Raw genomic sequence first — 141,052 nt, forward strand, 5'->3', positions numbered from 1 at the left:
AGTGACCTATCCTCTCCCTCTGTCAAGTCAAAATAATTACCTTGCCTGTTCAGTTTTATTGGGGATTTTTAACTTTGAGGGAGTTCATTTTAGTTTTATTGCCGGAGTGCTGGAGTTGAGCTGCGTCCATAAAACCAGCAGTTCAGTCTGTTTCCCTTAATTCTGTTTTTTCAACTGGCTTTCTCCTGGAACTTCACTTATCATACACTTGCTATCACCTGCACTGGAAGTTGTTCTTGGAACTACCCAGGTTGGGCTAGTTTGAAGTACGTGATTGTTCAGCCTTCCTGTCTCCTAAGGGATTTATTATCTTCAAGAACAGTTGAACTGCCAGGAACCCTGATCATACTTAAAAGATGGCAGAAGCCTCAATCACAGCCAGTTTCCCATTGCCCACATATATCGGAGCATTCCAGTGTGCAGAGCTCCAGAAATGAGGCTCTGGGCAGAGCTCAGCAATTCCAGTCAGCAAATTTAAGGCTGTTACATAGAGATTTGCAAACCTTCATTTTTCTCACATAGAAAAAGAGGATTTGTGTTTCTTCCTTCATTCAAGCTGTTTATCATGACTGTCCTTTAAACAACAGTTGTCTGAGAAAGATTGGTGCATTGGTGATAAACTGATGGATGTTTGTCTCATGGCACTACATGAAGGGAAGGAGTGACTCAAACACTTATTTTTTTTTGGTGCCATATTAAAGTGAGATGCCATTTGAAGACATAAGGGTCATCATTAATTCATTAAGTCGGAGCAGTCAGATCAAGATAATTCATGTTGTTCTGCACAGTAAACGTTGGTCATTTTTGGTGCTACCCAACAACAGCACATCCTCTGAAAATACTGTGGTTCTTAACTTTCCTTTAAGAAAATCTGAAGTGGAATTATTTTTATTTTGTTGGAAAGGCTCTTTGCACGTCATAAAAAGATCATCATAAAAAGATAACTTGTGATTGTTTTTGCAGTACTATTCTCTTTTAGATGCCAGTCAGTAGATTTGTTCGTGGACTATAAATAACATTTTAGTCCTCTGTGCTCATTACTTGCTGCTTGGCTTTACTCTGGCAGACTTGGCTCAAACCAGTGTGGCAGCGTCACCAGGACCATCACAGGAAACAGGTTCTTTCTGGTTCTGCCCTCAGTGAAATGGAAAAACCTGCTGCTTTTGGATGGTCAGTGAGGAGCAGCTGCCTGTACCTAGAAATGTTCCCTGGTCTGGATGAGCTCCTTTGGGTGTGGAGTGTGTCAGCAGCGTGACTGATGTGTGGAGTCTCCCTGGGAGGATGCCTGTCAAATCATTGTCATGCTGCCTCCCGCCAAGTGATCGTGGGGACACTGCCATAAGCTCAGGGGAGAGCTTTGTGTTGCTCTTCTGAGCCAGAAGTGAGGCATTGTTGTGAGACGAAGCAGTTGGTGGGAGAAGAAGGCAGCTTGCAGACAAGTGGGTGAATGATACTCCAATAATGGTAACACTGAAGGATTAAGAATTCTCAGTTCACTGCTTGTGTTTTAGGGCTGAGGGAGGTGATGCTTTTGCACAAAGGTCTTCAGGTGGTCTTCAGGTGCCTTGCTGGGTGTGGTTACATTTGTCTTGTATGGCATGGCTTTTTGTACCCCAGGAGCCCCAGACTGACTCACCCTTGCTTAGCTGTGGTGCTATTCTGAAGAATGATTATTAAACAATAAAATAACACAGCACTGATACCATGTCTGGGACTTCATTACCGTCATATTTAATTGATTGAAAAGCCTTTTCACCTGGGATCTCTGAGTCAGCCTGGATGGATCCTCTGTTTGGCTGGAGAGAAAAGGCAGTTGGGTGCACTCTGTCAGCCCCCGGCTGCCTGAGCAGGGAATCACAAATGAACTCACCCTAAATTCCAGGGAACTTTTATGTACAAGAACCTAATTTGGCTCTAAATACTCTTGGCTTTAGTAAACTCCTCTGCAAACCACTCGTGCTTCTTTATCATCTATTTATAATCAACGCTTAAGCTCTCATTTCCTTACAAGGGGACAGTTGTGTTTTTGTCAGTGTTTCCAGAATCTGCACTGATTGTCAGGTTAGGAAATTCTGCATTTCCAAAAGCAACATCGTATTGACCATGCTGGCCAGTGGATCTTATCTCCTTCAGGTGTTGTAAAGTGTTTTCTTACTGGGTGGCATTCCTGTTTGCCCTGTGAATGACGGCAATGTTTTGTGTTTAGTTTGTGTCAGGCCTCGTCTCTCCATGTGAGAAAATTCCCAGGAGTGTTTAACGGACGCGTGCGGACAAACCTCCTGCACGCCCCATAAACCCCTTTACTGTGGGCCACTATAAAGCAGCCATTACAGGGTGATGTTTAAACTTCTGAGATTGACACAGTCCCTCAATTGCACTTACTTATTTTTATAATGTGTAATTTAGCAACTGAACCGTGAAAAGTTATGGCATAGCAAGGTCTTCTTAAAAAACAGTGGCTCCAACTGTGCTTTCAGTTTGTGCTTCGTTGTAAATCCAGAGCAATTCCATTCTGTCAGTTAAAAGGAAGGGGGAAAATTGGATCGTTCCTGGGAGCTGCTCAGATGGTGCGGTGGACGTACGTCTGAAATGTACTGTCAGGTGTTGGCATGGCACATTTTCCACTCCTATAAGGAGCTTGTGCCCAGCTTCTCAGGAGCCAGACTTGGACAATACTGTTCCCTGCATGCAGAACACTTGGGCATTTTCCATTTTGCTCAAGTGTTTTTGTGTGGATGAAGAAAGTTGGAATGCTTTTTCTGTGGGCACCACACACATCTAGATAGCCATGAGATCATTCCCTGTCACCACTTCCACTGAACTATCCCATGAGGCTATGTCAGAACACTTGTTTTCCTCAGAGCTCTTCCATGTAAATATACTGAATGGACCAGCAAAGTTTTGACCGTGACTGTCTTTGTTTTGCAAAGTTCTCTTGTAAACAAGGCACCACGGGGCTTCTCCGAACAGCCCCCTCAGTGCAACTGAATGGGAGCAACAAAGGCTTAGGAAATGAAATGTCCATTCCTTTTCCTATTCATGTAAATGATGGTTTATCATACTGTTTATTAGCTTCATGTAGTCAGGATCTGTGATGGTTCTTAAGCCTTTTATTGCTTTTTTTTTCCCTTTAATGAGCTGCAATAAAACATTGCCTTACCTGAGTGCTGACTCAGTGCCGAGGCATTCTCCAAGCTTAGCGTTGTAATTGATATTAATTCATCATTACCTGTGGAAAAGGATGCCACCACAGCTCAAGGCAGCCATGATTTATCTTTACCAGTTGCTCTTTCTCTCTGCAAAATGTTCCTTTTTAAGACTCTATGGGATTTCTGGAATGAACAATTTTAAGTAATCCATAAACATGGTTTTAATGATGATGCCTAGTTTTTCTATAATACCTCTCCTCCGTAGGTGAGGCAATGCACTACAAAGGAACTGGTACAAGTGTGAAGGTCAGGGACCAAAAAATGAAAAGACTCTCCCTGTCATCCTTTGGAGCAGCAGCAGGATCTAGAATCACAGAATCATTTAGGTTGGAAAATATGGACAAGTGCATAAGCAGATGGTTCCTGCATGTGCACTAGTGAAGTACCTACTTGTAGGTAGGAATGGGGAGTTTAACACCTCTGTTCTCAAGGTTTGACATTCATTTGGTGCTTGGATTACTTGGCATCTCATGTTTTGAATCATTTCTTTGGAGGCTTTTCTACCTGAATATGTGTAGAGAATTTCTGTGTGGTCTGATGATTTAATAAAGACATCTGCAGTCAATGTAGTAATGCTGTTGCAAATCTGTTAATGACTTTTGGACTTCCTAAAGCAGTGGTCAGAAATCAGTGGCCAGTTTTCTTTCAGTCCAGCCAAGGCTTATTTTTAAAAATAACATGTATTGCAGAATAACCTCAAAGAATCAGTTGGTCTAACATCTTATAGAAATGTCTTATAGTAAAGGAAAATGTCTCACAGTAAAGGAGAAGGTGGTATTTTAGCATGTTTTGCACAGCTCTGAGGTGGGATTCATTTGGCTCCAGGGATACAGATGAGTCTGGCTGGGAGGATTTGTGGTTCTGTGCTCTAGCAGCATCTGCAGCTGTTTTGTTTTCTGCTCTGTGTTGTTGTCTACAGCCACTAAAGGTGATGAATCCAAGGGGAAACCACACAGTGTGTTCATTTACACCCTGTTTAGAGCTGTGAAGGAAAGAGAACAGGTAGAGAAAAGGCCAAGTGAGGACAGGTGGGATCCTCTGCTCTGCCTGCATCTTCCTCTGCTCCAGCAACGCTGAAATGAAATGTCTCCCTATTCCAAAACTGGGACACCCAGCTTGCAAAAATTCTTACTGAGCTCTTCTCAGCTCAGTGATAATTGTGTGTGTGCAGGCAGGACTGGCCTGGGCAGAGAGAGCACAGCTTGACAGACAATTAAAATTTCTAGCTGGGTTTTTTTTTCCACCTCTAACTGTTTTTTTTTTTTCTGGGTACAAACAGTTGATATGACCTTCATCAGCTGCCATGAGGGAAAAGGTGTAAGGGGAAGTATATTTTTAAGTTGAAATGAACAATTTTTTGTGTGCTTTTTTAGATTTACTGCAGAAGATGATGTTTGGCCACGTCCTTGGGTACTATAATCTGGTGTCATTCTACTGAGGTGAATGCTGCCAGACTATGTCAATTTGGGTATGACCTGAGATTGTAACGTCCTGACAGTATAAACTGGCAGCTTTTGATTTTCACTCCCTTGTACTGACAAGAAATCGGATCTTTATTTATCTATCTGTCCAGTTCCAATGAAAATCAATAGTTTCATTGTCACCTAGTAGTAATTTACACTTCTGCCACAGGTTTTCTTCCTTAAGGTTGAGACGGTTTAAATACAGAATAATTTTCAGAAGTCACCATTTGTATGTGCCAACCCACCTGTGGGTGTGACAGAGCTGGATGTGGATGTGTCTGGTGCCCTGTGAGTTTTCCAGAAATACATTGTGTCTTTTATGTGCACACATGTGTAGCATTAAACTGGTTTTGCTCGTGGAAACTGTGGGATTTGCACGCTGGTCCAGAGATGACACATTAGTGATGGGAATTTGCTTAATCTTTAGAGGAAAAAATTGTGTTCTTAAAGTTTTGCCTTGCCTTGGTACACAGTGCAAAAGGAACATGTTGAGGAACGCTCTCTTCTGTTTGCCTTCAGCAACAGTGGGAATTATTTGGTTAAATACAAAAAAATGGAAATTTCCTTTTTCTTTTTCCTCCCTCCCAAGTGTGTTTAGGCAACTGAGGCACTTGGAGAGATGGGCCTGTTTTGCAAGGCAAAACCAAAACATTCCAGTGCAGCTAATATTGCAGCTCCTCTGGTGTCTTAAGTTCAGGCCACAGCAGGAGGTGCAGATATCTGAGGGGAATGCAGTAACTTTTTGGATCTTTTCTTTGGAAGAAATAATAAGATGAGTCACAATTAACCCATTCAGCTAAGTTAGTAAAGCTCTGGGAGGTGAGAGAAGAGATGGGAGTCTTTTAAACAACTTGGGTTAGTCTGACTCTTCACATTGACTGGGCAGTGCTGTCCCCTTCAGTGCCTCTTTGGGGAAAGTATCAGAATGTTGGCATAAAACATTTTGCTCCTGTTACATGATTAATGTGGAGGGAGTGTTTTTTAAGTAATTTATAATTTGTCACAGACTTGCAATGGAAAGCAGTCCATAGCAGAGGTGACCAGGGCTATAAAGTGCTGTTGTTTAGAAGTGAGGACTATTCCAACCCAGGTGATACCTCCAGGGGGTTTCTCCCTCGAGGACTGGTGGGTGGATTAGCAGTCAAACCTCTGAGGAACAGGGTGAAAGCCAATGTGTCCATGGTGGTAGGGACACAGCCAGAATAAAGAAGGAAGACTAGCACACCCAAACCTTTCTTTAAGGATTTTGGTTGGGTTTTCTCTAATGATCTTTTCTGGTTTCATTTATTGTAAATTTTAATGGGATGCTCTAATACATTTCTGTCTTAAAAGGGAGCTAAACAACATGCACAAGATGTTAGATGAGTTTATTTTCACATGTGGATTTAATAGCCTGCCAAGATGTAACTGTGTTTTTAGTGCCCAAAGTCATCTCCAGGAAAATAGTTCCCTGGGGTGAGGTCAGTGTCTGCTTACAGCCAGATTTCAGTGGACTGAGTTGAAGGGGTTTGTCAGTGGTTAGCCTGGTTATGAGGCAGGGTAGTTAATAAGATGCTGAACAAATCAGGGTGATGTGGAAATCAATTGCATCTTCTATAGAGAACAGAGTGGAAGTGCCCCTAAGACCATCCAGGGTTTAAAACTCTGAGGAGTTGGAAGGAGCTGTTCCCTTTGTAGTACTGTTTGTTGTTCTTCCCAAATATTTATTTGACCCTAGTTGTAATGAAATTTGTGCTGAACATGTGCAGAGCACCCTGTACTTGGTTTCACATGCAACCTGAGATCCCCTTCACTGAAGCAGTACAGTGGCAAATCCTGGGCCACAACAGCCCCCTTTGGAAAGGGAGATAATCCAAAAAAGACTCCCCCATCGATATGGCACTTGCTAAGTTAAAGCACAGGAAATTGTGAATTTTGGCTCCATCCTGTTGGACCATTTACACTATCTCCTTATCAATGTCCCTGGCCTGGCCCTGGGAGATTGGATGGTGTCTGGATACAAGAGGTACAATTTAGTGCTCCCAACTGCTTGAAAGGGAGTGGACAGTGATTAGTGACCTCTCTGGTGATGGGTGAGATAAAGCTCTGCAGTGGGGGTGTCCTCTGCCCTGCCTCCACCCTGTCCAGAGCTCCCTATGCACACCCTGGAGCTGGAGCTGGGGGGAGGCTCGGACCTGGTCACTCCCAAAACTTGGGCTGTCTCAAATCTAGATTCAAGTCTCGTGGCCTGTAGTAGATCAGGGATAAAAGAAATCAATGTGCTGCAGTCAAAATCATATAGATGTTTCACAGGGAATTTAAGTAGCAGGCTGTTCATTCAAACAGAGGCTGAGGCTGCTACCTGAGATGGCAGCCCTGGCACCCTGATGGGAAAGCCTGTGGAACAGGGAAGAACCAGGAGAATAAAGCAGTCCAAGCTGGGAAGCACAACTGTGTTTGCCCTGGGATAAGTCTTATTAACTTAAGCACATCAAAGCACAAATGCAGCTGCCTCACTCCTGGACCCGAGCTGGCTCGAGCAGAGCCATCCTGAGAATTTCTTCCCAGTGCTCCTGTCCAGGACCGGCTGCTGCTGGTGCTCCTGTGCCAGCAGAGATGCCCCTGGGAGCCACATTTGCAGCCTGCCCCTGACTGGAATTACCTGCTCTCCAGGCACCTGTGGTGCAGCTGCAGTGCTGGGAATGCTTGGCACCTCGGGAGGAATTCGGGACTCAGTTAATTTAATTATTCTCTTGCTCATTGCCTGCAAAATCCACTTAGTGATAGGGAGGAGGTGCCTTGTCCCTATCACAGCTGATGGCAGCTGGCCAGCAGAAGACTCTGCCTGCCAGGAGTGGGAATGAAGAGCTGGGTCAGAGTAGGTTTGGCTTCAAGGCACTGGGCAAAAGGGAGAGAAATAGAAATGACTGTGTTTAAAACTGCCATCTCTTGATGGCTGCCAAGTCTTGATGGATGATCCCCCTAGAAATGTCAGGCCATAGTTTTGTGAGTTAGAAAAGTCTGTAGAATTGAGAAGAAATGTGAGGAGAGTTGTTCTCACCCTTGCCTGTGTCCAGCTGAACTGTCAGGCTTGATCTAAGTAGTGAGAGTCCCACTGGCACCACAACCCAACGTTTCAGACCACGTTCCTGGTCACAGCACAGCTGGGTGGTGGCAGCCAGGACACGTGGTGGGTGGGACCTGGAGAGCAGAGCTGTCCCAAGCAGAAAGGCTCACAACCAGCAAGCTCAGCCTGTGCATGGCCCAGGTTTGAGACCCGGGGGGGGGGAAGGGGGGGGTAACTCTTGTGCCTCTCCCCACTGTTTTACAGTCTTTCCACTGAGCTCATCATTATCATCTTTTATGGCATCCCATGCACTGCTGAAAGCATCAGAGGAGGAAATGAAGGGCCCTATACTGTCCAGGCTCTGTGCTCCCATGTCCCCTGACGAGCTATTCTCTCCTGGCCGTGCCCACAAGGGGCTTCAGTTGGTGCTGTGTGGGACACTGAAGAAAGAATAGAGGGAGAAAGAAAAAAAAGCTGAAATACTACTTGAGATCCCCCTCTCTGTTTCCCATCATGTCCTTCTGAATGTAAACCTCCCACACTCCCCTTCTGTGATAGATTTACTTACTCTCTTTCATTTTCTGGCTCTGCCTCACTGTATGCCTCACAACTGTGACTCTTCTTTGCATCCTAACTACATTTGGTGAGCATTTCTTAGCTGTGGCCATCCATCTCTGCTCCTTACTGCACTTGGAGTTACCACCACCTCCCTCTCCTTTCCTCTCTGCATTTTGGACCCTCTGGGAGGGATGAGTCTGGGCCCAAGACTTGGTGTAAGCTTTAAACAGGTTGTTTTCTAATCTCCAGAAGTATTTGGGCCAAGTCTACTTTGGCTGGGAGAGCTCTTGTGTGAAACTGTCCCAGCAGTCACCTCTACACCTAAATAGTAGTTTAGTTAGGGAGCACCTCACCTTTCTTGATTATAAAATACGTGTCAAAATGTGTGCTTGGAAAAGGGAGAGCAGGATAGGAGAGGAAAAGAGGAGGAAGGAATTAATTTTGAAAGCACATTGCAAGTTACATTTATTTGATTTTTGTCTACTCCATCAATCTTCTGTTATATGGCTCAACTCCTTAGGACTTGTTTGAAAAGGGGGAATTTACTGCACTGTAAGCCAGGGCAGTGATTTGCAAAGCGGGGGGCATGGAGTGTATCCTAGGAGAGAGCAAGGAACCAGAAAAAGAAGTCGGGAAGCTTGTGAATCCCCTCTGCAGAGGGGTAAATATGCTGTACATTACCCACTCCCTACCAGCCACCCCTGGGGGCACTTTTGGAGGGGACCAACCAAGCTTATCGCCATGTCTTGTACCTCATGTGGCCATACCAGAAGTATGGACCAGCAAGTGGGCAATAATTTCACACCCTGGCTCCCTGCACACCTCTTTCTCCTTGGAGAAACCCTTGGATAAGAACCTTTCCCAGTAGACCTGAGCTTGTTTATCAGAACTGCTGTGTTGAAGTGCAGTGTGAGTTCATCCCGTGTGTGCAGCGTTCCGGGGTGAGCGTGGACTCCTCCTCTCCAGGGAGAGCAGATGCAACACATCCCAGCAGACAGTTATTGTAGGTGTTCTCCCCAACTGAGAAATGTTTGGGAAACACTTGTAACTCTTTTTCTCAGGTGTTGCAAAGAGGATTTGTTTTGTAAATAGAGAAGCTGTTAATTGCCTTGACTTTATTAAGAGGGAGCCGAAAAGGTGTTAACAAGTTTCTGTTGCTCTGTGCTGGCGATGAGCCACCACCAGTCGCTCTGTAGGGGGAAGATGGCAAAGTTGCTTTGAAAGTACCTTTGCTCTCTAAAGAAAAAAAAATAGGTACCACTTTAGCTAAAGACTTGGGGGAACACCTGAATTTTGTAGGAGGGATTTAACTTGAGTTACTTCACAGTTCAGTTCCAGGGGATTCACTTTCTGTCGAGCAATGTGGACTGGAGAGTCCCCACAGCAGCACAGCTGGGAAAGTCCGAGCTGGAAAGGCTTTCAAGGTTGTTTCTCCCTCTGCTTCTCTCTAGGCACAGGTAAAGGGAATCTCCTGCACTCACTGTGGGTAGCCCAGGCTTTTAGCAGCTTTTAAAATCAGACTAGTGGGGTTTAGGGATCTAACTTGAAGCACCTCCCTTAAAAATATATTGTTTAAGACTGGAGTTGAGCTTTCCAAGCCACTAAAGTCACTAACTGGTGACAAAAGTCTTTGCTATACACTCCAGCAAGCCAGGCACCCAAATCCCTCCATCTTTCCCTGAAAATCCCTGTCAATAATCCCACAGAAGGCATCACACAGATGCTTTTTCATCCTCCTCTCTGGGACTGGCACTAGCAGCAGCTAACCAGGGGCTGCTTAAGGCCCTTTAACTTTGTCATGCTAAGGGTTGGTTTTGCAAGTCGAAAAGGACCTGTGACTTGTTTTTTAAGACTTTGGGGAATTGCTGGCACTCACTGGTTTCACTGCACCAGATGCAGCGTGACCTGGAATCTACGCTGCATATGAAAAGGTCACTTACCCTGTTCAAGAGAGGAGATTCTAACACTTGTCAGCTTGAGTGATGGAGGCTCTGCATGGAGAGCCATAATATTCATGTCAGAGAATTGCCAAGCCCATGCGGAAGTGCTGAAGATGGATGGCCTGGGGATGTACTCCTGACACTTTAATATGGGGGGAGGATACAGCACAAACATCTCATACAGAATTATAATCCATGAAAGGGCACTGGCGGCATAAATTAAAGGTAATCCAGCAGGGAGGGAGTTTAACAGCTGAAGGGAAGCAGGCTGGGGGAAAGCAGGGATGCTGGTGGGATGTGGTGGGGCTCCAGGGGAGGGAGCAGCCCCCAGCTGGGGTGGGAGTGCTGGGCTGAAATCTATCCACCTCCAAACTGCTTTACAAAGATGATCTCCAGAACCTGCACAGTGATTTCAGGCTGATTAAACTGATGTCCCACAGGTTTCTTACACAGGGGCTGCTCTGTCCATGGCAGTGGCTGTTCAGACATGCAGGTGCTGCTCCAGGTCTGTCCAAGCAGCTCCACAGCCCTGCCTGAAGTGCCCCTTCAGGGTGTCCCTGCTCCAGGGCACATCCAATATCCCAGCACTGTGTGGAGTCTGGTCTCAGAGGGGAGAAGCAGTGCTGGCAGCTCCTGGGGGACAGGCAGCAGGAGTCTGGTTGGAGTTCATACAGCACCCGGCCCAGATTAAGATTTCTACCTTTTCATTGTGATTAGAATTTTTACATTACTATGGGGCAGCAGTCGGGTTCTTCCTCAAGGTTTTATAGAGCCAACCCATCCCTTCCTCCAGGTGTGCAGTGAGTTGCAGGTGGTTGGGATCAGTGTCCCAAATTGGAGTTGACTTTGGGTGCTCATGAGCAAACACATGCAGGTTTGAAGACATCACCAGTCCCTGCAACTGCTCCTTGGCTGCAGTTGGAGAAGGAGCCTTTACAAGGCAGCCGGTGACAGGTCTCTGCTCCGCTGTGTGTGCTCGTGTTTGTTTGGAGAACTGCTCTGCAGGAGTTTGCTGCCCAGGTAAAATCCCAGCTGCAGTGATGAGCTCAGCCTGATGGATGGGGTCCCATGGCAGCCTCAGGGTTTGTTACCCTGTGCCCCCCGTGCCCCCCGTGCCCATGGCAGTTCTGTGTGGTTATTACAGAAACCACAGCAGTGGGCAGGGGTGTCGGGGTTCCCTGACAGTGCCATGATGGATTAAGATGATCCTGAATTTCCATTGTTTTGTACTGAATGTAGTGAGAATTGATGACTGTTGTATCCAAGCAACAAGGGGGAGGATGAGGGAGCTTCAGCTTCTCCAGCACTGTAATATCTCTGGCAAGGTGCCACTCTAAGCCAAAGAGTTGATTTTTGTATTTGTTTGGTCTCAGTATTGTCTCTGCAAGGTATAAAAAGAGAATGGAAATTGTTGTCATGGGATGGTATGTAACTTTCTCTTGGGTTTGCTTCAGTTTGCGTTTGGTCTCTGGCTTTTGTGTAGGATACACTCCTTGTTGCCTTAGAGAGCCCGGGTGCCAGAAATTTAAATGGATTTTAAAAAGCAATTAGACAAATTCAAAGAACAGCATTTGAATGTATCCAGCATTTGAATGCAACATGGTGGATAGGAATGCTGGCTTGGCAAGGCCCTGGCTGTGGGTCAGTGGGAATGGGAGGGCTCGTTGGGAAAAGGATTGGTCTTGGCAGTGGTATCTCTACTCCTCTCTGCAGCCCTGTTTCCCTGGGATGGAGCCTGTGTGGGACAGAGATCCGGTCTGGTGCTGTGAGCACCTGCAAACCTGGTGAGATGACACACAGCATGCCCTGACCATTCCTGCTCCTGGGAGCCCTTATCTCCTGGGATTTACCTGTGTGGTTTATTAACTCAGCTGTCTGTATACAGCAAGAAGGTTTTCATGTGGACTGCGGAGTTATCCTGGTGAAAGAGTTTCCCTCCTCTGAGTGCACACCAGCAGCAACCATCCTTTGCTCTGTGTAACCTCATTTTGTGGGATTTTGGTGGCATCCTGTGCCTGCAGCTCCTGGGGCTGTGGAGCACAGAACAAGCAAATACAACGGGTATTACAAAAGGAGAGTCTGGGGGTTTTTTGTGCAAAGTCAGCCAGTGCTCAAGATGCAGCACTGGGGTCTTTTATTTGTCTTTATCATTTCCAGCTCAGCCTAAATTTTGTTGGGTTGCAACTGCTGTTGTGGCAACACTGCAAAAACCTTGGGTTTGTTGCTTTGGTGGGGTGGCCTGTTAGTTATGGAAATTTTAGAAGCAGCTACTCTGAAGGCAGCAAAAAAGCCCCCCTAGCCAATGGCATTGCCCTTCCAGCTTTAGTAAGACCCTCTTTGTATAAAATAAATGCATGGAAGTCAGCTGTGCTTCCCAAATGTTCATTTTGCACCTTGAGCTCCGTGATCTGGCTCTCATGCATGTCCAGGCTGTGTTTGCACGAGGAGCCATAGGGAGACCTGGATAAAATAGCATCAAAGCATTTGTGGTGTGGGCGCAGTGTGCTGGCAGAGATGCAGGGTGGTTTTTTCACTTGTCTCTCCTCCTCCTCCCCCTGTCTGGAGACCAAACCTGGTGGAGCATCCTCAGCCCTGCATCCTGGGTGTGGGTGGTGGCACAGCTCTGGCTCCCTCAGGAGCGGGACCTACCCTGGGACAGGAGCAGCCCGTGCTGTCCCCTCCTGCCCTCCCTGCCCTTTTCCAGGGCTGTTGGCACCCGGAGCAGCAGGGAACCAGCAGACACATTCACAACTGTCCCCAAGTTTTCTCTCCTGCCCCAGTTCAAAGGGTTCCTCTCGTGCCTCCAAGAAATTTGCAGTGAGTGCCGATGTTGATGCTTTCCACATCAAAGCCGGGCAGCCTCGAATTGTCTGGGGGATGTCGGGTTGAGGCAAATTAAAGAGGCTTTGGGAGCTTCAAAATCAGCTTTAGCCGGGCCGTGCCTGCATACTCAGCACTTGGGAAGGGTGAGATTGTGGTGATAGGTACTAAAGCCAACCCTCCAGGGACTGGAGGCTGGAGCCAACTTGTCGAGATTTAGGAGGGCAACCTTCTCCCTAGGTTCGGTGGCTTTTGGATTAATGATGAGAAATTCATGGAAGTGCTGGGTTTCACACAGAAAGAGACAATTTTGCACCCAAAGTCATACTGCTAGGAAGCCAGAAAGGAAAAAGCCAGTTCTTTTCATTGTGGTGTTTATTGCAAAATACAGTCCAAAATCTAACTCTTAAGGGATACCTTCAAAATATATAGTGAAAACAGATTGTGCTAAGTAATAATACAACTTATTAATAAACAACATCCAGGCATAAAGAATTCAGAATTCTTAGCTGCTAATTAAAAAAAAAAAAAGTATAGGAACTGTGAACTGCTTAATGTCATCCAGTACAAGTACACGAAGCTACTCTCTATTGGGGGTAGGGCTTCTTGTGCCAAAATACAAAATTCAAACAGGAGGAGCGGGGAAAAAAGAAGGAGGGGGGAGGGAAATCTGTAAACACTGGCTGTAAACTTATCAAAACCCTCAAAAGGCTGCAGCTGGGGCAATGCACACCACGGCACTGCCAAACCTCCTCTCACATCAGAAAGTGCATAAGTTTTCCTCTAGAAATGCTACTGAGCAGCCTCTGTGCGTGAAGGGCCGGGACCCGGGGCTGTCCCAGCTTTGGGACCTGGGGTTGCTGGGATGGGATCACCCAGCTGGACACACTTTTGGCCCCAGCTCCCATTCCCAACTCTCTGGCTGCAGGACTGGTGCCCCACCGCTGGCACTGGCAGACCCGCTGGCAGGGGCACAAGGGGTTGGGCCCACCTAAAACGTGAAACTCTTCTCTCTGACTCACAGATAAAGTGACTCCCAACAAGAAAGAAGGTACTGGTAAATATTGAGGAAAAAACATGGAAGCAGGGAGGACCGTGGCCCCTCAGCGCCCGCGCCTTCTGCTTCCCAGTCTCACCGCATCCATCCACAGGAGACCCCATCCCCTGGCACGGTGCCTACTGAGCCCTGCAGAGCCCAGGATGCTCCTTCCCCAGCATGAGGGCCCCAAAGCGTCCCCCTGGGGTGCCATGGCCACCCCTTATCTCTTGTGGCCCCTGTTCCTCTGCCTGATGTGGTTGGGGGTGGCGGCGCTGTCGCGGCGGGTGCAGAAGTGCTTGGCCACCAGCGTCCGGCACTGCTCGCAGCGCACGGTGCAGCACCAGTGGAACTTGCAGTTGCAGCTGGACACCACCTCCGTCCTCCGCTCCTCCACCCGGAGCCCGCACTCGGTGCAGAGCCGCCGGCAGCTCCTCTTCTCCCACTGGGAGAGGTTCTTGCCGGTCTGCAGGCACTCGCGGCCCTCGGTGCCGTGGTGGCCCAGGCTGGCGTTCCTCGTGCAGTAGTCGGGGGAGTCCTCCAGGAAGACGAGCTCCGTGGCGTGGACGTGGTGGAAGGTCTGTGCCGTGGCGCCGCGGCTGTCGGCGCTGTTGCCGGCCCTCACCCGCCGCTTGTCCATCTCCAGCTTGTGGGCTTGGTCGTATTTTATCTTCAGGTAGTTCCCGATCTCGCGGAACTCGGCGAGCTGGAGCCAGCAGGTCTGGATGCTGCAGCTGCCCGACACCCCGTGGCACTTGCAGGCTCGTTTCATCGTGTCTTTCACCGCCTCGGTGGGAGAGGTGGAGAAATTAGGAGCAGCAGAGCATCATCATTTAAACCTCAAAATCAGGCGCTTATAATTTGGGGACAACAGGTCAAAAGTGGCTCATGCTCGGCACGACTTCATGTCCTTCCAAGACATGAGCCGATGTTCTTATTTCAGCTTCTGCAAAACATCTGTGCCAGAGATAACAAGTGGGCACAAGCTATTGTCCCCAGCCCTTGTGGGAGAATCCAGGCGAGGAAAAAAGTGCCTTTGTCAGGTCATGCCCTTCTCACGCTGCTCACCCAGCTCATCAGAGCATCAACCCAGCATCCCTCTCAGAGGTTTCATTCAAAATGTGTGAAACTGCTTTGGAATAATCATACCCAACCTCTCTGCATCTCCTCCAGGCCAAGCACTTCACAGATATTATCTGCCTATCTCCCTCTGGTATTTATAAGGTCCCAATCACTGGTATCTATGTGAGATTAAGCCTGGACACACCCTATGAGATAGGTATGTTAAGTGTTGCTGTCCTTGTTTTTGCAGACAAGAAGGTTTGGCAAGATGCTGAGAGCTTCCACAGCCCAGGCAGGAACGGGGCAGTCTGGCAGACAGCTTGTGAGGGGGGCCAGCTGACACCTGGCTTCCCGGCCAAAGAGCTTGGAAATGCATATTGGAAGAAAGTAAGGAAGGTGGGTCTGGCTTTGTTTTGCAGACCAGACAAGCCTAGGTGAGTACAAACCCCATGCATTTCTGACTAAGTGGTGTGTGCCAGCAGTTAACTGCATTGCACTGCTGCAGGAGGAGCTGGAAGTGGGAACAACTCTGATGGTGGTTCCCCGTGTTCAGGCTTAAGGCCAGGTTCTGGCTGTGTTTTTTTTTCCCCCATCCAAACACTACAGGGCCTAGATTGTCACAGGGGACTGGAAACAGGAACCTGAGCAGCCTACCGGTCACTCAGATTTTGTTTTCATTATAGACATTATTATTATTTAGCAGTATTATTATGAGTCTGACTTACAAGTCTCCCAACTTCATTGTTGTGCAGGTTGATCAGCGCACGAGTGTCGTGTCCTGTTTCCAAGGCATCCACAAAGAGCTTGGAAACCTTCTCCCCAAACTCCACATTGTCGCTGCATCCTCCCCAGACCCAGCCTCGGCCACCTGCAAGGCAGACACAGGCTGAGCACAGAACTGCCAAATTCTGCCCTGAAACCCGTGTGGGGATGGAGAGAGGGTGTCAGTCCATCTGGGATGGCAGCTCACCCACACGGCCGTTCCTGGAGTCGTCACAGCCGCAGCTCTCGAAGTCCCCCAGGCTGCAGTTCCTGGTGAGGGTGTACATGACACCAGCAGAGCTGATGGCGTGTACAAAGGATGTTTCCCGGGTCGCTGGGGGAGAGGGGGAAAAAAGCTGTCACATGCAAGCACAGACATCAGCCCCGGATTGTCAGGGATGAAGATCTCCCGTGCTGCAAAGGGGCAAGGAGAAAATACCCCCCTCCAAGTTTGTGCAAAAGGTAAAGTGCTACAGAAATTAAATGCTCATGACTGGATCTTTTCAGGCTTCAGCAGTTTCGCAGAATATTATGCAGGTGTCCATGCAGAGGATGGAACCTCTTGGCAAGGGAAGGATCTTAAGGCAGTGCTCTGGCCAAGGTGAGTTGGCCCTTCACCTGGCTCTCGGTTCATCTCTGTCCTTCCCTGCCTGGAGGTATGTTGTGCTTTGATCTTGCCTCCTGGGGAAAATCATCATGGATCCTTGGAATCTGTGCTAAGAGCTGTCTGCTCCCACACTCCTGATCTAGTTCGTTTTGGCTTTCTGAACAGATCCAAATACAGATGTTGCTCTGGGGAAGAGGAGATTCCTGCCCGTTGAAGTAGATAATATTTAAAAATATCTACAACTTTCTTATGAAAACAGTTTCTTAGTGCACATCTCTGGCTTCTCCCTTCATCTCTCCTGTGCCTCTCCCCACTGGAAGCTTGGGTGTCTGTGACACTGCACTCCCCGGGATGCTGGACTCCTCAAAGTGACAGAAGCAAACCCATGGAGCAGCATTGCAGGGAGGACTGAGCTCTAGCCTAGCATGGATAGGGATCCAGAGAGAGCCTGGGGTCCCTAGGAAAATTTCAGTGCTAATTATGACACCAGCTAATACAGACAGAGGAAAAACAACTGTGATTTTTGGGACGGCAAAGCCCTTCTCCATCAGTCAATTTAACTGGCAGCACCAGCTCTCTCCAGAGCACATCCCAGCTGGGGCAGGGATGCTGTGGGGCAGGTGGAGGTGCACTCACCGCTGCGGAGCCGGTTGTGTGTGGAGAGCTGCAGGGCGCTCTCAGGGCAGTTCCAGCGCTCCCACCCGAACTGGAACTTGCACTCCTCCATCCCACTGTGTGCCCCGGCTGCCACACTGCTGGAGTACGTCAGGTAAGCCTGGCACAGGAAACACCAGGGTTAAAATCCATCACGTTTTACCATTTATCAGTGAAAACAGACATAAACAGGTTGCGGGTCCTTTCCCTCTTATACTTGTCAGGACTTGGAGCCGATGTGCCCTGAGAAGCCTGGTTCCTTGGAAAAGCACTATTTCCCATTTGCAAAACAAAATCACCCCACTTAAATTCCTGACAGTCCATGTGTTAATTACCTTAGGTCCTGTCATCAAGAAGTTATTCACAGACCTGAAACAAAGAAAAGAAGATGAATCACACAGCTTACCACAGGCTGAGGAGCATCCCTAAAAAATGCCCTTTCCGCTGAGTTGGACCCTACCATGCTGCTGTGTGGAGAATGGCACTGTAGAACCCTGTGAGGGAGAGGATGAGGAAGGTGCTTCTCTTCATGGCTGTCACAAGGAGCAGGGTTGGATCCCTTGGGCTGATCCGTAGCTCTCCGCACCACAGGTCTCCGAGCAAGCACGGCCGCCTCTCTCCGCTCCTTCCCAAGGTGAGCTATGGGGATGGAGGAAAGCTGCAGGAACCTCCAACCCTGATATTTATAAGGTGAAGTTGTGAATAGTCAAAACCCCCCATTCATTTGCTACCCAATGACTTAATGTGGTGAAAAAGCTCCCGCTCCAATGGGTGACAAGGAACCGCCTAAGGTCGCACTTCAAAAGGCGGCGCGGTGTCCCTGGGAGCGGGATGGTCTGAAGGAGAGCAAACTTCCCTAACAATGGGACACTTTTAACTCTCTTCCCTGCCACCCATCCCTTTCTGCTCGCCCCAAGTCCTCTTGCCTTCTTCTTTTCATCCTCTGCTGGCAGCAGAGTCTCTGTCCCCATGTCCCTCCGAAATAACAAGCTGATGCATTTCTATAGTTTCCCTGCTATCTGCCTGCTCCCTCCTACGAGAACTCCCCGAGGAGTTTTAACAACCCTTCTGTAAAGATCTATAGGGGATAGACCTCCCAGGTCTCCTTGGCTTGCAGAGATGCGTTTAATGGCAGGTTTTTTTCCCTTTTCGCCTCTTTATGATGAAAGTTCCTGCATTTCCATCCCGATAACAGCGAGCGCGGCTCGGGAGCGCTTGGAGATCCTCTAATTTACGCGGCTGCAGCTTGGGAACACTGTGTGAATCATTTTTGTGGTTTTCTCCCTGCTCCAACGCTGTAATTAGGGGAACAGTTTTCTGGGGTTGGCAATTTCCTTACGGTAAAAGCTGCTGCAGCAAAGGCACAGCCGCTGCTGCCGCTCCGCAGGCGGGAGCTGCCCGTAGCCTGAGCAGAGCGAGGGGCCTCTGTCACTGCTGAGCCATCAGCTGTGCTCAGGAAAGGAAAATCCTCAGCAGAGGAAACCCAAAAAAGCCTTTTAATAGCTCTGGCCAGTGTCATTAAGGGCTGTGAGGTGCTGTGATGCTGCACATGGAGAAACGGGAGATGGTGCTCATGGAAACTGCCGAGTCTGTTTTCCTGTGGGTGGATGGTCCCACTGGGGGCTGGCTCACCCTGGGCAGGGCTCCTGACTGCTCCATGGGGCAGTGTGGGTGCCTGGCCCCACAGCAGTGCTGTGCTGTGCCAGCAGTGCCAACAGCCCCCCGGCTCTGCCTGGCACTGCCCCATGGCACAGAGGCACAGCCTCTGCCCAGCCATGGCCCTGTGGCAGGACAGAGGTGCTGCCTTCCTCCTCCTCCTCCTCCTCCTCTCAGCCCCCTACCTGACCTCTGGGCACACCCATCTCCCTGTGTTAATTGCTGATGGTGCAGGGGGACTGGTGAAGGGGCTGCAAAAGTGAGGTTCAAGGGAATGGGACTGCACTGCATGTGCCACCTGTGGGGCTGCCCCATGAGCAGAAGGGGCCCCACAGGGATGAACCCCATCCTCACAGGCAGCTGAGCAGCAGCAGACAGTGGCACTATGGCCAGGCAGGAGGCTGCACCTCAAACACCTTTGTGAGGTACTTTGCTGTCTCACCATGAAATGCAGCAGAGCAGAGCCAGCAACCTGCTCTGGGGTTTGACACCTCTCAGTGCTGATGTCTGAAGTGCAGGTCTATGGGCTCAGGTGCCTCTGCTGGGACCTGTCACTCCTCTCCCTCCTGCCCTGAGCAGGCAGACCAGCTCCTCACTGCTCCTGGCTGCAGAAAGGAAAGGGACTCTCCCTGTCCTGCTGCCCATCCTCGAGCCAGGGGAGAGCCCTCTCCCTCCAGACCCTGCAGCAGGGAAACCTGGAGTCAGCTGGGCAAAGCCACAAACAACCCGTTTGCAACCAGAGGATTAAAATTGCAGATTGGTTGAAAAGCAGGGATGCAAAATACCTTCCAAGTGAGCACAAAGCTTGTGCAGTCCCGCCAGCATGGAAACCCCTCTGTGAGTCAGCATTTTAATCATTACCATCCCAAACAGATCCTACTTGTTAGAGCTGTCAAAGGACAATTACTGGGAATGAAGTGTTTCCCATGTATCAGGGAAGCTCATTGATTAAAGCCCATGCATAGGGCTTGGAAATCTGCTGTGCATTTTCTATATGCACACAGGTAATTTTGGGGTTTGTGCCTGGCTGTCCCTGAGGGCACATTGATGTGTTTTGGTTTTTTTTCTTGTGTGAGAGAGCTTGTGCAGCTAAAAAAACGTTGGTGTGTCTGCTCTGTCAGTTCACACATGATATTCCCATCACATGCCAGAAGAATAACAGCGTCCCTGGGCGTGAGCAGCCGCTGGCAGGACCGCACAGCTCTCGGGCTGTTAAAAATGTCCTTTCCAATTAAAGTCACAGGGATCTCGAAAGTCACTCATAACGTTGTCACTTGCACTGGTTGTCAGCAAACAAAGCAGCGTGCTGGGACAAGCCTTCCTGCTTCCCTGCAGGTTTTTTCCACACTCACAGCTCAGCCCCGGTGAGCTGGAGGCAGCACTTCTGCAGGTCATCCAGCAAGGACTGCAGTCCTCCCAGTGGGATTGCTGCTAGACTTTCCCACCTTAGGCAAAAGCAGACTTTGGTCTTGCTGTGTTACTGAATTTTGCACTTACAGAGTGGTTTGTGCAACGTCTTTGCTGTACAGGAGATAATACACATCTCTATTTGCAGTTGGGTACACTGAGGCACAGAAGTGGGTGGTCTTTTTGAGCTCAGTGGCAGAGCTGATCAGGAGCTGATTTTGGTGCTTTGCTCCATAAGTCACCAGCCAGGCTCTGGGGGGCTGCAGGGCTGGATGCTCCCCCATCACCCATGGGAACAGTCCTGGGTCACAACCTGGGTCACCTGAGCCATAGGTCCCATCTGAGAGATGATGCTGAGGGTAGTTTTGATGCTAAAGGTAGTGTTGATGCTAAAGGTAGTTTTTTTGCTGAAAATGGTTTCTCTTTGGTTTCCCCACTGCCTGGAAACTTGCTTTTGGTTTGGTTTTGGATGGGGAAAAAAAAGGCTGAGAGGAAAATTCTGTTGAATTTACCTGGTTATGCAGAAAACGCACTGTCAGTCTTTCTGGGCAGCCTTGGACCTCACAGTGAGCTGTCAGCATGGAGGCACCACCAGAGCCTGTGTTGGCCCCACGTGCTGCTGAGGGACAGGCTGTTTGGAAAAGCAGTGTTCTGAATGTCAGCTGGAGCCCCTTGGCTTTACTGACAAAATCCTGATGCTTTGTTTCTTGTTTTCTTGCTATGTGACTGAACAGCCAGTGCTTTTCATGGGATGATCAAAATCTTAAAGTATTTTGGTATCTGTCCTGAGTAAAGAAACAGCAGCAGTATATACAGCCCCACACACCCACAGAACCCTCTTCACATCACAGTGTGGGTTTTAAGGGAAGGCAGACATGAGATAAATCAGTTTATCAGGGCAGCAGGTCCCGCAGGGGTGAGGTCCTGGCTTGCCAGGGCAGCGAGCCCCGTGGCTATGGACAGCGGGAACATAAAGCACAGGCCACTTGCTAAATTGCCCTGGGCAGGTGACACATTCAGAGCCCTGGCGTCAAATCCTGCATTGCTGCCCTCCTTACAATAGAAACCCACCTGGGTAATTAGAAAGCCACCCCCTGGCTGGCGAGGTGGAGGATGTTTTATGGGGCTCTCCCACCCCGGTCTTCCCGGGAAGCCCCTGAGCCCCCGGGGGTGATGCCGTGCCCTGGGTCTGTGCACAGCACAGGGGATGTGTCCCTGTGCTGCTCAGAACTGCACCATGGAGCACAGCAGCCATGGGGCAGCCCTCCTGCACACCCAGCTCTCCCAGGAATTGTTATTTTTACCCTTCTCAACATTCCTGTGTTGGGGAAAATATGTCCCCATTGTTCTTCCTGTGGCACAGTCCCTTGTGGGCTGTGGCAGTTCCCACTGGGAGCAAGCACTGGCAGGACCCAAGCCCTGGACTTGGCAATGCTGGTGGGAGTTTTGCCTGTATAACGAATATGTTTTAATTAATGGATGGTAATTGGGGATGGAGGTGAAACTGGAATCAGGTGTTGTGCCACACCTACCCCACGGGCTTAGTGCTCTTCATGCCTGTGTTGGCACAGTTAGAAGTGGCCTGATATTCACTGAAAACAAGGTTAAACCACCCAACAGAACCAGCTTGGGATGTGCTTTCCCAGTGACAAAATTACCCTGTGGAGTTCCTGTCTCCCTGCAGCACCTCGTCCCCCTCAGCTGTACCAGTGCAGCCAGGTTTTCCATCTTACTTGTAATCCTGATTCCCAGCACAACCCCATGTGCAGCGTGCTGGGGTGAGCAATGAACTTCATCACAGAGGCCACGAGTGAGCAAGTCCAAGGTAAGAGCCTCTGCTGCTGAGGGAAACACATCCTGGAATAGAACACAGAGCCATTGGGATGCCAGAAAGCAGGACCACAGGAGGCTGTAAGGTGCACTGTTTGGGCTTTACACCCTTTTGTTTCAGGAAGGAAAAAAAAAATCAAGGTTTAGATCAAAATTCTGATTTTTCCAGCCACAAGCTGGGCAGGGACATAGATGCTTCCCAACAAAGGCTGTCGAGATGATTTGGGAATGTCCTGATGGGGGTTATAGAAGTGGCCCTGTAGCATTGTGGAGCTCTTGGGAGCTCTCTGGGTGCACAGGATGTTGGGTTTAGGATAGAAATGAGAAGGTGGAGCAAATGAGGGAGGAAAAAACACTTATTTCATCAACAAGAGAAAGGACAAGGGGCTCAAGGGCTAGATTTAGCTGGCTGTGGGCTCATGGTGTGTCAGGAGTGAAGCAGGTGGGGAGGATGGGCTGAGAGATGGGTCAGAACCCCTCCAGCCCAATTGACTGGGGGGCAATGGCTGGAGAAGAGATGTTCACCCTGTGAGCAGCAGTGCCCTTCTCTCTTGGGAAAGCTCTTGAGAGGATTTGGCTGCCCAGTCGGCCCCGGAGAGGCAGCTCCGTGACCTGATCAGCCTCACCTCACCTGCCTCCTTTAGGTGTGTCCCCCAAAACCTACAGGGCTGTTTACACAGCAGCATTATAAGGTAGGGAGAAGTGTTTTGTTTTCCTCACCTTTAAAGGAAGTGTCATGCAAACGGTGTTAGTGCAGCAGAGAAGTGACTGCCTGGGCATCTGCATGTGGGGACAGATCTCTGTCCTGGCAAAGTGTCACTTCCCAGGTAAAAGCCTATCCAGGAAGAGATTGGGCACTTGATACAGAGGAAAATTATCACCTCCTTCTTAATTATTCCCAGCCAAACTCAAGTTAAATTAACTGATTACTACCTGGCTCCTGTGGTGCTCCCTGTCCTTTCCCAGCATGGGTCCTTGCACTATCCCTTTGCAGCCGTGGTTCTGTCACCCTTCCTGTCCCCCACCCATTTCATGTCACAGGGAACAGAACAAGCCCAAATATCTTAATTTCTGGGCTGGATGATATGTGTGTTGCTGCTGGCTGTGTATGGCACACTGAGTGTGGGAGGTTTTGAGGCTCACAGAGGAAAATGGTGATTTGAGCTACGAATACTTTCTTAAAACTCATGTTTATTTCTTTGGACAGAAGTGATTCTGAGTGCAGAAGGCTGAGGCTTCCTCTGCAGAAGTCTGGGCTGTGAGCAACTTTAAAAGTTCTTTGAGTTTTGCTGGGAGAAACAAAGTGAGGAGAAAACTTGCTTCTGGCACCAGCTTTGCCCACGAAGGCAGTGGGGAGCCTGTGCTGCTGCGGGGCTTGTTCCACCTGTGGTGCCACTGGGCCTCCAGCACTTTGCTCTGCTTCCCCCTAAGGAAGCTCCTCTTGCCTTGCCTGTCTTTCACAGGGGTTGAGGTGCATGTTTCCTTTTCATAATGCAGCTGGGCATCGATGCCATGCTCATATATCGCTTTAATCAGTCTGGCAGTGCCATGCATTTATTCATCTTTCAGGTGGGAGGAGACATCTCAAGTGTTATCTGAGGTCAGAGTGAGATTACAATTCTTGGCAAGGTCCCTGACTTTACTAAACCAGTTTTAGGCCTTTACTGTTCAGTGTAAAGTTGACCTGATGGGAATGTGTAAGGTGGGATCTGGGTCAGGGGTCTGGCTCATCAGCATCCTGCAGTCACAGAGACCCATTAGGACCCTTCACGGGGTGAATTTTCCCCAGTGACACCCTTTATAAACAGATTTTGTTGATCATAGTCCCTTGGTGATTCCCAGATCAGCTCTGAACACTGGAGCTGTGGTGGTTTTGGAGGGAGCTTTGCCCATCCCTGTCTAGGATGAACAGGACATTTTACATCCGTTAACTCTGAGCGGGTGGAAATGGAGCCAAAGCCAGAGTGCCGGGACCGAGCCCAGAGGCACAGCGTGGGGAGCAGAGGGTGCCTGGCAGGGCGATGCCCGCGGTGATGTCCCGGGGCAGTGTCCCGGGAAGTGTCCCCGCAGGCTGGTGACAAAGCTCCCCCCTGTGGGACCTCCCTGCACCGCACACCCAGCCCAGCCCATCCCGCACACACCCCGTGACAGTGTCAGGCCGGGTGGGTGGACACAGAGGGGTGGGACAGGCTTGCAGAGTCCCCCCATCTGAGCAGCTCAAGTGTCAGCTGGGATAAAAACTGTACAGCAATCCCACTGCAGGAACGTGGTGAAATTTCCATGCTCATTGCTCAGCTTGGCTGGCCCAGCCATCTGAGAGTGGCTTTGGGATTTATATACAGTAGCCCATTCTGAATACTGAGTTCTATTTTGGGTTAATCTCTTTTATTTCTACCTTGGCCATGCAGCACTGAATGCTTCACACATGAAGTTTATAAAAGCATGTAAGTTAAAGCTTTATAGGTCCTTTGTACAGCTAGAAAATGAACGAAGGCAGGCTCAGCCCCGTGAGGAGCCAGCGCTCACACTGAGGCAGCTCCAGTTTAAATTGGTCCTCAATTATCTGTTGGGAGCAGGGAGGCAGATTCCTGCAGCTGATACAGCCATGCTGGTGTCCTGACATTTCCAGTTCCCTGGGTATTCGTGAAACACATTAAAAGAGAAATAAAATTAAACTGGAGCCCTGGTCACGTGCATTGCACTTGGCATGTTAAAGCAGCATGATAATAAAACAGTGCCAGAGGTGTGTTAAAGCAGAGATGCTGCCCCACTGTGCCCCCCAGGGCTGCCTGGTGGTGGGGGTTACCCAGGTCCCACTGAAAGAGGAGCCTGGACAGGACAAAAATAAAATAGTACAAGTCAGGAGGAGCAGTGGAGAGGCTGGAGCAATTATAAAGCCATTATGGAGCTATTGCAGCACTCTCAGCTATTGCTACTTCTGCTCCCCAGAGAGAAGGATCCCAGGAGCAAAGCTGCTGCCCTGGGGGCATCCCTGCTACCTCCATCCCTGCTGCCTCCATCCCTGCTGCCTCCATCCCTGCTGCCTCCATCCCTGCTGCCTCCATCCCTGCCCTTGGGCTCGGCCCCAAAAGCACACACCTTCAGCCAAGGCACTTCACGCCTGATTTCTTCATTGCTGAGTGAAAGGTGTGGTTTTGGACCTGCACATGTGTTTCTTTAACACTTCGAGGTGGTGACTCCCCCCAGTGCCAGCAGGGGTGAGGGGACCAGCCGTGGTCAGGTGTGACCTGAGGGAGCTCCCGTGATTTGATAGGAAAATAACCCCCCAGTTCTTTTCTCTGAGGAGGAGAATTATTTCCAGCATCACGAGAAAACAAAACAGAACAAGAAGGATTATTTTCCCCAAACAAGATGCTGTTTGAAAACACCCACTTGGAGTCACACATCATTTTTTTTCCTCCCTGGTTGTTGCAACTTTGCCAAGTCCAAAAATTTTGATATTGAGTTGGCCTTTGAATTCATGAGACCAGCTTAAAATTCCTGAGATTTTTTTTTTATTTTGAAAATTCTCCTTCTTTTTGTTCAGTGCCTACTGCTGGAGCCCTAGAAGGCTTCATTTTCGTGTGTCTCTCTGACAAGAGCTAGAAACCCCCTTTTGCTCCCCCCTCCATCTCCATTTTTACTGATTCCCCATGGATTGAATGAATTCTGGACCTGGGCCCTGAAGCAAACACGAAGCATTGGGGAGATTTGCAGTTGGTGGTAGGAGTTGTCAGGAGCTGTTGTCAGCACAGCTTACAAGATGTGCTTGAACCATCCCCAGCAACTGTTCCTTCCCAAGCCAGCTCTCCTGACAAGACAGAAAGCACAGGGAGCCGCCTTTCCCAGCACAGACACCAAAAACGAGAGCTCTCCCTGCTGTCAGTTTGAGCTGGAGAAACGCCCCCGCACACGCACCCACCTGCTCCCACATACCCTGGCTCAGCCCCAGCCATCCCCTGCTGCCTCCCACCCTCCAGGCTGAGCGGGTTTTGCTGTGGGACACACCTCGCTGGCTGGGACAGACAGAGCTCCCAGGGACCCACGGACACGCTGGGTGGGAGCAGGTGGAGTGGCCAGGGCTGGCTGCCTGTGCCAGGGCTCCTGGAGGACACAGCAGCTCTGTTTGCCCGTGCACCGTGTGGGAGGCTCCCCCAGCTTGGCACCAGAAGGTTAGGGCTGTTGAAAAGGCTATTGTTTTCACCCTGTGTTTTTGGAAAAACAAGGGGCGAGCCAGGCAGAGGCACGAGAGCTGCCCTGGCTTCTTCTGCCTCGAGTTTGTGCCGCCGTGGGCACCTCCCTGGCTGCTCTCCCAGCCCCTGACCTCCTTCCCACGCCCTGCAGTTCAGACCCCCGATCCCACAGAGCTTGTGCCAGTGTCCTCGTTCCCTCACATCTTTCCCTGATCCTCTGTTAGCAGGAGAGGTCTCTGCTGTGTCAGGAGCAGCACTGATGGCAGAACCACCACACAGAGGTGTTCTCCCCAAGCAAAGGCTTCTCCAGCCTTGGCCTCTCAGCTATCCCAGCTTCTGTTGTGGTGACCAAGCCACTGGCCAAGGCTGATTGTCCTCATTGCTGCAGAGCTGGGCCTAAAGACTTGCTGTGACGTGGCTCGGCAACCATGGGGCTAATGGCCCAAATAAGAGAGAACCCCCAGATATATTTGAAAAAAAACCCCACATGTGCTTTGAGACTTGGCTGTGGTATCTGAGCTGGGGCTGGAGCTGGGCAGGATCTCCAGGGGCTTTTAGCTGGGCTCCAAGTGAGGTGGAACACACACATGTCCTTTTCCCAGGAGAGCCAGGCTTAGAGTTTCTCCTTCCTGGCTTTCACTGCTATCAAATGCCTGCCTAATGAGATTTATTAAATCAACTAACTTCTGTACAACAATGACAGGAATGCAGATCTCCTCTGCTCAGTCAGGGCTTGCTGTGACTGTGCAATTAGAGGTGAGTCACAGGGTCAGGTGGACTTGGCCAGGATCCTGAGAGGGCTGGCCCTGTCCCTGGGATCCAGGGGGCAAGACTGGCTTCATGGTGATGCCAAGAAAGTGGGTGTTTGTCTGCACACAATGTTTATCTGAATATAACGATTTTTTGGCTGTAACTGCATGAGCATGGAAGGCATTTTTCCTTTGGAGGAGTTGCAAGGTAACACCTCGTTATGTACCCTTACATAACAGCAAAGGGGCTACTGCTAACTGGCAGAAATATTTAAGTTTCCCACCTGGTGCTGATTCTGTTTGCTGATGACTTTGTCTCCAGCTCAGCTGCCCATCAGTCCTGAAGCTGAGGAAGGGGTGGCTGTTGCAGAGCCTCGGCGCTGGAGGATGCTCTTCCAGGGGTGAAGGTCAGATTTACACCCAGAAGGTGTTTCCTAGGTGTGGGTAAGGTGTTTGGTTTGACTTGGCTTGTAGCTCCCTTCCAATGGCAGGAACAAATATTTCCTTAGTGTAATGACTGGAAGGATGAAAATTCACTGTCCCGGCCTGAAGAGATGAGCGGTTTCCTGGTCTGTGTCCCCAGCTTGCCCCGCTGATAAGGGCTGTAATGCTCTTTGATTTAGATAACAGGGAGCCAAACCCATCCCTGCTCTTGACAAATTTTAATTTCCTGATCCAGATCCTGGGCTGAAGTGGTCTCACACAGCAGCAGAAAGGGATGTTTCTCAAATCAGGGTACTGCAGCTATGTGTTTTTAACTTTAAGCCTCTTTTAACTGCTGACTGTGAAAGAAGCGGTCTCCAAGCCCTGCCATGAAGCCATGCTCCACCTCGGTCAGGAAGGAGAAAGGTGGGAAGATCTGGCCTTTAGCCTTGAGGAATTTTTCCTGGTGTGCAGGTGCTGCGTGCTCTGCTGCAGCTCGGCAGCTCTCGTAGTCAGGTCCAGGGGCGGGGAACTTGAGATAAAAGTTCTTCTCAGCCTTTTCAGCGTGGTGAGACGTGGATAACAGCACTGAGATGTTTGCTTTACGGTGACAGGCCTTAAATGCAAACAGCTGAACTGGGAGGAGGCTTCATGGGGGCAGACAGAGCCCTGCAGCAGCACCAGGAGCCCTGAGCCAAGTGCTTGGACAAACCTGGTGTCTCTTGCATCACTCCCTAGAGCAGTGCTCCTAATCCTTTGTATCCCTGCAAACACAAGAGGAGAGTGTCTCTCTTGTTTTGTTGCTTTGGCCAGACCTTCCTTCCCTTCTGCCCAAAAAGTGCAGGCTGAGGACACAGCCCAGACCTTTGGTTTCTGGGAGAACTCGGGGGCAGAGACACGGCCACTGGTTCAGTGTTGCCAAAGAGGTTTTTGGTGATTTACAGCACGTTGTGCTGAGTGAGTTGGCAGATGCTCTGAGCTGGCAGAGAAGGAGGGAGATGGTCACGTGGAACAAAACACTGTCTCCTGGCAAAACCAAGGAGAAAGTCTGGTCTATGGGCTCATTGCTGGGTGCAAAATGGTGCTTAAAAATCACCCTGTGGAAAAGTAACGGGTTGGGTGGATCTGGTTGAGCAGAATGAACTCCACAGATTTCCATAGGTGGTGTTTCTCCAAGTGCTATCTCTGAACTCTTCCTCCATGAAGCAAGTAATCAAAGCAAGTATTTAAATAATGTCAAAGGCTCTTTGACCCTGAAGTGTGCAGGTGTGAGGGGAGGGCATGGGTCACAAAGAAAATAACCCTATTTTCTTTGTTGCCCAACTACTCATGTTCCTCACCTTTTAAATAAAAAAATAGTATTAATAAACCTAGCTGACCTTAAAAAAACCACCCCTTTGAGTCAGGAGGCAAGGCAACGAGGTCCTCAAAGGAGAATGTACAAAAATGCTTGGTCATGAAAAGAAAACCTCAGCAATGTTGAACTGATGAAAGGGGATTGAAACAGCAGCCTCAGTCCTTTGGACACCACTGACATTAATGGAGCTCTGACTGAGATCACTAGCCCTGTGTGCTGGGTGTTTTCCCTTGGTCTCCTGCTCACCTCTGGTTACCTTCTGTTGCCACCAAAGGTCACTCCTGTGGCTCCTGGTGCTGTTTAATTGCAGTCCTGACTATTCTCGTTCAGTGTCAAGTGTCAAACAACCCTTAAGTAAACGAAAGCTTTCTGAACACCACCCCAACCTTTCAGCTCTGTGTTCTGAAGCCTGTAAAGCTGCTTTCTGCCTCAGCTCAGGCAGGTGCAAGCCCAGAGTAACCCTGCTCAAGTACACAGAGCTGTTCTCATTTCACAGCACAAGCAGGACCATGCCTGAGCTCCAGGGAGAGCAGTTTATCTGCCCAGGATAAGCACTTGTTTTTCTAATAAGACTGGAAATTAATTCCAGAAGTGTTGTGATACCATGTAATTGGGAGTCCCCTGAGCTGGTACCAGAATCTATTTTTGCCAAGTCCTCTGCAGACCAGTGAGGATGTTGTTGCACCACCACTAATGAAGATTTAGGGAGTCCTTGCTTGCTTTGAAGGTTTGTGTCCTAGGCCCTTGTGCTGCTGAAGGTCTCTATCTCATCCCAGAAAATCAGTGCAATACGAAATTTTCTTTGCTTCTCCCACCTTCCCTCATTCTTGTATTGCTTGGTATGACATGGGCCAAGGGCTGTGTGTGCTGCAGTTGCCCCAAGGTTTACTGGATCTTGGCAAGTTAAAGAGAAAAAAAAAAATCTGTGGAGGGTGTGCTGCGGCCCTTTTTCCATCTGGGATGCTAATTTGAGTATTTCCTGAGCCCAACCATCAATTTTTCATGGAATTTCTAAGTGAGTACTTGTATCTGAGACCTCTAACCTAATGTTGGACAGGACTGAAGCAGGCCATTAATTCCACATCTTACTCATGCCTGCTGCCAAGCTGAGGGTTTAAAAGCACAGGAGCTGCCAGCATACACAGTTTGTCCCTCAGGGTTCCCATGAAACACTCATTTGAGTGACACAGGGAATGGGATTGAAGTCTCCAGGCTGCTGTGAAGGTATCTGGGGGGTTCCTGGGGGTTGGTGCCACCTGGGGCTCCAGGATTCTGCAGGATACAGATGAATGTGCTGATGGAGAGGGGCTGTGTGCCAGCCCAGGAACCTGTGGGTGTCTGGGGTAACCCTTCCCCATCTGACCATATTCCTGAGTAACCATGGAAATGGAAACAAAGTGGGAAGGATGCTAGGAAGAGTTGGAGTTTAAACCCCATTGCTGCAAGGCTCAAAGACAGCTGATCAGAAGAAACCTGTTTATTGTGAGGCTTAGGAAAACAATTTCTATGCAAATTGCTTTTTTTGGCAAGTAATGGGGTCGATACAGAACTTGGAATTACAGTTTTAAGAATACAAACACATAGTATCTTCTTCAACAAACACAAAACAAACTTCTCCAGGGAACATTAAATGAACAAATGCTTCCTTAAACAAATGGGAAACAAACAAGGGCTGGGGGGACGAAACAAAACAGCAACCCAACTCAGAAGCCAAAACCCCACTGAAGAAGCAGCAGTCACATCTTGAACTTTACACTCAGGCTGTACTTTCGCTTTGCTTTTCCTGTTCAATAGCTGGCAGGAAAACAGAGGAAACAAAAACACCATCAATAAACATTACTGTTTATAGACTTTGCTTTCCTATGGAGACAGGCTGAGAGAGTTGGGGGTGTTCATCCTGGAAAAGAGAAGGCTCAAGGGAGACCTCAGAACCCCTTCCAGTGCGTAAAGGGGCTCCAGGAGAGCTGGAGAGGGACTTTGGACAAGGGATGGAGTGGCAAGACAAGGGGGAATGGCTTCACACTGGCAGAGGCAGAGTTAGATGGGATATTAGGGAGAAATTGTTCCCCGTGAGGGTGGTGAGGCCCTGGCACAGGTTGCCCAGAAAAGCTGTGGCTGCCCCATTCCTGGAAGTATCCAAGGCCAAACTGGACAGGGTTGGAGCAACCTGGGATAGTGGAAGGTGTCCCTGCCCATGGCAGGGGGGTTGGAAATGGATGATCTTTAAGGTTCCCTCTAACCCAAATCATTCTGTAACTCTGTGATAGTGGTTCTACAAGGTACAGATTCCTACAGTCTTTTTTAAAGCCAGGGAATGGTTAAATCCGCACTTGTTTTTTTTGGTCACCCTGGAAATGCCAACTCCTTCCCATGTGTGCCTAGCTAGGAGGGGGCAGTTCCTGATGTGCAAACCTCCTTTTGTATTTATAGCTTTAGCACTGGTAAGGATAATGAAACGGGGGAAAAAACAGGTATCATGCCAAGGGACAGTGCATCTCCATGGCTATCAGCACAGATATCCAGAGGGGTTAGCAATGCTCTTCTGAAGGAAGCTGCCCACAAAATCTGGTCCAAATGCTCTTTCACACCTGAAGTAGAAGTGAATCCCAGCCTCACCTGGCTGTCTGTGCACAGTGCCTGTAGGGGAGAAGACCCTGCACGAGTAAAGCTCAGGGGTGCTTTGCTAAAGAAGATTTCCTATTAGATGAGGATGATAATGGGGTTTTCTTGCACACTTATTCCCAGAGAAGGTGTCTGGAGGTCTCCTGGCCAGGGCTGGCAGCAGGTACCAGTGGGAGGCAGCAGCTCATCTGCCTGCTAACACATTAAATCCAGAGCCCAGGCACGCTCTGGGGAGGCTGCCAGGGATGGGCAAGGGTCCCCCTGTGCCTCCAGAGAGGCTGGTAACATGGTAATTACAAACAGATTGATCCTGTTACCAGCACCCAGTGGGGACACTGGTCTTGCTTTTAGCAGAAGCAAGAGCAATCCCATGAGAAAGGGTTTTTCAAACAAAATGCACCATTGGTTATAATTACTGGCATCCTTGGAAGCCCAGCATAGACTACGAGTCTTAGTATTATCCCCACTTAAAATCAGGGATGAGTTTGAGCCTGTAATCCCATGATTAGTATTCATTTTGCATATGAACTGCAACACAGATTGTGTCCTTGCTACTCACAGTTCAAATAGCCTCAGAATCACTTACTCTCTTTAGTGGGCAAGGGATTTTTCTCTCTGGTTTCTGTCTTCTTCAGCTTGGTCTTGTCAAACGTTTCAATTTCTGCAAAATCTGGTTTGTCGGACATGATGGGTCCTGACAAAGAAAGGGAAAACACACCCATGGCTTCATTAGCTAGTGCTGTGATATCAGCCATCTGCAAAGCATTTTCTCCTTGAAAGAAAAAAATGTGAAAAGACCATGGAAATGTTTATTCAAAAAAACCCCACAAATCTAACACCTCGACCTGGGACCTTTCCCCCAAGGCTTGGCTCTTTCAGAGCAAAAGAGGAAAGGCATAAATAGAATTTTCTCTAGATTTCTCAGATGAAATTACTAAAAATCCTATTTTGCACATGGCAACAAGAATATTCAGTATTGAAGAGACAATGCATTAATTGCCAGTAATCCACGGTGCCTCCTGACGTAAACCTCTATTTTAAGAAACGCTGCTAACCAGAAAATCTACAGTAAACCCCAAATCCAACAGGAACAAAGAGCTTCAGTTATGATTTTCTTTTAATTAATAGGATTTGTCTTAAATTCTGAGCCCCCTGTCCTGAGCACATCCACCCCCTGAGCTGCTGTGGACACTTCAGCGTAACAATAGAGGACTGGTTCCCTCAGCCCTTTGTTTGCTCTCGCTCCATATCCCACTCACAGCTCAATGGGTTTGATTATACCCTATTATAATAAAGAGAAATCCACAAAGCATGCCAGCATTCAACCCTTCACCTGTCAAAACTTCCCTAATCCAATTCATTTTTTAATAAGAAATTCAAGTTAAAATCCAGCCTGGGCGTTATTCCCTTCATTTCAGTAGAGTTTCCCGTCAAGGCGAGGCTTGGCCCGGAGATGGCTGGTATAATTATATTTTTTTCCTTCCTGCAGAAAATCGGATTTCATTGCTCTCTGCACTGAGACAACAGAAGTAAATATTCACAAGGAAAAAAAAAAAACCAAAAATGAAAAAAAAAAATGAAAAGCTACTAAAACCACATGGCATTACCGTCTGGCTGCTCTCTCCTCAGCTGCTTGGTGGCCGTCTGAGGCAGTGTGAGTTGAAAAAGGTCAGGGTAATCCCTCCTCTCCTCTCCCCTCCTCCCCCCTCCCAAGCCCATCGCTATTAATATTGATTAGTTTAGTGCTGGGATTGCTCAGCGTTTAGGGAAAGGACAGATTGCTCCTGCAGAAAGTACATGAGGGAGGGAAATGGGAAAACTGGCATGGAAAACTGCCAAAATACATCTTGATTCTTTTTTTTTATTTTATTTTTCTCCTCGTTTGCCGTGGCAATCATGTTGAAGTTCCGCTTCCCGTCCTTTTCCAACGCTGAGGTTTGGAGCAAAGGTGAGCCTGGGGGGCTGCTGCTGCTGCCAGGTTGGTTTCTGGGGAGATTTTAGGTGCATTCAGCAACATGCCTGGGGTTCATCCCTACCTGCCTAAGCTCACAGGAGCTTGGGGCTGGGGAGGGCTCTAAGCAGAGCCGTGGTACCATTGCCAGGATCAAGGGCCAGATCTGAGATTAGCACGGCCTGAGCACCACACCAGGAACGTGTCCTGAAAGGATGGACAATGGATCTTCCATTCACTCCCGTTTTTGTAGCTCTGCACACTCCACCAGGCAGCTGCCCACAGCCAGCCTTCCTGCCTTCACTGTGCAAAAAGCCATGTTGGCTTGTGTGACCATTCCCTGTTCTCCACCTGTGCCAATGGTGTGGATCACACTGGAATTGCTTCCGGGGAACCTCTTGAGCTGCAGCAAAGGGAGAATTGTGTAGGTGCCAAGTGATGTGATTAAGAAAATCCCTCTAAAATGGCTGTTAGCCCTTGTCTGTGTCTGCAAGCCATGCTGGGTATTAGATGTGGGCACGGCCTGTGGCCACTGCCCAGTGCTGCTGCTCTCGAGGGCTGGGACATCCCTGGGACTGGGACATCCCTGGGACTGGGACATCCCTGGGGCTGTGACATCCCTGGGGCCCTGATGTGGCTCCAGCTACCCAGCACAAAACCACTTGGGGAATCACTTTCCAAGGGAAAGGAAGGGAAGGGCTGTGTGCAGCCTCCTGGATCCTGGTGTGGGGTTTCCTCTCGGGTGCCTTTGGATGTCTCCATCTGAATTATCTGTCTAGACTCCATGATAAGCCAAAAGGGAGGCAAGTAAGTTGGGATAAAATTAATTGAGCCCTAGGAGTACCTGGTTCCCTCTAGTGACTGTAAGGCAGCCTGGACAATGGGCTCAGGGAGACAGAGGTGTCTGTGGATCTTCCTGTTGGCATAACAGGCTTGGGTAGAGTGGGTTTGAGTCTGATATATGTGCATGGAGAAAATAGTTTTAATGTGTTTAAATGTGTCTCAAGGATCTCTTCTTTGTTTAAATTAAAATAATGAACAGGTCTGTGGTTGGGCTAGATGGTCTTAGAGGTCTTTCCCAACTCAAATGATTTCTGCAGACTGGCTTGGTTACCAGCCAGTTACTGCATCTGCACTGACTGTCCCCACAAAATCACTGTGTGTGTGCACCATATTTAATGTTAGGACTCCATTCCTTTGCTTCCATCCCATATATCCAACCAGTTGTCACAAATTGAAAGCTGTGTTCTTGACTGAAAGACCCTGGGAACAAGCAGGAAGGCGGATACTGGGTGAATATTGGTGGAAGCTGTAGCTGAGATTTGGCACTGAACAGTCTTGGTGTCTGTATGAAGAGAAAGCATTAACCTCTTGTTAGGCTGGACATGAGATTTAAAAGATCAGAAAAGACTTTAAAACATAATCTGAGTGATTCATCAATCGAGGCAGTTCAAGAGTTTCAGTGTTTTTAATGTTTGTCCATTTTTACAAATAACAAATATAATTCTGATTATGAAGAGAGACCACAAGGGCAAAACCTCTTAAACTTTTAGACTGGCACAAGTTCTCGGAGTTGCAGGAAGCAAACAAAATGTTACAGCAAAGTAGAAGAATCTCACTTCTGGCTTTCTGTGTCCTGTCATGGGCTTAGCCCCAGGATCCACAGCAGAGCTCAGGCTCTTCCAAACATGTTAAGACAGGGTGAGCACGCTTGTTTTCACCACCACCACTTTATTTGCCCAATTTATTGGAAGAGCTAGTATTAAAAACAGTTTGGGATACATTGTTTGGGGTTTTAGGCTGAAGATGACCAGGTTCTTAATTGATATTGGGTTGGGTTTGTGAGGAAGGTGCAACAGTGTTAAGCCAAACAACATAATGATGAGAAATTACATGTTCTCACTCTGTTGAAATCAGGAGATACTCATCTCTGCAACAAACATCTTGACCACTGCAGAAAGTGCCTGTCAAGTTTCTGTAGCTTTTAAGTTCGGTCCTGTGGTCAAACAGCTCATGTGGGATTCAAACCTCATGTTTATATACTCTGTGCAGCACAGGCAGCTGGATGCAGTTTACATACGGAAAGTTTGGAATTTGGCCTGAGGGCACTGCATACTGCATTGAGGCTGATCACAGGAGGGCTAAAGATGGGTAGGTAATATAGTACTCAGATGCCTTTTCCTTTCACTGGGAATGGAAATGTTCTTGCTATATGAGCAGCAAAGCAGTTATTTGTCAGGTTTTTAATGGCAGGATTTTGGAGTCACCACTGTCAGTAGGGGGAACATGGCATTTCCCTGGCCTTGGGATGACTGTGGTTGCAATAAATCTCAATTTCTTTGAGGAGCACAGAGGCAGTAGAATGATCCAGCACACATAAATGTGAAAAACCAGGAAGCCAGTGGAGCATGCAAACTATGAGATCTTTACACATGCTCTACACATAAAGCATGTAAAGCTACACTGGTATGGCTGTGCCTGAAAAGCTGCCTCATACAATGGAAATTGCATTTTATTTCAATCTGCTGCCAAAAGATGAAGGGCTGAGTCAAACTGACACCTCTGATACCAGTGAGTCACCTGCCATTGACAGCATCAAACCATGCCTGGCAGCACAAGGCACTGAGTGTCTGTCAGACACCCACAGAGAAACCGGGGAAAACAAACACTTGCTACCAGGATTTGGTAATAGGTGAGAGGAAACGTTTAAAAGGAGCTCGAGTGCAAAGTCTGAGGAGTGAGGCTGGGACTTTTGGAGCCTGCTGCCACTTGGCCTTTTCCCTTGACTGCTGTCCTTTGGAAGCAGTGTGCCCAGTCCACGTGGGGCTGGGGCTGGAGGGACATCAATGTATATATTATATACATGAGGGCTGTAGCCTTTCACGGGCTGGGGGATGCTGTGCTCATGTTTGGCACAAGAGGTGCTCTGGAAATGCCAAGTTTCATGGAGACGAGATGGGCAACTGCCAGAAAGAGGGGGTTTCTTTCTCCTTGGTACAACAGTGGGAATCAGTTCGTATCCATTTCCACAGGGAGCTGAGGAGGGACAAAGCACCCCAACGAGCAGCCGGCGGGAGGAACAGACGCTCGAGCAGATCAGTGTCTGTAGCTGAGCCAATAAGCTGACACAACTGATTTTATAATCACATCAGTGCTGTCTCGAAATAACACACCCAGTCCAATATAACAGTGATTTCATTTCCAAAATGTTGTGGTATTTTTGGTGCTAAAGGTAGGGGATTAATTTTTCAAGGTCAAAAGCCGGGCTGGAATCTGCACGTGGCCTAATTCCTTCAGGTCCCTGTGAGCACTGAGCACCTCCCAGGCAGGTAGCAGGATTGCGTGTGCTATAAGCTGTCCTTAGAAGGTTTCCCGTCCTCAGGGGAACAGGAAAAAAAAAAAAAAAAGACTACAGCTCCACTGAAAGGGTTTTCTTAGTTCTCTTTGTGCCTTTTGTTCCGTCTTGCTGCCAAAAAAAATATCCATGTTTGGGAACGGAGACAGGTTCCCAGGCTAAGAGACAATGAATCCCGGGGGTGTAAGGAAGGCACTGATCCCTCTTTGGCAGACTTTCTGCTCTAAGGCTGCACTGTTAGTGAGTAAATACTCGATACTTGTCTTACACTGTATGTTTTATCATTACCTAAGGTGTTTCATTTTCCTTATCAAGACCACTGTACCTTCAGGGTAGGTACATAGAGAAGATGAGGGGGGAGGAGAGGCAGTTGTAGATAGTCCTTCTCCTTGGGCTATTTTTTCTAACCCTGTGTTTTCTGAATAGCTCAGGATATCAAACAGTCTATACTGGGAGTCCCATTGCAGCAAAGAGCAAGAAGAGAAAACATAAGCTAGTGGGAGTAGAAATTTCCTCTCTCCCTTTTTTTTTGATATTATAAAACTTGGTATGGGAATGACTTTTTAAAAGTTTAACCAGATGGAGGTTCTTGCAACAGAGCTTTCTCGAGAACTGACCCAAAAGTGTGTCTTCCAGCATAAACTACTTTGCTCTGGCCTGGCCTTTTCTAGCAAAATGTGGTGACCCATGTGTGCATTGTTAAAGGAAAAAAAGAATTAATACAAAATGTCCGTGCACATGGTTCTCTCCCAAAGACAGGGTGGGGAAAGAAGCATGTGATGTCTTAGTCACATTAGTTAATGCTATCAAGCACATGACAGTTTGTGATGAATGCTGGTCTAGAAACACAACTTTAGCATGACTTTGAGTCTTTACTAACAGTCATTTTTTTCTCCCTGTCTCTGGACAGAAGCATCTCTTGCAAGCAGCAGCTTTTAGGGAAGTAGTAAGACGGGGAAGTCTAGGATGTGCTCAAACACATGATGGCTCTTCTCAGTGTAGCTGGCTGCTCTGGAATGGAACAATCCACTCTTGGAATTCTCACTCTCTTTGCTTTAGACAGGAGGAACATCACCCTTCCTTATGAAGTTCAAATTGTGCAGCAAATAGACAACCAACATAATCCAAGAGAAGATAATCAAAGATAATACAATCCAGAGATCTACTAACTTTATATTACCTTCAGATTTTCCTTTTGTCCAGAGGAAGAAGGACAACCAGTGGGTCTGCTGTTACAATCTGTGTTGTGCTGGGGTAGATATGGAGCTGTGGTGTTGACTCCTGGGACACAGGACTGTGGGTGTAGTTTTGATGGGTGCCTGACCAGCACTTCTCTTTGTGTTGCCAAATCATTCCATTTTCAACAGCCTGGCACCTGGTAGCTTAAGTGGGTTTATGTTTTGGGGAGAAGAAGATAAACCCTGAAGTTTTCCAGCTGCTTAAGGGAATGAGGCTGCTGAAGCAGAGGAACAGACTAAGCAGCCAAGTATCTTTTCTAGCTGATTACTGTGAGCAATTCACAGAGCAAAATACTTGCATTTCTACATCGTCTTTTCCAAAAATCATTTTCCAGTTTTATAAGCTTGTTAAGCCAAACACACGGGTATTCCATACAGTGTACAGGGTCAACAATTGTGTCAGAAAGTGGTAATCAGTAAGTTCCACATCTGTTAACTTCTGCCTGCTCAAATGAAAGCTGCAAGTATGTTGTGTTAAATGCTGTTTATCTTTTTTTAAATGTAAAAAATAAATAAATAAATAAAAAAGATGAGACTATTTTTCTCTCCTGGCATCTGAAGTGAAAATCTTTCTCTTCAAAACTTGACTGTTTTCAATTACTGGTTTTATGGCTTTTTTTCCCTAGCAAATACATATAAAGTGCTAAAATCAGTCAGATTAAAGCCATGTCTTCATGACAGAGTTAACCTGAGCTCTGTCAAAGTGATTCCTCTGGTGTTAGTGTACCTTGAGTGTGAGTGGCCACACCATGAAATAACATGGGAGCAGCAGAGGAGTGATTGTGTTGGCAGCAGACAAATTGTGCTAACGTGAACTGTGGCCTCTCCTCAACCCAAGGTAAAAGCACCACAGCAGCCGGAGTACAGATCCATGGGAGTGCAAAGAATGGGAATTCCAAAGGGATGGGGACATTCAAGCTTTAATTCAAGTTAACTTTTAAGTGGGGACTATCTTTAGGGCATGAGTTTGTACATCCAGAGCCCGGGCTGGTGAATGCAGAGAAAAGCAAATAGGAATTAAAAAAATGCAAGTGTGCAATATTGCAATTTTTGCTTGCCTGGTGCAGACACTGAGTGATTTTTCCCTTTGGATGAATACAAGCTTGCATAAAATTCAAATAACTCAGCTGTCTACAGATGGGGGGGGAAGTGTGGGAAGGGGAACAGACGGAAGGAAATGGAACTGAGAAGACTGAATTAACCTTTCGATGTCTTGAATTTCAAGAAGGGAAGAATTATCTCCTGTTAAGTCTGCAACCATGCAATTAAAATATGAACAAGCCTTAAAAGCCACATTTGACCCATATTCCCAGATTTCTACTTTAAAGACAGATCTCCCAAAACCAAGATTCAGATCCAAAAAGTATTCAAAGGCAGGGAAAAAAAAATCTCATGCTGTAAATGTTTATTTTAATCACAGAACTCTAGTAGAAAAATGAGTAAAAATGTCTGACATTTACGCAGAACATGTGCCTTTGATATCGAATTCAGTTTTTAAAAATCCTTACATATGTGTGTCTAGTAATGGCTGACAATCTTTGAAAAGATGAATGGTTTTCTCTGGGCTGGAGTTTCTGTTTCTATAAAATAGATTTTTTCACCTGTCTACTTGAGTGTTGAGAAGCCTCATTTGTTAATTTAAAAATGGACTTTGATTCTTAGGTGCCCTTTTGGACACTGTGAGTCAGAAGAACTGGATACTTGCTGATTCCAGAGCCTCCATGGAGAGTTATGGATGTCCAACAAGGCCAAGTGTCATGTGCTGGGCATCCTGAAACAAAATGTTGGTTAGAAAATTTTGTAATGCTGGAAAAGAGGAACAAAGTAAAGCTCAGTTTGGAGACATGTCTCTGTTTCTGGATGAAATATGCAGGAAAGGAAAGCACTTTGCAGCTGGAAAGTGTTAGTTTGCTAATTCTTTGGTGTTGAAAGGATTCGTGTTTGTCAGTAGTTTTTGCAAGAGACAATAGGATCTATTTAAGAGAAACATTATGCACTTCCAAGTTCAGAAGAGTGTATCAAATAATTTATAGGTGAACAATTAAAACCAAAAGCAAATACTTTGCTGACATACAGATAGTTTCCCCCCCTGCCAAGTAAAAACTGTTTGGCACATAATGCACAGGTATTGCAGCAAAGAGTGTCTTACTTTGCTACACATCAGATTCCTGTTTGCTCCTAGTAAGATAACCCAGTACGAAGGTAAGGAATTGCATGGCAGGCTATCACCCTCCCAAGGATTGGATTGGATTGCAAAGCTGATTTAAGTTTTGGAGTATTTTAGCTCAGTTTGTACTAAGCCTTGTACAACACTGAGCACAGTTGGGATAGGGATATTTTTCTTTAATTTGCTTCAATTTGCCATGAGGAGTAAGGCAGGGCTGTTGCTGGAACTAGACTTAACTGGAAGCTAAAGTCTTCAGAGAATCTTTATTCTGAAGTCATACTTCTGAAGACATCGGGGATACCTGGAGGAAATACGGCTCTGGTTCTGTGACATATACTGGTAATAATGATTTGTGCTCATGAATGGCTTTTCCTGAAAAAAAGGGAATTACACTGGTAATCATTTCAGATCTACTAAGTTACTTTGTGAGCATTTAGCAGGACAATCTCTGCAAAACTTTTAGGCTGAGCGACTTCGCTGGACTTGTAAGAAAACACACTGAGCTACAGAAAACACACCCTTTGTGGTGTGGCTCTGAACACGGATTTATCAAGGAGACAGGGATGCCACGGCACTCTGGCTCTTTAGTTCTTGGCAGATGCATCTGCCAAGCTCCTGGAGCTGTGCAGCAGCTGGGGAACGGGTCCTTCTGCTCAGGAGCAGCCTCACACTGGGGCCTTGTCCCTGTACAAGGCAGCGCACTGTCGTATGTCCTGACATGTGGGTGACAGGGCCACCCTGCAGCCGTGCACCTGCACAAGCCCTGCTCATGCTGGGCCCTCTCTGGACATGCCTATGAGTCTGGGAGAGGGTAAATGAACCTGTGTGAGCTCCACAGTGTGCACAGCACCAAAGAGGGAGAATTACAAAATGCTGCCATCAAATTGAAGCTGGGCCTGAGGCGGTGGGATGGAGACAGCTCATGGACATTCTCCATTGTAATGTTTAGCAGTGATCTGAGAGGCAGGTGCCTTCAACAGCTGTATTTTGGGAGTGTAACCATGCAGCCACTCATTAACTTGTTGCCTCCCTTCCCTGTGTATTTACTGTCTTAGAAGAAGTGGCCAAAGCACCAGAGAGAGACCAGGATGGTAAAAGGTACAAGACTTACAAAGAGCAATCTACAGCTTCCCTTAAATGGAAGGGGAGGTGCTGATCTGCTCTCTCTGGTGACCAGTCATAGAAGTTCAGGAAAGAATGAAGTTGTGTCAAGGAAAGTTCAGGTTAGATATCAGGAAAAAGTGATTCACTGTGGGGGTGGTTGGTCAGTGAAACAGGTTCATCAAGGAAGTGGTCACAGAAGCAAGTCAGAGTTCAAAGAGTATCTGGACAATGCTCTTAGTCACACGGTTTAGTTTTAGCTAGCCCTGCGAGGAGCACGGAATTGGACTCCATTATCCTTATGGGTCCCTTCCGACTTGAGATATTCTATGACTTTGTAACTCTCAGGTTGTCCTCAACCTTTCAGAGACAGACAGAGAACACAAAGTGAGCAGAAAAGCCTAAAATGGCAGCCTGGGACTGCATATGTCTGCCCCCTGCGAGGAGCGTTGGAAGCCTTTGAAAGGAGGGGGGATAAGCTGGCATGAAATGGTGAACTCAGAGCCAGTTCAGGGGAGGGAAGACACTGTCTGGGACTCAAAACCAGCAGACAGGTGCTGTGCAGTGCCTGCCTACCTGCCTGCCTCTGCTGTCTGTCTCCTCTCACCACGTGTGCTTTCTGTGTCAGGTTTCTTGCAGCTTTTATTCCTGTCAACTGGCCAACGTCTCTGCTGAAGAGCCAGCTGGAGTCCGCTCTCCCCCATGTTTCATCAACAAAATTGCCAGCTTGTTCTGATTCAGTATCTTTATTGTTGTTGATGAGGCTAAATGAATCAGAAAGAACACAGCGATGTATACAAAATACAAATTCAGAAACCTCATCCTGATGCGAGGAGATTTTATTAGCGGTTCAAGTGGAGAAGTCTGCTGTGGAAGGAGAGGAGACAGCACACACAGACCTCCTGAGAGGCCACTTCCCCCGACCCTACACATTTTATTGCTTTTGCGTGCTACCTCCTAATGACACCAAATCTTTCCAGCAGGAAAATAGAGTTTTAGATCTGATTAAACCCTAGCTAATTTACTGTGGGATTGTGACTCTCCCTTCTTTGGATTCTAAATGTAAAACCTCTTAATGACTCCTATAAATGTATCTCTAGACAAAATTCAGAATCCATGTTGGAAAACCTGAAACAAAACCCTCCCAGCTATTGAAAATACAGAGGTTTCAATTAATCCCACCCTAGTCGTATCATTTTTTTTTCCCCCTTTCATATATTCTTTGTCAGTTTTTCATGGGGGAAAAAAAAAGCTTTTCCTGAGAGGATTTTTACTAACTAAATCCAAGTTTCCTTAAATGCCTTATTAAACCCACCACCTATGGCTGCTGGCACTGCATGACAGAAAAAGCTGTTGTAGTTTCAGCGTGGCATGTGGGAACCACAGACTGCCAGGCACGGGTTTTAACACTTCGGGTGTAAGCTTGCATCTCCTCACTAACTTATGCTAACTTACTTTAAGGGTGCTAAATTTTCTGCTTCAAAATGCATTAGCTCTTTGTCAAAGGGCAGTTCATTACTTCTGGCGCGCTTACACTCGAGGAATGTTTGGGAGTGATGGCTCTTGATGCTTTAATTCAGAAAATTTACAGGAAATATTTTAATATAGTTGTGAGAAAGGGAAAACTAGAATCACAGAATCAGTTAGGTTGGAAAAGACCTCCGAGATCATCGAGTCCAGCCTGTGACCGAACAACACCGTGCCAACTAGACCATGGCACCGAGTGCCACGTCCAATCTTTGCTTAAACAGCTCCAGGGATGGTGAACACCACCTCCCTGGGCAGCCTGTTCCAATGTCTAATCGCCCTTTCTGTGAAGAAATTCTTCCTAATGTCCAACCAAAGCTAGTGGGGTACGAGCCTCCACAGTGACACTACTGGCCATGGTCCCTCTCTGCACATGGCAGGACAAAAGGACGTAGACTTAAGCTGTGCCAGGAGAGGCTTAGGTTGGACATTAGGAGGAATTTCTTCACAGAAAGGGCGATCAGACATTGGAACAGGCTGCCCAGGGAGGTGTTTAAGGAAAGACTGGACATGGTGCTCAGTGCCATGGTCTGGCTGACATGGTGGTGTTGGGTCACAGGTTGGGCTTGATGATCATCCTGGCCTGGATCAGGAATAGTGTGTCCAGCAGGACCAGGGAAGTGATTCTTCCCCTGGACTCAGCGCTGGTGAGGCCACCCCCGGAGTGCTGTGTCCAGCTCTGGGCCCCTCAGTTTAGGAAGGACATTGAGGTGCTGGAGCAGGTCCAGGGAAGAGCAACAAGGCTGGGGAAGGGATTGGAGCACAAGTGCTGTGAGGAGAGGCTGAGGGAGCTGGGGGGGCTGGGGGGGCTCAGCCTGGAGAAGAGGAGGCTCAGGGAAAACCTCCTCACTCTCTGCAACTCCCTGACAAGACAGTGCCACCAGCTGCGGGTCGGGCTCTTCTCCCAGTAGTAGGACAAGAGGGCACAGCCTTGAGCTGCACCAGGGGAGGTTTAGATCCGACATGAAGAAAAAGTTCTTTACAGAGAGAGTCATCAGACATTGGAATGGGTTGCCCAGGGAGGTGGTGGAGTCACCGTCCCTGGAGGTGTTTCAGAAGACACTGGATGCGGCACTTCGTGCCATGGTCTACTAGACAGGGTGATGTTGGGTCACAGGCTGATGATCTCAGAGATCTTTTCCAGCCTGGGTGATTCTGTGATCTCAGGATGTGTTTTCCAGGCTAACTGACCCTGAGCCCGCACGGGCTGAGTCACTGTGCGGGTGCCCGAGTCCCCGTGTGGGGTGAGGACGAGACAAAAACGCCAATTTCGGGCCGCCCGTTCCCGCTCCGCCCGCGGGCGCCGCCTCAGGGCGCGAGCCCCGCCCGCCCCTCAGCGCCCGCCCCGCCCCGCGGCACGTGACCCCGGGGGAGGGGGCGGGGGGCGAGCGGAGGGGGGGTGTGCGCGCTCTGCACCTGTCAGTCAGCGCGTCACTTCCGGCCGTGGCCGCCGCTGCCGTCGGGGACCCCCCGCTCGCGGGTCGGAGCTCGGAGCCGCTCTGAGCGCACGGACGGCGCCCGGGCCGGCAGCGCGGCGGCCGCGGCGGCGACAGCGGCGGGGGGGGGGCGGCGGCCGCCGAGAAGGGGGAGCCGGGACGGGCACGAGGAGGGGCTGCGAGCGGAGCGGAGCGGGCAGGGCAGAGGCCCCGCGCCGGCCCCCGGGGTAGGAAGGGGCGGAGGGAGCTGCCGGCGGTGCCGCGGACGGCGGGGAGGGCGAGTCACCCGGCAACGGTGAGGGGCGCGCGGCGCATGCGCGGGGCGGGCGGGGGGTGCCCGCGCTCGGGCGGGTTCGGTGTCACCTCAGCGCGTCAGGAACCTTCTGGCTCCGGCAGCGCCCTCCCGGCCGGGCCGGCCCGGGGAGCTGTCAGGGGCCCGAGCCTGCCCCGCTGCCGCTGGGGCAGCGCTGACAGCCCGGCTCCTCCAAGGAGTTGCCTGCCCGGCCCGTCCCCTCCTCCCTCGGGTCATCCCCCCTGCGAGGGGGCTCGGGCAGCACCGACCCCGCAGCTCCTCAGCCAAGTTGCTTCCAGAAGTTAAAAGAAGGGCAGGCACTAAGCGAACACGCCGGCGTTGATAACGCCGGGTCACGGGCTGAACGTGCCAGGCTGTGCCCAAATGTATCATCCGAGGGGTCTGCCGGTGTGGGGCTCCATTGTTCGTGGAAGCTCCTTCGGGAGACTGAAATATTCGAGTGTTTCTTGCTGCCAGAAAGTTGCTTTAACGTGAGATGTCCCAGTGTTAGGGTGCTCCTTTCCAGGTTTGGAAGTAAAACCCAACAAAAAAAAGCAGAGCAAAACCCAACGACAGAAAACCTGCCATCACACACTGCAACACCAGGTTTTAATGCTCAACTCTCTTATTCTCAAGTCTGGCTGCGTTTTAATAAATTTTTGCAAAATTTCGTGCTGCTGCTGTCGGGCTCGAGGTGGAGAAAAGAGGTAGCAAATGAAGAAAGTAAATGCCACCTAATGACTTGGTTTTTTTAAAAAAAAAAGAAAGAAAGCGAATATATCAAAACCTACATGGTTGTGTTTTGTTTTTTTTTTTTTTTTTATTGGCGTGTATTCCTGAGTGTCCTCAGGGATGGAATTGTTAGTATGTGACTTTGGAACAAATTGTTAAACTGGATTAGCATTTAGGTTTGAAGTTTTTCTGTCTTCCGTGCAGTTGAACTTGCCAGCATAAAAGGAATAAAAAGCTGGTTTGTTGGCCTATACTATAAGCAATTTAGCTATTTTGTTTGGGGTTTTTTTTGTTACTGCTAGTTACTAGTAAATTGCTTTATGTGTTCTTTGTTGCATAGATTTGAAGGTATTTAGAATCTTTTTTAATCTGCTTTGTCTGTGTTTTGTACATTGTGCAGCACCATAGGGATCCTTTCCTTGCCTTGACAATGTTACAATAAGGAATCAAATACCTCAATGTTTTGAAAGCATCAAACTGGAAAGTTACTGTATTATTTTAGAAAAATCAATCAAGCGGAGTGTTCCATGGTTACATTTAAAGAAGCTGACTCGGAGGAGCTCCTGGTAACTTCTAATGCTTGCAAATTTTGACATGGACAATGTGTCAAAACGTCTGAGTTTGGCAAATGATAGTTTTTATCTGCTCAGTGATTTTGGGCTCTCGTTACTTGTAACACGGGAGGATCTTCTCAGAGCTCGTTAAAAGGCTTCACGTTTGTCCTGTGTGGCTCTTGCCTGAGACCTCTGCAAGCCGTGAGGCTTCACTTTCTAATGTACATAACGCCATGTTTGCAAAGGCAGGTGAGGCTGGAGAAACATTCCGTGCATTTGGAACAGACATCAGTAAGTGTGGTGAGCCCCTGCTTTTTGGGGTGTTGTTTTGTTGGTTTTTTTTTTTTTCCCTTTCAAATACTCGGGCTTTTGATCTCTGGTCGGATTGTAGCTCAGCAGTGATGCCCTTTTTTAGGAAAATGAGGAAAACCTGCCAAGTCTCGAGGTGATTTTTTTAGTTTGGATTTTTTTCTTTTGGGGTGGTTGTTCTGGATTTTTCCCCCCCATCCCCCACAAAAGAAGCTGCAGCTATAGGGAAGAGGAAGTGATGTCGGTAAGAGAATGCCTTTAAGTTGTCCTTAAATTCGGTGCATAACACCAGGTTAATTTTATCACACAGAAATCTAGTGGCCATTTGGATGGGAGTGAATTGACTTCTTGCAGGGCAGTTCAGCATTTGCATCTGTAAGGGTGAGAGATGGCAAACCCTTTTAACTTTTTTCCTGTGTTGCAGGCCTGGTTATATATTGATCATTTCAGATGTGAGGACTGGTATTTAAGGATCAGAAAATAACACTTTATTCAGAACATCTGAGGAGGAGATACAGAATTGAAGGACTATTAAATCTTCTGTGAAGGGCTGTGAAAGAGGGAGATTTGTTGCTTGTCATGCAGTTTGTAAAGTGATGGCTCTATCAGCTTTTCAGCAGAGAGGCTGTATGTCTCCTGTCAAAAATGGATTCAGGCAGAGAATTTTACATTGCTCCCTGGAAAGTTAGTAAAATTGAGCCATTCAGTTTGGAATCTCTTGCTGACTATTTTCTGTAAGTTATAGATTTTGCCTGCAAAAATTTTGTTTGAGAAAGGCAAACTGTCTCGAGGCTTTGGTAAATTCAGATTTGTCTTCATAGTTATGTACTGTCTTGGTAGCCAAGTGTTGGGATTTGTGAAAGTTCTTTAAATTCAGGTGAATTCTGTGTATTCTTGCAGCCTAAAACGTAATGTATTTGTTACTGCATCTTCTACCGGGCTTTTTTTTTAGAGGGTGATTGTGGTGCTTAAAACCTGTTAGGTTTGCAAAGTATGGGTGGAGTCCTTCACTACAAGAAATGGGTGATATTGTGCGGGACCATGTTGTGATTATCGTGAAAATAGTTCTATTGTGATAGTAACAAACAATTACTCTTGTGGTCTTTCACCGGAGAACGTGTGAAATCCTGTGCATTAAAAAAAATACAAACCAAAAATATGCCAAAAGAGCTTAAAATACAGATAGTTCATTATATTTGTGTTCAAACAGCCTGTAACAAAGGCTGTGGTTGCAGAGGCTTTTTTTTCTATTGAGAGGTTTAAATGGTTTTTATTTTCTTCACTGTCTGGACATTTGTGAGGACGTTTGGGTGGGGCAGCTGCTGGATCTGAGCGGAGTCTCTGGTGGGAGCCCTGCATTGATTGTCCGGGGTCCAGTCTCTGGCTCTTCACGTGTCTCCTGTGTTCAGTGTCCCCTGCAGAGTGTTCAGGATTAAAATTAGTGCTCAGCTGTGTAGGATAATAATACATAGACAAAACTGAAAAGGTGAGAGCTGGAATCTTACAAATGCGGTTCTTCCTTCCTTTATACTCTTTTTTTTTTTTTTTTTAAAAAAAGTGTGTTTGAAAGGTTTTCTCCTCTTTTTGCTGAACTCCACATTTAATGAAGTCTTTTGTTGCCTTGGCACTCTTGTAATGTAATCACGTTACTTAAATTTAGTCTGCAATGTGATTTTTAACCTTATGATTTCTGGTTGTGTCTTCAAATTCGGTCATAATCAGGTCGCCACAGGAATTGGTTGTGGAGGAGACCTCAGGACTAGTTCTTTTTTTTTTTTCTTCTTTTTTTTTGGTTTCTCTTTCTTTCCTTGCAATTCAAAGAGTCATTGCTACAGAATGGAATGAAATGTGTTCCTCCTGCAGTGGGGATGCTGAGCCTGTCGTGTGTTTTGGTGGCACGTGCTCGTGGCCGTGGCAGAGGCAGTGTTTTGATAGGGAATGGGCTGTGTAATCATTTTGTAATCTGCTGAGTTCCAGCCTGTGTTTCTGCTTACCTGTTTGCGAGGGAGGGGAAACAAGCCGACGATAAATGTATGTAATACGATAACTTATGTATAATGAATCAAGTGCATTATATATTTATAGTTTGCTTTTTTGGTGCCTCTGAGGTAGCTTGACTTCTGTTCTGAAGTCTGTTTTAACAGCAGTGTCAGTTGTTAAACTGCTTTGGTTTTATAACACGAACCTCTCAAGTTTCATGGTTTTACTGATAATTTCCTCCTGTCTGTTGCCTTACTGTACTTTTATAATGCCCCTGCTCATAAGTTCTGTATTATCTGATGCAGAGGCAATTATTCGTGTGGGGTTGGTGGAGTAGAGCTTTGCATTGGGGGGTGGCAGAGTAGGATGACTATAATTAGCTGTTACACAAGATACAAAAGCCTTTTTATTTATTAACTACTGTTGTTAAGAATGTGATGGGATCTGTGCGAGCAGGAAGTTTCTTTATAATTCTGCACATGTGCATTGGCAGCAGCAGATGAGAGCAAATCTGGCCGTGTGTGGTGGTGGGTGTGAGGCACTGAGCAAACATCTACTTTTTCTGGTATCGCTGGTGGTTTGATTTCATTCCTCTTGCTACAATAGAGTTGGAGAAGGATTACGAGCTGCTCTAATGCTGCTAAAAAGCCTCTGGATTTTATCTAGTAAGTGAATATAAAACGTTATTTTTGCATATCAAAACCAGCTAATGTTTTAGTGATCCCTCAGCTTGTTCTTTTAGAATGTGGAATTGTTTCACAACGTTTTGAATACTTAAATCAGTCACTGTATTTTAGGATTTACTAATAAATAGCATCTACCTGTCATGGAGATCTGTTTTTGATGGGCTTATTTACAGACAGAGTGATCAGGTTTTGTCAGCTGAAACTGTAGACCAAACTATACTGATTGGAAAATGAATCCTAATCAGTGTTATGGTTTCTTGGCTTGTAAATTTAAAACCTGAGAAAATACAAAATTCTGTTAGTTTTACTAATATCTTTTCCAGAGGAGCTTTGCTGAGGTGTTCTGTTGCTTTCTTCCACGGTAAGGACATAAAGGCTTAATTTAAATTGTTCTAATTTGTAAATTAGAAGGCTTGCTACTACTGCATTTCCAGGAAACAAAAATTGCATTATAATTGCATCCTCCTAAATCTTATGTTGTATTTTTTGTGCTTTTATTTGCTTTGTCAGTATAACCAGCATTTTGTCAGTTGGGTGGTTTTTGAGGCAGTCTCAGAAGTGCTGGTGGCAAACGATGGAGAATTTCTGCTAATGGAGTTGAGGTTCAGTGTGTGTGAGTGCACATGTGAAGGCATATACAGGCAAGCAGTTAATTAATTAAAGAGCTGGTGTTCATGCTTCTGCTGACTCCTTTTGTGATTGTGTGCAAAACTGCAACGAGCTTGTTTCCTTCTGATTCCTACTTAACGAGAAAGCAAACAGGGCAGTGAAGAGTCAGTGACTGTGACGAGAAAGGAAGGGAGCAGGGAATCACATCTGCTTGAGAAGGCTTTTATTCCAACATGGTTTCCTTCAACAGTGCAAGCTAAATTCTGCAGTCGTACTTAATTTCAAACATTATGACTTTGTGGGGATGGGGATTGGATCCTTAAGACCAGCTTGTTAAATTTAAGGTAATAACTGAGCCCAGTTGTCTGCTTTGCCAGTCCAGACTTGTGCCTGAAATACCTCTCGATAGCTGATTTCACTGGCAGTCAAAAAGAGGAAATCTTGCTTTAAGATCTATTTTAAGCTAATCTTGCTGGGTTTAAAACTTTTATTTTAAATAATTTTTGTTTTGACTACTCAAATTATTAATGACTGCTTATATGTGATTGTTCTTTTTACATGGAGGATATTCTGTTCCTATTCAAGCACTTGCACAGCTCTGCTTGCTTTTAGCTGTGCTCTTGAGACAAGTGTATTGTTTGTCCTTTTCTGTGTCCTGGGTTTGTGGTAGGGTTCAGATGAGCAAAAGTTCTTTTGCCCAACAGCAGTTCATCCATTGGGAATGCCCCAGTCATTTGAGTATACAAATGGCATAAAAATCACTCAGTGTCAATTGTTACAATCCTGACCTAACCTTACAAAAAAATCAGCTTCCTTTTATCTTGACGAAACTTAAAAGTAAGGAGAAGAGAGCTGGTTGCTATTTTTTTAAAACATAAATGAAACAGTGTGTAGTACAGCAGTAGCCAAATGGTCTGGGTGTTCCACAGTGAGCTGGTACACCAGAGTTTCCTGGGGAAGCCTCCCTGCTCGTGCTCACACCTGGCAGCTCCTCTGCATGATGTCATTACGTGGGGAGAGTTCCCGTGATTCCAAGTTGGAATCTGTGTCATAAGTTTTGCCCATCGTTTAGAAATCTGTAAAATCTGTTACAACTTTGAACGTTTCAAAGTTAGCAAATAATAAAAAAAAAAAAGAATTCTTTATTTTGCTTTAACAGTAAGTTTGCTGTAGGCATCCAGGAGGATGTCAGGGATTTTGTCTAGTTGTAAGTCATATAAGTAACCTAATATTTTATTTATCAAATATAGAATAAGGAACTAAAAACTTTGAGACACTTAATGGCTTTTGGGGAATTTTATTTGTAAATAAACCTCCTTGTGTTGCAGAAAAGGAGCATTGATCCTCTTTGTACTGGAGGATGTGTATGTGACCTTTTAGGACCTGTGTGCAGCTCGTGGGTGGCTCACAGGGTCACAGCACTGCAAGCTCAAAAAGCCAAAAAACTTGAGGTGTATTTCCTGAGTAACAGGGACAGGCTGTTTTGTTGCCCTATGACACTTTTTTCCTATCTAAAAATCCTATATTTAGAGGTACAAAAAAAAAAGTCACTGGCAATGTCTGCTAATGCCACGAAATAAAATATTAAAAGTAGAGCAGAGCAGCAGTCGCTGTTAGCTTTGGGTTTGGCTTCAGAGACAGTATGAATTTCTTGCTAGATAAAACAACCAAATGAAAGAATTGCCTGAATAGTTGAGACTTGTGGCAGAAATTCTAGAGGCAGAATTAATGTTTTCATTCCTATGGCACGTCTCAGTTTGCAGCCTTCCTTTGTTTATTTGTACTTGTTGCTTCGTTCCTTTGTTTTAAGGAAAGGTGGTGGAACCCTGAGGACTTTAATTTAAAATGACACCCGTGTATTATTCGTAGTTCAGTCAGTAATGTAAAAGCTGAACTAAATGTAAGTCTAAATTTTCCTGTGTATTCCTCAAATATTAATGGTTAGCTGCGTGTGCTGTGTTTTCTTTAGTGGCATTTCACGTGTGGGTGTGAATACTTCTTTAATTGCCAAGATAAGTGAATGCTATTATGATGGCAAAATGAAGCTCATGGTGCTGTTTTCCCAGCAGACTCTGTGAAGAACTTGCCTTAATAAAAAACCCAAAACAAAGCAAAGTTTTTTTAATAATGTATGAGAGCACTAAAATTCTCAATGCAGAACAAAACTGTGTTTTACCCTTATTTAAGATGCCTGGGCTCAATACATGTTGCAAAGGACATAACAGGTTTTTTTCAACCTCTTATAAATAAATGAACTTAGAGTATAATATGTGGTTATAATAAGATGTATTTTTAGTTTTCTGTATTTAAATTTTGTAGAACATGATTGTAGCTTAGGGATGTCTTTAAATGTTTGTAGTAACAAGGAGGGGAAGTAGATTGAGAAAGACACAACCAGAATATTTATAATAAAACATAACCTATTTGGTTTTCTTTTGTGTGATTTTTTTTCTGTTTTTTTTTTTTTCCTTGATAAGTCTTGTGGAGCATTTAGGTTGTGAAATTGGGAGGGGGAAGGACATGTTCGAAAGGATCAGGATAATATGGATAAAAGTAGAAATAGTTGACTGAATGGATCAGCTCCTGTTTTCTGAGTTGATTGATCATGGCAAAAAAAAGTAAAAAAAAAAAATCCACAGCAATGCTTAGTGTTTGTAAAAAGCTCCAGAAATCATCCTGAAGGTTCCCTGTCTTGTCCTAGTTTTCTTACATGTCTGCATGGAAGTGCTGCACTTCCTGAGTCAAGAGAGGGCAAGTGGGAAAGCTTTTGATCCGTAGAAAAAGTGGAGATGTAATGTTTAATTATTAACAGTTTTACAATGTTGCAAATAGCAGGAAATAAAACTTACTGGAAGTTGAATAACTTTCTGAGAGTTTCCAGCTTTTTCTAGGCTTGGTAAATACCAGATGCATTGTATCACAGCCTGTGAAGATCCCAAAGCCTGGCTTAAAAGGGAAAAGGCTTAAACGATTTGTAAATGAATTGTTGCCTATAATGATGTATTGGAATGTGTGTATAAGTATGTATGTGTCTGAGAGGGTGAAAATGAGCCTTTCACTAATTCTAGGTGATGATAAGCCCTATAAACCTTTGTTTAAAGTATAAGCTTGGGTTGTAAATCCGGTTTTGCTCTAACAATAAGACAACCGGGCTCTTTCAACTTCATTGTTGCTTTGCCAAGCCAGTTAAAATAGAAATCTGTGTTTTTTCTTTTTTTTTTTTTTTCCTGAATGCAATTAATGTTCAGGCAGCCTGTTTGTCTGCAGCACCTGGTGAAAGTGGCTGAGTGAACTGAGCACCGGGTTACCTCTGCTGAGAAAGCTGCACCTCGAGAGCGTTCGTTTGGTGCCAAATTATAAAGAAGTGGTTACTTCTGAATTGGCCTCTTTATTAGGTTTGTTTGTTGGTTTCAGCAAGGCAGCCCAAAACATTGTGGCAGATCCATCAGAGATTTTCTCCCAGATGCCCTTAACCCCACAGTTGGCCAAGGTGTGAGGTGTTCTGGTTCGTTGTGGACAGGCTGACTTTGGTAAGACTTGAGAAAATAGACTTTGTGCATCTTCATAATGATATGTTGGGATTGATTGAAAATTTACATATGTTGACTTTCTCTTAATATACCAAGACATTAAGCAAAATGGCTGTACAAAGCCTTCAGAAATTATAGGAGAGCCATGAATTGCAGCTGCTTCACTCTTGGAATCTGACATAACCTTTTAGTAATCAAGAGTACACAATATCAGATTTGAAAATGGTTGGTTAAAAAACCCCCTTCAGACAAACAAAAAAGTAAAACCTGTTGACTGCAATATAACCCTTCATTTTCTATTGCCAGCTCACCTGGAATCCTGATCTCAGACCAGGATTCACTTGTGTGAGACATAACAGATTTACAACCTGTGTGTAATACAAGACAATAGCCAGAGACAGATGATACAGAGCAGGAAAGAATATTGGTCAGCATTACATCAATAGACAAAGACTTTAGCACTTTTAAGCCTGAAATATTTTTTCCTCTAGGCCTAAATGGAAGAAAACACTGAGCAGGTTGAAGCAGTCTTGTATAGAGCTTATTCCCCTACATGTGGGTGCATTTAGGGAGGCTTGGGAGCAGGAAAACTGCTTTATTCAAACTGTTGGAGAGCCTCTGGATTCCTGTTGTCACAGGCACTTAGGTACTGAAAGGACAGTGGTGGGTTGTCAGGACTTTGCAAGCAAGGATGAAGTTGATTTGTTCTGATGTGGAACAGAAGCAAGAGCTGGTGTGGGGGAGCAAAGAGAGGGAAGGTTCTTGTCTCCAGTCATATCAATCTCCAGTTATGAAACAGGAGGTTTCAGTACACAACTTTAAAGCTGGGAGAAGCCTTTTTATTGTCTAGTTGTGGTGGGGTGTGTGTGTATGTGCATCTCATAAACTAGTTTTGCCCACTCAGAGTTGCTTGAGTTTAGTTAAAATAAACAGGTAGTGATGGGTGGAGATCAAGGGGCTGAGGTGACCCTTTGATTTGGGACTTTATATCAGCTCCACTGTGCCATGAAGCTGCAGCTTAAATTTTTTGATACCACAAAAGATGATAAAGGCTGTTGCTGTGGTTTGTAGTTATTTTGAGAGCTGAGAACATGAAAAATGTCCAGATAATCTGGATTATAAATAAAAGGTGGCACAAGTGTGGGTGTTTCTGTGGAATCTGACTTGGGGGCAGTTGCTTCCTGGATCCAGATCTGATGATCTCTTGGACTTTGATCTGGCAGCTGGGACATGTAATCAGCTTCCTAGACAAGATGATCAGTACCACTGAAACTGGTTGGTTAGGACTTTGGGTTTGGTCTTGCTGTTGAAAGATGGTGTATTAAATCAGTGCCTGACATCCTTCTAAAAATTTTACAGCCATTCAATATTTTAGTATGCACTTCTGCCTAACCTACTTAGCCCTCCTTGATTCTCCAGAAGAGGATTGAATGAGTCTGCAAATTATTTAATAATTGTCAAGACTTAGATGTCCCATGATAACTTTCACTTCAAGTTTGGTTAACTCCTAAGTGAAAAAAGGGGATTTGCAGTTTTGGGAGCTCTCTCATGAGCTGTGCTAATGTGGTCTTTATGCTTTCCTGTTCAGAATAAGAAGCTGATGATTTGACAAGGAGAATTCCTCCAGTGTGATGTTTAGACTTGTGACTGAGTTTAAAACTGTTGAAAACTTTATGGTCTAATAATATTTTTCCTTATTTTCAGATTAACTGCTGAAGTACTGATCGAGTTCTGCTATTCTTCAATGAGGAACTACAGGCTGATCTTTTGCCATAATCTTAAACAACCATAAATGACAAAAGAATGCTTGGTCAGTGAGGGCAGCTGGCGCAGAAAGCGTTTTTCAAACTCGGCTGTTTAAGTACTCTGAGGTAGGTTTCTTAAATTGTTTTACTGGAAAATAAAAAGGAAATACAGATTTCAGGATGTCTAATCCATTAGAATTTATCCATCAGTAAACAGAGAATTTGTTTGGTTGCAGTGCTTTGACTAACAGCACACGCTTTGTGTTTGCTTTGCTGTGTCAACCTCTATGAAAGTGATTGCTTGCATTTAAACAAGTATGTTTTCTTTTCTCTTTATTATTTGTTTTGAAAGGACGGTTTTTTTCTTTGCTAGAAGAAATATTTTGGTTTTGACAGGATAACAGTTTAACTGAGTGACTTACACTGCCTCTGGTGATACCTTTGTTATCTGTCTAGATCCTTTATCAAGCAAAGACTTGCAAGTGAAGCTTGAGCTTCTGCATGATAGAAGAACGGTATCACTGAGCATCTAGAAACTAGTTTTGGGGCTTTTATGTTCAGTAGAAGTTTTAATTTGATGCAGGTGTTGAAAGCTTTATTATGCAGACCAGAAAATGTCAACTATATTAGAAGTTGATTACAATACAGTTGTGTATCACAAAATATGTAATCATATCACTGAAACTTGGGGTTTGGTTTTGGGAGGATTCACTGGTTTCGCTTCTTGTTGAGAGGCTTTTTTGTTGAGTTCTGGAAGCCTGACCACTAAATACTGTTAGAAAAGGTACTGAGGAACCTACCTCTCCCAAAGGACCTTAGAGCTTAATTAGCAAATGCTGTAACTAGAATTTTCTGTATTTCCTTTGCTGCTCTCCATGTTCTTCTCATCCCTCTGTTGAGGTTTGGACAGAACACCTCAGTGATAGTCATTTATCAAGTTAGCTGTGTTAGGAGTCATCACAGAACTGTTCATTAGTTCAGTGAACTGATGGAGGCAGACTAGAGAGTATTTGCATTAGGTAATTAAAACATTTTGTGTTACAGATCAATGCTTTCAACAGCATACACTGAAGTGTGTTTTTTCGGTTTTGATTCCTCTTATTTGACAGAAAAGACAGCTTTGATTTTTGGCTGCAAAAAGATATGAGGAAGAGCTCCTCCCCTTCCTTGAGTAACTGCAACTCTGTTCTTGCTAACAAAATATTTGGAATTCCACTTGATGAGCTGCAGCAAGAAGGGCAACCAGACAATGAGGTTCCATTCATAGTCCGCCATGTCGTGGACTATATTGAGGAACATGGTATGTATTACCTTACTGTACTTTAAATAATACATTTAACTCTTATTCTTCAAGAATAGGTTGGGAGTTTTGAAGAATACTTGTTTTCTGAAGTTACTTACATGTAATTGGCTGTGGTTTGAATGTTTTGGGGGTTTTTCTGGCGATACACAGTTCCTTTCTTTCCTCCTGTTATGTTTGATTTTCGCTGTTTTCTAGCCAAGAGCAATGTAGTCAGCTCAGCAGGGCACCTCCTAGGAAATGCTGTAGTTTAGGTACTGCTAACATTTACCTTGTTATTTTATTGTTAGCTGGGCATAAGAATGTGTGTGTTGGGACAAGGACTGCTGGAAGTCTTGCAAAACTGTTGTCCAGGAAGTGTTTCACTCGGTGTGGGAATTGTGCATATCTGGTTATAGGTATTTTTTTCTGATACATTTGTCCATATTGGATCTCAAAGTTTATTTCTGGAGCTTTTTTTTTTTTCCTAACTCAGGGGGTCTGGAACAAGAAGGACTTTTTCAAGTCAATGGGAATGCTGAGACAGTGGAGTGGCTCCGGCAACGATACGATAACGGAGAAGATGTGGACCTGGTTAAAGAAGCTGATGTACCCTCAGCTATCAGCCTTCTTAGATTTTTTCTTCAAGAACTTCCAGAGCCAGTTATCCCAGGCAGTTTGCACATACATTTGATGCAACTTTCTCAAGGTAATAACTATTTTTGATTTGGTGCTTTTATTTTGTGATTTTTTTTTTTAAGAATAAAACCCAGTATTGAATTGAGATTTCTAGTGGCACTAGAATGTCTTTGGTGCTCTGTGTAATAATATGTATATCAGGAGGCATTCAAATATACCTTTTCTTAGCATAAACCCCAATAAATTGGTCTTATTTGGGAAGCTCAGTCTGGGTTCAAAGGCACAGTTCATCTGTCGTGTAGGAAAATGGTGAAGCTGCCATGTATCCTGCTGATTAGTTCTGAATGTTCTACGTTGTGTGAGAATGCTGGAACACTGGTCAAAACTACTGGAATTGAAATTTTTGGACAATTTCCCACCACTGGTGCATTGAAAGTGCTGGGGAATGCCTTTGTTTCTCTCTTATTTCACTTACTCTGCCTATGCTTTCATGGCACTTAAAACTTTTATGTACTAGAAAAGCAATCTCAAGTCTTATATTCATGTCATATTTGCTCTCCCACTGCGGATTGTTTTCAGCTTAAAATTCATTTGTAGGAGGAAAAAACCACCTGTCATCAGCATATTGTTATTGCTAAGTATGTTTTTTCTTATACTACAAATCTTTGCCCTCTCAAACTGACACCCATATGCTGGCACAGCTATTTTCTTTACCAATTCCCAGCTTATGTCTCTGTATCCACCCTCCTGGGTCCTTTGGCCTCTGCTGTGTTGAGTGATGTTGGAGTTGGTTCATAACTTGACTATTAGAAGCACTTGTCTTGCAGCACTGCATCAGTCATCTCCTCAAAGGGGCCACTACTGGTTGTCTTCCTACAGGGGTGTTGCTCCTTTTCCAGTGTAAAGTCACATTTCTCTTCAAATGCTGGGCTTTTTTGGCTTTGTAAGACACACATTTTTGTTTGATTTAATTTTCTGTTGTTGGGTTTATTCCTGATAAGAACTGGATGGTGCTCGTGATAGTCTTGTTTGTTCAGAGTGGGAATTGGTTTGTGGGAGGAGTACATTCAGCAGGGTTTTCATGTGCTGGGACTCTTATTTACCAAGTGCTAAACTGGAGCATCATCTGCAGCAGTGTGGGGCTGCTTCATTTGCATTTTCCTCTGATAGGCTTTTGGCTGTGTGATGGACACACCTCAGTTAGTTTCCAGAATTACATCATCAGCTGCATTTGAGGAGGAATTGCTTACACAGGTGCAGAAGGTGGTAGTAATTGTGGATCCATATGTTAGTTCTGGTCTTCTCCCTCTTTAGCTGTCCTTTATATTGTTAGGTCAGGCTTAGTTCTCAAAACAATGATACAAGGTGTGGCCTGTATACATCGTTAGGAGCTCCTTCCATGCAGGTGGCTCCTCAAAGACAGGTCATTTTGGTAATGGAAGTGTGAATTTGACCTGATTGCACAAGGTCACGTGTCCCAGAAGTGTGTTTCCTTGCTTTAGTGTCAGAGGACTTGAGGTAGAGGTAAGAAGGTTCTCCTTTTAGGTCTCTGGTTATTGTTTAGAACTTAAATTTCTGGACAGATTGGTTAGACAGAACATGGAGTATGTGTAAGGTGGTCTGTCACCTCTCTCTTGCTCCCTTTCTTTTTGAAGGTCTGCATTGTGAAAGTACTTTTTAAAGTCCTTTTTTTTTCTGTTCTAACAATGAAATATTAATTTTATTGTGTTACTGTGTTGAGACAACTGTTTTTCTGTGCCTGGTTGGCTGTATTCAGCTTCTGTAGATAATGACTCTGTCTGAGCAAATGAAACCCTGTGCAGTTACTGCTTGGTGTTCACGTGCTTACACAACAGGGAATTTACTCACTCTTTGCTTTGATATTAAGGACTAGGATGTGTCAGCTCTCTCATCTAGAGAGGCAGAGTGGTGCCTCATAACCTTCAAAAATACTTTTCCCTTTCTAACTGGTCTCAGAAGAGTTTTCAAGTGTCTGAGAAAGAAGGGGAGGCCTCTTTGTATCAATTTTTCTCCTGTTTTGCTTTCCTGACATTTCCTATATATGGGATTTCTCAGCTGGGTACAAACAGCTGTAAACTCTTTGAACCTTGTTGCCTGTAAGGCTGATGATGCAACAAATGAGATTTATGGGGAGACATTTTGATGAAGGGTATAGTTAAGTGGGGTGAGAATGAAGATGTTTCATGGTGACCCTTTTTCAGATCTGAAATCGAATCAACAAGCTTCAGTCTAAGCATGTGTGAAGATGATTGCATTGAGATAGCTTGGATTTATCAGTGAAGTATTATAGAAGCAAGTAGAGTGGTGAGGATGGGATGCTTATAAAGGTAAAGTATCAAAGCAGCTTGTCTGATAGGAGAGTTTAACTAGATGGAGCTGGAGCTGGTCTGCAAAGCAATTGTTACATAACACTGGTAAAACAAAAACATATAGAGGAGTTTGTCCTATGAAATCAGAAACTTGAGTGAGTGTTAATTGGGGAAAATGTGCTGACAACTGCAGATTGGACTTGCAGAGGAGACTATGGTGGAAATTACTGAACAAATTCAAGCCAATTCTGACATTTTGGGCTGTGGTTTGACCATGTTAGCTGTACTTCAGAAGTAAGAAATTGTCAGAAAAAGTCTGATCAGTATTAAATATGAAAAAAGCAGATATCTTATTTTTGGTTAAAATATTTTTTATTCCTTTTTCAGATTATAATAATGAAGATGAATTTGGAAGAAAGCTGAGGTTCCTCTTGCAGCAGCTTCCACCTGTTAATTACAGTTTGTTAAAGTTTCTGTGTAAATTTTTAGCTAATGTAGCATCTCATCATGAAGAAATTTGGTCAGCAAGTTCTTTAGCTGCAGTCTTTGGTCCGGATGTTTTTCAGTAAGTTAATTATAAAAGTTCATTAAGTATTTCTAGGTGAATTTGAGGGCATATCTGTAGTTTGAAGTCATTCCTAGTCCGTGAGCAACAGTAGCAAGTCCACAGGATGGTTTTGCAGTTTTTGATGGGATTTAAACAGCAGCTCATCTGTGAGTTGTGGCATTAGAAATCACTGATTTGATTGTTGCATTACTTATTTATTCTGAGGTTCAAATATTTTAGTGATAGTGTGTAAGATTACTGTTTGTAGCAAGAAAACAGTTCTGGGAGAAGGCAGTTAAAAGTACAGCTTATCCTGGTGTTTCCTCTCTACAGGAAAACACTTGAGTTTTAAATATTCCTCATAAAAATTTAATGCACTAAATAGTTGCTACTTCATAATTTTAAAATATAAAATAATATAAAGCTCTGTAATGTGAGCAGTGTGAAGGCATGCTTGAAGTTCTGTGGGTTCAGAATGGATATGGGGTAGTGGTGTGAAATGTAGCCCTTAGTCATGGGAGTCATTCACAGGAGTTCTTTGGGAAACAGTTGGATTTCGATTTTTAAACTAAGACAGTGTTTAAATCTTTAGCATTTACACAGATGTGGAGGATCTGAAAGAACAAGAAATAGTTAGCAGAATAATGGCGGGACTTCTGGAGAACTACTATGAATTTTTTGAAAATGAAGAGGAAGATTTTTCATCTACAAATGATTTAAGCTCAATAACTGAACAGGTAAGAATATTTTGAACAGCAATATGTTATCACATTTATGATTATGAAACATATATTGAAGTATAATTTCTTTAGCCTGCCTTCTGGTAGTTTCTTGCAAACTGACCAAACCTGGCATTTTCTTAATTTTTTTAATGCTTCTGAAATTGTTGCTTTTGTAATAAGTGTAGCTGTGCCATGTAGAAAAATCCATAGGAACTAAACCAACAGTGATCTCCTGTCCAACACAGACACTGTCATGCTGTCTGAACAGTAGAGCTTTCTAAGTACCTTTTTAGGAATGAACTGCTTTTGAACCAAATGAAGAACCAAGCTGTTGTTGTCTTGGTCAGCAGTATTTCTGGGTGTGTCTTATAGAAACATGCAGGGTCTCACACTGATGATGTTCTCAGTGGTGTTTTCCTAATCCAAAGGCTTTGAGTTGTGTTTCTGATTCTAAGACTTCAAAATGATGTATTTTCTGTAAAGAGGAGAAAGAATAAATAACAAGCAGTTGCTGGGGAAGGTAACAAGAAATACTGAATGAATGAAGCCTATCTTATGAATCCCTCCCCTATTCAGCAGGACAGGTAAGGCAGGTAGGAGGGCAGCTGGTTGCTTGCTCTTCCCTGCCAGGCGTGGGCAGTGAGCTGGGGTTGAGCAGCTCTGCTGTGGATGCTCCTCAGCAAAGCTGCAGCTCTGCAAGGTTCTCTGAGCTCAGTGCAGGACCCTGCCTGGCACTGGGACCTGCCACAGCCCTGCTGCCTGCAGGGAGCTGGGGGACAGAGCTGGGCTGAGGCTCCTGCAGCCGGAGGCTGGGGCTGTCCCTGGGTCGGGGTAGCTGCCCTGTGGCTGGGCTTGGTCTGTGCTCATGCTCTGAAATTACTGACTTGGCTGTGCCTCATGATGTGCTTTAGCAAAAGGGTTTCCCGAGCACAGCAGTGTGTTTGGTGTGTGGTTTTGTTTGGTTTTTCCCCTCAGCTGGAAGGCTGGTGGGGTGTCCCTTTAATTTCGCGGTGTCTCCACCAGATGTCAACAGTGCACTTGTGTCGGAGGGGACGGAAGGGCCGCTGTCCCTGCCGGGCACAGCCCCCCTGCCAGCTGCCCCCGGTGTGTGGGTGGGCTTGCCTCTGCTTCACTGGCACATCCTCTTGCAATTACAGAGGAAAACCAGGGATAAATATGTTTTGTGCCCAGAATGTAGTGCCATGTAACACATTACACCCCTTTTAAAAATAACCAAATACCTCCTCTCTGCCTTCTTTGTAATCTTCAACTTCTAAAGTTTTAGTTTTTCTTAATTTAGTACTTTTGTTTTACACTCATGTGGCAGATCTATAAAGCATATTTTCTTAAGGCTGCTACTTCAATTTTTGGTTTTGTACCTTTGGAAGATCAGTAATCAATCACAGAGGGGCCTCTGGAGTCAAACAGCATCACTTTATTCTGTTTATCTTTTCATAGTTTAGACATAGTTGCTTTTTAAAAAAATGAAGGTGGCTGTCTAGAGTTACCACTTGGATATATTGTTTTACTTTTTAAATTGGTTATATATTGCTGCTTCAGTAAAAACATCTGTGTTTGGAAACAAAGAAACAAAAATAGACAAGAGGCTTCACAGAAACTTTGTAAGTGTTCATTTAGTGCTTTAAAGGTTGGATCATTCAGTGCTTTAAAGTTCGGATTCGTAGACCTCTGTATTGCCTCCCCTAGAAGGGTTTGGAAAGGCTTATGATACATGAATAAGGCTTCCTGTGGAATAGAGGAGAATTATCTGTTTTATACAAAGAAGAAGAAAGGTTCTGTGGTTCATGACTTCAGTGTGGTTGGGATTGGGTTGTTTCTTGAATCTGCTTGTGTTCGTTTGTGGCATTGGAGGTGGTGCTTGCTTTTCAGTTTTTGTCCAGTGTTTCAAAAGTAGCTTTTTAATGATGTGGAATTTCTGGTTTTACATAAAAGCAAGTCCAGTGTGCCTGTTTTTTTTCTAAAATTGAAAAGTGTTCTGCTTTTACACGTACATTACTTTCATACCTCTCATGCTCTTTTAATTCCCTGGACTTCTTAAAAGGAATTTTTCAATCCATTAACTCTGATTAAATCTTTTTTAGATCAATGATCTCTTGGAAGAAGAGGAAGATGTAAAGCTTGAGCAGTCTGAAGAACTTCCAGAAGATGGCACAGAGAAACCTGTTGAAAGGCCAGCTGTGGTGCATCTAGATGTGACAGGGAGTCTCTCGGATTCCAGGAGTGTTACAGCATCAACAAGGTAACTCAGTCCTGCCTTGGAGTTTGGATTTAAAGTCTGGGATTATAGTTTATTCTGTCAAAGAGAGAAGCTGTCAGGATTTTGACATAAGTAGTGTCTACACACTGAAGCTTTAGAAATAGGTGCAGTTCCTATAATAGTAAAATATGGGTTAAAATAACTGTTCCCAAATTCAGCAGAGGAATGCCTGTAGGACTCAGATTGGATTAAATATGGTGATTTATGCAGAGAAAGGTAAAAAGGGCATATTTTAGTGAAACTGTTAAGTGGTATTTAAACAGTAAATTTTGTAGCAGAAATAAAGAGTCTGCATATGGTAGATGCAAACCCATCCTGTACCATCTTTCCACCTCTCCCTTTTGGTGGGAAATCCTGGGACTGTTTCTTGTCACGTGCTGCTGGAGAGCTGTGGGCAGGTTTGGAAGTTGGGAAGTGTGATACAGGCAGGAATGTTGGAGTGGGAGTCAGCTTTTAAGAGCAATCCTCGTAAAGGAGATGCATAAACATAAAATACTTCCTTTTGAGAACTTATTTGCACTTGCTTGTAATGCACAAGATTTTATTTTTAAGTCAGCTTTACTTGTACTTAGAGTTTACATTTACAGATGGTGAATTTTACCTCTTCCCCTCTACAGCATGTGTTTGGTATGGGCATTGCATGGAGGAACTTGTAGGGAGGGGTGAGGAGGAATTTATAATAAAAGTGTGACTAAAAGCAGCAGAAATGAAGGGAAAATCACAATTAAGCTACTGCCTAAGAATGAGTCATTTCAAGAATGTAGATTTTGGGTTGAAATCTGTTCAGCTGCTGGCAGCACACTTCCTTCTACGTCATGGCAAGAAGTTGTAAAATATGAAATAATGAGAGAAACATAACTCCGTTTTGTAATTTAAATTATATTTTAATAGTTAATTATCTTGGTCAGCAATAAAACTGTTTAATTTTAGTTTGAGTTAAAAAAAAAAAAAAGGTTGCAGTTTACCTGTTCACAGGTATTAGGTTGCTTCTGGAATGTGTAAACACAGCAGTAGTGACAAACTCAACATGTTTAAGAGTTTAAATTGGATAGCCTGAAGAGAAAAACATTTTTACTTGATGTTTAAGGTTAATTAAAAATGAATAGGCATTAATTATGGTTGGCATTTTACATAATTTGTGGGAAAGGATAAGGAGGAATCCTGTAGAAGAAGGAGAATTTTGACTGTAAAACCAGATCAACTGCAGGAAACATTAAAAAAATTGAAGTGAATGAGAAAGTATGCTTTCTTGGACTTTTAACCACTATAAATACTGTGAATATTACCCCAAAACTAAAGGCTTTTATGTACATATTTAATGGCATTCTTTTGGACTTAGTTTCTTGATGTAAAAAAAATAATAATTAAAAAAGCAAATGTTAATGCAGGTTTGTTGGGATTATTTATCTCTGACTTGAGGTAGGGCCTGTGGCAGCTTTTATATAAAAGAGAAGGAGAAGCAGATCTCAAACATGATTCTTTCAGTTCCCTGTCCTGGAGTTTTGTTGCATTTTTACTGTTAGATTTTGGGAACCAGATATCTGCATATTTTGGTCTCTCTGTGGAGAGAAGGAAAAGAATGCTGAGCTTTCATGTTCTGCATTTTAAATATTGGTTATCTTGATTCATGCAATGGGGCACCTGACCTTCCTCCTGGTTATTTGGACTAAAACTTGCTTATAATTTTGCTCACTACCATTTTTCTGTACTCATTCTGTTTGTACTTTCTGAAACCTGTGACCTTCCTGCGCTGCCTGGTGTTAATTTGGGATCTGGTGGGAACGTGGATAATCATTAATGCAGTTTGATTTAGAGGCTGCTTGCAAATGGTATTTCAAATAAACCTGTTGAGTGATCTTGGAGCCCGTTCCCCAGCCAGGGAGCATTTGTTGCACACAGGTTGGAATTGTGCATGGAAAGGAAACTGTTCTCCTTTACCAGGAGCCTTTTCCCCACGGCTCTTTTTGGTTTTGATGTCCTGACTTCTAGAGAAAAGAATCACCGAGTCAGCATTGCAGACGAATTTTAAGATGTGCTGTTGAAATAACTGCTTCAGGCTCCTTCTCTGTCATTATTCCAAATTTTTCATCACTGTGCCTTGCCAAGCAGTATTTGCTGTACTTGTGCAGTTCATCTCAAATACTGTCAGTCAGAAGTCTAATATAAAAAACCCTTTGCATTGGGGCTTTTTAGAACTATATGTGTAAAAATACAAGATAGGACATGTGAGTTGTATAAACAGTTTACTTTGTTTCTATTAAATGCAGTGAGAGGGGCAACATCCTCACTGCTTCTGTGATATTTTTGTTAACCCTTTTGTGATTTAATCAGCTCTGATCAGGGAGAGGTGATAATATTAACCAAGCGAGACAAAATGCATGGCAAAGCTGACCAAATACAACACCTGCCTGAATTGCTGGAAAATATATTACTATTTTTGTGTAGTGCCGTTTTTTTGTTCCTACTTCCACCCTGGAAAATCTGTAAACAACATGTTAGGGAAGCTTTCAAGTGTTGATTGGGCAGCTTATTGTCAGGAGTGACCTCATGTTGCAGTCGATTTCTATTTAGACTGCAGGGTTTAGTGCAGCACTCCAGAAGTGCCAGCCCCCGGAGCCCAGCGAGCACCATGCACAGCCAGCAGCCAACAGCTCGCTTTGCTGGCTTCCAGATGAGGCATTTTTACATGAAGTGCTCGTTTGGGATAGCAAAGATAATCAGAATGGCCTGTAAAGTTCTCCTGCACAGGTAAATCTCTGAAAGGACGATGTCGTTTTGATATGATTCGTAGTTAAGACTTTAACTTTGAAACTGTGGGAGGTTAAATGTGTTTTGGAGATTATTTCATTTCATGATATGTCAGAACTGGTTGTTTTAATGAGATAGAAGAATCTGTGTACAGTCAGGAAATTACTAAGGATAACTTGGACATATTTTATCTCTGGTTAATATATTCTTCTACTTAAGGTATGTTTTTACCGGGACCTTTTGTGGGTAGGGAGGCAGTGCAGAAGGGGTTCTTAGGAGTGGGTTAACATTATGAAACAAAGATGTTTACCTTTGTGTGTCTTGCTGTGTCATGCTGCGTTCAGGCTGTGCCTGGCAGTGTAAATCACAGCTTTTAAAAAGTATCCCTGAACTGTGGAACGTGGGCTCAGGAGTTGGAATTGGCTTTTTAGCCAAGGTTTACACATTTTTTTTCAGAAAGGGCTTAATTGCTAAGGTGATTAGTTGAAGATGTAAGATATTCTTTATGTAGTAAGAGGATTCTCCAGGCTTTGCAATACTGCTGATTTATGCCCAGCTTTTGCTGAGTCCCTCTCATGCACCTGAAGGTGTTGAATAAAAGCACTGGGGAGCCGTCCTGTGCTGAAGGTTACACACTGAGATGGAAAATTTTGTTGTGAACCATGTCTGAAGTCATCTGGATTCTTTGGAGATGAGTTTGATTCTCCCTGATCTTGACACAGTTCCTCATTGTCTCAGGTGGTAAAATAAAAGGATTTCAGGTCATCAGTTTCCTATAAATAGTGTTTGTACTTGTGCCCTTGACTTGAGTTTTTCTTGCTCTCTTTTGCAATTAGAGTGTTGCAGTGTTTTGTGCTCTGATTGCCTCTTTTTTTCTCCCACTATATCCTAGGAGTGACTGTTTTAATAGTAAATGGATTTCAATGTACACAATTATGTATTAGTACCTTTAGAATGTAAACATACTTTTTATAATGCAACTTTAGTAGAACTTATTGAGAGGGATGCATAAAATTATATTTGTTGTGTTTTGGAATATTACTGTTTTTTTGCTGAGATTCTTGGTCATGCTCCTTCTCCCTTACCTCGTTCATGAAGCTGAACTTACAACTTCATGTCTTCATTTTCTTTATTTCAAATATTGTCAAAACAAAATGTGTTTATCAGAAAATTTACTTTACCCAAGTAGTAGGACTATGCTGAACTTCTGTGCACAGAAATACCAGTGAAATGTAAATATATAAAGCTGTAAATTACCTTACTAATTTTTTTTTTGTTGGAAAGAAAAATGCCAGTGTGTTCCGCCTCAAATGTTCCATCCAGCAGCTTTGAAATCACTGGCTACAAGATCTGGGTTCTCTTTCAGGTGTTTTAATTTCCCAAGGCTGTGTCCATTTTGAAATGGTAGTTGAGTGCTGCCCATTCTGTCGGTGCCTTTGGAATAGATCAACTTTCATTTTTCACCCAGGCAAACACACACACAAATCATAGAAAGAACTTGATTCACCAGCAAGTTTCCATTCAAAAAAAAAAGGAAAGAAAAGAAATTAAAAGCCTCTGTGAGCACCTGCTTGTTCAGTTGTGCCATGGTGGGTTTAAGGTGTCTAAGGCAAACTAGTGTAGTTATTTTTAAAAAAATAGCTTAGCCACTTTCCTTATCAGCTTCTGTTTAATTGAAAGTCCTTTATTGCTTGTGTTTCATCTACTTGGAGGAACAAAAAAAAATAGAAAGTCTGCTTGAGGTGGTCTCCCTTTCTGGTGGTGGAACTAGTAATAAACCTGGTAAGGTCTAACCAAGATGTTCTTTGCTGTATTAAAACTCTTCTTAGGTAAACAGAGAGACTGTCTACGTTTTTTTAGTGCAAGTCAGGCTCACATCAAAACTACCTTGCAGTGGTAGTGCCTGTTCAGTTTTCCAAGGGAGTGGCAAATTGCCTTGTATTTTGGGGTTTGCCTTATGCATTCATGAAAATAATATTTAAAATCAACTCTGTCTGGCAACAGTGTTGTTGCACGGTGAGGAGTAGACTAAAATCTCATTTTTCAGCTTTTAGGGCTTAGTTGCCTGTAATAGGAAAAAAAAAGCATTTGTTTACCTCCCCACCTCTGAGTTAAACTGCAGTTAGTATTTACTTCTTTCTGAGTGAGGTATATATGTTGCAACTCACTGCTTTTTATAGCAGATTTTTCATCTTTTATTTTATTCTTACCATATTTACTGTCACTTTGTCTAAAGTTTTAAGTATTCTGTTTCTAATGAGAACTTCGATCACGTTAATGGAATATTCTAGAGGGACCACATACACATGAATTAACTTACTTGTGTTAGTTGTGCTGATTTCCACCCTTCCAACTTCCCCCTGGAGGACTTTAGGATTCTGGGCTGAAGTGGCTTGTGCTGGGAGATTTCCAGATGTTTTCCAGATGTCTAGCCCCTGTCCCAAAACCTCTGGAAGGTACTTGCCCCTGAAATGTTGTAGCTGTGCTCAGAGAGTGTTGTAGATCTGTTGAATGTTGCAGAATCAAATTATGCAACAGTCTGACAGGCAGGGAAGAACCTGTGGAGGAAAGCAGAGTCATTTGGAATTTGCTTTAGGCTGCAAAGTTAAAATGTGCATTCTTAAGCAAGATGTCAGGAAAATGTTTGACTACAAAGTGATTAGTGTTTCCCATGGGAAAGGCCACACATCTGAGAGCCTGTAGCTTCACAGTATACCAAGTATTGGCTCTTGAGAGACAGAAATCTGCATTGCTGCTTCTACAACTTTGTCTTGTGATGGTGCTCCTTAAGATTTCTTCATTTAAATAATAAAGGGACTGCAAATCAAGGTGTTCTTTACATATTTATTCTACTTTTATTAGCTGCATCACATGCAATCTTTAAGTATTCTCTAAGTTGCTTTCTGTTAACTTCCAAGACTTTTATTTACTATGATAAGTTTTTGCATTACATTAACTTATTTCTTCTTTATTGCAGTGCTCATATCTCTCCCATAAGTATCTTGCCAGCCTCTGCAGAGTAAGTATAATGAAAATATAAAATGTTTGAATGATGCTGTTACTAGAACATCCCTACATTCTTTCAAAAAATGCAGTAGGTTTGGTGATTATAGTAATGAATTAATATATTCTAGTGTGAAGTATTTCACTTATGGCATTTAATATGGGAAAAACCTGATGTCTGTCAGTGTTGTTGACTGCAGGAACATGAGAGCACAGTATGGTAGGATCCAGAGTCCAGAATACTTTGGTTTTATACTTAGATACATCATAAATGTTTGACTTTAAAATTATCATAGCATTCACATTGTATTTTTAGCACCACTTCTGGTTATTGATACTGAGCACAGTTCAGTGGAATTTTGTGTGCAAATGCAAGGGGGAAATAAAAGCACAACTTCAGAGTTAAAATGGGATTAAATAGTTTAAGATTTTTACAGGAAGATTTTCTATGGGCCTCTGTGTATTTGGGATGAGCTGGCTAAGAAGCACTCAACAGAACAGTCTGTTTTTAAAGAATGCTGTTCTTTTCTTGGTGAATCTTTGGATATATTCTGTGTCCTTCATCAGGTGCTTGCCACAGGATTTTACTGCCATGTTATTATATTAAGCTTTTATAAGGGTTTTTTGCATACTTATTAAAAAATAATCATCATAATGTGTTGATTACTTTTAAAACACTACTGTGTAGACTTCATAATACTTTATGTAAATCTTATGAAATAAAAACCAGTGTAGTAATTTCCACTGCCTTTTTGGAAAAGTTAGTCTCTTTTTGCCTTGAAGTGCTTGTCATCAAAGATTTCGGTTGTGTAAAGTTTATCTCTGCCTTTCTGCATAGTTGATCAATGCAAAAGGAGAGCTCTTAATAGGAATTTTCTGTCTTTTTTTTTTCTCTTTAGCATTTTAGAAAGAACAATCAGAGCAGCTGTGGAACAGCATCTTTTCGACCTGCAGAGCAGCTTAGATAACGATCTGAAACATATCCAGCAACACAGACTGGGCTGTAACAATGAAGAAAAAAATCCCAGTGGGGATGAGGAAGGATCTAACAACCAGTAAGACTTTGTTCTGTCTGCAGTGAATTCTGTAGGATTGTATATCTTAACTCTTCCAAAAAAACCCCTGCCAAAATCCCCCACCTCAACCCAAAAGTTACGACTTTTGCTACTGACTTTTGATTTTAGAACAAATCAACGTCCATCTGTTGCCAGTAATCAACAGTTCTTGAAGCAAATATTTTACATTTATTTTGTGGTTAAAGTGCTGTGAAATATATCTGGTTTGCTGCTGAATTCTGAGAGAGTGGCACAAGAACTTAAATTTACCCAAGTGCCTTCATTCTTATCTCGCTGATTTGACTCATGACAAAATTTTACCATGTTAAAAGCTATTGGAGATGCTGTTTCAGTTTCTTTACTCTGTCTTTTCATGTCAGCATAGATATTTTACTGCTCTGGCTGCCAGTGTCAATGAAACAGCCAAAAATGGATAGAATGAGCACCGTGGGTCTTATTTGCACAGTGTTTCAGCCTCATTTGATCAGCTTTTATTTTTGTTGTAACTCATGCCATGTTCTGAGTGTAGTGATTGCCATGGCAGCGTTGAGAAGCTGGTACACTTTGGTGCTTTATTAAAAATAAGTAGTCGTGATTAATACCCAGACTCCAAAAATGTGTTGTTAAGACTCCAATACCTAAATTCCTTGGTTGCTCAGAGCCTGGAATACATGAACAGAGCCTGAAATACATTCAGTGTTCACAGACTCAAATGTTTTTTTATAAGTTGTTCAAGCCCTACTGGTTTTAAAGTCCTATTTGTGACAAGAGGCCAGAATAAAGTTAGCAGTCAATCATAAAAGTAATAATCATCAATAATGATCAATTAAACCTGAGTTTTAGTGTTAGACATGTAATGCCTTTGAAGTCATTTACAAGTGAATAATTGCCTGGAAGACCTGGAGGAGCTGAATTCCTTCAGTCACAGTGTAAGCTCTTTAAAGGTTGGCTGATTTCAGAGACAGAGGCTCAAAGTGCCACCACTGCTGATTTGAAACCAATATCCTCCTCTGGCACAGGGACTATTCCAAATGCTTCTGATCATCTTCCACTGTGGATTAACTGTAAGACAGGATACCTGATATCTTTCTTCACAGTGGTTGTCTGGGTTCTCTAAGGCAGCAAACTGTGCACAAGGCAAATACAACACAGTTACATGAAGAACTACAGAAAGCAGTGAGCCAGGAAAAGTTTCTTAGAACTAACTTAAACTGATGGCTGGAGTTAAGGAAAAATTGTGAAAATGTTAATTTCAAATCCATCCTGTTTAGTATCTCCACATCTGATAGAGAAGGAGCTTTTTTTAAAGTAGTTTGGAATTTTTTGGGAGTGAGGAGAAGGAAGGCAAAGACTTGTGATGAATGAGAGGATCATGTGGGAACTGGGATGGTGGCACATAAAGAGTATATGTGAATACAAAGATGGTGTAAATTAGTTTCAATCTGGATGTACTGTTACAAGCCTTAAGCTGAATTCTAGGAAGATTCAATGTTAGAAATAATGGGGTTTCCCACTGGAGGGAAGCACAGTGGTGGTAGCTATAAACTAACTGGCCTCAGTACTGGGAGGAGTGTGGTCACAGCAGTGTTATCAGATCACAACAGCTTCTGGCTGTTGTGCTTTTATTCCTTAGGGCAGCGTGGTAAATATGGGGTGTATGCCTGGCCCTGAATACAAGAATCAAATAAATGCATTTTAATATGTCTATCACCTACTGATGTAGAAAACAAGTATATGTAAACTACATAAATAATTAAATTCACCTACAGGTGATTTGAATAGTAGATACTACCAGTATCTTTTGTCAGAATAATTCTGTTCAAAAAAGAAAACCACAAAAAAAAGTGTGGGATTTGTTTTTTTTTTCCTTTTCCTTTCAAGGGTGGAATTAAAGGTCCCTAAAGTCTTTCTGTTCTTATCTTTAGGAATGATGTTATTGAAGATAATGACACTGGTAGCAGTGAGAACACAGGAGACTGCTCTGAAGTATTGGTTTGCACTGATTTAGACAGTGAAGCTATGAAACATGATACTGTAACTGGGGAAGAAGAAAGCATTCAGGTGAGAGAACAGTCTCCTGTATATCAAACCATAAGTTGCTGTGACTTTTTAGTGCTTTAGCGATCTAGATTTTCCTAATTTAGAGATCATCAGGTTTTCTGTGTAGCATTACCTGCTGCTGTTGCTCTGTGCAGTCAGTTATCTCCTCTGCTCTACCACGTGCACAGAGAAAGAAAGTTCTGTGTGTTTCGGTGTGACTTGTTTGGACCCTGACTAATGGTTTTCTCTTGGTCTTTCACAGGTACCAGCCCTTCCTTCTGCTGAGGTAAGTCAGTGTATAGCACTGGTTAGAACAGCAGCTGTGTTAGTAAAGGCTCCCTGGGGAGCAGAAGATGTAGAGCAGTGATTGCAGCACAGCCCACAGTTAGTCACCTTGTACTGGATCAGGAAAGGGTAGGACTCCCCTTGAGACTCTGCAGCCTCTTGACTGTGCTCGTGCAAGGAAGGTGTGGGTTTGTAAACAGCTAATTACAGCCTCTTCTCTCTGGTTCCAGTTTCTTCTGTGGTGGGCAGGGATGTCCTGTTCTTTTCAGCACATCTTCATCTCTTCTCTAGTTCAAAGGGGTTCTGCTACTTCTCCTTGGGCCTCTTTGCTTGGCTGTTTGCTTCTGCTTGAGTCCCTCCACACTGTTGTGTACTCTTAAAATTCTTACACTTGAGGTGTTCAGGAAAGGAGAATTAGACTGGTGTCCTCTTGAAGAGCTTCAATACTTAATGCTGTCATTTTGAAAACTGTGGATGGACCATTTATATTCCAAAGCAGAAAAGTCTTGTCTAGTGTGCTGCATGAGCACATACTGGCACGTAGTGCTAACATGCTTGTAAAAATAAAATACTTAGCTGTATTTTTTAAAAACCATTTTGCTCAGAAAGTACAATGTTAATGATACTTGAAGTGGCTGTTGAAGTTTTCAAAGCAGCTGAAATTGTAAACAACAAACCACAAGATAATTAGGTGTCATAGACTTAATTTTGGCTTTGCTTTCAGATATTATGCTTGAATTGAATAGTTTCGTGTCACTGAAAGAAGCAAGTATTGTGTACACTCTGGAAGCCCAGTATTGGAGCAGCTGTAAATGTTGAAATAATTGTTTGCCCTATACAACAAACTTGCCTCAGCTTTGCTTTGAGCTGCAAATTGTTAGATCCTCACATATAATCAAATGTGAAGGTTTGGAGTATGTGTGGCCTGGATTTATGATGATGGCCTGAACTGCACCACCATTTTTTATTAGTGAGCAGAGATCAGTCTCATTCTGGGTATCTTTGTGTGATCAAGCAATGCTGTAAAATATGTGCTGACAAAAATGAAACCAAGGATAACAGTAATATGCAAGAAAAGAGAGGTTTTTTACTATTCCACCAGGTAGCCCATAGCAGCTGTGAAATAAGCCCTTCTAATGAAAAAAAAAATCAAATCTGTAGTTCCTTATTTATTTGGTAACACTTTTGTTGTTACAAATCTAAATAATGAATTCTGTGGGTAGAGAGGTTTGGTTTACATGGGTAGAGAACTTTCTAGAATGGTTTTCAGCTTTTTGCCTGGGAGTCCATAAATCTTCCTGAGGGTTTCCTGAAAGATAACTAGATAAGCAAACCTATTGTTAATAGACTTAAATGAACTAGAAGAATTTAATGGGTCTGTGAACTTGAAAAGATAGGAATGGGTGCTGTAGTAGTGAAACTGTGAGTTGTTTTTATGCAAAAAAACTCTTTGCTGGAGTGTTTTTCACTATTGTGACGTGTTCTTCTCCTGGCCTTTGTTTGCTTTCAAGGATCAAAAATGATTCTCTTGAATCACCTGTCAAGCCAAATTTTTCAGTTGTTCCCATGAACTGGCATATTGGTTTAGAATTTCACAGAATGTATTTGCTATCCTGTTTTTTTCCCAATGTTATTAGTTCCAAAACTTGTTCTAAAAAATTACTAGATTGTTATCCTATAGCACAAAGTGCACAAAACATGGGCTTGAATATGATGGGGAACATGATGCTTGGGAGAGCATGATAGAAGCACTTTTGTTGTCTTATCTGGTGTCATTCTTGGCTTTTTTGGCTGTTTAATAGACTTTTGTCCATGGAAGTCAGTGATAAGATGACATTCTGGGGTGAAGTTTTGATTTTTTCAGTGTTTGTTTCTCCCTTCTTGTTAATACACCATTTCAAACGTTACTGAAAAGTTGTATCTTCTGGGGAGAGGTTAAAGGAAAATACAGTGATTCTCCTGTGTGGAGGGAATTTGAGAAGAGCACATAAGGTTGTAGGAAAAGAAACCTGTGTGTGTGAGCTCTCCTTTGGTCCTGGAATGGAAACACAAGCAGCTGTTTCCACAGCTACAATGAGTGTGACTGAGCAAGACTTGCCCAGTTCATCTCCAGGCTGGAAATTATGTGCTGGAGTATGACAAATACACTGTACTTAGAAATTGTTTCCCCAAATTGGAATTTGACTGGAGGACTGAAATAATGTAAACAGAGTACTGGAGTTTTTTCTGGTCAGGGTGAATATTGCTGTCAGCAGTGTCAAAGTGGCAACTGTTGGTGTATTGGAACTCTCCTGGTAACTTGCTTTTAATATTCAGACACTTTTTGTGAGCACTTTGAAAAGTCTAAACCCAAATTACTTATTTTATATTTCAAATTTCTTATATTCCCCCAAATACGACTCTTTTTGAAGAAATCAAGTACTGGGCTTTGACAGAAATACTTGAAGCAGTCAGTCATCCCATGCCAACTTTTAGCAGACAAAATGGTGACAGGGATTCATCTGAACTTGTTTTGTGAGATGGTGTCATAGAACTGCCAGCATTTCTTCATCCCCTTCCAGCTCTGTTGCTGCTTTATTTAGTAACAGGGATTAGTAGCTCCTTTTGGAACGTCTGTCAGAGTTGTTTCATTTCATATATGTTGAGCACAAGGCAACATCCAACCCAGCTGTTTTCAGGACTAGGATGTAGCAACTGCCATGATTTTAGTCACCCCAGACTTCATGCTGTGGTGGACAATTTGAAGTAGAACTTTTATTGAAGAAATAAAAAAAAATGGTTTATCTTAAGATGGAAAGCCATTGTCTGACTTCTGGTGATTGAAACACTTGATCACTGGCCTTACTTTAGCTTTAAAAATACTGTATGGTTAAAAAGCATGATTTCCAACCCCCCACATTAGAAGCTTTGAGTTCTTGAGGGTGTTTTGTGGTCAGGGATGATTATGAAAATGTTTTCAGCTGAGAATGCCATTCCTAAATCTTCTTAACATACTTTTTGCCAACAGACTGCAGACGTATTATTGCAACCATGTGATGAAGATGCAGATGTTGATGGAGAAAATAATAGTGAAAGGTTTGTGTTTTTCTGTACCCACTGACATGGCAGGATTTGCAACTTCAGTTTTGAAATGCAGAGTGTATCAACTGTCATTTGTCACAACACAGCATAATATGGGGGAGGTGAACTAAACATATCACATTTCACATATGAAAACAGGATAAGATTGAGTTACCTTTTTATATGATATAAAAGGCATGGAACTTGATGTGCTTAAAAGAGAAAATAACTATAAGCCTATATGATATGGCCTTCTCTTTGAACAATCCTATGTTCTGGGCAAGAGAAGCAGAAGAAGAAAAAGTTATTTTCTTTAAAATTTTTTGGCACATTTTATTGCTCTTAATGATTGAAGAATTAATGCTGGTAACAGTGACTAGCCAGAAAGCTTTGTTAATTTGTAGTTTGAGTTCAGCACGGATTGAAATTTCAGTTTGAGCTGAATGGAGTTTTAAAATATTAACCCCCAGTTCGAGAATAAAACTCTGAGCTGTTTCTATTTCCAACTTGGTTCAAGCCCAATTGTTTAAATGCTTCAGTTTGATATTCCCTGTGAAGATCACAGAGTAGAAAAAAGAGAAGTAATGTAACTTTTGTTCCCCAGAATTTTAATTACTGCTTTAAGTAAATACATTATCTATCTGCTAAAATGGACTGGGGTTTGTGAGAATAAAATTTAAGAGGATTGTATGGTATTTATTGTCCATTAAGAACTTGTATTTAAAATAATTTGGTCTGTGTCTTCTTTTTAGGGAAAATAGTATATTGCTTGATGGCAATGATAGAATATCTTCAGAGATAACTCTGGTAAGATGATGATTTCATTTATATACAGATACACAGTGTCTTATAAACTTTTATGAAATACAAAAGTGAAGAAAACCAGTAAATTTAGCTTTTAACATCCTCTGTTGGTTGGCCTGCTGCAGGGCTTGCAAAACCTCTGTTAGAGATCTCATCATCTCCCTTCACAGAAACTTGGGGCAGCAGAGCAAACTTATGCATCTCTTGTAAGGAATGTTTTGTCATGTAAATAATTGCCTCCCCTTGGGACGTGTGTACTTATAATTCCTCGAGTTCGGAAAGATAACTTTCTGGGGAAAAAAAGTTCCAGAAGTGATATAGGCACTGGATTTCCAGTTGCTAAGTAGTAACCAAATTGTTTCTGTTGCTTAAATGCAGGATTCAAGTAGCAAGACGTGCGATCTAAATGCAAACACTGACCCTGAGGTGCTGGGGGGTGGCAGCGTCAGCGGTCCCGAGGAAGCTCCGGGCGTCCAAGTGCCACGTCTGGATCTCAAGAACGTATCCGATGGTGACAAATGGGAAGGTAATTTCCACCCTTTAGCTCGCTATATAGTCAGCTAGGAGTGATAAAGAGAACATTTTACAAAGTAGAAGCAGCAGACAACTTACCTTTTCTTTTGTTCCATCTGAACAACATGTTCCTCTCCACGGGGTACGATGGGCCAAGGCTGACACAGGTACCATCTCAATTCAGAACTGTCTGCAACTTAATTAAGGACCTTAAAAATGTATAAAGAAAAAATAGTCAAAGGAACAATTGAAGAAAGAAAGCAAAAAAAGCCCAAGTTTCATTCTAGCTGGTTTGGGTTTGGTTTTGCTTTTTATTGTTTTTAAAGTGTCTAGTGGTTCCATGACCCTGAGTGTCTCATCCAAGTCTTTAAAACCACTTTAATTATGTCATATAGTTAAATTTCACACTGTGTTTTGTTTGTCTTTTTTTTTTTTTAATGCAAACTACCGAAGTTCTAATGCTAGCTGAATTTGACTTAAAATCACTAAACTGCCAATTTATATTTCAGTTATTCTGAAATATCTGTTTAAAACATCAGAGATGTCAGATGTTGGTTTTCATGTCATTGGACAACTTGAAACAGCTCTAAATTTTCAAATAAGGGCTAAAGTTGCAGATGGATATTATTTCAGTGCCTCTTCTCCCTCCACTATTTGGATTTTAGGAAAAATAACATATTTGAAACATAGTTTTCTCTCAGACAGGGTTCCTTATGTTTTTGACCTTATTCTTCATGGCCTTCCAGGCTTAGCAAACCCCCAAGCTTGTGACTTGACTGAATTTTGTTGCTCAAATGTCTGGTAATAGCTGGTTAGACCGTTGCTTTACTTAAACAGACCATAAGCCCTTTGTAACCAGAGCAAAACACTCTCATCAGTATCTTCTTTTCAAAATACTTCTTTTTATGTGTACCTTATATCCCATTTCCTCTGCCTGGTGTTGATATTTGAAGTCATGGCACCTTAAAAAAATACAAGAGATATAATGTGCTAAAATACTCTGAGCTGTCCCTGGCAGTGCAGTGGCCACAGTCCACTTGCTTCTGGTCTGAAAAACTTGCAAATGCGATTTGATTAATGCAGTGCAGGTGGACTATGCAGGGACAAGGTTTTAACTTCCAACAGGCTGTTCCAGTGCCAGCTGCTCTTTAATTATCACAGTCAAGTGTTGGTAAGACACTCCGAACAAAGAATGCACTGAACTTCTGGGTTGCAGTGTTAAAAATATTAGAATTAGTAAAGTGAAGCTGGATGTGTGTCCTGTGACAGTGCAGCTCAGAGCTGTGTGTCAGCACACACAGCTTTGTCCTGAAGCTCAAGTGGTGGTAACTTTATTGATAATTTGTCACTGGTGTTGACTGTTTTCCAAATTAATTGCCTTCATGAATCCATACTGCCCTTATAACCACTTTACAAATGATGAGGTTTGCAACTTCATTAGATTTGTACAGTATTTGCTGCTTGGTGGTTTTAAGCCCCAGGAAACTGCACATTCAGGGAATGTCATGCACAGAGAGGTCGATTTGCAGGCATCCAAAGACACTGAGTCCAGATTTTCTTTCTTCTTGCCCAAGTTAATAACTGTCTAAAGTTAAAAAAAAATCATCAAAACCCTGTTTATGTTCTCGGTGTTTTATTTACATTAGTTGCTTTACTTGCACATTACATTTTGTTGCATCCTCTATTTGTGCTAATCTGATTTAATACATATTCTCAGAAGGTTTGTGGCTTCCATTTTCATTATTTCCTTAAATCTGCTCAGAAAAATTGCTTTGGTTTTACTTTATGACCCCTCCTTTGAAAAGAAAGTAACATATTATATAAATTTATATTATAAGTTTCTTGGTATTAAATCATGATCTTTTGCAAGGTGTTACTTCATTGTAAGATATTTTAACTTTGGCTATTCTTCGGTTCTTTTTAGGATGGTTATTAGGATCTCAGCCTTCCAAGGCACTGCAAGTCCTTGTGGCATTCCACTGAAGTAGAGTGACTTTGTTGGGAAATCTGTAGTAGTCCAAATTTTGTTACAAGATTTGGATTATTAAAGCCCATCCAATAGAAAACTGAACATGAAAATGAACACCAAATGCTTGCTGGTTTAAGGCAAAAATGCAGATTGGTTAATTTATATTTCTAAGTACTTTTTCCTGCATTTGCCCTGCTTTTTGGAAATCACCACCATCTTTATTATTTACAAACTCTGGTCAAAAACGTATTTAGATCTTGCCTTTTGCTCACATGAGGATGCTTGAAACTCTTAATAAACTACCAAAAGTCTTTACTATTCCTGTATCAGTTCTTTATAAACCTTTTCAGTAAAAAAATTCCAATTGGCCAAGGACTGAGCATCCTTACCTGCCACGGGAATTCCTTGGAAGCTGAGAGTGCTCAGGGCCTGGCCCGAAAGACAGGATGTTTTTCCCTGGTACTGTATCTTCCTGCTTTACATGTTATGTATAGTTTGTTCTGACTGTGCTGTGTGTTCACTTTAGTATTTTTGCCATTCTTTTTCATTTATTAGCGCCATGCCCTATCACTTTCCCCCTCATTGATTTCAAAACAATGCATCTGCAGAGAGAAGGGGAGGGTAAGTATGGTTCGCCATACGTTCAGTTATCTGCCTTTTGATAGTTTATGGTTTGCTTTCTAACTAACCCTTCACCTGCTGTCCCTTATATCTTGGGAATATTCTGATCTGCAGTTTTTTTTGTCGATTCAAAAAGGTCCCCTTCTTGTATCTTGTGCTGTGCAAACAGACCAAGATCATGGCTGAAAAACGAGACAAAAAAAATCCCAATCGTACTTAGTAAATACACGATGGAAAGCAGGTACAAGGGTTATTTTTTTTTTTTAAAGATTAATTTGTGGGTTTTATTGTTGTTCTGCACACTCTGAACCCAGTTTTCAAATTTCTGATTTGAACTGGAAAAATAGACAGCACTTTGAAAGGAGAAAGGGAGGGTGGGATTTTAAATTCTAGTGCTTGGAAGACCATGTCAGCTCTTTGTTAGACAGTAAGAAAACTATGTCAAAGAATTGTAAGGGATTTTAGGGATGAACTTTTCATAGGGATTTGAAAGGATTGATTGTTTTGGAATCTCCTTCCTAAAAAATCACCTTCCACAAATTAAGAAATCTCTTTTTCTCAGTGGTGTCAAGATAGATTTAATCTTAAAACCCCAACAACACTCTTTTTAAAAGACTTAAGCAGATGGGCACTGTACCTAAAGAGGTACTTTCAGGGTTACCTTCTTCAGAACCAAGAGGACAGTCTTTCCCAGTACATGCATATGGTATGAAAACCAATTTCCACAGCAAAATGTTGCAATGGACAATAAATACATTCTCCTAATTTTGGATTTCTGATACATAAATTAGGCTCTTTTACACTGTTGAACTGCTCAGAATGCATACTCCCAAGATACACTTTGAAAAAGGGATCCTAGTGTGCATACTTCATTTCAGTACCTTTTTCTTTCAGTTATATGACAGAATTTGTAGCTTTCTGACGTATTTCAATGTTTTTATTCACTTTGTGTATTGACACCACATCCTCTATAGCATACAAGACTAAGCATTGGGTACTCATTTTTGTTTCCTTTTGACTCTTGTTTATAGTTCTGTTAACAGAAAAGTACCATTTTGTGTCCTTTTTTTATCTTCTAGATCCATTTCCTGCTTTCAAATCTTGGCAGGAAGACAGTGAATCTGGAGAAGCTCAGCTTTCCCCACAGGCTGGAAGGATGACTAATCATCCCTTGGAAGAGGACTGTCATCCCATACTGTCACATCGGAGTTTGGATTTTGGGCAAAGCCAGCGTTTCTTACACGATCCAGAAACGTTAGATTCTTCATCCAAAGCACTTTCTTTTGTTAGGTGTGTATTTTAATGCAGTCTGGTGGGTTTGGGGGCAGGAGATGTTACTGGCAGGATAAAAAAAACCCAGCAGTTTAAGAACCTCGTGGGTTTTTCATGACGTGAATTAATTGCAGACCAAGGTCAAGCGTAGCATTATGTGGCCATTTGACTGTTCTGCCTGCCCAGGAACTGCCAGAGTGAGTCAGGCCAGAGGTTCATCTGGGGTGGTATCATATCTCTCCAAGTGGCCCCTGACAGATGCTGAGGGAAAGAGTATAAAAATAGGGCAGGTTTTGCAGGCTTTTCCCTGGCATTTGGTCAGGGCTTCTGACAACCAGCTGTGATGGCACTTCCTGGGCTGAAGGTGGTATTTATAGCCTTTGTTTTCCAGGCTTTATTGGTCTATGATTTTATGTAAGATCTGGGTTTTTTTCCTTTTAGTTTATGAAAGCAGAGTTGTCACTAAACAAGCTGCAAGTTATTTGTGTGACACTGGGGAGTGTGACCCTCCAAAACTGTAACTAACCTGTGACCTGCACTGTATGCTGCTATTACTGGGAAAGGGAATTTGAGAACACTTCCCATGCTCATTAGGGAAGAAATAATCTCATGAAAGTGGGAAAATCTGGAACAGGAAAGACCAAGTTTAGAGTGTCCAGTTGTCTGTCTGACAGATTTATTGATGCCAAAGGTACTTGCCCAAGTTTTCTCCAGTGAGCCGCAGAAGAGAATGGACAAGCACTGTTAAAATGATGTAGAGAGTGACCTGCAGGAAAGTGCTGGTGTAACAGCTGTTCTCCTCATTCTGAAGCTGATAAGGATCTACACTAGTAGATTATTAGATTAGTATTGCTAATATCTTGAACTAGATGTCACTGGCTGTGTTGAGGCATCTTTCAGGCACCTTGTGTAATAAGTGTACTAGAAAATTCTCGTCTCAGAGAACAGGCTTTGCAAAAGCAGCAAATGTCAAGGAGCTGAACAAGTGCAAAATATGATATAAAACCAGAACCATATGCTCTACAAATCTATTAGTAAGATTTAAAAGTTATCAGTAAAACCAACAGAGGATGTGGATGTTTTTTAGGTAAGTATCTAATAACTTGCCTGAGACAGTCAAGTAAAGCTGTTTGATTACCAAGAATTGTTCAGTGGTAGCTTCTATCCTAGGCTTTATTCTGTGCCCAAGAAGTCTTAAAGAACTGCTGAGTATCTCTCACTTAGGTAAACAGCCCAGCCACCAGAAAGGTGGCAATTAATGGTACATTAGTTTACTACACTTGAATTTCAAATGCTGTATTTCTGTTACGGTTGTTACTGAAATTAGAGAGGAAAAAATAACACATCTTATCTTGAAGGCAGCAGCTCAAAGAACTTTGAGTAAATGGCTCTGAAAACTTGAAAAGAATGCAGTGTGAACTAGAGGAAAAAAATGAAATTAGTCACCTGTTACTTAAATATACAAGTTGTTTGCACTCGTTTAATTATTTAAATGACATTTTTTAAAATGTTTTTAATACAGAACACGAAGAGCATCCTTTAGCTCAAAAGATGACAAAAGGGAAGACAAGACACCTTATCAGCTTGTCAAGAAATTACAGAAAAAAATAAAGCAATTTGAGGAACAGTTTGAAAAAGAGAAAAACAGCAAGGTAGGTTACCAGTTCTGTTTTCACTCAGGGTGTAAAGGACTGCATGACAGGGCTAAGTGATTCTTGTAGTCCATCAGTGAATAACTGGGGGCTCACAAGTGAGAAGAATTTTGTTACACACTGCTGTCTGCAAAAGTGAACTGAGCTACAGCAATACTTGAAAATGTGCCATAATGCCAGAGCCAGAGTGACATTTATGCACTGAGACTTAAGGAGATTTCAGATGTGGAAAAGCAGAAGTGTCTTACCACTCTGTGGTTCAACTTCTGATATTGCTTCAGTTTTAGTTTCACAAGTGTTTTCCCTTTTGTTGGCACTGAGATCTGACCTGATACTGAGTGGCATCTGGTCACATTCACTGGCAGATATTACCAAATCTTGAAAGAAGTATTTATAAACAAGATTTAGTGTATTTGTTCTAAAATGTAGTTTATTTGTATTTTTTCAGCCCTCCTATAGTGATATTGCAGCCAATCCGAAAGTTTTAAAGTGGATGACTGAACTTACCAAATTGAGAAAGCAAATAAAAGGTAAGAGATGCTACAGTTTCTGGTTTTTTACAACTGAAACAGCTAAGTCATTCAGTAAAATTCCACAGGACACTAAAAAATGTTTCATGTCTACATTCTGAACTATTCAAGAATCAAATGATTCTTGTGGCTTTAGTTCATTAGGAGACAAACTTTGCCTTGGCAAATTGCTGTGCTCCTGTATTTGCAGTTAAACGCACCGAGAGTGTTACTTCTTTTAAACCTTTGAATTGAGCAATTTTTCTCCTTTCCAGATGCGAAACAGAGGAGCTCAGAAGGAGAATTCATACCTCAACCACGTCCACGAAGTAACACTCTTCCAAAAAGCTTTGGTTCCTCTCTTGACCAAGAGGATGAAGAAAATGAAGATGAGATGCGGGTTGTGCAGAAGGAGAAGAAGCCCACCAAGGAGGCTACACTGGAACTCATCTTGAAAAGATTAAAGGAAAAACGAGTGGAGAGATGTTTGCCAGAAGATATAAAAGTAAGCATGAGGTTGTGGTTATGGGATAGGCTCTTTCCAAGAGAATAAGAGAGGGAAATGGAACCCTGTCAGACACTTCAGATACCATTTCATCAGCAAAATGATGCCTCTCTCTAGCAGCCCTTTGCCAGGCCATCATATCTCAGGCTCTGTGGGGAAATTATCAAGATGAACCACATTTTTCTTGCTCACTCTTTATCAAAATATTTACAAGTATGTGCTGACAATCTTTAGGTGGATGAAGGTGGGATGTGTGGTATTAACTAAGCTAAGTTTAGCTGAGGCATCTGTATAGCTGGTAATGTAGAAAAGCAGTTAAAGTGACTTGTGTTTGATTAAATGTTAATTATTCTTGATAGAAAATGACAAAGGACCATTTGGTAGAAGAGAAAACATCTCTCCAGAAAAGCCTCTTGTATTATGAAAGCCAACATGGACGGCCGGTAATACTTGGTTTTACTTCAAACTCTCTTATTGTATGTGTAGACAACAGTAACTCTTGTGCAGTAGTTAAGACCAGAATTTAATGCTGGTGTGGGGGTTCTTCTTTTTCCTTCTCCAAAACACAAAGGTATCTATTGGCCTCCATGTTGGCATCCGAGGAACTTACTGCATTGACTTCTAAAAAAAGAAAAAAGTATGTATTAATAGGCCCCTTCTTCACAAATCATCAGGTTATCGGAGTTTGCAAAGTGATTGGTGTTATTTGATGCCTTATATGTCTGTGAGGCAAAGAGACATCTTAAAAATAAACAAGATTATCGAATTTCCTGGGAAAAAGCCAGAATTGTTTTTCTGGATTTCACAAAAAAACAGAAAAGGCAGTTCCCACCCCTCTTTCTCCAGTTTCATCTTTTTCTTTTTTCCCTTGTCATTTCTGTAGAACCATCATCATTGCCAGGCACACATTTTTTCCTTCAGTTCTTGGTCCCTTTTTTGCCTCTTTTCCATGGATATTTAAAACCAGGGTTTGCTTCTTCTGAAGCTCCCCTGACTTGTAGGAAGAGTTTAAACCTTTTTCCTGAAAAATGCAAGTGAGAAAAGAGAGAATGAAAAAACAGCCCCTTTTTCCCATTTATTTGCATAAACCCCATTCCATACACACACAGTTTGAGGTAGTTTTATGTTCCCATTTGGAATGTACGTGGCCTGGCAGGAGAAGCACACTGCTTTGTGTTTGCTTGTCTATTATTTAGTGACTGGTATAATTAATTCTGTGGTTTCTCTGCCTTTAGGTTACTAGAGAAGAAAGACATATTGTGAAGCCACTTTATGACAGATACAGACTTGTAAAACAAATGTTAACTAGAGCAAGCATTACTCCTATTCTTGTGAGTAAAACAAATGCTATTTCTGTTTGTTTTCCCACTCCTGAACTGCTAGGCTGCATTTAGAAGAGCCAGTAACAGTGTTCCCTAAAACATCTTTCTTGTGGAAGATATAAGACCATGTTGTCACTGTGCTTGAGGCATTTGATTTACTGCTGAGAACAGAGCAGTTCCAAGCTGTCTGTGACCTTGGTGGCTCCTGGGGAGTAAATGGTTCTCGGTGGAACTAAGCGAGCTGTGCTAACTTGCTGTGGCTGAGACATTCCTAAGTCTCTGTGCTAGGTATGGATGCACAGCACATACTGTACTTTTAGTCCTGCCCAGAATAGTAACACCAGTTGCAGTGCAGGTTCCTGTCAGCAGAGGCATGAGTGACAGGATGGCCATCAGAACCATTTCATTCCTTCATGCTTCCCCAGAGTGAGACCTGTTACCAGCGCCTGCAGCATCTGTACGACATCTGTGCTTTTTCATTGTGTTTTCACTTCATTTTCTCCTGAATTGCAGTGCTCTCTCTTCTTTTCTTTCCTCTCTCTGTGGTCTTGCGAGAGATAAGGAAGAAAAGTTTTCATACTGTGCAAGGAAATTGTTGTAACCTTGTTTATGGTACCTGTAAAACAGCTGGGGAGTGACAGCCAGCTGGCTTTGTTGTGTGTGAGCTCTGAGCAAACCTTGCATCCTGACCCAGACTTGCAGAATACCTGTTTTGATGTTGGCTATTGACCCTTTTGGAAGGAAGGGAACTGCATAGCTGATGACAGACAATCTCTTTGCATACAGACAGTTCTCTGAGTAGCTGGGCTTACTCAGCAGGAACTTAATCTGCTGTTTACATTGTCACTGACAGTTCTTAGCTCTCTCCTTTAAGCCAAGTACTTTAAGATAAAGGGATCAGGTCAAGACCTTGACTTTCTTGCACATACATTTTTTTTTTTTTTGTGGCTACTTTTAAAGAAAAACATGATTTGCATCACAGTCATATTTAAGTTGAAGGGCTTTTATATCAGTATCCCTTTTTGAACTCCATAAACACAGGTTCCTCTTAAACACCAATGCATTTCTCAGTGACTGGTGAGTCAGAGGTTTTTGGTGGTGCCCTTGACTGGCTGAGTTTTATCCCACCTCTCACCTCAAAAATCTGACTCTTGAGCTGAGATGCTTTTTACATTCTGTATAGCCTTATGACTATGTCATAATTGTTCTTTTATTTTTTTTTGGCTGTGAAATAAAGGGGTGGGTGATAGCCCACCAGAAGAGACCTTGGTAACATGATTCCTAGTCTGTGCTGTAGGCAACATCTGTAAAATATTTTTCACAGGCCTTTTGAAACCTATAAGAGATATGGGGAGCTCTCTCATTTCCAAGGGTTGTTCAGTGGTAGTTCTAGGTAGGTGTATTCAGTGCCAGGCATTTCAAGAATGGATTTTTTTGATTTATATGACAGTTGATTCCATGAGATATCTCCTATGGTATTGTGGTTCCACAGCACTGAAGGCTGTATGGAAACATCCAGAGAAGCTGGAAACTCTTTACCTTTCATGAACTAAAGTCTTTTGACAGGTCATTGTCTGTGTGGCTTTTATGTTCCACCTTTCTCCTGTTCAGAGTCCATCTGTTGGAATTGCTCCTGCTGTCCAGGGATAACAGATGAGCAGAGCATTGTGGCATGTGTGCAACAGGCAGCTCACAGGGACACCTGCACAGCACAGGGGCACCTGGCTCAGGCTGGACTTCAAAGGATTTTGTCTCTGAGGTGGCAAGAGATATCTCTAACATCCCACTTCCAACTGCCAGAGTGGTCTGGAAAAAGAACCTGGCAGTATTATTCCCAGTGTATGCCTGGCAGGAGATAAAAACCAGCTCTGGCCTTGAGTAACTGAGGTGTGATTTGGGAGGAACAAGAGTAAATATGAAATTCAGAGATGTCACTGTGCTTTACGAATCTTCTACAAAACATGGAGAGAGCAAGTGCTTTTTAAGTCCAAAGAAGAGTATGTTTACATAGATAATAAGCTTCAACATTTACTTCTATGTCAAGGATACCTTGGGCATCTGAGTTTTTTGGGTTATGTGGTTATTTTGTTTGTGCTTTGTAAGTATGTTTGCAGTCTTATTCATCTAAAAGAGGAAATACCTTTAGGTATTGATTTGAATAAAATTGTGACTTCAAACAGCTTTTGACGTCTAATTCCACCTAATGAAACAAACTTTCATTTTTGCAGGGGTCACCATCAACCAAGAGGCGGGGGCAGATGTTACAGCCCATTATTGAAGGTGAAACTGCCCATTTTTTTGAAGAAATTAAGGTATGTCCAGTGCTCTTTTAAAAAATACTTCCCAGCACTTGTAATAGGAAACTGAAGTACGTCATATTTATGTTGAACTTCTGCTTTGACCTTCAGGAAGAAGAGGAGGAAAGTGATGGTTTGTCTTCAGACCTGAATGATATCTTAAAAACTGCTGCCCAAACCCAGCCCGTTCTAAGCCCAGTTGAGAACTCTGAGTCTGACGTTGAAGATGGTCAAGAGAAGCTGACCCGGGACCTGAGGCTGTCCAGCACCCGAGCTGCTTCCATGTATGGAGGATTTAATTTTAGGAGCTGCAATTATTGTACTGACAGTCATGGTACCAAATCTGTGATGCTGGGTGGAAGGGAGTGACATGTTCAGCATTTCTCAGGAAATGTTTGGATTGGAAGAGTGTTCTTTGCTCTGACGTGTCTTAAGATCTTTTAGTATTCAGTGAATTGTTTAGTATCTTCTAAACCTTCTTCAGCCTTGAACTGTGTAGAGAGCAGAAAATTTTACCCCTTTATTAACTGCTGGTTAATAGCAGTTTGATCTCAATATTTCACCATCAGACAGACAGCATGTTCCTTCTGAACCAGACACATGAATTATTAGTGCAGCTAGCTCAACTGTTTTTGAGGAGTTTAAATTCTCTTGTATGGCCAACAGTATTTTTCTTTCTCTTGCAATTTTTAGGCCTGAATTATTGGAGCAACTGTGGAAAGCCAGAGCTGAGAAAAAGAAGCTACGTAAGACATTACGAGAATTTGAAGAGGAGTTTTATCAGCAGAATGGAAGGTTTGTTTAGCACAAAACCAGATGCTGGGCAGCAGCCTCATGATGCAGCCAAGTATTTTTTTTTTTTCTCTATGGATGTTGCCAAATGGAATCTGATCTGTTTTGATCTTTGCTATGAATAATCTCCTGAAGGAGATAACTTCGTGTATTTTTAACAGTGGAGGAAGCCTGCTCCTGGATTTTGCTTCCTCTGTTGCAGTCTGTAAAGCACAGTAATTAAAATGGAAAAAGTGAGATTTTTCCCATTTAAAAATAATTAGCATTTAAAAATACTTGAAAATGCTTACATTTTTATATTAAAAAACCCCTCATCCTTTTTTTTAACATAGGGCAGGTAAATTTGTCTATTTTTCCTTTGTTCCAGTAGGTCAGTCCTGACAGTGGATATTTGCTTTACCAAAAAGGGTTATACAATTATTATTCTTCTTTGTATTGCTTAGTTATTTTAGGCTTCTTATTTGAATATATGTTGTCATGAATTGGATTGAATTGCTGCCCATTGTATTTTTGAGGTGTCTCACCTCATGAAGAAAACTAACAACACTCCTAAGAGGTCAGTCACTTGACTGGCAGATGTTCTCGCTTAACTATCCTTTCTCCAGTATTTCTCCTGAACTACAAACTCCTGGACCATTGGTCACACAAATTCCAGTAATGTGGCTTCACTGTGCACTTACTGAATTTGGCACTTAACTCCTTTTGACTTCAATGGCAAATAATGAGGTTAATAAGATTATTAGATTAATTCATTATACCCCAGTCTTAAATAAGAATAATTCCCTGCTGTCAATTTGTGGGTCATTCTACGTACAATAAAAATGACTTAAATTTATTTGTATTTTTCTGTAATCTGTACACAGAATCTGAAATCAAAGCCTTCATATCCTGTTAATAAAAACCCCAAAAGAGCTTTAGACAGCAATTAGCACACAATGCTGCAGCACTTGTGCTGAATAAATGCTGCTGGGTTTACAGTTCACTTTTTTAGGTGATGGCAATGAACTAAAAGATATTTTAGTGTCTATTATTGGTAAACAAGCTGCCAAAAGTGTTTTCATTTCATGACAAAAATGCTTTTGTGTCTGCCTTGCTGCAGGATGGAGGGTTTAGTTGAAATTCTGATGTGCTTCTCTTTCCAGGAACGTACAGAAGGAAGATCGGGTCCCAATGCTTGACGAGTACAGGGAGTACAAGAAAATCAAAGCCAAACTGAGGCTGTTGGAAGTCCTAATCAGCAAACAAGATTCTTCAAAATCCATTTAAATGCTATTCCTCCAACCTGTTGAGTAACATGGTGTTTCCATATACTACCCCTGTACTTGTTGGGTGCTTGTGTTCATGTGTCATGCACTGTTGAAAGAATCCAGTTTGTGCACTTTATTGTGGTGCCACTAGGACATGTTTGAAGGGTAAGCAGGTCCTGTCCAGAGAGCAAGTAAGGTTTCTGAGACTGCTCTATCCAACTTTAGCAAACACAGTTTCCATCAAAGCTTTGTATTCCAGATGCATCCACCTTGTTCCAAAACAACCATAGCTTTTTTTTTTTTTTACTTTAGCATTCAAGAACTTTGAGACTTTTGTTATTACCAACTTTTTGCATTATTGAAGAAATTCTTAATTACCATAATGCTACACTGAACTACTCCTCTTGCCTATTTTTTTATTACGGGGGGGGAGGAAAAAAAAAATCAGCAAATTAAAGGTACAACTCTTATTCCTGGAACACTTAAACAGACTGAAATTCCTTTCAAAGGACTGCTGTGGAACAACTTTAGGTTTTGATATTCTAAATTGCACCTATTCACAGTAATAATTAACGTCTATGGATTTTGCTCATTAGCGGTCACGTTTCCTCCTTGGTAAAGATGACAGTGGACGAACCAGAAAGTGACCTTTGCTTAGTGGCTTTTAAAACTTGGAAAACTGAAAAGTTCAATCACATGCTGCCTACAGGACTTATGTTACTGGTGTTCCTTTGATCTTTTCTTTTTTTTTTTTTTCCTGGTTGTTGTTTATCACCCAGTGGTGACGTAGTGTTTTGGCTGAATTGGATAACGCACCTCCGCTCTCGGAAGATTTGAGGAACACAAAGAACACTTTGGTGTATGGGAAATCTGATGGCACTCAGACTGGTGTAGCTCCAGCAGAAAGGAGCTGGCTTAGGACAGTTAAAATCCCACTGTACCTGAAATAAGTATGGTGTCAAGGGCTAAAATCAGTGTAGTTAACACGCACCACAGGCTGAGCGTCGGTCGGGAGTGCAAAGATTACTGCTGTTTATCACAGTTTTGTTTTACAGTTGGAGAATAAAAATAAGTTATCTAACCCTTACGATGTAAGCAACACAGTTTATGGGCCTTGCATGATTTAGCTTCAGAGTTGAAACTAAATAATGTTGTGAGTATCACATCTGCTGTGCTGAATGATGATTTAGCTACTGGCTTTACTCTCTGCAGCAGCCACACGCGGCCGTTTCCAAGCTGGCAAAATCAAAATGTTCATTTTCAGCTGGTGCTTTCTCAATTTTTTTTTATTTTTTTTTTTTTTTCTTCTTCAGTGTATCAGTTTGATTGTGGCCACGTTTTGCATGCACCTCCTCTCAACTGCATGTTTTTATGACTGGCTGGTATCAACATAGCTATGAATTCACTCCGCTTTATGAAAGACCAAAAACGAACTTTCTCACGACGTAAGAAATGGCTCGCATGTAACCTCAGAGACTTGCTGTTCTGTCATGAAGCATATGAAATAGGTTGCAAGTAGGATTTTTAGTGCTCAGATTTCATTTGTGTACTGTAGGATACTCCTTGGTTTGTTTTACTCTGCTTGTAGGCATGTAATTCTGGAATTCAGAAAAAAAAAGCACTAAAACTATTGAGCACTGGTGGTATGCCTTTTTTCTTTCTTTCTTTTTTTTTTTTTTTTTTAACCTGCAAAGTGATCTGGGACCTTAGAGAATTATGAGGTTAAACTAGTCTTGAGACCATTTACCAATTTTATTCAGTTCCATTGTGCAATGTACACTTCAGTTCCTTTTCTATCAGTCTGCAGACACGGGTGTATCCAAACATTGAAACTAATGTGTACTGTATAGTGTTGTACATGAATGTTTGTGTTTTATATACCACATGCAAAATGTCAATATGCACTATTTAAATGTTTTAAATAATATATTCCTCCTTTATAATGCTTAAATCTATATGATTCCAATATTTTTATAAGTGAGTGAGTGATCAGACTGGTTCCAATTCAGAATTAACAGCTGCTTTGTGTTTGTTATGCAGTGTTTGGCTGTTTATTCAGTATAGTAGATAAGCATGGCAACAGTTAATGCTGAGTGTGTTTTGTGCCATCCTTGTTGAGCAATAAATAAATGGTAGAACTAGGCATTTTGTGATATAACAGTTTTACTTTGGTAAAAGCAAAACCTATATATCTATATGGATATATAGATATGAAATATATATAACTAAACCAGATATAATTGCATTGCTATGTCTGGTGCTCATTGTATAGACTTTTATAATAAAAGTACCTTAACCTTTATTGTCATATATCTTTGTTTCTCATCATGCTTTCTCCTCCACTGCCATCTGAACTGGCAGCTGGGCTCGTGGTGCCGTGTGGGCTTCAGTTCCTGCTGGGAATGATGCAGGAGAAACCGGGAGTCTCGCTCCTTCCTGCCCCAGCAGCTGCAGTTTGGGAGTAGACGGGGCTGAGAGCTGAATCAGCCATTACTGGGCTAATTAATGCACCTTCAGCTGAGCATGTTTGATTGTGTCTCTGTATCCATAATGATCTCCCAGCCTTGAAATCAGTATCACAGCAGTTACTGCTGTTTGTGGCCAGAAAACACTGACTGCACACGCTGCTGAACACACCAGAGGATGCTTTTCCTCTCAACCAGACTTTATTTCACAGCAGATTGTTGTGAGTTTGTGTATGGGAAGTGTTCAAGGTCCTTCGAACTGACTCTTGTGTTGAATTCTGTGAGAATCCACCTTTCTTCAGCCTCAGGCCTGTCAGGGGATGAAGAACTGAAGGTGAAGACTCTGTGGATGTGTGGCCCTGCAGGTAAATGGGAATAAGGAAATACTAGGAAGTTGAGGGAGCGAGTGAGGGGGAGGAGGTGGAAGCAGCCTTGGGCATGTTCTTTGGACAGAATAACCTGCTCTCTGTTCACGTGGCCTTTCTCTGAAAATGAGGGGAAAATACAAACTCTAAGGACATTTGACTTGAAGAATGAACAAGGTTTCTACAGATCTGTTCTACAATCCACCATTTTTCCTTAACTCTGTTATTATTCAAAGACATTTTCTGTGATCAGCATGCTAATGTGAAAACAAAATTCCCTCCAATAGTGGTGTAGTGGGAACTGCTGCAAATCCATGTGCATTGAACTAGGAAGGTTTTAATGAGGAAAATAACCATGTTGAACACCACTAGTCAAAATGGGGGAGAAGCATGGTTTTGAGGGTGCAAAAAGCTCAGTGATACTGGGACAAATCTTTTTTTTCTGAAGAACCAGTTCTGAGATGGTGCAAATCTAAAGTATTCCAAGCTTGACCTCTTCAAACAGGTTTGCCTGAGCCACTTTGTTAACACAGGGCATGGAGCTTGCAGGGAAAAGCCAGGCTTAAGGAGGGCGAGAGAGGTTAAGGGGTGTCTGAAAGCTCTTTTGGGAAGTTCTGGGTGAGTAACTGTCTATTTGAGGCTCCTGGTAGGAGAGGGGCTGCCAGGAGGAGGAAAGGTTGTACATGCCCGAGGTGCCACACACCTGCTTTCCGGGCTCTCAGGCTGTTGAGTAATCAAGATAAACACGTCATCAGTGACCCGTGTTTTCTGGGACAAGTGTCCTGGGGTACTGCATGGCAACCAGCCCCCTTTGGAAGTGAAGGGAAGAAGGGTTTTATTTTAAACCAGTCCCTTGAGAAGAGAGTGGGTGGCTTGGCTCGGCTTGGCCAGGAGACCAAAGTACAAGACCAGTGAACTCTTACAGGGGGCACCCTGTGCTGCTGGGCTGGAGAAATCCTCCTGGATCCCTGGAATTCCTGTTTGCTCCCTTCTCTGTGACTCTGCTCCTCCACACTGGCATTTGGCACAAGGAGACCAGACACTGTGTAGTAGTGTGATAGTGCTTTGCAGGACCAGGGCTTTAAAACAGAACTTGTAGGACTTATCTAGGATTTAGGATGCCCTGGGGCTGGGGACGGGGTGTGTCATGCACAAGCCGAGCTGTGCAGCAGCAGAACTCCCCCGGGGCAGGGACTGTGGGTGCAGAGGGTGCTGCATCCCAGTGCTGAACCCCGGGTTTTCTCATAGCACCTTGTCCCTCGGGCAACGGGTGTAGATGGATTTAGGAACGAAAGGGATGTTCTGGGAATTCCGGCCGGCTCAAGGGTGAAGCGAAGCGCCCTCTGGTGCCTCCACCTGGGACTGCCTGGTCCAAGGAAAAGAGATTTGGGATTTTTCCTGAAAGCATAACTTCATTCTTTTTTTCTCTGAAGGTAACAGGTGTCTGGGACGGGAATTGTGGAGAAATAAGCGTTAACCTTGGCAGGTGATGCACCACCGAAGGAAGCAGTCAGGGAAAGTGAGGGCTGTGTGTGGATGGAGGGATCACTGGCTATGGAGAGGAGGGTTTGGAGCATGCCCAGGATGCTGCGAGTGCTCAGGGTCTGCTGTCCTGGTCACACAGCTGTGTCTCACAGCAGCCCCAAAACAAGGCAGAGGAATAAATGTCATCCAGGCATTTGCAGGGCTGGGCAGTTCTGAGAGCAAAAGCAGCACCTGAAATGTTCAGAGAAAAGACACAGAACCAACAGTGTTTTATACCTTTGTTAACAGTCCTGCTGTTCTTATCCAGAAATAGAAAAAAAAACAGGGAGGGAGGACTTTGGTTTTATTTAACCTGTGTGAACAGTCTCTGTTACCAGCTGAGCTCACACATTTTGCTGTGCCCTCCTGCCTGAGGCATCCTTACCTCGTGAATGCTTTTCAGCATTTTCCTGAGCTTTGTTTTAGTAATGTTTGTTCCCCAATGGACCTGTGAGCCTGGAGAGCCCAGAACACACAACCGCAACCACGAAGCCTTGAGGTGGCACTGCCCTCAAACTTGCATTTGCCAACTTCCTCTGCTCATCCCTCAGCTGCCAAGGGTCTGAGTCCTGAAATGCTTCACAAGCACAGGGTCTTACAGTCTCTGTCCCCCTCCCTGGGCAGCCACAAGATGTGCTGAAAGAGTGACAATATTTTAAATTATTGTCCCACCTCACTCTTGACTAATTTCCTTACAAGTCCCTCTACTAAATTCTTCCCTCCCTGAGGGCAGCTGTTGTCAGCCAGTATAAAAGCACTGAAAATATCTTAAAATCACTGACTTTGTGTAGATCTTCTGCCTCTCAGGTTGTCACTGGTGAGGGTTTCACCTACGGCTGAAGCTGCCTGGGAGTGGGAAGAACATCTGCAAGAACAGACTCCCACACACTCCTGCTGGAATTTCTGCAGTGGAGATGTAGCTCTGAGCTGTGACTGAGTTCTTTCCCTTCCTGTAGCTTTGATAACTCCAAAGGGCTCTATTGAACACCAGAGAGGTTAAAAAAAAAAAAAAAAAGGATAAAAAACTCCAGACAAAGCTAGCACAGCTGACTGGGACAGCAGGAGCACAATCTCTCCTGCAGGAAAAGAGATGGGCAGCTCTGCGGAGAAAAGTGTTCTCCATCTGATTAAAATGTGGATTTTCCTTCGGGCCCTTGCAAAAGGTCAGGATACAGAAATACACATTTCTTTTCAGAGCCAAGAGGGGTGGCAGGCATTGTTGTGCAGTGGTGTTTACAGCCAGCCTGAGGGTTTTTCCCTTTCTTCTTGTAGAAGTAATTTTGTAAAAAATATGTTGTAGAAGTACTTGCACAGACTTACCCTGGCTACAGAACTACCAGAGACTGCTGAAAAACTTTTTGTAAAGCAAGGAGAAGCTGCAGTAATCTTTCCTCTTGCTGCAGATGCAGCCTGCGACCCAATAGATTGCTGTGAAACTCGTTTGTTTTTCATACATCTGTTTCTGTTTAACATTTGGGCAAATGCCCAGCTCACAACTTTATACCATTGCTAAAACTCACTGGTCTCACTCTGCTGTTCAGTGTGTGATCTGGGCCTGAGCAAGCTCCCATTTGACTTTTGGGGCATAATTAGTGATTTTTCTTTATTTATAAGTCTAGCTTTTATTATTGCTACGGTGTTAAAAATAGTATCCTGTGGAGAAATAGCTTTTGTAAGTAACAATGGGGACAACTGTGACTCCTTTTGTATTCTGCAACTTCTAAAACACAGTCAGCAGTTTCTAAGAACATAGGAAAGAATAAAACCCACCTTTTCCTTAGCACTGTCTCCACTGTGTACAGGTCACACCTGCCTAATACTGGGTCTAGGATAAGGCTGGGTTTGAGGAGGCTGCTTGGTCAGGATGATTTCCCAGCTGCTCCAATAGAAAACAGCTGCCCACAGGCAAGATTTTTTTTTTTAAGATGAGCTTGGAATTTGTGTGACCCGTGTTTATGAGGAGGAGGTAATTTTAAACTCTTCTGGAATCTTATAAACAGGATTCTCCCTTTTAGCTTCACCTTTGCAACTCACCCATGAAATGGTAAAAGTGAGCATTTATGCTGTGCTTGAGAAACACTGTGATTCCTGAGTACAAAGGAAGGGAACACAAGCCAATGCTTTTATCTGAGGAAAGATGATGTTGACAGCATGTTCACAACATGTTGTAAAGGACTTACCAGGATGCAAGGAAATAGAAGTCTGGATAGACCTGGGCATCAGCCAGCAGCTCTTCTTTAGCAGGGGCACTTTTCCAGTGCAGATGTTGGAGGCAAGGATGGATCCTGAAGGAAAGAAGTCAGTGAAATTGCAGTGCAGCTCCTTGCCCTCTCTTCAGGCTGTCATTTTACACAGAAGAGACTGGATTGACTTCAGAGGTTCTTGCTTAGATTTGAAGAACCTGAGCTTTTTAGGTGTTTTGCCATAAGGTGTACATACAAGACTTTATTGGACAAATCTTTTGTAACTGTGCTGTGATAATTCTGGGCTTGTGCTCTGTCTCATGCCACACACATTCCAGTGTTACTGTGTTACCTCTGCTGTGCAGCAGCACTTCCCTGTCCTACAAGGATTAGGGCTACAACAAACAAGGTGGGTAATGAGTAGGAAGGACACAGAGCCAGAGCCAGTCCACAGCAAGGCCAGAGAAGAGTTTGGGTGCTGAACCAGGGTGGGAGGTCTGTGAGGAGCTGAGAGTACCCTTAGTGGCAGGGAAAAAATAGGGGGGCTGGTATTAGTTACCATCCCTTTAAATCACCTCAGCCCTGATTTTTCTAATATTGGTAATAATGAGGACTAATAATCCAGTCTTTGACCTTGCAAAAGGCTATGAAATCTATTCCAACAGCCATCAGCAACCAGTGCACAGACCAGACACCAACTATTGCCAAGAAAATGGAAAGGATGGATCTGAGTCTGCTCCCTGCATTGACTGAATTTCTGGATTTTTGATGAATTACTACCTTGCCAGCTGCTACCTGAGAAAAGTGGCTGCACGTGCCCGAGGTGATCAGCCTTTCCTGGTGTCTTTATGGAAACACCATGCCTCGTAAATTGGATTTCACGTGTGGTAAAGGTAAGAGCTCCCCTGATTATCCAGAAGAGGTTTATGGATATGAAATACAAATATGTGTGTGATTAATGCAGCTCGGGTTCCTTTCCTGAGCCAGCTGTTCAGCCTGAGAAACAACAACTTCTCCCCACTCTCCTGCTTTGATTTAGGTGAGATGAAGATACATCCTCCACTGCTGTACCAGCCCACAGATCCCCAGTTCCTTGGGGATAATGAGGTTGAGGTGTGTTTTCATCTATCAGAAATGGGAAAACAAAGCAGCTCAGCTCATGGAACCTGAACTGAGGTAAGCTTGAACTTTTATTTTATACAATCCTTGTTAGTTGTTGTGCTCTTCTGCATTCACAACTGACTACTTAAGCCAGACCTTAGAATAACACTTTTCTTCACATGAAACACTCACAAGATATGCAGCCTTAAGATATTCCCATTTCTTTTTACATTCACAAAACAACAACTGTTTGTGAATCTGGATTTCACCCAGCATGGGCCAGGCAGTTTATTGCTTTAATACCTTATTCCACTGCCTTAAATGAAATATCTCTGGTTTACACAGTTCATTGTTACTGAGGCGTGCTCACGTGTCCTTCTGTTGTGTTGTATCAGCGCTAAATGAAGTGTGTGAAGCAGGCCTTTGGCTCTGAGTCCAGAGTGTTTTAGCATGATTCCAATTTATAAACATGTGATTTAAATTCAGGCCTCCTATAATTGATTTCTCCAGAGATGTCAGAGGAGATAAGAACACTAACATGTGCTTCTGCTCAGCTGGGCTCGCTGTTTCCAGTTCTTCCTGTCTCTCTGCTGTAGACTTCCCATGCCAAATACTCATCTATAAAGCTGGCACAAAACCAAATCCATGGTTTATCTCAATGTGAACAAGAGAAAAGCTCATCTAATCGCACTCACGGTTGCTACTAACTGTAGGATCGTGGCGTTAAGGGCTTGGTTATGTTTTCAAAACCATTTTTGTGCTCAAGTATTATTACTTGCTCAGATTCACTCCTTAGACTAAGTCAGACTCAGTAATGATATTCACAGGGAGTCTTCCAAAAAAGTGTGGAAATACAGGTAGATGGAGCAAGTGTTGTTGCCTCTTTTCAGCTGGTGATTCTGGGCTGCTCCCAACAGCAAACTCTCCTAGTAACTGTGGCTGTTGCTGTCTGGGAGGGTTCACATCGTGCTGTGATATCACCCCAGAGGTGGGACTTTGCTCAGGTCACTCATGTCTGTGCTCACCCTGCTGAACCTCACTGGAGGGAAGGGGCAAAGAGGGGCTGCTCACAGGCTGGAATTAGAGGATGACAACAGCTTCCAACCTTGCTCTGCCATCTCAGCTGTCACTCAGTTGTGCTGGGAAGGGCAGTCAGGGCCATCTCGACCCAAGCGACGCTTTTGGGCGGGTGACAAGTGGAGTAAGGAGTGAAGGTGCAGCTGACACACACATTGCTGGTAAAGGGTTGAAGTCACCTCAGTTATTTATGACTTGTGTGTACAGAGAGAGGTCTGTCAGGAAAAGGATGTGAACCTTCCAACCTTCTAAAGGAGCCCATGGACAAACTGGGTACTGGTTTGCACCTGATCAGCTCCAATCTGCAAAAGGGCATCAGGGGAGTTGTCTTGGAGTGTTTCATCACTTGGGCAGCCCAGAGGAGAAGTGTGGCTGCAGGATTTTGCTGGCCTTTTAATAGTCAGTTCAGATTTGGGGGTTTATTTAATGGTACAGTAGTGCAGGGCAAAGCTGAGGCCTCATTTTTTCCACTGTGGAAGATGCCCATGGGGTTTGCTAGCGAGCACAGTGCACCTCTATGAGGAGTTCAGGCTAGTTCAACCCTCTTACAGCAAGTACAGTTGAAAAATCTTCAGTTTTGTTTGGCTGGAGTTTGGCAAAATCAGGTTTCATGGTGTTTAGTATTGTTTTGAACAAGGAGGTTGTGAATAGCAGCACCCAAACCACTTGGATGATTCAAATCAACAGCTTGTTGAGTCTCAACAGTGAGACAAGTCACAACCACTCCTTGATTAAAGGAGGGGAAATGTGGTATCCTTAATGATTTATATTATATAGGACAGCTTTTGGGTCAAGTGTGCAAGGAGAAGAAATATTGCTGTTGCCTTACTGACATGTTTTAGTGTTAAGGAGGTGTCAGCATTTAGTCTATACTAAACAGGTTATAGATGTCAGATGACAAATGACAGTGGGAGCAGACAGAGGAGGGGACCAGTGGAAGGTTTAGGAGAGTAAGAATCCATCTTTCCCAGGCTGCAGCTGATGCCAGACACCCGAAAGCTGCTTTTAACAGACCAAGGAAGAGTCACAGCTGATGTTGGTTATTTAAAATTTTATTTGCCTCTAATTTATTCTCATAAAAACACTCTAGTCTATTTGGTTTTAGTATTCAGACAGTACAGACTTCTGATATTATCACAAGTGATATTAGAGAAGCAGTACAAACCAATCTACCTTAGCATGTAACCAAGCACAGGTGGAACTAAACCCACCCACACTTGCAAAAACTAACCTGTTTTCTTAGGCTTTATAGTTCAAATGCAATACTCAGTTAATGGTTATAGTCACCAAACCATATAAATAAAATCTAACAGGGTAAAATGGGAACAGCTGAGTGTGCAAGAGTCAAAGTAAAAATATGTAGATAGGTATTTTGCTAATTAGAGCAATCACCAATTAACTGCATCTATGTTGTAACTGTCTCTTATAGGTGTGAGTTTTCCTCTTCATTTCCAGTTAAAGTTCATCACTTTCATACAGTCCAGACTGCTCAGCCAAACGCTGAAACTCTCCTTCTGGTGAGAAAGCTTGTTTCACATCCAGTCCTCTTCCATTAAGTGCCAAATACTTGCTAAAAGTTGGTCGAACCCGTAACTGCTTTGGGGCTGGAAGTGGCTTATTTGCATGTGCTGGAATAGAATAAAAAAAGCCTCTTTCAATGTCTTCCCAGACTGTAGCAAGACCCGCAATAGAGCAACCCAATTGCTTTTAATTTGCTGTATAAACCAGCAAACCCCCGGGAGGAATTTAACAGATAAGCCCATATCTCAGACAGCAGAGACTTAAATTCACCCTCCTTCCTGGTGCCAATCAAATTATAGTCTTCAAACAGGGCAAAGGACACAACACAGTGTCCTGGTACTAAACAAAAGAGATTTTCACAGGATAGTTACTTTTGTCCTGTTCAGTATCCTTGGAAAGGAATCCTCCCAGCGGTCTGAGCTTCTTGAGGTTAATCTTGAGGGCCTGTTCTGAATACAAATGCACTTTTTTGTGGCACTGTGACCTGGTACTTACTTGCAACCTCTAGCCTGGCGTGGCACGTGGCCACTCCTGCCCCGTTGACAGCAGACACAGTGTACCAGCCAGCGTCCTTCTTGTTTGCATTGTGGATCAGGAGGCAAATCCTCCCGGTGTTGTCATGGAGCAAGCTGAAAAATGAAGGTGTTCGTGTGTCAGTGCTTTGAGGGGGAAGGAGGGGAGATGTTGAAATCAGAGTCAGCTTACACGCTGAGGAAGCCCCAGAACAATTCTTGCAGGGCACTGCAAACTGTGCAGACACAAACACTGCGTTTGTGTTACGAGCCACCAGTGATTCACATCGTGACACAGCTCAGGTGTCGTGTAGCCCCACAGCCTCAGAGCACGAGGAAACACTCCCTGTTTCAGTCCTAAAGCTGTGCTTCTCCACAGGGGCATCTGGGCACTTCTGTGCCCTCAGAACAAGGCTCTCAGGGTTGCTCCTGTCCGGCACAGTGATCTGTGCCCTTGGTGCCGTGCACACGAGGGGCAGGCCCAGCTTTCCAGCCTGCTGCTTTTAGAAACCAGCCCATTTTAAATTTGAATTAACAGATACCGGTTATTGTTTTCTAACACACCAACGGCCAACTCATCAGCGGGGTACCTTATTCGGTCTGTATTATATTGTACCATTTCGTTGTTTCTTTTCCAGTAAATCCGAGGGGTTGGGATGGCAGAGATCTGGCATTCCAGCCGGGCTGTGTCTCCTTCGAAAACCTTTTTGCTCTGTGGCTTGAAGATGAAAGTTGGAGGCATGTGATGTTCTTTTGCTAAATGAAAGAGGAAAGATAAGGAGGAGTTACTGGAAGCGTGGAATGCTCATATCACACTCAGGCTTTAAGATTTCAGAATGCTAAATTCAGCAGGACATGTGTTCCTTACTGCATCTCCTCAGCCTGCAGGCAATTCCCAGGAGCATAAGGGTGTAATAAACACAATCCACTTTAGAAGGAGAGTCAATTAATATATGTTATCAACCCTCAGAGATTAATGACATTAATTAAATTAAATTCTGGACATCCCACTATGTCGAAATATCCTGCTATAAGTGCTTTGAAGAAATGTGGCATCTCAGATACATTTATTAAAATAGCCTTAGAAAAGATAAGGTGTTTGTTATTGTTTGAGCCTGAATGTCTGGAGGGCTCCCTCTGCTTCTTAATTGTTTAGTGTCCCAAATGCAGAGAGGAAAGCATTGCCAAGTAATTATCAGTGCTCTCAGTCTTACCAATTACTTCCACTTTCACTGTGAAAGATGCTTCTCCTGCACGGTTCACAGCCACACATTCGTACGCCCCTGCATCAGATGATTTGACTGCTTCAAAAATGAACGAGTGGAATCCCTTTTCTGACACTATCATTTTATGGAACTGATCCTGATGAACCATCCTTCCATTCTGGTACCACATCACATCTGGAGTGGGCAGCCCACTCACCTGTGAGGGAGAGGAAAGCAGTGAAGAGTTGAACAGCTTTAAGATAATAAAAACCTTGTCTGTTCCAGCAAGGGCACAGTTGCTTCAGGGAAGACTCATTAAAGGCAGGCTGGTCCTAGACAGACTTCACTGGATGTGTCCACTGAAGTAGTGGAATCCCAGTGCAAAGCACAAGGTTCCCTGCCAAAATGCCTATTTTTCAGCAGAGCATTAATATTCATTCTTCCCAGGGAGATCTGTGGTGATCCACATTTACCAATATTTAGCTTTCACCGTATTCTTATGCAGCTAATTCCATTTACATTTGCCAAGGGAAAATGCTGAAACATTTGGCCATCTCCTATTTCTTGGTTTACATCAAACAGGGAGACCCTGCACCACCTGCCATTAGTGCTCTGGGCTCAGAGACCTCTCTCCACGCCCCAAACCCCAAGAGGGAATGGAATGGGAAGGGAGAAGTTGGTGTTACTTTGAAGTCGAGCCTGCAGAACCGCCCCTCCTCAATAACCACGTCCTCAGGCACTTGTGTGAAACGGGGCTGGAAAAACTTCTCCTGGATTGAGTCATGTCCACGTTCATCTCCTCTTGAGGATGGTCTGCTCCTAAAAAGGGGACAGAAACAGGTAATTGTGTAAAAGTTACTGTAGCACAAATGACACTGAAGCTCTGATTGCAGCTGGAGTCCCTCAACACATTCAGGAATCCAACACGACACATTCAGGAATCCAAAACTACAGTTCTGGTTGGTTTTTCAGCTGCAAGGTGTGGCTTTTGAGCAACCATTTCTCTTGCTCAAGTTGTTCAATTCAACACAGAGGCATAACCTTCATCTTTGGCCTAATATCCAAAAGAATTGACAAGAATTGTGGAGGCTGTGTTCTGCCATGCTGTGTTTCAACATTTGCATTCTCAGCCCTTGCTCTGAGTAGAAATTAGCCCTCTAGAATACAAAGAGTATTTTCCCAAGGTGCATGGAGTTTTTAAACCTCCAGTGCTATGCTTAGAATTCACTGGATTAAGATCATAGGTATCATCAACCATCCACAAACAGCAGCATTTTAGTTGAAAGGAAGTGAGAAAGTTTGGTAATTACTACTTTAGAAAAAGGGATAAGTAGTGAAGTTAAACTAACACTGCCTAGAAACATTTGAAATAAAGTCTTGAAGAATAGCATAAAGTTCATGCTTTACCTTACATGTGTTGTAGGAACCTGCAGCCTGACGTTTTCTGCATTCTGGTGCTTGGAAAGAGAAAGAGGAGAGGTGAGTTCACTTACAAAGATTTATCTATAAACTGAACAAGAAGCCATTTTAAGTTTTTATACTGACTGCTGCTTAAAAGCAAACTGACTGTACTTCAGAAGTCACTGGGACAAGAGGTGAAGGAAGTGGCATCAGGACCTGACACCCTCTGTGTTCAGCGTAGGCTTTGCCACGACAGTGACAAGTGCCATGAATAGAAGGGCAGAACTTCTCATCACTGCACAGGTGAGAGGTGCAGTCTGGTTTGGCACACGAGGCTCTGGGCCAGCCAATAACCCTTGTTAGAGAGGAGCAGTACTACTGGCAGTGTCTAAAATGAGAGCTAAGTACAGAGTGTCCTTCCCCATAGCAGGAATAGAAGTGGAGTCGCTGGCAGGAGCGTTGTATTGTGCCCACTTAAATATGGTACCAACAGCCATGGACACTTGCTGAGCTGGAAAATACTTTTCTTTCTAGATCACAGCACCAACTAAGCTTGCTGACAACTCCACAATCACATGACTAAATCTGCCAAAGTACCCAGGATTGATTCCTGTTAGGAGCCTGGATGTTTGGAAAATGCAGCAGAGTTTGCTGCCAGCGACTCGTTTTAGCAATGGAGTCAGAGAGAGCAAACACTGCATGGAAATTTCTGGAGTGTTTGCATTGAGCCATTCCAGTGCTTGGTTCTGTGCTCTGCAGCCCAGTCCTGAGGAACGTTTAAGCCTGGGTTTAAAGTTCAAGCACAAAGCAGCCTTCAGTTCAGGGGAAGTGTTACATGGACGAGGGTTTTGCTGGACTGAGTTCAGTGTTGAGTCCAAAGGCAGTTGCCTGGATCTGCTCACTTTGTACAGTTACTACTTGTCTTGTGAAATGATGCTGTAGTGATGAAGTTGCTGATGATTCTAATGATCTGTTACATGAACTGACTGTGTAGCTCCTGAGGAATCAGCAGGCTGAATGAATCAATTTAAAAATAAGACTGAATAATGGGAATAAGATATCCCAAACATGAGCCAATCTCTGCTTCCAATATTCTTCTTTAAAGCAGCATTTCACCCATGCCGAAAAGTTGTCAGTCATCCTATTTTGACTGAATGCTTCCTTGTTCTCTGCAAAGGATAAGGCTTCCCTTGCTGTCTGACATTCATAATTTTCCCATCTTGCCTGCTGTTGCCAGGTTGGGGAGAAATAGCTCAAATTGTGTATTCCTCCCTTGCTGTGATCTTAAGTGTCTCTTACATGGAGGAGTTTTGCTAACTGCACTTTGGCAGGTGTTTGCCTGCTCCTGGCTCTTTGCTGCAGCAGCAGGAGGGATGTTTTCTTTGGCTGCACAGGTACCCAGTGCCATACCATGGACATTTCCACTAACTTTGAGCACAGAAGTGCCAAAGAGAGCTTCTAACCGGCCTGAATAACCAGCAATTGATGCAAGTCTCCAACTGAAACTCTTTTGAAAATGCCATCAGTAATAGATTCTTGTCTAGCAGCATGTGGGCTGCTAAAATAACTGCTTTGCTTTCTCTCAATGACTGCAGACCCCCAGAAGGGCTAAAGCCCATCTGATCCCACCCCAAGGCCCTGACCTCTTGTAGCCAATGCCACTTATCTGACATTGTCAGTGACAGGTGTAATGTTGCTCTCCTGGCCAAGCCTGCACTGGGTACCTGGATCCCTCCCCGTGCTGCTCCCTGCCTGTCACAGCCAGGGTGTCCCAGGCTGTGCAGCAGCTGTTGTAATTCCTCCCTGGAGAATTCATTCCTACAGATCAGGCCCAGCAAGGGAATGGTGCTTAAATTCTCCCCCCCTCTCCTACCACCCCCCAGAGCCCCAAATCTCTCCTGTACAGAGCTCTGCCAGGGAGAGCCACCCCCTCCCCGCACTGGTACCAAACAACCCCCATCTCTGCCCCATTCAGGTAGGAGCAGGTCACAGCACAATCACCAGGAAATCCTCGTTCTAGAGACAGGTCCCCATTTACCTGTGCATTCTGCATGTTGTCCTCACTCTGTGTTTCCAGCACAGAGGCAGCATTCACTGGTCCGAGCAGCCTGCGAGCCATTCTCTCTTCATAAGTTAATCTCTAAAGCAGAGTGGAGAGGAATTCTAGTCAGAAGTCCATTTACTATTTCAGATCAGCTTGTAAGGGCACATTAATATGCCACGAATTCAGGGTGCTGTCAATGAAAGCAGCAGCTGAACAGAAGCCCCACGTCTGGCCCGGAGGGTTTGCGGTCTGTGATGCCCACTGAAGTCAGCTCAATATATACAGCACTGAAATGCAGAAAAGATTAAACTGCCTGTTCATCAAAGCCTCTCTAATGCCATCTGTGGCCTTCCACTCCTCCTCTTTCTCTGCTGGGATTATTTATGGGTAACTGATGGCATCATCCTCAGAAGCCAGACTAAGTCCCAGGGTACCTCTCTGTTAGCACTGGGAAAACTTCCCAAGTCATTCAGCTGTGGAGCTACAGGCATGATGGATGCTTGGCATCCCCTGCTCCCAAAAAAGCAAGAGCCACACCAGAAGCAGACACAGCCAGAGGGGAGCAGCACTACCCCTGAAAGCACGAGGGAACTTTATGCCAGTGCAGCATCCACTGGTTGAAATGCTGCGTGCTGAGTGTAGGGGAGGCAAGGACACATTTCAGGCACGAAACAGAAAGTTCCTGCAAAATAGATGCGGTACACAGTGATAAAAATGAGCAGAGTTAAATTCAAGCTCTGTCAGCTGGGTTACTTTAGAAGAGTTTGTTACTCCCTTGAGCACCAGAACACCTGACACTTCTCTGCCCACAAAGTTTGAGTTTGGATTTTGTGACGTGCGGACAAACTCGGGCTGAATTTCTGCTGTGAACAAGACGTGTGTGTGTGTGTGTGTGTGTCTGCTGGGTAGGTAAAGGCTGGGGAGGCTTGTGGGACTTTTCTTTAGAAGAGAGCACGAGACCTTTAGCCAAACCTGTGAGGGCTTAATAACCCTGAGTCCTTACGTCCGTATCAAGTGTGGCTGAGATTGGCCAGTGGGGTCAGATGCTGCTGGAGGACAAGGGGAGGAGGACACAGAGTGGTGATTGCATAAGCCTTATTTTTAGCCTGGCTTCCTATGGGAAGAAAAGCTGACTTGCTACAACAAGCCTTCTCCCAGCAGATAGGACATTCCTGTTAGGGACACATTAAGTCAGATTTGACCTATTTGTTTTCCCCTTCAGTATTCAAAATTACACACAAATGTGTTCTCACTGATGATAATGAAAAAACTCCTTTCTGCTGCAGGGGAAAGAAGATGGAACCTATAAACACTGGGCTTTTACCAGTCTGCCTCCAGCTGCAGGAAGGTTCCCACATTACAGACTTGCTCACTCTAGCTTGCTGCAATGGGCTTCCCTACTGGTAAGCAAATTTTTCTCCCAGATTTGGTTTCCTTGGTAAAGAGGATTGCATTTTGCCCCTCTGCAGAATAAATAATTAAGTACTGAGGCTGAGGCCTTCTTATAGGAGACAGACTTTATGATAAAAGCTCATGTAATTTCTTTCATTTGTTGCTGTTCATATAAAAAGAAATCAAAGAAGTTTACCATATGTGGTGGTAATCTCTAGAATGAGCTTTCAAATATTCCAATATTTCACCAAGTTCTAATGATTTTGAGTGGTTTGTTAACCCCAGTGTTGAAAACCAGGGTGTAATCATATCTGCAGAACTGAGGGATTCTCCTTGGGTTTCTAGTTGTGTGTGGATATGATGTTGAGCAGGATCCCCAACAGAGAGTTTAAATTTGTGCCACAGCTCTAAACACACATCTTTCTGTTGAGCCTGGACTTAATTTGGTTGCAGGATAAGAGGGAAAGGCAATAGCAGCTCAAAGCCACGTTGCTGTATCAAATGGCTTTCAGAAGTCAACACATCCCTTACTGAAGTCAGGGGAGATGCAGACATTCAGCTGCTACAATAAATGCCCACAGACACACAGCAACCATCTCTCTTGCCACACATTCAGGCTTCCATCATGCACTGCCCATGTGCTGCTCCTCTACTGGGAAGGGCCTTCTCGGTCCTGAGCTGAGCCTGGCCCACCAGAGCAGCTATTTGCATTCTAATACCAAAAATAACTGTGAAAAGGTGCTGGGAAATGAAGAGGTTGAATGTAAGTCTTTCTAAACCACACCTTTTTCTCCACCCCTGACCCATGATTAGAAATGGAGTTGCTGTTGGAAGAGATGTTTTTTTTAACTTTTCTAATGGAAAAGTTCAGCCACATGACACTGAAAGAATATTCTGTTTGTAAATGGCTCAAAGAACTCTCGTGGGATCTGCTGAGGTTCTGAGTAGAGGTGTTTGGGCAGTGTTGCTCCTGCATTTCGTTTTGCTTTTAGCTCAGTTTGGAGGCTCCAGCCTCTGGGGTACTAGAACTCATCTCTGCTTGCACTACTGAGAATCCCATCAAATGTCTCTTTAACCAGCAGGTTTCCCTTACCTGGTTGCCATTCTGGAGAAGGTTGTCTTTGCATCGGAGTTTCTTTTCCAAGTCCTGAATGAGGGCCTCTTTTGTTCCTCTAATTTCTTGGTCTGATGTCTTCTGCATAGAGTTGATGCTGGCTTGTTTGTTATACATTGGCTGGGAGTAACTGCTCGTGCAGGAAGAGAAAACAAAGTTAACTCCCGTGGGCCTGCTGGGCTGTTTGCTGCAGCTTCACTGAATGCACACAAAAATGTGAACCTGCCTCTTAAAAACTGTGGTTCAAATGAACCCATAAAGCATCTGGGAGATGAATGGGCCAGGCTGGGTATCAAAAACTTGAGGGGAAGCATCATGGCATAGCCAAGTCATTGAGTGTCCTCCCACAACACTCACTGTTCAGCATCCCTGTGTTGTGCCCCTCCCGTATCCTGGTCCTGTAATCCATAGCCAACAGACATGATCAACTCCTGGAGTTTGATAGTACATTTGATTCTGAAATATTCTGGGAAAAGAGGAGCATCCATCAAAAGGGGTTGCAAAGGTCTGCTGGAGGTCACAGCACTCTGTGCTGACAGGATCTATAACCCTGTTTGTGATGTGCAGCCCTCGTGTGCTGCACTTGGGTTCAGAAATTGTTTCTACTGAAAATCCTCTTCCCCCTGTCACTTGGGAATTCTGCTCATTAGAGCAGGGTAGAAGGGTTATAATTCTGGAATACTCCCAGCACAGCTCGGACTTAATAACTTGCTTAAGTTATAACTTAAGAACTTTAATAATTTGCCAACAGATTAATATGTCTCATGTCCCTGTTTGCCCATTAGTAGCGTGATTGGGAAAATAATTCCTCAACTCTCTGGGTGTTGCATTTAAGAGCAGCTTATCTGAAAAGCATAGTGAGGCACCCACACCCTTTGCTATGGAAACAAACAACCCCACACTATGCACACAAACTCCAGCAGTCACTCCACATGTGTTTCTAATGCCCCACACTCTTGCAGGAGTTTAGCAAACACTCCTGAGAGCCCCAGCTCACCCAGTCTGTCTTACCTTCCCTCTTCCCACAGTGCTGTGATTCAGAAATCCCCCAGAAACATTCAGGTTACCTGAATGCAAGCTGACACTTAAACCTTGATTTATATCCAGGCCAGCAGGACCCCTGCCCCTATCACCTTTCTAATATTTCCAGTTGAGTGTTTGTGCATATTCTGCCCTGACTTTCCCCAGGACCTCCAGCTAACATTGGCAGGAATACAAGTTGGTGAGAAGGCAAGGCCCAGCTCCCTTTGAGATCTCACTGACCTTGGGAGATATTTGGATTGCAGCCCAAAGGCAAAATGATATAATACATATTCAGGAAAGAATTTAGTCTTTGGTCTAAAGGGGTAATATTTTCAAGTGGCTGCCTTTCTGTTTGCACATATGATTAATGGAAAGGGTGTTGTAGGTGAGTGTAGAGTCTCACCATGATGTGGAACCTGAAAACACTGCTGAGACTTACTAGACAATTCTCCAAGTTGTTTATATGTGGGAAGTACTACTGCCTTTCCCCATCTCCCCATTCATAAGCCATGCTCGTTGAGGAAGTTAATTTGAGATGGGTATCAATCTTCTACTCTGAATAACCCCAATTAAGAGATTTCTTTCAAATCAAACTAAACTAATCAAACTGACTCCAGAAAACCCACACAGCTGTGCAGTTTAATTCCTGATGGACACCCATCTCTCCCACACAGTCACCAGGGGGAAAGCTCAGCCTCCTAACCCGAGTCCTGCAGAGTCCTGCCCTGAACACGACAAGTCAGTGGGAGCTGTGCCGTTGGCTTTGGCCCCAGCTGGTGTTTCATGGGGTGGTTGGATTTGGGATGGTCAGTGCACGGGAGAGGCCAGGCCAGAGGGAAGCAGGGGGAGGTTAGAAGGCTGTGTATACTTACTGAGGTTCCATGGGAGAAGGAGTTTGGCTGTTATAGTCGGGCTGCGAGGGGAGCACTGAGCACAGGAATGCTGCGGGGGATTGGTTAGGCATGGGTATAAGCCTCTGCCCAGATGATGAGCTAGCAGGAGACTGTGCAGATGCAGGAGTGATGGGATATGTGGATTCCTTGGGGGCACTACAGGAAGGCGAGGAGAGCGTGATTGAAGAGCTCAGCGATGACGAGGAGGAGAATTTCTGCCCGCTCGGGTTGCGAGGCTGAATGAGGATGGAGGACTGTTTGATCTCTCTGCTCGACTCCGCGGAGGCTGCGGGTCCTGGAGGCTGCTGCTGCCCTTGACACACATTCTTAGACTGGATAAAGTGTTTTGGACGTTCGTAGTTAAACATGGTTGGTTGGCACATGGAGGAAACGGATGGGAGGTTGGGGACACTCATAGGAGAGGTTTCGCGGCTGTCCTGGGTTTTTGTTGGTGATAACTGGCTTTGGATGGGTGGCTGGTAAAAACTAGGTGGTAGGCCACAAAAGTTGTCTTGGCTGGGCTCCTGGATAGAATGGAACCCTTGCCTTGCAGAATAGAGGCTTTCCTGGTGTGGATTTTCCCTTAAGGAAGACAATACAGATAAAATAAATTGTACATCACAAGCTGAATCACAAAAATGCTGTGTCGTGAGCAGTCATTAGCAATCCAAAGAATAGGAGGTTCAGGCAACTGACAATTAAAGCTTGAGCTTAGAATAAAGATATTCAGGATTTATTAGAACTATTCCTGAACTGTCTGAACATTTTGGATTACAATAACAAGCCATGCAGTCTGTCTGCCTCAGGCACAGTGTTCACTGTGGCTTTTATATGCCAGAGCCCAGTAAACTCTGAATAAATAGCAATTGTTTTATCAAGACCCCTTGCCACCTGCATAAATCTGCAGATAACTGTGGATACTACTGCTAAGCAAGGTAATTTGCCACATATAATTTCAGCTAAAGAGCCCTGTATCCTTCTACTTCATGCCCTGTCAAAATACTAAATTCTTTCTCCTCAGAGAATTGGCTATTTGTGCTGAGAAATTCCTTATACCATAGGGAAGCATGAAACAGGTTCCACTTGCTTTTAATCCTAAAACTAAACCTTTGAAACCAAGTGTCCTGATTTCTTCTTTAATGGGTTTTGAATTCAGAGCTTTTCATATCCAACTGAGATTTGGGATTGGAATGCCAAGGACTGTGCTTTTCCATTTGAAGTGATTTCCCAAGACTTGCTGTTCAGCCTACTACTGTCATTCTGACAATTAGCTGCAGGATAAGGGGTGCATTTATTTTGCAGGTGCTTGATATCTAAACCTGGGCTTTCCATCAACTAAACACCCAGGAAGGTTTCATTAGACTGAGCTGAGCAAGCTTGTTAAAACGAACAAACAATTTCAGCTCCAGGATAAAAAAAAAAATCCCCCAAAATAAACATAAAGCTACTAATAAAAAAAAAAAAAAGAGAATATAAATCCACCCAGTTACATGTGCTGGAAAAAATTGTAATCTTGCCCCACCAAGATCAGCTGTTTTGCTGCTATATATACCCAGTATATTGTATTCCTCTCCTTGGAGAGCCCAAAGAAGGGCTCCAGGAGGTCATAAATCCCCATGGGGGGACATAACTGAAGACATCACTTTCATTTCAAAAATTCAAGGCTTTCATTTCCTAAAGGTGATCATCAATAATAGTTCTACATTAACTGTATGTAAACAGAGGCTTTATAGTAAAAATTCCCTAACTTTCCCCTTGTCATGCTCTTGGAATTTGAAGCTGGCTCAAATTTTTGGAGCATGTCCACACTATGTTCTCATTCACCGATGCAGAAAACTTGTTGAGTCTTATCCCATTTTTTATATGACTACCTGTGTACAGATTTTTACTCTCCTTTTACCCACAGGCTGCGCACAGAAACCAGCGTTTACTTTGTTTTCTAGAGCACAGCAAGCTCCGACCCACAGCGTCACTTCTCACAGCGAGGGGTAAGTTACCGTTTTCCTCAAATCATTCCACCTTGATTCGGGAGGGAAAAAAAAAAAAAAATCCGAAGAGACTTTTGACCTTACGAGATGATAGCAGTAAGTAACAATAGGGACAGCTTGCTTAAAAAAAAAAAAAAAAGGAAAAAAAAAAACCAAACAAAAAACAAAGGGCTTTTTTTTCCTCTGTTTCCACTGTTCCTCTGTTACCTTTGACAGCACCTCACCTTAAAGGCACCTTTCCACCTCAGCATTTCCTTGCAGTCCCTCATGCCACCTCCCTAACCAGCCTCGAAGCGAAAAGTGACGTGGAAAAAAAAAAAAACAAAAACAAAAAACCAAAACCAAAAACCCAAACAAGCACCTTACCTACAGCCTAGAAGTTGTCACCTGGGCTTTAAGCGGTATTTGGGGCAGGGCCGGTCATTCCCCGGGCCGGGCTGTCATAGCCGCCCTGTGCGCGGCGTGACGGGGAGGCTTTAATGTGCAGCCAGCGGTGACACCGCGGGACCCGCGTGTCCCCGGCCCCCGCCGTGTCACAATAAGAGTCTCCACTGCCCGGACACTCGTCCCAGGGCCGGAGCCGGGGATTTTGGGCAGGTGCCCGCGGGCAGCGAATCCCCCGCCGGGGGCAGCGGTGGGACCGCCCGGCGCTCGCAGGGGCTGGTCCGGGCGCTGATGGAAGGGGCGGCCGGACCTCGCTCCTGCCCCCGGTCTGGCCCCGCTCCCGGACCCCGCTGCGGGTCTGGGGACTCCCCCGGGAGCTCTGGGGGTGGCGGGGGGCAGGAGCCGCCGGCCCCGGCTCTCCCCGTCCCGTCCCGCCCCGAGGGGACGCGGCCGGAGCTCAGCGCGGCCGCTCCCGGGAGCGCCTCTCGCTCCGCAGGAGAAGGGAGAGAAATGAAGGCGACGGCTTTTGAGCAGAAAAGCAGCTTTTCTGCCCGTAGCACCGCCAGGGAGCAGCGAGGAAGGACTGCTGGAGTATGTTTTAATGTCCCTAAATCCCACTCCGTTATCCCAGTGAAATCGTTGCCCAGGGAAGCTGTGGCTGCCCCATCCCTGGAAATGTTCAAGGCGAGGTTGAACGGGGCCCCGAGCAACCTGGTCTAGTGCAAAGTGTCCCTGCCCATGGCAGGGGATTTGGAATTGGGTGATCTCTAAGGTGCCTTCCAACCAAAACCACTCTCTGATTCTAAATTCCTTGTTAAATTCATTTACTAATTGCCTGTGTAGCAATAACACCCTGGTTCTGCTTTCAAGGCTGTGCACTTAAAGGCAGTAAGTACTCCAGAGACAGGTTTAAACGTGGTTTAAGTATCTCCGGCCCCAGGGCAACCCCCACCCCGCTCCAGTGCAGAGCTGTCAGAAGCAGTGGCACTCTTCATGGATGTGTCTGAACAGTCACAAACTGAATAGCAACACTAGACTTACAAAAATAATATACGATAAAAATATGTTAAATATTTATAGTTTTATGTCTATGTTCATTATTACAGCTATTTGCATGGACTAAAAAAATGCAACTATGGTGTTTTCACCAGCACAGCAATAGATCCTGGTGGCAGTTTAGGTGATTCCTATCCCTTTTAATCAACAGTTCAATGCCTAATTGCATCTTAAATTAACATTATAGTGTTTTAAGTATTTTAATTATACTCTGGCAACTCTTGCCTATTGTTTAAAAGCACCCCAAGCCTGAAAGTACTGCAGCTGGGCTGAGTGTGGGCTCTCAGCCTCCTCCTCTCTCCCTTCACTGTGCCCTTGAGTCTGTCAGCACAGCGATCTTCAAGAGGTTAATCCACATTTAGTGTTTGTATTAAACATCGGCCCAGCGTTTGTGAACTAAAACTTACATAGCAGGTGTTAATTGAGTGCTAATTTATTTAAATTCCTCCTCGTGGAAGTGATTAAGGGAGGGAGCGTGTCCCTAGTTGTTGGAGAAGTTATTTGCTTTTGAGGTAAAAAAAATAAAAAAAAAATCGGTAGTTTGCGCAGAGTGAGTACTAAAAAAAAAAAAAAGGTACCTGTGGGATGATCATTTGCCCTGCAGGAAGCTGTGAACATGGTAAAGGTCAGACTGTGTGCTCAGACAGGCTCCCTGACTCCTCACCGACTTCAATGAGGGTGCAGTGTGCTTAGTTCAGAACTAAAGGTGGCTGCAAGGCACCAATTTAAGGACAGCTTTATACACTTGAAAGACTGGACACAAGGGAGACGACTTGTGTGAAAGAGAAGGAACAGAAAAACGTGAGATCCAGAAGACAGGGGGGAAAAGAAAAAAAGAAAGAACTGGAAGCTGAACTGATAAAAGCAGAGGAATAAATCTCATTGCCTGTGCCAAGTAACTTAATAGTGCTGTGCCCAGCACTTCGAGGTGTTAGAAACCAGCTTTTCTGTCCTGCTTCAGTTTACTTTCTAAGAATGGTGACTTGCTGTGACTGATCAGGTTCTCCTTAGTTGCTTGAGTCATGCAGGAAAAAATGTCTAGAAGGAGAGTTAAGAATATTTTGCTTATTTATTAAGGACACTTAAAAGCTACTTAAAAGGCCTGCCAGTACAGTTAGTGCCTGAAGCCTTTTCTTTTGCTTGGATTAAGTTCCTTTAATGAAGTTAATAATCAGCATAGATTTTGTTCTGCTCCTTTAAGGCTGTTGAGGAGGACACACTGTAATCTGCAGGTATAAAGGGCTCAGAAAGGAGTAGTGAGAGTCTTCTTGAATTCCATTTCCTGGCTTTTGTGGAGTGGCTGTTACTAAGCAATAACTGGGAGAAGTAAGAGTACAAGGGTTTTGTTCATTTTATAGTTATTCCCAGTAATGGCTTTGTTCTGTCATCACTGTCTTTGTTGGTATTTACCTTTGGTAATACAATTGCAACCACATATGCTACATGAGAGAGTTATGTGCTAAATCTGACTAAAAAGACTTATTTTACAGCCAGTCATTAGCTATGATTGCTGAGTTTGAGGTAACAGCAACATTTACAATGCTGTGCCCCGTTCATAACGATGTTTCAAAGCACGTGGCAATAAGTCTGTGGGCTTTAAAGATATTTAAATGCTCACAGATGGGTATATTTTAGTAGTTTCACTCTGTATCTTGAGATGTGTCCAAAGTCTGGTTCAGCACTGCTGTCAGTCAAAAGCAATCTGCAGCTCTGTATACTAGTTAATGTTTTATATTTTAAAAAGCTATTACATAGCTGATTTTGATGGCATGTTATATCCCTTCATGCAGTGGGGTCTTTTTAGTGTCCCAGCTGATTTCCCTGGAGCAAGCCTGGATTTCATGGAAGCCAAACTGAGAGCCTCCTCTTAGTGATCTGCAAGTTATTGAAGCAAACCCAGTTTTACTCAGTGATTTAGTGAAATAATTCCTGTGCATGGATACATCCATGTTGAAATATGATCTCTCCTCTAGTGAAATTTGGAGGGGGGGGGTGTTCAGAATTGTTAAAATAACCAGTTTAGTTAAAATGGCTGAGCACATCCAAAAATAATCTGTACCACAGGGAATGCTCTCTGTCACGGACAGCCGTTCACACACGCTGTAACAGGATCACTGCAGTTCCAGGCTGGAATTCAGCTGGGAGAGGAGCCACACGTCTGCCTCGGAGCTCCCACTGCCACAGACAGGGCTGAGGAAACTCCTCTGCTGGGCTTGGATGTCTGATGTGAACTGTCACCATTTGAGGTCACCTTTCTGCCTCTAAACCCTTGAGAAACCCTACAGAAATGGGGATGGCATCGCCAATATGTGTGTTCTAACTTGTTTTGCTTCTCTGGAAAAATCAAACACGATAACTGATAATGCAGTAAGTGCACAGCGACTTGAGAGCTGCATTTGGGATGGAAATTGGATCGAGCCTTGTTATAAGATGCAACACTTCATTACTGTGGGGAATTCCTCATCTCCTGAGCGGGGAGTGTCCCTGCCATGCCATAGGACAGTTTTCACTCCATCCAGTGTGTCACTGGTTCAGTACTTCCCCTCCGCAGGTGTTTTGCAGGTACCATCTGCACTGTGCTACCAGCACCTTGAGTTTTACTGCTGTCTTTCAGAATAAGAGACAGAAACATGAGGTGATGCCACTTGGCCAAGGCTACAGAGGAAGGAGGTGGCAACAGAATTGTACCCTGACGTTTCCCAGGTATTGTGATCTTTGTCTCGTGCTCTGCTGTGGAGACAAAGGTCTTCTAGAGGCTACGATTTGGGGTGATGCCTTTAAATTACTTACAGATAGGCTGTTCTGACAGTGCCATCAGGCACTTACCTGAGCCTTTGGGTAATGACACACTCTGTCAAATTGAGCCTGTGCTGTTCTGTAGCTGGGCTGCTGTTACACATTGCCATTGTCACACAGGCAAACAGCTCAGATGACTGTGTGGGAACCCCTGTCAGGGTAAGGGACACTGGAGCTTTGCAGCTGAATCACTGGAGAGTTCATCCCCTAAGTGTTGTAAAAAACTAACCCAGGGATGTGATTTTTTTTCTTTGTCTTACCGCAGAGGTGAAGCCCGAGGAGAGTTTTCATAAGCTCCATGAAAGTCTTCAGCTTGGCCCTTGGAGTTCATCTGACCAAAGCTGGTGGCTGCTGCTCGACTGCCCAGCCCCGGGGTCTCTGGGCTGTAGGATGGGAGGCCAGATGCCCCTCGGTCCTTGGCTCCTGCCTGGCTGTTCCTGGGGAAGCTGGGTTTCTTCATGGTGACCTGCACAGCTGGCCTGTGGGCAGCACCTGAAAAACTCTCCAGCTCTTTTGCTCCTGGAAGCAGAATTGTCCCCAAGTCAGGTAGGAAGCGGTGGTGGTTCACCAACACAACACATGCAATAACAGGGGGGCAGGAAACTGGAATGTCTGAGCAGGTGGATGAGAGCTCAGCCTGCCTGGGCTCTGCAGAGACCAAAACCTGCCCAGCTGCAGTAGCCAACCCTCCCTTCTCACCAGGGCTGCTGAGCTTGGGATGAATGCAAGGTGCTGTTCTGTTTGCAGGTGGCCTTCAGCACAAGCCAGGCAGGTCAGGTGTTACAATAAACAAGGTACAGACACAGCCCATGTGTTGGGCCACGCTGGAATCCCTGAAGGGATGAAGCCCAGGGATGAGACTCCTCTGTGAGAAGGAACATCATCTCCACATTGTCATCCTTGACCCAGGTAGAAGAGGGATCCACAGAACAACTAGCATCCAACTTTGAAAGGTACCCAAGAAGACTGCATTTTTGGGGCATTTCTCTTCTTTTGAGCCTACAAAATTGTTTTGGGTTTGATTTCTGCTTGGCAAATATCTGTGGTTCTCCCTGGTGTTGAGCTGCAGCAAATTCTTTTGTGCTTAGTTGCTCAACACAGAAATCCATGTGCTTACCTGGGGAAACAGAGAGATGAGCACTGGATGCTGCAGATCCAAATTCATTTTCAGCAACACATTTAAATATTCCAGAGTCTTCAGGAAAAGCTTCTGTAATAACCAGGGTGCAGACTTCCTCTGAAATAACAAATTCAGGTGTGATGTTGTACCAGAGAGCCAAATGTTAACCTACAGGAATTGGTCCTTGCAGGAGGAGTGTGACTTAGTGATGAGGCTTGGCATCAGTAAAGTGCGAAATAGCGATGTATAGGGCATAGGATGGTAAGGGATTCAGAAGGAACAAAAAATGAAGGAAGACTCTTTTTTCCTGTGATATTAATTAAACAAGGCACACTTTTTGTAGTGGTTTTTTTGTGGAGTTTTTTTGGCTTTTTTTTTTTGCTGATTGGGGTTTGGGTGTTTTTTTTTTTTGCTAAATTCTGTCTTCTCTTGCACAAGTTTAAACCCCATACAAGATTATAATTCAGAATGGTGGATATGTTTTCCCTTAGCACAGGGTCCTCTTCACTGACTTAATTAAAGAGGGTCGATACCTTTTTTATTGTGTTGTGAAAAAACTCAGGGCCTTTTGGGTGCTTTTTTCAAAATTAGGAACTTGAAAGCTCTTGGTCTGACTCTGAATGTTGTCTTCTGACCACCCTTTGGACATTATTGTTTTATCTGGGTGAGAAATCCCGAGTGTGAGGTAATTAACTGGTGGAATGTCTAACACCACATGCACAGTGCACTTACCAGGAACTGCTGATGAACAAGCCTCTGCTCAAAATAAGAGAGAAAAAATTTGAATGGTTATAAGGCCAGAATGGAAAAAAAGCCCCTCAGCCCTCACTCCCTTCCCCACCTCAGCTGTCACCCTGGTTACAAAGGAACCATCTCCCTTTGTGTCCATCAAGAGAAGTTCCATCTGGATAGGGAAAGCTCAGGTTTGGCTGGGAAACCTGGGGGTACAAACACCTTTCCACTGAGGTGACATAGAAAGAGCTCCTCTGACTTTGGGGTTGGTTGCTGTGAATTTGGCACGCTGGAACTCTGGCCTCATGCCTGGGAGAATCAGAAATTGTTTAAAATTTATCTCTATCTCTATATATCTATATATCTCTATCTTTTCCCCCTGAGTCCATCAGTAGTTCTAACACATGGTGACAATGCCTCCATGGCTCAGCAGTACTGTCATTAATAACTAACAGTGTGGAATCTCCTCCCGTTGTGCCCGACCCTCTCATGCGTTGCCAGAGGAAGTGCAGACTCTGTCCAGCCTGTGACTTCAGGTCATCTGATACTTGTAAACTTAACTCTGCCTCTATGAACGTGTACAATCTCCTGATTTTTATAGCAGTTCTTCTTCCTGTCTCATCACTGTCCCAGTGAAATGACATCAAGCAGACGTAGCAGCACCTACTTTTTCGCAGGATTCGGAAATCAGCAGAATCTCTGATCTGATCATATTCTCTGTACCAGTGAACCTGTAGGGTGGGTGTAGAGTGAATTCGACATTCAAACACCACCAACTGACCCTTCGTAGCCCTTATGTTTTGCAGACCCTGGAGGAGAAAAATATTTGTGTTAAATGTCTGATCTAAGTGTTTCCCCCTTAAAGCAATTATTAGGAAATGATACATCCTTCAGGTAAGAAGATGGTCTCATGCCCCTATTTTTATTTTGCTTATAAGAGTTGATTTAATTCTAAATGCATTTGCAGTGAGTTGAGAGGGGAGGTTTTTTTCACCAGTAAACCAGTGCTCATTAAAGCCTCGCTTGTGCAGTTAAAGAAAGACACAAATGCAGGAAAAAACATCTATTCCAGTGGATGTAACATTATAAGGGAAGCTACTATGTGAGAGGTTTCCACTTCAGCCTCCCCTGCAGGAAACAAATAAGATGAATTCACATAGTTTTGTCTGGATCATTTACCAATTAAGGCATTAATTTGATAGTCATCACCAACGAAGTACGTTGGCTTTTTTGAGTTGTGCATGAACCAATGTTCCAGCCTAGAAATAGCTCCTGATGGAACAAGAAAACCCACAGTCTAGTGCTGGTAGCTGCAGAGCAAGCTCTGTTGTTCAGGCAGCCTGTGCTCTTTACCTTTGTGAACACAGGCGTGCTCCCGTAGGCAGACCCGGTCAGGCTCGCCGAGGGACTCTGCATCTGGATGGCAAAGAAAGGGGACTTTTACAGCTTGAATTCTCCTTAGGCACAAACCTGGCTGTGTGGCTGGCACTTTACTTTGAAAGAGAAGAAGATTCAGAGTGTTTTATCTGTTGTTCATGTCCCAGGCTGATAAATACCCCATGGAGAGCCTCTGTTCAAGTGCTCCAAGAAGAAATAACTCCTTGGCCTGTGAGCATCAAGTTAGCAGGAAGAGGGGCTGATAACCAATAAGTGTTGCTTAGAGCTTTAAGGCAATTACTTGCCCACATCTTGCAGTCTCTATGTAAAGATGAATGTTGCTTGCCAGTAGTTGTCCCCTTCTACAGAGATCCTGACATGGTTTAGTTGATCCCAGGTCTAGTGCTTCCTGGCTTGTGTGGTTTCTGTGGTAGCTACAGTGAGGCTGAATGTAGAGAAATGAGCAGGATCTTTGCTACTCCGTCCTGACATCCTACTTTACAGCTCGGCTGACACAGAGGTTACAATAAGGCCTCTGATTAAGCAAGAAAAGCAGTTTTAAGATGATCAAATATTTGTAGTGGAAGATATGTCCTTGTGCCATGGTGGAGTGTTGATGTGCACTCATATCTTTCTCATTTAGCTTTGAAACCATGTGTCTTGCATAAAATATGCAAATGAAGTGCTTGGGTTTGTTTTGTTGTGACATTGGTCTTTTTTTTATAATTTTTTCTCTGAAATAATCCAGGTTATCACCTCTTTCCCTCCCACCCTGAGTTAAGGTGCAAGTTTGCCTCTAGGTGTTCTGACCTCCCCAGCTCTTGGCCAAGTGTGTGTTCTAAACCAACTATCTGTTCTGAAGTGAATCTTTGAAGTGTGGCAGCTCCTTGAGCACTTCCAGCCCTGTCACCTGCTCCATCAATTCTCTTGGCAATTCTGACTGGGAAATGTTCCAAGCCAGAAAGCCCTTTTCTAGAGCTTGGGGTCCAGATCTTGATATTCATGCTGACCCTTGCCTCTTAGTCACTTGCTGAAGATGAGCTTGAGCTGATCCTTGCAAAATATTTCTAGAATGCTGTAAATAATAATTTAAAACATGTGTAGCCTGCTCTTTGAAGGTCAATAGATAAGGCTGAATTAAAGGAGTGTAACTCTGGCTGCTGGAGACTGCATTGCCTGAGGAACCAGTGGACAGCAAAACTGGTGGCCTTCTGCTTTTTCCCAGTGTGTGGGGAAAAATAAACAAGGCAGGAGGGAACCAGAGACTTCAGGAGGATGAGCATACTCGATCCAATAATGTTTATACTTACTGTGACATTCCTCTGGCCCTGACAGGATGCTGAGACTTGCAAGGAGGCTTAGCCTTTGGATTTATCCTAAGAACCTGGAGAGACAAACATAAAGCAGTGTGTGTTTAGAACTATCTCCTTTTCCTTACAACACAGAGATGACTCTGTTTTGTGAACTGAGCATATGCTGGTTGGAGAGCTGGTGCAGAGAAAATAGAAGCATCCTGAATATTTGAGAGTTAGGCTCAGGTCACCTTCAAAACATGGAGACACTTAATCAAGATTGTTGATACGGATCTCTGTAAAAGACCCAAGTCACCTCTGAAACCTGGCTCCATGATGGAGTTAGGGTATTCCTGCATTTGGCTGGAAGAGTCTAAAGAAAACCCTTGTTACTCTAGTGAAAGTGAAAATGGTACCTCATAAACCAGGTGCTGGATCCCTCTGCATGAGGACTGTAGCATACTGGATTGACACAGAAGAAGTAGTTACTGAGGTCTTATTAGCTCATTGTGGTAATAAAACATTTACAGATTTCATCTTTACTTCCCTTTTATTATGGCAAGAGGGATTTTCCTTGCTGGAGTACTGCAGGCTGATGATCCTGCTTCTCCTGGGCCCAGACGTATCAGGACAAAGGCCAGGCTTGGCAATACCTTGCAGGAGCAGCAGCAGTGCTGTTGTCACACACTCTGCTTCTGGGGTGAATGTTAGATGCCAGCAGGCTGCAAATTACCCATCTTATCAAATAAATGAGAACATATCACTGTGTGCCCCATTCAAACCTGCAGTGTTACCCTGAGTCCTGAGCACAGGGCCCCAGGTACAGTTACCCATCTACTTGGACCACCCGTGGCCTTCACAGTTCTATCTGTTGCTCTTGATTTATAAGTATCTCTCAAGCAGCTCAAGGATGGCTCCTGTCCAAGGTTATATCATGAAGCCATCACTGTGCCATGATGCAATGGCTGCTGGACAATCCCAAACCCTCGAGTGTGGGAGGAGGGCCTGGGAAGCCAAAGTTATTGAGTTGCCCCGGGTTCCCAGCACAAACCAGTCCTGGCTGGACTGCACCACAGATTCCTGGGATGCTGGCTGCACTGACGCCTTCCCATCTATCAGGGAACAGTTGGTACAGTCAGTTTTCGGGACCTGTAGAATTGGATGATTTGTTTTTTCTCTTTTGCCTCCTGAGAAAAAGGGTGATGAAAAATCAGACGTGCAGATTATGAAAGGAGCTCCTGGGCTGACACATCTGCTTTAAAGGTTGTTCCACGTGCCTGAGACAGCATTAACAAAACTGCTTTGGAGGGTCATCGCCTCCTCTTTTTCTGTACAAAGGAAGACTTCATTCTCCTTAGAACTGCTACCACTTTTCATGTTCCACTCTTTTTCCAATCCATGACCAGTCTGTAATCAGGCGAGACACGCACAGAAGGCACAGAGGTGCCTCTTACCAAGAGCATATGAAGTGGTCAGAGGGGACTGTGGCAGTCTGTGGTTTAAGACATGAGGAATTGCAGGAAGCTTGCTCAGAAAGGTTGGATGCTCTGTATCTGTGGTGAGAAGGGAGACCTTAGAGAGAGGTTGCTCTACTGAACTGAATAAAAACAGCTCCTGACAAGTTTCCAGCACGATAAAAGAGGCACTGAACTTTAGCACTAAGCAGGAATAGCACTAGCTTATGAATTTGTGCTCAAGACAGTTGCTCAGTTGCGTGGCATTAGTTCCTCGATGCCACGATTGCTGCTAAGACCTTCTGACGTGGCAGAGGCCATGGCCAAAGATGATGGCTGTCAGTGTTGCAAGTGTGCCTGGACTGATGCCCTGCAGCACACGGGGCTCATACAGTAAATACAGGCAGCCATACGTGGGCTGCTGCAGCTGCCAGGGCTTGAGGAAGGCTGGGCTGACCTCTTGTTGGAGCAGATCCTGTGAGTTCAGTTGAGAGGAGACCCCATCACTGGGAAAGTCTGTTTGTGCTTGGAAAGCCACTTTGCTGCAGCACCCTGTTCTGCAGACAAACTCATCCTTCACACACTGGTTCACGTTAGATGCTCTGTTCTCATCTCCTGTTGTGTGGTCCTTCCATTTCACAGTTTCTTTCTCGTGAGTGTGTTGGATGCTTTCACTGTTAATACTGGATTTGGGTAAAGGAGAGTTCATGGGAACAGATGAAAGGCTTGTGACATTCACTGATGGAACAGTCACTGTTTTAATCTGAATTTCCTGATTTTGGTTGAGACCTAATGACATTAGGGCTTAGGATATTTGGTAAACCAGGAGACTTTCAAGCGTGCTGAACGTGGTGGCTGGTGCTGCATTAAAGCGCAGAGTGGGTTTGGGAGAATAAATGTCCTGAGAGCATTTGGACACTGGCTGCAGTGCTGACCAGCCCTGATGCTACTAATTGGTTTCACATGATGGAAACAGTGGGCAGGACAAAGTTGTCCCATGTGCGTGGCTGTCCAGCTTTGCAGTAAAAATGAGAGGAGGTCTTTCATTTTCCAAGAAGACACTGGAAGGTCACTCTGAGATATCTGTTTTCTCTCTGACATATCTCCTTTTCTTTATGAGTGATGCTCCAGGCTTCTCTAACTGTCTGTTCTCAGACTCCTGAGATCCCGATCCCGTGTCCTGCTGAGCAATGTGTGTGACATGCCCCTCTGTCCATGTTTGCCTTGCTCAGCAAAGAGACTCCCTACAGCAGGTTAGCAGACCTTCTGCCCTGTGAGGGTGGGGAGGCCCTGGCACAGGTTGCCCAGAGAAGCTGTGGCTGCCCCATCCCTGGAAGTGTCCAAGGCCAGCTTGGATGGGGCTTGGAGCAACCTGGGCTAGTGGAAGGTGTCCCTGCCCATGGCCTGGGGGGTGGAACTCGAGGATATTCAAGGTCCCTTCCAACCCAAACCATTCTGTGATTTTATGAGGCTGTGAAAAGTCGTCACCGTACAATTTATGCCCTTGAAAGAATATCTAGCCCAGGTTTTACCTTGGTGAGTCATTCCAGCAGTCCCAGTGTCTCATGTAAATGTCAACCTTTACTTAGTGTAACTCTAGATCTTTGTGAAGTGGACGGAATTAGACTCAACCAAATGAAGAGCCCGAGGACCTTTGCAACCCAACACCAGAATGATTACAAGGTACATACAGATCACCCCGCTGACACAAACCATAGTGACGACATTCTGGAATTACCTGAATAGTTGACATGGCTGCAGAATTATGCTATATGCAACACTAGGACAAATTTAACACAGGGTTAGGAAAGTATTAAAGCTTTATGGAGCCCTTTTGCCAGGTGTTTAGATCATGGAAAACGCATTAAATCTCTTTTAGGAACAAGACGAGCATCTGCTGGATCTGAAATACACTGCATTGCAAAGAGAGTGTGTAGGGGGGAGGAGAACATTTAAAAATTCACACTTAGAAGTGAGGCAGAGCTAGACTGCATCATCACACTAATGTACCAGCATGTCTTTTACTTAGAAAACAGGCTTGAATAGATATATAGGATAACAACCTTCAGTCAGTTTGAAAGTGATCCCTTTTGCAAGCCATCTGCACATACCTGATGGTGCTGCTCATTCTCATAGAGGTGTTCAAGCTTTGGGAGCCTGTGCTAGACACTTGGATATCTTATGGCACTATAGGACTTAACAGTTATGTGAACATAGGTCTGGTAGGAATGAGGCTTTCCCAAAGGCAGTGGGCTGGAGAAAGCTCTGTCTGGAGCTGTATTCCTTCTGTGCCATATGGCTAAACAGGGAAATTGTCACCCCTTAAGCAGTGAGCTTTCTAGTTGTGAGTTACTTGGTGGTGTGAATATGTGATTAGAACGTGGCTTCTCTGTTGCTCCTGGGGGGTGAATAACGAGACTTCTGTAGGAAGTGAGAAAGGAGTGATTTTGTTTGTTTCTCTTCCTACGCTCCAAGGATCCTGAGAAGGCCAGTTGGGTTTCAGGGAAATTTGTGGTTTGTGGAATGATTTCTTAAAATGACTGCTCTTCAGGTGGGGAGTGGGGCAGGTTTGCATCAGCTGGGATATTCTGAAAATAATCAAATAGCTGTAGGAGGTTATTGTAGCCATTGACAAGGTATTCAGAGAAACTGCAGAATCCTGGTCGAATGTGAAGCTTGCTGAGAGTCTTTCTAAATTGCAGAAATGCAGCTGAACACTGAGTATGTTTGAAAGACCATTTTTTGGTAGCGTATTTCCAGAACATGTAGCACCAGGGAGCACTATTTCAGAGGCTCTTTTTCTGGGAATTCAGTTTTTAATGCCTCCCATCAAGCAGGTCAAAGATTTACATCTCAAAAATTGTGTCCAGCACTCCTGTGGGCATTTTCATATGTATTGGGGAAGGGGGGGGAGAAGGTGAGCTGGCTTTCAAGGACAGGCTCCCTGGAGAACAGCATGGCTGCTGAAATGTGTGTGCTGTGCTCCATGCTTCAAAGTCTTTGCTAAATTTAAGATGAGTTTGTTCATTTTACAGAGGAAAAGAAAAGAACATCCCCACTGAGAGTGTAATGGCGTTTGGGCAGTGGTAGCCTTAATATAGGAGAGAGCACAGTAAAAACTTAATTTTGGAATTAATTAAGGCACATCCCTAATGAGATGGGATGTTTTGCAAACAGCCCCTGCGTATGGCTCACATGGCTGTGAAGCCTGTGGGATTTTGGTGCCCACGGGCAGCCTGAAGGGGTGCACATCCTTCGGGGGGTGTTTCTGCTCACGGGCACATGTCCCACTCCAAGTGCAGAGTGAAGAGATGGGGCTGCAATATCTCTCCCTTCAAATCATCTTTTGGTTGCCTTGAAGGTGCCCTGGGAGGGGAGCAGAGCTCCCTGGTGAGGCTCGGGGGCCGCCTAGTGAGAGGCACTGCAGCAGCCCCAGCAGCCCTGTGGGACAGGCTGGGACAGACAGGCCCTTCATCCAGTGGCTGGGAACGGCTCACACTCCAGGGCTGAGAGGGAATTAATTTTATCCCTCACATTACATGCCTCTTCTGACTACAGCTGTTTCTCAGGGCCGGAAAATCCTGGCTTTCCCTCCCCTTACTTGGATAACAGCTGAACTGCCGACAGATATTGGACACTTAAGTCAAACTGGAGTTCCTAGAACCCAGGGACTAAATCCCCTTTTAAGCACCGACATTAAAAGACACCTAGGGCTTATTTTAAGAGATGCTAAGCTTCCACTTGAAATCATGAGCCTCCATGCTTGTTAAAGTAAGTAGATTCGTGTCAAACAGAAATCCTGGTCATTTGCTTCCTTTCTTCCCTATAAAAAAAATCCCCAACCCTGCCCCACTTCTTTGCATGCCAGAGCATTACAGAGATGTAGTAGGATTTTGAGGCCAGGCTGCCTGACACGTGAGCACTGCAGGTCCTGGGGCATGTAGAACATGAAGACTCTGGTGTCCACAGGTGTAACCTGAAGAGTGTGTGCAGGTGAGAGTAAAGGCAATAGTATTTGGAGGAGTCCCTGGGCATCCTGTGCCACCTGTCTGCTCTCTGCTGCCTGTGCTGTGTGTACCTTTGGCATTCACCCTGCACAGGCACACCCAGTGGCTGTGGTTGGTGGAGGTTGGGGGTTCTTTGTGTGAACCCAAGGGCAAGGATTCAGTGCTGCGGAAAGAATTTTATTGCCAGAAGCTGGAAATGCTATTTCTGCAGTCAGGATGCTGGAACAAAGCTAGACTAGATTCTTTCCCAAAAGCTGAGGGGAAACATCCACAGGCTCACTGTCTGATGGATCACTGCTTCCTAGGAATCCTGTGTTAATGCTGAGCAGGTGCACTGAGGCAATGCTGGGCTGCACTGGTCAGGTACAAATCCGTGAGCCATCTGAGCCATCAGTTCCTCCTCCAGCCTGTACAACCCAGGCTGTGTGTGAGCAGGGGGATGAATCAAATTCCAGTTCTCCCTTTCACTGCCTACTGCTGGAGGATGCTTTCCCCGTTCCCCCATGGATACCTGCAGTGAGTAACGCAGCAGAGCCCCAGCCGTAACATGAAAACACAGGGGCTTTTTTTTTGAGGTAGAAAATATGCCAGTGCACTGTTCAGCCAGAGCACCATGATCCAGTGGTGACCCTGCACCATGATCCAGTGGTGACCCTGCTGTGTGTCCCGAGCAGGATTAAGTTCACAGGGCCAAGGAGGAGAGCGAGCAGCCCGGGCAGCCCCACGCTGCATGCGGGGCACACCTTCCGAGGGGGCGGCTGTCATTCCAGCAGGCTTAGGAGGAGACCGGGGTTGTGTGGCCAGTGCATGTGGCTGTGTGTGACTCATGGCTTTGCTATCTGGAGCCCCGAGGATGACTTGCTGTTTCACGTTTGCTCTTCCCGCAGAACGCGGCGTGTTCTGATCTCTGCTGGCCACAGACCTCACCTGCCGCCCGTGCTCCTCCTCCAGGGAGAAGGAACTTCTGTGAACAGCACTGTAGGAACTGCAGCTCTGACAGCATCCAACATAGCACGGGATGTCTTTACTGTGCCAATAATTACCAAAATGGAAAAAGAGATTTTTCTGTCCCAAACCCTCACGATTTTACTTATCTGATTTTAATTGATTTGAATAGGAACAAAGAGAAATTACATCCTTAGGTGGGAACATGTTCAAATAGGATTTCTCTAGACTGACAGCCATAGCCAAGTTGCACTCAGAAGCAAATAGGAATCTGGGGTAGCTTTTGCAGAGCCTGTATAATATTTTTCTCTGAAGTGAAATATATGTAATATAATATTTTTCTCTGTGAAAAGCAGCATGTGCCTACTGGAGCTTCTGACATCTCCTGTCACACAGGTGATTACTGACTGGTGATCTGATGCTTCTGCCATATAAACCTGATGTCATCAAAGCTGGTGGACCCAGAGATGAACCAAAGCTCCCGAGCCTGCCTGCCCTCTTGTCCCACTGCACGTGAGGCCCCTGAGCTGCCCATGCTGCTGTGCCCAGTGCAGAGGCTGCAGGGGAAACGGGTGAGTGGCTGTTGTGCACCACGGGAGCTTCTTCCAGCCTGTTACCCAACCTGTAATCCTCCAGGTTACCCAACCCCTCACATCTGTGCCCGCAGTGAATTCTGACCTCGAAGTCCTGTCCTGTTCTGACCAGCACTGCTCACCATCACCCAAAATGGGCAGTGCCAGCGCTGCCACGGGTGAGGCAAAGTCAGTGAGTGAGATCTGAATGTGCACAATTAAACAAGAGCCCGGGGTCCCCCTGCAGTCTGTTTGCTGTGGGGAGTGCTGTTTGAATCTCTCTTGTCTCCAGTTTCCCTGACAAGCCAGGAGATGTTTTTAGCTCAGTGGCCTCTTGATGGAGAAGTGTCTGTCTGGGCCACCCCCCAGTGCTGTGGGGTGTCAGCCTGGGAGTGGGGAGGTGCACATCCAAAGGATGGGGTCTTTGACCACCTCCTGCCCACTTTGAGGCAAAGCTCTTCCCTCTGCTGCCCCCTGAGCAGCAGAGTTATCTCAAGTGACTTTAAAATGGTGCTAAAGCAGGCTGTTAGTGCTGTGTGGGAGAGTGGCAGTGAGGGAGCAGGGGGTGCAGCTGGAAGTGATGCCAACACAAGGAAGGCATTTTCAGTCATTTTGGCCTTGTGTGGGTCTTGCAGAGGCTGGAGGGTTGCTGTGCACTGGGGCAGAGCTGGGGTCTTTTAAATACTTGTTCTCAGTGCTGTGGTCCAAATCCTACCTCTGATCTCTTCACCAGAGAAGCTGGGGCAGCTTTAGCATCTAAAAGAGAATTTGAGTCTACACCAAGAGCTCTGATTCATCAGCAGCTTGTGCAATTATCCAAAACCGCTGGGAGCCAGAGTGCAGCACATAATCAAGTCTGGAAGAAGAGCAGTGGTCAGAGCACTGTCAGCCCACTGCATGTGTTGCTGTGTCACCATGAAGCTCAAAGCAGGGACCTACCTGTTGCACTGTAAAATATGGTGGAGAAAACTATTCCAACCTTGGAGCTTTTACACAGAAATCATGCATTTTAATCATGCATTTAAGAAGTGCAAATAATTATAATATAGCTAAGCACTTCAGAGGCATGTCTGTAGAACTAAGGTGTAGACTGTGAAGCAGTTAAAAGTTCCAATTCCCCAAACCATCATTGTTCAAGTTGCCTAAATTAATCTGTCACTGTACAGTCAAAGGAGGCTTTTTATAGGGAAATAATTTTACAAACCCCAAGCCATTTCATAGAAAATTGGGCTGGCAGAAAGCGTTGCATAAAATTAAATTACTCGCACAGATGTTTCTTGAATGAGGAATAAATGCACCCCTGCTCTGGTGGTTATTGTCTGTCTCCAGGAAGCATCAAGACAGGACTGTTCAAGCTCTTGTGACAGTGACATGTGCCATACCCCGTGCCCAGGGAGGGCAAAAGGTTAGTTTAAATGAATATCTGTGGCATTTGGGCTCCCACGAAGTCCCGTGGGCCTGGCTGATGCCGGGCAGTGACCTGCCCACTGCCAGGAGCCCACACACAGGGGAGCAGTGGCTGTGCAGCCCAAACCCTGCCAGAAATAGGACCAGTCTAATTTTAACTGCATGGACAGCATTTGATATGGAAGCAGCTGGTGTCATACAAAACTGGGGGCCTGCCCAGCAACCCAAGTGCTAAAGCAAATATGTTCATTTCCACCCAAAGGCCTGGCTTTAGCTTGCACTTGACTCAGTATAAATCAGAGCTGTAGCTTTGTAACTGTAGAGGTGCAGTGCCCAAACTCTTAGATTTTAATGCCATTTCCTTAGAAAAGTGAGGCATGACTTATTTATTTCTTTCACCCTGTAATCCATTACATGCCAATATGTACCTGTTTCTGTCTACAGCTGGGGAGAAGGTTTTCTGGTCATGTTCTCTCTGCTCCCCTCTCATGAAAAGGTTTTCTACAGTGAAAAGGTTATCTAGTGAAAGCCAGCAGTGGTCTGAGCCTTAACTACTGGTAGTCCCTTGATGTGATAGACATCATGCTAATTACCCAAGGAACATTTAGTGGTCTCAGTGGGTGCTCAGATTGCCATCTTTTAGGCAGCTGAAGCACAAATTTTCTAGGTAGAAAAACCTGAAAAATACAGCAGGGCTTGAATTTTCTGTCTGCTAGAGAGTGGCAGGGGTAGCACGTGCACCAAACTCTAGCTCAAGTGTCCCGTAGGTAACTGATACTGCTTAATTATTGGAAAGTCTCACAAAACCAAAAATGCCTGATCTAGTGTGTACCCAGCTGCTCTGGAAACATGTCACAAATGTGGCTGTGTCCTGGTGGCTGTGAACTCCAGCCTGGGCTGCAACCGGAGCCTGCAGCAGCCCTGGCATTCAGTGAGGGGCTGTCCCCTGCCCTCTGTAGCCTTTGGAAATCAGGAAATGGTGATAGGGAGGCATGTGTGAAGTGAGAGGCACAGGAGAGCCAGGGCTTTTGTCTCTGACTGCCCTCCCTGCCAAAAAAAAAAAAAAGTTTGCTTCTGCTTAGAGAGCTGGTCAGTAAGTGCATTTAAAATGTTATAGGTTAAATCAGCAACACAGGTAGAGGTGAGTTGCAGTTCAATAGTATTTGTGGTAAATACAATAGTATTTGTGGTAAAAGGACAAAGTAGCTCTCTCAGGCAGTGAACACACATCACTGAATTTTTTTCCTGCCTTTTGCAACAACAGTGAAGAATTTCTCTAGGAGATAACAGTGTTATGGACAAAGAAAAATCTACTAATTAATACAACTGAAAGACAAAATACGAAAAGGAAGAGTTGTTATCCAGGCAACAGAGGGAATAATGTTCCTTTCAAGAGGGCCTGGGCTCTGGGTCTTGCCCTGCTGGGATAGGAGAGGAGGGCACTGCCCAGCTCTGCCCATCACCTGAGGTTACCCTCTGCTGCTGCCCTGTTGCAGGGGCACAGATGGGCTGTTCTTCCTCCTTGGCTGCTCAGAGGAATAGCCAGGTGATGTATTTTGGTGGCACAATGTGAGTTAGTTTGCTGGACAGTGAACTTTTGTGGCTGCAAATGCTGTGCTGTGGGAGAATCAGTGCAGCCTGTGCTGCTGAAAGGTGGAGCAGGGGGAAACACTAAATCCAAATCCCACTCCCGTGGTTCTGGTTACCTCCACTGCCTACAGTTCCCAGTGCTGTGAAAAGGCTCTCACTGAGAAGCTGCATTATATTTTCTGGCCACTTTCTTCCCTGTAGCAACTATTTCTTTTCTCTTTAGCCCACCAGTGAGACATGTTTAGGAGGAGGTTGTGGAGCCCCGCTCTGTGGGTGCTCTGCTGCACAACCAAGCCCACATTGCAGGTGAGTGCCTTGTGGACTGTTTGCCTCTTCTCTCAACCCAGGACCCTAAATGAAGCTGTGATGGATTAGCTGCTTGCAAAGTACCTCATGAACTGAGGTGTTCAGGGGTGCAGAGCTCATCATGGCTTCACCCCTTGTGCCTATGCTGTGGAGCTGGGATGCTCTGGTTGGCAGTGGAGTCCTCTCTTGCTTTGGGAACCACAACCTTCCTGGGTGCAAGGGTAAGAGCTGCTCATGCAGGCAGGAGGACTGAGCCAAGCATGCTGTGGGGTTGGAGCTCCTGGCTTGCCAGGACTCTCAAATGACCACTCTTGATGAGCCCACGGGTAAGAGCAGGGCTTGGTGTGCCAGCCAGGGGAATGCTGCTATCTGAAGTTGAAAATCATATCCCTCCCTCCTCTCCCCACCCCTGAAAAGCCCTCAAGCATCCTGAGAACATGATTAGTGTGCTAGAAATTAAAGTGTTACTCACCTCTGTAAGCCATCAGTTTGGTTCTGGGGCTCTTGCTGCCAGCAGCTTGAGTCAGTGCTGAGTCTTGAAGCTGCAAGTCTCCTCTCCACCAGCTCCCCTCCGAGGTCTGAAGGCTATCTGTGGTGGTGGGTTACATTTCTAATGTTCAGATCCCTGCTTGTGAGTGATGGCATGGCGGGAATGTCAGCTGTATGGGAATAAACTGCAGCAATTTATTCCCTCCAGCCAGTTTGAAAGTCAACAGAGTGGCACCATTAGCTGGAGCAAAACAGGTCCAGTGTTGTGAGATACAACAGTGGCCAGATCCGTAGCTGCTTATAATTTGAAATGCTAATAGTCCTGAGTGCTGGAAAGACGCCAGCTCAGGTCGATTGTGGCTCTCTACGTTGAAAGGGAAGGGTAGAAAAACTTCATTAGAAACAGGGCTCTCTTATACAGATCTGGAATGTAAAGAATTTCCTTTTCACTTAGGGTACAAAGAAAACCTGAGCTTCTCCCCAAATGCTGAGGAATGCAGGGAGACAGTTGGGGTTTGGTGGAGCCAGCATTTGCCAGGCTGGCTTGAACAGTTTCGTGTTAGCATCCCCCCAGACTTGGTGGGAGAGCTGTGTAAAGCTGATGGGAGCTGAAGTGATGTCCTGTTGATGGTACAGTGCCATTAAACACTTGAATTTCAAGCCAGGTGCATTGTTCAGTGAGGTGCTGTGTAGGGGAGGAGCAGAAGTGAGGGCATTTCTGAAGTGGAGGGCTGTGTCCCTGCCCAGTGTTACTGCTGCAAGCGTAGGTGGAGATCCCTGTGCTCCCAAACAGCTCACTTGGAGGAATTTCTCTATGTGGGTGCATAAAGGGTAGGAGGCACATTCCCAAACAAAGCTGCCCACCGCTCTGGAAGTGTCTACAAACTGGTTCTCATCTGCCACTTCAGCAGTGGGGTTGGACCGTTCAGGCCTGGCTTTGTCAGCCTGCATCAGTTTTGTGACCGTGAAGATAACCTGGCTGGTCTGCAGAACCCTGCCCAGCAGTGTAAGGTACACTGAGTTTTGTGGGCTTCTGGAGGTCTTCCCCAGACCCCCAGTTTCAAAATATGACTTGCAGTTTGGTTTCCTGCAAGCAAGCACAAGCTCCTAAACTTTTCCAGTTACCTTTCTGCTTCATCCATGCTGTGTCCCAGAAGCTGTGTGAAAGGGTGTAAATTACTCTTGGTTAAAGCATCTCTCCTGGCACTGTTATTAATGGCTTTAGCATTTTTTTTTTTGTATCACTGCAAATTGTATCAAGGCCATCAGTGCTCAAGGGTGGGTGTAGGGAATAAGGTGTAGGGATGCTCCCCTGCTCCTCTGGACAAGCAACTCTGCCACAAATCAATGGCTTTTACTTGGACCCCCTTGCTAGAAAATCCAGCCCAAGGAATTTAAGCTATTATTCACCTCTTGATGGCATAATTATCAGATGAACTTTTGACGCTGGCTTGAATGCAGGGGTGGTGGGAAGAGACTGGCTATTCCAGCCATCTTAAACCCTTCCCAAAATGGAAAACCGGCTGCTGCAAAGGCCACAAATGCTGGGGCCCTTCTTCCTGAAGTGCTTTGACAGGGGCCTCTGAAGTGACATTTCAATTTATACCACATCAAACTCTGAGGCAGATGAGCAGTGAATTTTTAATTTTTTTAATTTTATTTTTTTTTCCCAGAGAGATTCCTGTATGAGAATGCAAGTAACAAATAATCTTTGTGTGAACATGAATGGAGCTGCCCTGTGGAGAAATCAGTATCTTCACTGTTGAGTTGGTGTCTGGGGTAGTTTGGACAGTAAAAACTGAATTAATTCTAACTGTTGGATTCAGAGTTCAGGCATAAAGTTCTCTCTCCTTGAGAAAATCCAGCACATCTTCCCAGTTTTACATGAAGAAGCTGGGCATATGCTGGTGTTCACAGTGAGCTGGGGACAGGGAGAGGGCTTGGCAGTGCTGTGGATTTCAGGAGAGAGAGGAGCTCCCGGAGGGCTGTCAGGCCCCAGCAGGTGTTTCCCAAGGAAGGGTTACCTGTGGCAGCCAGAGCTGGCTGGGGTGAGTTCCTGGCAGAGAGGACTCTGAGCGGGCAGGGGTGCCAGGACACCCACCTGTGGCAGGGCTGGTAACAGCCAGGGCTCTTCCTCTCCCCAGGGAAGTGCAGGGAACACGACTGCAAGCGAGACATAATAATTTGTGAGCAGAGAAGAGACTCTGGGAGGTCTCAGTCATGCAGAGCTGTCATTGCCAGGAGATGTCACAGCCTGCCTGGGCTCCTGAGGTAGGGCAGGGGCTGTGAGTGTGTGCTGGGAGCTCCCCAAGCCTCCCCTCCTGTCTTCCCACACTGAGGTCTCCACGTGGGTGGTAAACACGGGTAGAATCAGCCAGGTTGGGCTGGTTACACTTAGTCAAACCTGTCTGAAACTGGACTCACCAGTAGACTCAGCCAAGTCTGACTGATTAAACCGAACCAAATCTGAGACCAGCAGTTGTTGGGCTGACTTAATTTTTAATATTACACTGCTCCAACCCCAAATTTGTGTTGATATGGTTCCTCTGGCTTCCAAGCAGCAATGCAGGTTTATGTGAGGACTGTGTTTGGACAGCAGGACATGTTTGACCTTTCTCCTGAGACTGTTGTTCCATTTAAGATCTGATGTTCTCAGTGAGCCAAACAGATCAGTAGTTTTAGCCTAGGTGCTTATCATGGGGATCTTGTAAATTCAGGTTATCTCTGACCACGTTAGCTAAATACTCTTCTAAATTGTGCTGGTGCATATTTGCAGACTTCAAGGGGATTGAGCAAGTGAGGTGGGAAAGGCCTGCAGAGGAGTACAAGCAATTTGGAGCTGTGTTACTACATCACAGAAGTGGCATTGCTGGCAGATATCCTCAGTCATCTGTCAGTATTAACTTCTGAAAGCAACTTAGCAGAGGTGCCTGCTTGCTCTCCACATGCTGGATCCCAGGAGCAGTGTTTTAATGGGGAGACTGGCAAGCCTCAAATTAAAGTTCACTTGCAGTGTTGCAATAGAGATGTTACAAGATGCTGCCTCAAGGCACTCCTTTATTGGGTGCTCTTACAGCTCTCCTAAAGCTGCTTTCTGGTTGCATTCCCTCGGGTTTAATTTCAGATATTTTGACATATCTAATATATTTTCCACTGTAACTTAAACCTTGTGACAGTCTGGGCCATACAGACTTATCTATAGGCAATCTGAGGAGTGGTGGTGAAGATTTTTGGATGTTAGCCAGTCCTGGGTAGGGCACTTGCCCTGATATCTATAGAGACAGTGTACTGATGTGCCCCCCAGCTGGGTCCTGACAAGCCTCTGCAGGCTGCATCACGATACAGCTCTGCAAGATATGCCAGAATTTTATGTGAGTTTCCCCCCCTGGATGTGGGTCTAAGTTTTATGCAGCTACAGTTGAGATGTTTCCAGAGAGGAATCTTTTATCCTGGCCTTCCCCTGAGCAACCTACTCGCTAAAGCAGAGAAGATTGAATTCATCGTGATCTCCCATCCCAGTGGCCTCTACAGCTGGGTTTGCCCTTTGGTGCTTGGGAGATGGAGTTAAATTACTGAGAAAGCGTCTCCAAGCAGAGCCTTTTCCCTTGGTGTGTCTCAGCCAGAGATGGCCAGAACACGTGCAGCGCGTGGATCGCCGGCACTTCGCTCCTGCTGTTTTTAGCTCTGGCAGAAGCTCCCCCTGCATGCTCAGGATGCCACCCCAACAGCTGCAGCTCTCTTGATGGACACACCAGCACCTCTGGCCCTCAAGTTTGCAGGGTTTAGTGCCCACAAGCAAGGACATTTAGATTTATGTTGCCTGTTCTCTGGTAGAAATTTTCTACCTGCCCTCTGCGTGTGGCACCTTTTATCGGAGTTAGGGACTGCTACGGGGAGGAAGAGGCACTGGTGGGAAGCCTGTTTTCTGGCTAGACAGCAGGGCTTAAGTGCTTAAGGCAGAGCCCAATTGTGAGTATAAATAGCTCTCCAGAAGGACAGTGGAAATGACTCTCATACAAAGCAGCTGAACTGGGACCCAGCAAAATAATAACCTCCCTTGTGAAACCCACACCAGTGTCTTGAGACCTGCTGGCTGTGTCAGGTCTGGGTGCAAACTGGGCATCTTGAAAAGTTTTCCAGATGGGGATTGTGAGCCTCTGCAAATGCCTTTGGTGGAAGAGCTGGATGAGAGCGGGCTGGGTTTCTCTCTGGGTTTTATATTCGAAGCTGGTTTTGTGTGTCCTAAATATTAGATAAGTTTTTAGGGGAAGAGCTTGGTGCCATTCTCTTTGGGGCAGCTGGATTTTTGAGCTGCAGGAGTTAAGCTCCCGGATGAGGAGTTAAAAGTAACTAACTAAGCTAAAGCTAAAAGTAACTTCACTCTAAAAGTAAGTGTCTATCTCTGTTTCTATCCCACTCTTTGCTTCTGGAAGGGCATCGTGTCTAATTTCATGCATGTAAATAAATCTTTTATCCCTAAACTGTCACAGGAGACCCTCAGGCATCTGAGGGATTCTCATTTATGCCAGACATGGATTAATCCACTAATTTTCCTCTGTGATGCTGTCACCTGACGTGCCTGTGCCTGCCAGGACAGCAGATGGCACCAGCACTCTGTGCTGCTCAGCAAACCGCAGGTAACCCCAGCACAGCCTCGACTGGTGACCGAGCAGGTGAAATAGTGCTGAGCGTTTCACCCGTAAAATTCAGGTCATAGCAGAGGTGTTTTCTTTTTTTTTTTTTTTTTTTGTGGGTTTTTTGTGTTTTTTTTTTTTGTTGTTTTTTTGTTTTGTTTTGTTTTGTTTTTTTTTTTAATATAAGCGACTTTATTGGCAGCTGGTGGCTGTAATTCTTCCTGTAATTCCCTTTCCCCTTGTGCGTTTGATTTCTGCTTGGGGGTTGCTGGATGGGACAGGGCTCCTTGTTGCCCAGGTGGGCACAGACACACCCCCTCAGGGGCTGGGACAGCAGCTTGGTGGAGTTGTAGGGTGGCATGAGCTGCTCTTTCAGCTCCCATGGCCAGGGCCATGTCTGGGTGTGTGACAACAATGACCAGGAACTGTGGCCCCTATTTGAACCTGGCCCAGCAGTCTCAAAAGTCCTCAGTCCTTTGCCTAAGAAGCTTTGGCACAAGTTCTCCATAGCAGAGCCTGGACATGAAATGAAACATTCAGCAGGTACAGCAAGGGAAAGGGGTGGAAAACAAAGCCAGGAGATGCGAGACAGGGAAGGACAGAAGAAGTTGCATTCATTGATTGAGGTGATGTTGAATTGCTCTTCTCTGCTTGCCTTGTGGTTACAGGAGAGTTCCAAAGCTCTGAGCACAGCTCTGGTTTGTTGTCTAACAAACATATCTCTATGTTTGACCTGGGGCAAGCTTATGGAAGTATTAGTGAAAGCTTTTAAGTTGTCAGGTCAAATCTGCCCAAGGTAGCTATAAGCAAGGTTGCTGGGGCATGTGACTTGGTTTTGTAGCCAGTCCTTGCCTCTCCCTGACTGTCTTTGCCAGACACTGTCTGAGTTTCTCCTTGGTGTCTCCCTGTGCATCTCTCATTCTGACCTCATGTGTGACCTCCCCCATGGCTTTGCTCCTGAGTTGTGTAAGTATCCCAGATGCTGCTGCCTTGTGAGGACACAGGGCTTGCTCCTCTCGTGAGCTGTGGGCACTGTGCTGGGTCTGAGGGGAGCAGCTCTGCCCCAGGCACGTGGGGGAAGGAGGGTGTTTGCAGCAGCACATGGGAAAGCAGATTGATCTTCTGAGGGATTTGAATACCCAAGTCCATTAGGGTTCCTTGGGAAATATCAACTCAGATTCATGCTGGCATACCTTGGAAATCATTTAAAATTAAGTACCAAGACCCAGTGCGTTGCAAGACTCCCAGCAGGTAATTCTGAACCCATTAGGAGATTTGTGCTAATTTTAAAAATAATCTTTCTATTTTAAATATTGCTTTGAATGTCTTTTGAACTTGTATATTTGGTAGAAGGGAAGCAATTAAATCAAAGGAAAGATTATGTTGTGTTACTTTAATTGTGATGGATTGAGCCATTTGATGAAGGAAAACATCTACAAAGCATATCTAAGTGCAGAAGCAAAAATGAAAATTGGACTCAGCTGTTCCCTTCCCTTTGATAAATATATATTTATGTAATGCATTCCTTCTCATATCTTGATAACACCATGGGCCCACAGTGCATGAATTAACTCCACTGAGAACTCCAGTCAAATTGCCTCTGAGCCTGTGTAAGCACGAGGTGTCAGCCTTTACTCTCAGGTCCCATATGTGTTAATTTATACTTCTATGATTTTAAAGCTACATAAGGGAGAGGGGAAACATCCCTGACTGGAGACATTGCACCAATGCCCAGTGTCATTCAGGGTCCAGGAAATCATCACATGGCTCTTGCCAGTGCTTGATTCTACTGTCAGTGCCACAGGGTGGGAAGTGGAGGTGTGGGATTTTGTCAGAGCCCTACACTAGGCACTGGGTTTCTCTTCAAGAGAAACTGGTGAACCCTGCCTAACTTTCACCTTCAGAAACTTGGACAACGAGTAGTAGACAATTTTATTAGAACTGTAGTTTTTGGAGGTTTAATTGAATCTAGTTATTGATCTATACAAGTGGTTTTCAGACTGTGGTTTCTGTGGCTTGTCTTTGCCTGGAGGTGTGTTTGGTGAGTGCTGGTCACCTGGTGCCCCCAGTCCCAGCACCAGTCGGCTGCAAGCGCTCGGTACCTCCAGGGACTGGCACGTATGGAAAGAGGCACAGCAAATATATGGGCTGTCTGATGCCACCATGCTTATTGTTAGCTCCCTTCAGGGTATATCATCTGTCTCTGAGCCATTCCAGTTCCTATTTCAGCCCACAAGCTGCTGGCAGCTGCTGTCATTAGAGCTTCTAACTCGAGCATGGGAGTGACGGTGCTAAATGCTGCTGGAGACGGTGAATGGCTGGGGTGAGGCTGAATGGCATTTTGTCCAGCAAGGGATGTTTTGTCCTGAAAGAATCATATGTGAAAATGTAGAGCAACAGCTTGGGCTTCTAATTAAGCTGCACGTGGAACCTGTGAAGCTCTTGGGACTCTGGAAACTGCAATACAGGTTTTCAAATCTGTGTGCTGTGGTAATAAAGTCACTAGGTATTTGAGGCTGGTGTTGGCTGTGAACTGCCCCTCTCTGATCATACCTTGGTTAATGAAAATACTGGATAAAAATGCAAAGATTTTGAGTTGTGAAAATGTGTGTTTACACCACTAATCACTTGAAAAATCAATCTCCAGACCTTCATTTGTTGGGAGCAGCTGATTAGCTGCTCTCCATGCTTTTTCTCTTTCAATGAAACCCCTGAGTTGAACGACAGAAGGACTATAATTAGGAGCACTTTTTTCCTTTCCCTGTGACATTCTCTCAAATGTTAGCCAGCAGGTAGCTGGAATAAACAGGACAGAAATGCCTTTGCCCTGTTGGTGTAAGCCCAGGCTTCCCCTGTGCAGAAGGGAGATGGGGCTGTGCTCCTCTCTGCCCAGACACTGATAAACACGAGGTTGGATTGTGCTGGTGCTGGATTTGTCAGTGCTCTCTGTCCCTTGCTCAGCTGTCCTGGAGAGGATACTCTTCCTTTGCCAGCAAACTGTACCTTTGGGGTGCCAAAAGAAGCCACAACTCTGGGTTTCCCTGTGCATCTTTCTCAATAGCCCCTGATTTGATGATGATGATGATGACACAAAGATCTTTTGCCCTAGTGAAAGAGAACTCAAAGGTTAATATTCTGTGCTCCTGTATTTCACCCTGGAGAGTGATGGCTTGATATGAGAAAGAATGATTCTGAAGGACAGAGAGATGCATTAAAATCATAAAGATTTGTGCTTCTCTTAAAAGACTTCCCTGTTCAAAGGTATATGGTACAATTGGTCTAGCAAGGCCATGGGTAAAAAAAGGGGCTCAGTGAACAAAGCTGAGGGTTTTGTCTTTTTTTCTGACTGATACCTTCTGCTTTCTAAATGGCCACATATCAGCCATCTGGCAAGGAGGAGGTTTTTAGTATGAAAAATTAATTAGGTACAATCTAAGCATGAGACTGCCTTGAGTTTCTGCAATGCAAAAATTCTTTATACCCATAAAAGACTAGCAGGAAATATGGCACTAAAATAACCACTCCTCTTAAACTTTTGTTGATTTGCTTCTTTTTCAAAAAAAGTGAATTCTCTCAGTTAAAGATATGCCTTGTGCAGGTACTTGCTGTTATCTGAGTTGCCCAACCCAGTCTGTACTACAGGTGTGACCAACACAACCTGCTGCCTTGGCCAAACAAGGATGGCTAATAATGACAGATTGGGCCATAATAGGTTTATAATGTGGGCAAGTAATTATTATGGACTGAAGTAATTCCATCAACCCTTGTGACTGGGGCTCCAGAGATAACACGACAAAATGTCAATACAATAAAAGAGTGAGACGGGGAAAGGCTTTTGGTTATTTTTCCTTCCTTCTTTTCAGAGCTGAGCAAGGAAAAAATCTGATTGTTTTATAAATCTAGGCCCTTCATATTTCCAGGAGAAAAATATGTAGAAATTGTAGATTTGCTCACAGAATAGTGAGGATGATGTTGGAGCTCAGCAGAGAGCTCGGGCAGCTCATGCACAAAGCAGGTCTGGATTCTCTTAGGGTTTTGTCTAAATGCAGCTTCATAAATTCATTGATAATGCAATGTCTGAACACTGTTTATAGAAGTGTTGGTGTAAGGCGTGGTAATCTGGCAAACAGAGGTCTGGGTTGCTTGGGAAGGGGAGTTGGCACAATGCTGGTGCAGGAAGCATTGCAGGTACTCCAGGAACGTGCAGAAAAGGGTTGTTGTGTCCCAGGCACTGCCGGGATTCAAAGCAGAATAAGTAAACCTGGGCAGGGATCTAGAGCTGAGTTTTTCCTGACCTTTTGCTATGCTTAAAATGAGGGAATTGATCCGCCAACATGTATTCTTTGTGATATCCAACAACTTCACATTTAAAAAGTATTTAAAGAGCAAAAGGCTTGAGCGGGAAAAGTTGACTCGTGCTGGCAGAACACTGATTTCCCTCAGAAAGCTCAAGCTCATTGTGTTGGGTTTCTGTGGCTGGGTTTTGGTAGCTTGAGATTGCAAGGGTGTTGGTCTCAACTGGAGACTTCCAGCTGATGTAGCTGCACCAACCCAGCCCTGATACTACAGGTGCAACCAGGCGAAGAGAACATGTATGTGGACTTGGATTTTGGTTAGTGGAAGTGGTGGACTGATACTGGCAGGGAAGATTCCTTGGCTGATGTGGGCCTCCCCTCTGCAGAGGAGGAGGTGGAAAACATCTTTTAGGAATTCCTGTACAGCTGCTGTGCTGCAGATCCAGTGTCTCCTGAGTGCCTCAGGTGTGCTGTGGAAAGCACAGTACTGCCAAAATCTCCAGGAAGGAAAAAGATGAGTCTAGCATTTGGTAGCTCAGTGTTCAGGGATGATGCTAGTAAAAATCCCATGGCTTGCTTAATGGTGCCAAAGCCTGACCTTTCATTCCCATTGCTCTGTAGTTGTTACTTTTTCATTAAAAAAATTACCTCAGTGAACAGAAACAAAGTGTTTGATCTAGACACTGCAGCTGCTAAATTTCCAAGGTTTGTTGGTGTTTTAGTTTGGTTTGGGCTGGTTTTTTTTTGTTTGTTTGTTTAACCGATTGGTTTTTTGTATGGGATTTCTTGTTTGTTTGGGGTTTTTTTTCCCTCCAATATCAAACCTTTGATTTTCATTGTCCTGTTTGGTTAACCTGAATTACGGGTTGTTAAAAATCCTGGTGCTGTGTTGTTGCATCATGTAGATGTTCTTGCAAAATCCTGTGAGAAATGTCACCTCTGCTGTTTCCCAGTAAGTCAGGGAGTGGTAGAGAGGAGGAGGGAGAGAGAAACTGAAAATCCAGGTAGAACGAGCTGAGCACCAGAGGATTCTAGAAACGGGTGATGAGCTTTGAGACAGGAGTAACCCACGTCCTGTAAGTCTTTTGGAAACTCACCCTGGGTGAAACCTTCCTGTCTCCAGAACCATCCCAGACAATGACACATTTCCTACCTTTGATCCTGCACACCAAATGGCTCATTTTTGAGGTACTCAGTGCATGAAGTGAGTGCTGAGTGAGCCAGATTTGTCTTGGCTGCAGCCGGGAGGATTTAAGAAGGTTCCTCGCTGTGAGAAGGAGATTCCTTTGTACCTCTGTCACCCCCTGGGAATTCTGGAGCCTTTCAAGGCTTTTTGACTAGGACTGCAAGAGTGTTCATTTTTCCAGGAGGATGACTGCTGAGATGTTAAAACTAGTCAGGAGATTAACCTAAATGCTGAGCAGTAGAGTAAAAAGAATGGGTTTTATACAGCCCTAATCATTTGCTTTGAAAGGAGTGTTTGGTCTACCAAAAAGTCTTCAGAGTAATTTATCTAGAAAATAAGTTAACTCTTATTTGATTTTCAGTGTTACCTAAAGCTGACACTGGGATGTGGGCACCTTTAGTTAAAAAAGAGTTGTCAGTACCTGGTTTTCCATTGGGCTTTATGTGGAAGCTGTGCCCAGAGGGGTGGGCAGGGGTGATGGGCACAGGACTGGCTGGAGCTCGGGATGTCTGTCAGTCTGTGTCTGTCTGTGCTGCAGAAATGGCACCTTGTGCTGATGGTGAGTGTTGGGTAAACGGTGGAATGAGGTTTTCAAGGACTGAAGGACTCATTTCATCGCCTAGGGTATAAGTTTGCTTTCTTTGCATCGGGGTAAATGATGTCAGAGTCAAAGCACATTCAAATCCAGGCACACAGGTTTGCAAGAGGAGCAGGAGGGAAAAACCATGTGGGTAAAAGGAGGTCTAAGGAATGTGAACCTGTAATATGGAGGGATCAGCTGAAGGGTGCACAGCACAGTTCAACTACCAGAAAAAAGGTCTGTGGTGTGGTGAGCAGACGTCTTGGCAGGATCAAAGCCTTCTTTTTAAATCTTTCCATCACAGTTCCAGTGTTGGAAGCCAGAAATAGCACAGGAGTAGCAGGAGCACCATATGGTGAGCACGGTCCTCTCCAAGACAGGGCTGGAGCTGGGGGCCTGGCTGTGTGCTCTGCTCAGGAGATCTCATTTCAATGCTGAGCACCCAAGGCTTCAGCTTTCAGAGTAAACACGGTGCTAATCTGATTGGTAAAGGTGGCATGTGAGTAATACCTGCCTCGGGGACCAGCTCAATTGCTCCCAAGGTAAAACTAATGAAGTCAGTATAAAAGGTTGACACACATTCATGAAGATCAAATTTGACAAGCATCCTCTAGGTATATTTCACATAAAAAGGAGATGGCAGTAATTTGCAGGATCTCTGGATTCTGGTGGTCTCTTTTTCTCTATCTGTACCACGTACTGAAATATTTGCTTCTCAACCCATCAGGACCCCACAGATGAAATGGGCAGGAAACTTAATTTCTATTGATTTCAGGCCTGGTTGGGTCTGCTGGGTGAAAAAAATTGGAAAAAAAAAAATTACATTTTGCTTGCACACCTGCCCAGACATACCAGGCTCCTGCCTGCTTCATCAGCAGCTCCACAGCACGCCTGCTCACCTCTGCCTTCCTGCTGGCAGCTGAAGTG

At 44.5% G+C, this 141,052-nt stretch overlaps 4 protein-coding genes across 14 annotated transcripts; 1 reads left to right on the forward strand and 3 right to left on the reverse strand.

The window, feature by feature from the left end:
• Window positions 1–14,260: 14,260 nt before the first annotated feature.
• On the reverse strand, window positions 14,261–17,723 carry WNT8A (Wnt family member 8A). Its single transcript, XM_017827855.1, has 6 exons — window positions 17,618–17,723; window positions 17,493–17,526; window positions 17,140–17,278; window positions 16,105–16,230; window positions 15,860–16,002; window positions 14,261–14,859 (listed from the first exon to the last, which is right to left on the reverse strand). The coding sequence occupies exons 1-6, from the start codon at window positions 17,686–17,688 to the stop codon at window positions 14,296–14,298; spliced, it is 1,077 nt and encodes a 358-aa protein (XP_017683344.1). The 5' UTR covers window positions 17,689–17,723; the 3' UTR covers window positions 14,261–14,295.
• A 12,511-nt stretch (window positions 17,724–30,234) lies between these two features.
• On the reverse strand, window positions 30,235–44,009 carry LOC108503675 (thymosin beta-12-like). 2 transcript variants are annotated; one of them, XM_017827852.1, is made up of 3 exons: window positions 33,002–33,085; window positions 31,981–32,088; window positions 30,235–30,566 (listed from the first exon to the last, which is right to left on the reverse strand). In XM_017827852.1, exons 2-3 carry the CDS (start codon window positions 32,078–32,080, stop codon window positions 30,529–30,531), a joined length of 138 nt encoding a protein of 45 aa, XP_017683341.1. In that variant the 5' UTR covers window positions 32,081–32,088; window positions 33,002–33,085; the 3' UTR covers window positions 30,235–30,528. The 2 variants fall into 2 exon arrangements, with proteins under 2 accessions (XP_017683341.1, XP_017683342.1); XM_017827853.1 differs by lacking the exon at window positions 33,002–33,085 and adding an exon at window positions 43,925–44,009 and having other exon boundaries at window positions 30,237–30,566.
• Window positions 44,010–44,240: 231 nt separating this feature from the next.
• FAM13B (family with sequence similarity 13 member B) lies at window positions 44,241–90,397 on the forward strand. Of its 9 annotated transcripts, none has more exons than XM_017827859.1 (25): window positions 44,241–44,464; window positions 54,566–54,732; window positions 55,716–55,906; window positions 56,382–56,594; window positions 59,242–59,419; window positions 59,994–60,138; window positions 62,226–62,383; window positions 68,127–68,168; window positions 69,052–69,207; window positions 71,133–71,268; window positions 71,510–71,533; window positions 74,540–74,607; window positions 75,345–75,399; window positions 75,775–75,922; window positions 78,434–78,499; window positions 79,579–79,789; window positions 81,294–81,423; window positions 81,872–81,953; window positions 82,208–82,437; window positions 82,797–82,880; window positions 83,673–83,768; window positions 85,988–86,071; window positions 86,168–86,340; window positions 86,750–86,851; window positions 87,991–90,397. In XM_017827859.1, exons 3-25 carry the CDS (start codon window positions 55,750–55,752, stop codon window positions 88,112–88,114), a joined length of 2,862 nt encoding a protein of 953 aa, XP_017683348.1. In that variant the 5' UTR covers window positions 44,241–44,464; window positions 54,566–54,732; window positions 55,716–55,749; the 3' UTR covers window positions 88,115–90,397. The 9 variants fall into 9 exon arrangements, with proteins under 9 accessions (XP_017683348.1, XP_017683354.1, XP_017683352.1 ...); XM_017827861.1 differs by having other exon boundaries at window positions 44,376–44,396; XM_017827860.1 differs by lacking the exon at window positions 44,241–44,464 and adding an exon at window positions 48,598–48,701.
• Window positions 90,398–97,844: 7,447 nt separating this feature from the next.
• Window positions 97,845–110,369, reverse strand: MYOT (myotilin). 2 transcript variants are annotated; one of them, XM_017827873.1, is made up of 10 exons: window positions 110,270–110,369; window positions 107,895–108,497; window positions 105,979–106,129; window positions 103,488–103,589; window positions 101,456–101,505; window positions 100,735–100,867; window positions 100,058–100,265; window positions 99,434–99,599; window positions 98,827–98,960; window positions 97,845–98,438 (listed from the first exon to the last, which is right to left on the reverse strand). In XM_017827873.1, the coding sequence occupies exons 2-10, from the start codon at window positions 108,329–108,331 to the stop codon at window positions 98,266–98,268; spliced, it is 1,554 nt and encodes a 517-aa protein (XP_017683362.1). In that variant the 5' UTR covers window positions 108,332–108,497; window positions 110,270–110,369; the 3' UTR covers window positions 97,845–98,265. The 2 variants fall into 2 exon arrangements, with proteins under 2 accessions (XP_017683362.1, XP_017683363.1); XM_017827874.1 differs by lacking the exon at window positions 107,895–108,497 and having other exon boundaries at window positions 110,270–110,327.
• Window positions 110,370–141,052: the final 30,683 nt, after the last annotated feature.

This window comes from Lepidothrix coronata, unplaced genomic scaffold, assembly GCF_001604755.1.
Source record: "Lepidothrix coronata isolate B3197 unplaced genomic scaffold, Lepidothrix_coronata-1.0 Scaffold144, whole genome shotgun sequence".
NCBI classification, from domain to species: domain Eukaryota; kingdom Metazoa; phylum Chordata; class Aves; order Passeriformes; family Pipridae; genus Lepidothrix; species Lepidothrix coronata.

What these genes read in the sequence shown, in the direction of transcription:
- WNT8A (XM_017827855.1), bottom strand. Translation starts at nt 17,688, where the DNA reads ATGAAGAGAAGCACCTTCCTCATCCTCTCCCTCACAGGGTTCTACAGT. An exon ending in ATTCTCCACACAGCAGCATG is followed by an intron (nt 17,527 to 17,617) that starts GTAGGGTCCAAC and finishes TCTTTGTTTCAG; the next exon opens with GTCTGTGAATAACTTCTTGA. An exon ending in ACAATGAAGTTGGGAGACTT is followed by an intron (nt 14,860 to 15,859) that starts GTAAGTCAGACT and finishes TCTCCCACCGAG; the next exon opens with GCGGTGAAAGACACGATGAA.
- LOC108503675 (XM_017827852.1), bottom strand. Translation starts at nt 32,080, where the DNA reads ATGTCCGACAAACCAGATTTTGCAGAAATTGAAACGTTTGACAAGACC. An exon ending in TCCCTTGCCCACTAAAGAGA is followed by an intron (nt 30,567 to 31,980) that starts GTAAGTGATTCT and finishes TTTTCCTGCCAG; the next exon opens with CTATTGAACAGGAAAAGCAA.
- FAM13B (XM_017827859.1), top strand. Translation starts at nt 55,750, where the DNA reads ATGAGGAAGAGCTCCTCCCCTTCCTTGAGTAACTGCAACTCTGTTCTT. An exon ending in AAAAAGAGAAAAACAGCAAG is followed by an intron (nt 81,424 to 81,871) that starts GTAGGTTACCAG and finishes GTATTTTTTCAG; the next exon opens with CCCTCCTATAGTGATATTGC. An exon ending in ATTTTTTTGAAGAAATTAAG is followed by an intron (nt 86,072 to 86,167) that starts GTATGTCCAGTG and finishes TTTGACCTTCAG; the next exon opens with GAAGAAGAGGAGGAAAGTGA.
- MYOT (XM_017827873.1), bottom strand. Translation starts at nt 108,331, where the DNA reads ATGAGTGTCCCCAACCTCCCATCCGTTTCCTCCATGTGCCAACCAACC. An exon ending in TCTGCAGGCTCGACTTCAAA is followed by an intron (nt 100,266 to 100,734) that starts GTAACACCAACT and finishes TCTCCCTCACAG; the next exon opens with GTGAGTGGGCTGCCCACTCC. An exon ending in AGTGAAAGTGGAAGTAATTG is followed by an intron (nt 99,600 to 100,057) that starts GTAAGACTGAGA and finishes TCTTTCATTTAG; the next exon opens with CAAAAGAACATCACATGCCT.